Source organism: Anopheles stephensi, chromosome 2 (assembly GCF_013141755.1).
Source record: "Anopheles stephensi strain Indian chromosome 2, UCI_ANSTEP_V1.0, whole genome shotgun sequence".
Lineage (NCBI taxonomy): Eukaryota > Metazoa > Arthropoda > Insecta > Diptera > Culicidae > Anopheles > Anopheles stephensi.
Window position 1 is genome coordinate 16,625,593 of NC_050202.1, and position 125,352 is coordinate 16,750,944.

General features: G+C 42.5%; 3 protein-coding genes and 1 non-coding gene across 7 annotated transcripts; 2 read left to right on the top strand and 2 right to left on the bottom strand.

The window, feature by feature from the left end:
* Positions 1–16,753: 16,753 nt before the first annotated feature.
* Positions 16,754–16,826, bottom strand: Trnaf-gaa. The gene has a single exon. It is a non-coding gene; the product is annotated as a tRNA-Phe (tRNA).
* A 12,842-nt stretch (positions 16,827–29,668) lies between these two features.
* On the top strand, positions 29,669–32,291 carry LOC118507201 (protein lethal(2)k10201). Its single transcript, XM_036045283.1, has 3 exons — positions 29,669–31,395; positions 31,461–31,662; positions 31,729–32,291. The coding sequence occupies exons 1-3, from the start codon at positions 31,226–31,228 to the stop codon at positions 32,095–32,097; spliced, it is 741 nt and encodes a 246-aa protein (XP_035901176.1). The 5' UTR covers positions 29,669–31,225; the 3' UTR covers positions 32,098–32,291.
* On the bottom strand, positions 32,128–36,482 carry LOC118507199 (delta-like protein C). The gene is made up of 5 exons (XM_036045278.1): positions 35,086–36,482; positions 33,210–33,507; positions 32,945–33,136; positions 32,693–32,884; positions 32,128–32,619 (listed from the first exon to the last, which is right to left on the bottom strand). Exons 1-5 carry the CDS (start codon positions 35,194–35,196, stop codon positions 32,273–32,275), a joined length of 1,140 nt encoding a protein of 379 aa, XP_035901171.1. The 5' UTR covers positions 35,197–36,482; the 3' UTR covers positions 32,128–32,272.
* A 46-nt stretch (positions 36,483–36,528) lies between these two features.
* On the top strand, positions 36,529–98,783 carry LOC118507200 (autophagy protein 5). Of its 4 annotated transcripts, none has more exons than XM_036045281.1 (7): positions 36,529–36,827; positions 36,899–36,998; positions 37,072–37,177; positions 37,251–37,375; positions 37,457–37,554; positions 39,644–39,749; positions 39,816–54,713. In XM_036045281.1, exons 1-7 carry the CDS (start codon positions 36,678–36,680, stop codon positions 39,908–39,910), a joined length of 780 nt encoding a protein of 259 aa, XP_035901174.1. In that variant the 5' UTR covers positions 36,529–36,677; the 3' UTR covers positions 39,911–54,713. The 4 variants fall into 4 exon arrangements, with proteins under 4 accessions (XP_035901174.1, XP_035901175.1, XP_035901172.1 ...); XM_036045282.1 differs by lacking the exon at positions 39,816–54,713 and adding an exon at positions 98,237–98,783 and having other exon boundaries at positions 36,531–36,827; XM_036045279.1 differs by lacking the exon at positions 39,816–54,713 and adding an exon at positions 56,496–57,457 and having other exon boundaries at positions 36,531–36,827; positions 39,644–39,758.
* Positions 98,784–125,352: the final 26,569 nt, after the last annotated feature.

Sequence of the window (125,352 nt, forward strand, 5' to 3'; positions counted from 1 at the left end):
ACACAAAAATGCATTGCAGAAGGGTGTATTGACTTTCCCTGATCTCAGTAGATTATGTCAAGATCTGTCTCCTAGTTCGGCCCCAACAATCCTTTGGATCATTAGGATATTTCTGGATTTTTATTTTTGACATTCTACAAAACTTATCGAGATCAATAGAAATCGAGAGAAAAAGCCAAAATTACCCATATCCTTTTCTGGACTGTTGATGATATCTGTTGGTCCTACCAAAGACTCCAACGGTATTGTGCAGCTATCAGTAGAATGTTTCTAAAAATCCCTTATCCTTAGGGGATTAGGAGGCCTAAGGTTAGCTGAATTCTGAGATCTTTTTCTTCTTTTTCTTCTTTCTTGGTCTAACAACCTCTAAGGTGATGTCTGCCATTTCTGGTTTACTAGATTTAATGTGATACTACGTAGCCGCTGTCGCATCTACCACCGGGCCGCAAATCCTGAGATATAAAAATCAGATAGATGCGGAAAGACTTAGCGATATCCTTTATTCCCTTTTTTGGTTTCCATTTTGGCCCATAAAATTCGCACTTCAAAAGTGTAATCTATAGAAGACAAATAAACTAAATCAGATCATTCCCCTCTTTGTTTTCCCCACTGGTGCTTACATGAGCAAACCATACCTTTCGACACGTTGTTTTGCAAACGCAGGCACGGCACGTGTCCGGAAATATGGGTCAATTGAATACCGGCTCCCGCTGGTACCAGTCGATGTCTTCAAACCCAAACATTGCCGTTGTGTCACGCATGCACAGACACACACACCGATATTTCCAGGTCAGCAAAACGCAACCACCGCGGGACTTGCGGCTCACCGTCAGCCATGTGAATGCAAAAATCCATCACCGTATGCACCTAAACGAACGTCACCCAAATTGCCTCCGTTACGTCCGATCGACATTTCGGATCGGTTTTTGGCACCGATTCGTGCGTGCGCCTAAACCACGCGTAACAGTGCGTCTGGACAGTGCGTCGCTCAGACCCACCCGCCAAAAATCGTTCAATTACAAAACCTCCCGGCGTATTTGATCCACTTATCGTGGTTACATCACGAGACACGAGACCCCAAACATGGACCCGCACGGAGTCGAAGCGTCACGTCGATCATCCGGCATTTATGTCGCGTGTCACAAAATCTAGTTCATCCCTCAAATCGTGGACACAGGTCCACGCATATGCTATCAGTATGCGATGGGGTGTAGTATGCATGCAATTGCACACGCGCCATAAATTACCTCATGGACAATGAAATTGAATTTGGCCGCCCGCGACTCGAACGTCGGTGCCGAATCGGTGGTGCGTTTAATTGTTATTTCCTCCCTTAACTGTGCGGCAGATCTCTTCGAGTCAGTCAACACTTGACAATGGATTTTATGCGACAAAGAAATGGCGGTTTAATTACAAGTCACTGGCCCTCTCCGCTGAGCATACATTGAACGTTGAAAGTGAAATGAGTAGGAAAAACAGTGACAGAAAATCCCTTCGGATGGCTGTCACTAAGACCAGGCACGCCGAGGCCCTAAGAGCGAACTGCACCACAGCGACCGTCTTTCGACTGTCTAAGCATGCGTGTTGTTCGCAACAAATCCGTTTACCGCAGCACACTTTCACACCGACCGATCGCACTTCCAGCGAGCGAGACTGCAGTTGCCGTCCGTCGCCGGAGTTGTTTTTGGCTTGTTAATGCCATGTTGCGCGCGTGGGACTACGGCTTCCTAGCACCATGCGCTGGCCCAATGCGGAAATCTCTGCATCAACACTTTTTTTCACTACCACCACCTGGTTCGGTTTGGTTCGGTCCTGTGCTCGATCGTCACACGCGTGACGTGACACAACTTGCGGTTTGCGCAATCTTTAGCGCAACCGACGCGCGATTTAGTCGATTAGGCGATCGAAAACTCGATTCGATCGGGCCTGGTGGAGAACGGTGGTGGGCAAAAGGAACAACGACACATTGACAGGGTATGTGCACTAACATCGGGCAGGGGTTATTTTTTGCTGGCCGGAGTGTGACGGATCGTTTGAAGGGGGGAATGTGATATGCTTCATCAATCTGGTCTAGTCCAGACGCGGGAAGGAGAAATGCAAATATTTGATTCTTTTTTATTTATAGGAAAAGTTTAAATGGGGAACGTTCGATGTAATTGTTGTTATTTTAAGTGATAGAGATCGAATCGAATTTGCATTGCATGAACAGGCTGCAAATATTATCTCGTCATGTGATACTTATCATGAAAATGTCTAGCGGCCATGCTCTTTTTGCGAGGACTTCAATACATACAAGGCAACATACCTTTGGGGCGGTCTGGTGGCCGAGTCGACAGCGGTGGGGTTCATATCCCATCCAGACCGCCTCCTCGTACGTTAGGCTGATTACTTTAATACGGGTAAAATTAAGTCATAGAAAGCCAGAAATGGCAGGCCGACAACTCTCGAGGTTGTAGTGCAAAGGAAGAAGTACGTACCTTTCATTTTAGACTAAAATCTTACTTTTAAGTCTCATTTAGAAGAAATCGTGGGACGCTGAAGTAGAGCATTAGGACTAGATACATAAGATAACCAAAGACTTTGACGTTCTCAAACGCATGAACGTTTACTTTAGAGTTCATGGAAGGCTTAATGTTAAGGAAGATCGATGAATCCTAACTTCAACTTCGACTCCGACAAGGGAATTATTCAGTTCTTCGGTGAGACATAGAGTACTTAAGTCAAAGTAGCTCTAGGACATTTGGAGATAGGTTAATAAGTGAATTGATAGAGAAAATTAGATTGATATAACGTATAATATACAAAGATTCTTTCTAATACGGAGAAGTCGACAATCTTAATGGCCAAGACCTTTGAAGGGTTGTGTGCCAAAGAAGAGAAATTCAGTTTAAGCCTGTGTGATGGATCGGTGAATTAATAAATCTACGGTGCGGTAAGGGTCAGTAGAATAAAACAATCTATTTTTTGTAAAAGCGCAAAAATGCCAATGTTTTATAAATTGACTTGAGTTTGGTTTGTTAAATATTTTTTAGGATTTTAGGATCGTTGAATCTACACAAAAAATATAGATTCTGAGTTACTATTCTGATGAAAGTATGACCAAAACATATAAGACATATAAGACATAACATAGGATTATTCATCTAATTTAAAATTCAAACATTTCTTTATAATTTTATCCATCGCTACTTTATACTACTAAGCTTTAGCAGAGGACAGCTCTTAATAAATTTAGCAACTGATATCTATTTATCTAATAGAAGTAACGAAACCAGTAGCTCAAAAATCGCATATAAATTTAGTTTTATTATCTTATTCTATTGTCTGTTACAGTAAATTGAAGTTAGAATTGTACTGCAGAACAATATTTTTTTATGATTCTTTAATCATATCCAAAAATTCATCTTCCACTTCTTGGACACTGAAAGAATTTATCAGGGCCCAACATATCTTTAAGCCATTGCAACAATAACAAGAAGTCGGTCTGGTTTTTCCGGCCTGTCGTTTTTATTACAGCTAAGAAATATTTTTATTATTTAATCTGTATTTTTATTTTTTTTATATTTTGAGTAACACCGCATGTGCTGACGATTACATATTCAGACAAAGCCATTTTCTGTGTGTTATTTATCTTATCCTGGGCCTGATCGAGTATTAAAAGGAATCGTTAGAATGTTTAGCCTTAAGAACATTTTAAATATAAAATTAAGATCGACAGATTCCAGTCCTGTCCAATAATTCGATAAATTCAGTTCGAGAATGCAATAGTGTTAGATTAGTTCTCTTGATTTTAGATCCTTAATGTGCCTAAATTTTGACCATCGTTTTCTCCATGGTTTTGAAGTCAGTTGGTCTAGGTCCTTGGTAATCAATTATAGCATACCATGTTAAGGATGCTTTATATTGCCATGTATTATAATTATATTCGACAATAGAAAAAAAACTCATAAAGTTCATACCGTAATAAACTTAAAAATTTGTTGCTTAATGTGTTAAATACATGAAAATTTCATCATAATACATTTTTTTCTGCCATGAAAAAACAAATGCGCCCATGTTGCGCACTGTTTATACAAACTGCATTAAGAAAATATGCATAACAGTTCCATACTGCTCGCAAGTGCCAACAAATGTGGCACACATGTTGTACCAGATCTAGCATCTTTTCCAGCAAGAACGTTACTTTATGGTTGCATTAATGCTATGTGTTTGTGTGTTAATGAAACCTTTTCCCCCGATAGTGGGAAGCGGATTTTCTTCCTGCAGTCTGCACCACAGCAGCAGCACAGCGGTGCTAATTTGTCTTAAAACACAACTAAGTACCGATACGATGCCATTCTCACGGCACGAATCGGCGACCATCGAACGTGCCGATGCCGCGTACCGTACGCGAATGCCATTGAACTTCGCGAAATCCCGAGCGCAGATGTGAAATAGCATCATCGTTCGCGGGCAGTAATGGAGCTCAAACACGCCTTGAAGAGGGAGGATGGACGGGTGAGGAGTAGGCGAGGATGCATCTGTGGGCAGGGGGAGACAAACAAACAAATAAACTAACAAACGCAGACGCAGCCAGAGCCGTGTGTTAATAAAAACGGTAAACGTACGGCTTAGAAAGACACGCATCGGCAAGTAATTATAGATGCAGTTTGAAAAATATGTATTTTGTGCCAAATGTGCGTAATGCAGCAGAGGAGGAGGATGGCGGGTGTGTTGCGTTCGTGACAATCGGCCAAGAGTTGACAGTGAAAATGGCTACCATTTTGCAAGGCGGTGGCGGGCGTAGGCGGTTGTTCCAGGTTGGATAAACATCACAATCAAACCGGTGTGTGCAATATGTGTGCACTTTGCTGTGCAAATGGTGCGGTGCAATGTACCTCGCTGTTGTCGTAGTGTCTTGTTTGCTGCACTGTGTACTGGGCTGGCTGGCTGCGACTAGGAAGGAACAACACCTTGGTCGATGTGCAGAAAGTGTGCAGAAGCGTGGATTTTGTTGTAGCGCTTCTGCTTCTTCTTCTGCGTGGTGTTTTGTAACTTCGCCAGCGGTGGTCATGCATGATGATTTGTGGACAAGTGATTGAGACGGGTCCAATGTCCAATGTCGCTGCTGTTGCGATGTGCAGTAGCAAGGAGAAGTATAAACAATTATCCATTGGCAGTATTAGCTTATAAAATCCTTAAAAATCCTTACAACTTTCGCACGAACTGAACAAGTACTACAAACATTTCCCTTGATCTTGAACTGCTGCAGAAATCCTTGACCAAATCCTCGCTCGCGGTTTAACACTGTCACCAGACGCATCAATGTCTTAACTCCAACTGCTCCTGGCGTGGGGATTCTACGATCTCCTTCAAGGGATCCTATGACCTAGTGTTAGAGGCCTAGTCTACTGGCCTGGACTCATGACTTGACCGGTCCACAGAAACTTGCAGAATCCTGTACAATAGTGAGGTCTTCGTGTAGCTGCCTGGAATGCAGCTTAGAGTATATCGTCAGTGTTGGACAAAATCCATGTCTCACAGCCGACAGGTGATTTGAGAAGAAAAGATTTCTCAGATTCCTAACGTATCTTAACAACTATGGTGTTGTCGATGTTGACTATTAATCCCAGATCGTTGAAGTTTTTGACGACATAAAATGCACGACCAGGTCTATCGATCACCTCTGTGTAAATATTTTTTTACGGGCCACTGATGATGTCATTATCATTTTGAATTACGAATTTCCTGAACTTTTGGTAAGCCTCTGCTTAATAACCACCAAAGGATAGGCGACCCTCAAACCAATTATGTCTCTGTCCTCAGGGTATGCCAGGATGTGGATTGACTTATAGAAGATGATCTCTGCAGTTACCAGTTCCACGTCTCTTATGGACTTCTCTATAGTCAGATTGAAGAAAACACTAGCAAACCCACCTTACTGGGTCAGGCTCTCGATGGTCGTTTGACCTGTGCCTGTGGCCTGGTGTATGTCGACGATCATTGTCGTGTTTTTTTAACCTCGAAAGCTTTTCCAGAATTTCAACTGAGCTCATTGCGTTGTAAAGTTATATCATGACATCCAGCTGTCATAAACAGATTTTAAATCAATGAAGAGAGCGCAGGAGTGCAGTTGCTTCTCTGTCTATTTCTCGAGGATTTGTTGTTTGGATCTGAATCTTGAAAGCTGATCGATCTGATTTTGAAAGCTTCAAACTATCTCATCGACGAATAGGACAAGTTGATGTTGTAGAATCAGGAACAAAATATTTCAAATGTTCAATACCGTAATATTTCTGCAATAGTGGAACGCATGCCCTACCAGGAGAGGTACTCGTCAGGGACCCGTTCGGCACGAGGCATAGAGGAGTAGGCTGGATCAAGTCAGACCTGAGGGCGATCGGGATTCAGCCGGTGGTAGAATAGTGCAGCCATGGACCGAGTTACCTGAAAACGGATTGGACATCAGGCAATGTCTTTTAGACGTGCTCCATAGGAGCAGGCCAAGAAAGAAGAAGAAGTTGAGCTCCAGCCTGTCTCCCTTCTTGTATATGGACTAGAAGATGCCAAGGTTCCAACCAGAGAGCATCAATGTGATGTCTGATACCTCAGTAATAATTTGATGAATTTTCTGTTCCAGTCCTGCTTCACCGCTTTTCATCATTTAGGTTACTATTTCGTTGATTCGTGGTGCCTTGGTGTTTTTGAGCAACTCTTGGCTCTTCGCGTTATGTCAGTGCTATGTGGCAGGAGCATAGAAAATTCTGCATCTGCATAGAAAATATGTGTCCACCGTAAAAAAATACCGCTCCAAGAAATCATATTAGTTCTGCTTACCTATACCTATCCATCAACCTGATATTCTCTGTGACATACAAAGGACTCTTATTACACCGAATCCCTTATAAAACCCAAGACAGTATGATGAAACGAATCGGACACTACAATAGTTTGAAAAATAATTGCATCTGAATGACATTTTATTTGTCCTTTTCATCTCCTGCAATGGTAAATGCTATCGCTCGAGATGGCAAAAACCACTTATTCCTTCACAAACGTAACGAACCAAACTCTCCCTCCTTAACCAAAAAAAACTCACCGTCAGTTTGTTGTTTGAATGTTATGGTTTCATACTCCACGAGAAGCCTGTTGCGTTAGGCCTACCGAAAAAAAGCGAAGGGAATTCAGGGCTTCTTCAGTCCACAGGTCCCTTTTTTCCCCGCACGATCTTCCACAACCGAGTGATCCCTTGCAGGTGTACACATTGGAACACGTGAAAAAGGGGGTGAAGCAAAGTGCAAAAGGATCGGGTAAAGCAAACGGTGGAAAAATCACGGGGAAATTAGATAGTGCGAGCGAACGAAACAAAATAGCGACACATCGAGAATGAAAAGGGCAAAGAGTAATAATACATAGCGTAGGATCTGGATTTATATTCAAGCCAACACAACGCACCAAAGAAGACAAACAAGGCACAAGCAGGCAGACAGGCTAACAGGAAAGAATAACAACCGAGTTAAGAGAGAAGAAAAAAGGATCAGGGAGGAAACGGACCCTTCGTCCATTATCCTCTGGACCGTTGTCTGATCCCTCGCTCTTGCCCTTCACGTCTTCACGATAGTTGGCTTCTCACTTCCCTTTAGATCCCAGCTCCAGGGTTCAGCTCGTGGCCATAAATTGGTGATCAGTAATATTACGGTTGACCTAACGTCCTTACAACATCCGTAACTTCTATTTGATGTGTTAAAATAGGCTGGCAGGGTTGACCCTCAGTCACTCAGTCCGTGTAAAGCATAATGTCCGCTCTTGTAGCTAAGCAATCAGAACTAGTTTTGGATTCAAACCTTCCAAACCGGTAGGGATACACAATTTCGAAACCGAATTTCAACGAAATCATCGTCAATCAATCGATACACCTTGTAGGGTACAAAGCAGATCGAGAAATCCCTTAAAGGCAAAAGGAAAAGGAAGGGAAAATTAAAATTAAACTTTTCAACGGCCATGTATCCTTTTCGATCCGTTTTTTGGAGGGTGAGAGATTAAAAGGCCACGGTATATAATTACATTACGCTCCTAAGGCTGTAACATGATCGAGACGGTCGGTCGAGCGATCTGTACGGTAGGGATCGTTCGTTATACACGCTTTCGACAAAAAAAAAATGTTGGAGAAAAAGGACGTCCAGGTCAGACCTGGACCTGTTTTTATTTCCTGCCCATCCACACGTGTCCTGTATGCCTGGGTCCAAAGTGACCGAGATTGATGAAGATTAATGTTGCGTCACTTGCCAGCACAGGGTGCTTCCAATAAGTCCTTTAGGCATTGTCTTAGCAGTTCAACGATTAGATGCACCTGAAAAATGAAACGGTGGATCGGAAATAACTGCAATTAAATGTAGTGTTAAAATGGAATGATGGATATTTAAACATTTCAGTGACCTAGGCGATTACTTCAATTTTGTTGATTGAATTAGACTTCAGATGTGAGCTTGTTTCAGTAGTGATCCCACTACACCAACATTCAGATTCTATTACACCAATCAGATGTAGTATAAGCTCAAACTCTTGACGGACTCCCAGTGATATTCAGAACTACTGTTGAGAAAGGCCCAGATGTGGTTTTAATCCCGGTCCTGTCCCAGAACTATTATTTCTCGTTATATCAAAAAGTTCTGGTGAAATTTGATGGGTAGTTGATTCCTAGTTTCAGAAACTCCGTTGGTAGTTTCAAATCATTTCTCGACGAGTTTCCAAATAGATCTTACAGCAGCAGTATGAATGCTTTGTAGAAAGTTTTTAGCGCTGTAATGTTCCTGTTCCTGAGCGCGATCTGGAGGCCGAGGCGATAACGGTGTCGGTCTTCAAAAGGTAGGATCAGGTCTCAAATCCCAGACCCATATCGTCTGCCTGTACGCAGGACGTACTAGACAGCTCAGGGTAGAATCAAGTCTCAGGAAGCCAGAAAAGCGCAGGCACTCGAGGTTTTAGTGTCAAATAAGTGTGTTCTTGTAGTTGAGACACTATAACATATTGTGTTGAGACACTATAACATATAACATATTAGTACGCGAGCCTAGCAAACCATTAAGGATGGAGATGTGGATTTGCAGGACAATATTACTAAGATTGAAAGGACTGTAGGGGCGACCCCGTCCGCTGTCATTCTCATGACGTGACCATAGGAGCCTGGTGAGTCTTATTCTAATCTAATTATAGTGGCTCCTCAATTGTTTTTTCACATATGCGGGATCAAAAATCCTTCTAATGATTTACCATAAACACAAAATGGTATTAATAATGCACCACAAACAAAATACAATTGCTGGAGGATTTAATCATTTTACATTGTTGCTATCAGTGATGAGTGAGTATCACTGTCTGTAACTTATTATTCTTCGATTATATTCTTTTTTAACTGAAACTGGTAATTTAATAATAAATCTGGTCGTTTGCCGTTTATAGAAAAAAAAATCGAATACAAAACTATTCTCTTCAGAAAGCTTCATGAAAACACGTTAGCCCATAATGCGTCTAACTAACCACACATCCACAAGCAAACGGACGATTAGATGCGGAAATAAAGTATTTTGTTTGGTGCTGCTGATTGCATGGTCATCATCACATTTTGCTATAAATACCTTCTATTCATTCTGACGTTGCTGATCATCGCCAAACAGGCAGAACAAACCCCCCTTCCGTCATCCCTTCTACTTCATTTCCTACGTGAAGCGTCGTAGTGGCTTCTTCCACGCTCAGGTCAGCTGAGTATTGACCGCTCCCGGCCAAAGCGATAATGGTAAATAAATAAACCGGACACGTCATAACAGCGCATCCTGCTTTACAGCTCCTCACCAATCAAGCTCGCTGCCTCTGAACAATATTAGCTTCCAGAGGCCATCCCATCGCCTTTTCCCCCCCACAGGCGCATAGGGCTGAATTCAATTAACAATTTAAATTATACATTATCGAGTAACACACAAGCGACCATCGACACCGCACGCCCTAACGCCTGCCAGCCAGCCAGCGGGGTTTACGGCCATGTAACTCCTGTCACGCGTCACTCGAGACGACGGTGGGTTTACAAATGCGCGACATGTTGTGAACATTACCGGGAGAATGCTAAAGCGAAGGAAGGGCGAGGCAAGCCCGCTAACGATCAGCTTCAGAATGGCCATTTCTGTGAGAGAGTAGAATTCTTGAAGCTCGGGCACTTATGTGTCGGCGAATGGAACGCTTACCATCCTCACTTTTACGACCCATCTCTCTACGGTTTGGGGGTCGTTCGGGGAGGGGGGATGGATATCGGGAAGGTATGGACTGTGCGTTTTGGCCGCACATCCGCGATGGCCCGACACTTTGAATAGTCTAATGAACCAATAAGAATTCTGACCGTGGAAAGTCTCTGGCCGGCGAACCGGTGCGGTCCGAGCGCGAATGTCGGCGGACGATCGGATTACGCGTAGAATGCCGTGAATGTTGGTGAGGTTTTCGTTTTGGTTTGGTTGATTCGAAAAATTCTTCGAAACGGTGCTGACCAGAATCGTAAACGAACCGGAACGTGTACGTTGCGTACAGGTTGCGGAACGAATACGTTAGGCAGTGGTTTTTGTTATTTACTTTTATGGCACAACTAGGATTTAAACTTTGTAGTTGACGTTGGAGTCCCTTAGTGGTAGAAGACAATGATGAATTTCAACTTATTTTAACACACTTTGAGAATCTTATTCTTATTCCATTTGATTTTGCAATAATGAAAACCGGAGTCTTTAGATAGAATGTCCTGTAAGCCACCCCTGTCCTCTGGACGGTCCTTTGGCCGTTTGCTGGGATAATAGCCTTCGTTATCTACAAAATATGTTTTCCTTGTTCTTCCTGAGTTCTAGCGACCAGTCACTTCTCTTTCCTGATCACATGATGGTTCTATTGACTAACTAATTTAAATAGCCACTTCTAGGGAAGTGAAGAGCAATGTCCATCTTCTCCAGGATAAGCTACTCTGTTTAGACGAACTTGACTGACTTTTGGTGTCAAGTTTCAAGATAATAATTAATTTTCTGATGCTGGATTTTTTTACCGACAACGGTCCTTTATCAGATATCAGAAGTACACCAGTAATATTCGGCCATCAGGATGTATGTCACAATTTCCAACTTTATTGCTCAGCTATAAAACTGCAATTAACTTCTAGGAATCAGTTGGATATTTTGGATGCAAATTAAAAAAAAAACAATACAGGACGCAATTGATTACTAAGTACTTAGTAATATTTGATTCATTCCGAAAGTCTACGAATAAAAAATCTTAAAAATTAGCCTATGTTTTAATGCATACGTTAGTGTAGAACTCTTTTTTGAATTTTTGTATTGTCTTAGTTAACTCATAAAAATTGCCTATTTTTCTAATGGGATGAATTCTAACGCAAAAGTTTCTATTTGCATTATCTATTTGCATTATATTTTATTTAATTATTATTATTTTTAATTAATATATTAGGCCCCAAAAACTTTTTCAACAGAGTTATCCCAGTCAGTCAGTACCTTTCTTAACCTCTTTTTATTTAGGTAGAATCGAATTATTGATTGGAAACATTTTTTTGTCTATTTTTGCGCCCCATCGCAATGACGTAATACGAACCAATAAAATCACCAATCGAATCATTATTGTCAAACAAGCTCTTTAAAGAACCACGCTTTTTTTCTCTTTCTCTCTCACTTCTTTCAGTCCATTTAATTAGCCGCTTGTAGAACCATCGCTTTTAGACCTAACCAATTTGTGTCTTAATTGTACCGACCAAGCGAAGACCCGAGCCAGCACAACAGTCTCTACTGCTACTTATGCTTGTGCGCTTTCGTTTGGCGTTACGGCTCAGTAAGCTTTGTGCGCGCCCGCACAACTCGGTAAAGTACGGTGGCGCAGGCCACCACCAACCACCACCACTAACCAGCAGCGCCATAATTAAACGAGCGAAAGGCTAATCCAGCCCGCCCGGCGTGGCTGATTTACGGCGCAGCGCGTCGACAACGGAATCGGCCGCGAACATATGTACGGCCGGGCGTGTTTTGCATACCCGGCCAAGCGCAAATGTGCTCGCGCAATCGTTTCCGCCGTCGGTTGGGTATGGTCGGGTTTTCTGGTGGTACCGTATAGGGGTTTTTTTTTCTCGTGCCTCAAATCGATGCTGACAGTTCCGAGTGGAGTAATGGAGCCACGTTTGCTCGCCATGTCGATTAGGCCGGTTGTTCCGGAATGCGATTAGCGCGAACCTTTCTAAGCGGAAGTGTTCCTGAGCCGAAAAAGGTACCACATCAGGAAGTGTGTGTAGGTCGATTGAGGTTCCTTTCTAATGAGGCGATGTGGGTTGGTGAGAGGAAACGGAAGAAATTGAGAGTGATGAGTATTTATTCAAACATCACAATCAAATGTAGAAAAATTAGGAAAATCGTCCTCTAAGATCGAAATCAATTAATAACACTTAGGAAAATGCATTTAACACTGAATACGAAACTAATACAAACAACAATTTAACAAATACTACAAAAAACAAACATAAAAGTTACAGACAGTTGAACATTCGCTTTATATAATACGTCAAATGTGAAAAAAGGAAACCAAAACAAAACAAAACAAAAAATCCATGTGCCTTTAATCAACTTTGCCAGCAGCGACACCTGAAAGTGAGAGTGACAAATCGCTTATGACAGCATAATGGCATAATTGAGGAACTTTTTTCCCCTTCCTGCAGCTGCGCCTCTTCTATCCGATGATGACATTTGCAATTTTCATCGCACCACACAACAGCCGATACAAATCTCGCGCGAGAAACCCTAAATGACAGGAAGTATTACCTCACGCACTCGCTACATACGCTCGGCTTGAGACTGCCCAAACGATTATTTCCCCCCGGGACTGGTGTCCAATCGAAAGAGTTTGTCGCTGTAAAAATCGAAGCAAAAAAAAATCCCAACTTGTGAGATTATGTTTAAACACAAAACAATGCTCACAAACAAAGTGTATCTTGAAGGTGCGGTAAACGTGTCTACGTTTAAAAAAAAACCCCACCGACGGCTGGCGCTTAAGATTTTGCTCTCTCTGTCGGAGGTTTTGAAGCGTCCAAATAAATGCCTCAGTGTGAAGTCGCGCAGCCACCTTCTCCCTCATCATCATCATCGTCAGAGTCGTCGTCAGCGTCGTTCGACTGTTTGTACGACCTTTGCCAAGGTGCTTTCGTAACGTGTTCCTGTGCCATCCAATCCTCGTAGTAATGGTTTATATTGTTGTTTTGTCCATTTACCGCGCCGCACTGGCTGGCAGATGAACAAGTTTTGAGCGCGAGGAGGGCTAAGGCACCATGGGAATTTGCATTGTAATATCAGGCGTGGTAGCGCGGATGCTGAGAAAGTGACAGGAATGTAGAACTGTGTGTGCGCCGGTCAGTAAACACAGATCTTCCCCAACAAGACAGTCAACACGGCACAGTACACAAAGAGAATCTGAGTTCTGAGAGATCGCCTACACCTTGCATGTCCGACAGCGCGAAATGTCAAGCCGACAGCTCAGCTGATCGTCTGTTTCGACGGCTGGTGAGAAGGCACACATCCAACCAGATCCGGGTTTGGATTCGCTGCGGATGATTCTCCATGTGCTCAGCGATACGGAGACTACAGCAGAGTCTTGGATCATAAATCCCCCATGCCGTCTAATTGCCGTCAGCTGTTGGATGTGGTTTGGAAGTAATCGGTTTGGGAAATATGGGCCATACGATGGGGCGTAATTAGACTGATTGGGCTCGCAAGCAAAAATGGGGTGTTTTATGTAGACATCCGAATGGGTTGTTGTGTTGCTGTTGATGAATTATTTAATAGTTTGGTAAATTGATTTTGACGTAGTTTTCAGCACAGTTTGGGGTTTGGACTATTACAATTCTATTTATTTAACATGGCTTTGACGTAGATGGGAAGGTAAAATACCTAAGGTATTTCTGATGCGCTTCAAGACACAAGCAAATAGGTGAAGCGAAACGTGCTAGAATCAATTTTGTTTGTAGAACTGTTGGACGTCATAGATTATTTGTTTTTTGGTCGAATTTTGTAACCTACCTACCTACCTGAATTTTTAAAATACATGCACTTGTAATTTTTTGGACGAAAAACCAAATTATTTTCAATAAAACAAACAGTGATTAACTTATAAAAACAGCATTCAAGCACTTGGATCTTTTAAACAGCTCTTAAGCAGCTTCAATTGCTAAACTGTGTATTTTTTCTGGGCATTTTTTTTTTGTTTAGCTCTCGTTTTCAGGAGAAGCTCGTAGCATTCTAACCATTTGAACCATCAAAACATCGTTCAATTTTAAGTAGAAAATTTTCAGATGGAACTTACTGCTGATGCACTCTTTCGACATCTTTAACAAATAGACAAAAATATAAAAAAATGTTACTTGAGTAATTAGAGAACTAAACTATTTTTTTCATGAGAACGGCGTTTGGTTTATTGAACTAAACTATTTTAAAGTGTTAAATTAACTCCTCTTCTCACCAATTTTCTAATACACCTCAAATGTATCTCCTGAGATGGTCATTCACATCACTTCATGTTTCATGAAATCCAGATATGATATTCAATCATTTTAAACACAACATAGATGTCAAAACTTGGGAAAAGTTATATTCATTAAGTGACTTGAAACTGAAATGAGTAGCGTTTCAGAGCATCTATGGCACTCTGCAAAAATTTTAAAATAAAACAATATGGAATAAACTCTTCTCGGACTCTATCTTTCTAACCACAGCAAATTTAAAAACTTATGCTAATTATTCATCCTTCGAGCTGCAAAAATCACCGTAATTCCTACGATAGCTCAGCTGCACTCTTCTTTGCCAGAAATCGCCCTAAAACATACACTGTGCTTTGTTATCCCTTTAATCAGCCTTTAAACAGCAATAGAGTTTCAATAATTAATTAGGGATACTGGAGGAGGTCATAATATTTTAGGATGTATAAGTTAAAAAGATATTTAATGTGTTAAATAAACGTGCTGCTCCACCAAGAATTATCATGAAGTTGAACAGTTGTCAGTCCTTTTCAAACTTATCATTCCATCACCCATTTTAATGCATCAAAGAGTATTTTATATCGATAAACTTATTATTTTATCTTAATTAATTGATTGAACATTGTTAAATGAAAAAAAAATCTAATGTTTTTCTACATTACACTACAGTTCTCCTTCCATCGCCTATACGTGACTCACATATTCTATCTACTTTTGACAGGGAATATCGGAATATCCATTACCTGGAACGAAACACCTCATCCAAACACTGCGAGATCGTCATAAATAATTGTTTCACATTTCGATTATGATGCGACCATTCAAATGCTGTCATATTGTCACACCGGTTGGCACTTCCGAATTCGATTCCGTGAACGTGAAAATGGGTTTCCCCATTGTTAAACACAGTTCCTCTGTTTACTGCATACAAACACCGCGCTAACTATGTACAACTCAACGCGGAAAATCGTTACCAGCGTTGCGTTACTCTTTTGTCCGTAACACAAAACACTGTCTCGCAGATTAAGGAGGGCGGAAGAAGGGGAGCCCCCAGCTCTCCCCAGCACGTCATATTACAATGTAATTTAGTGTTTGGCTGGCACGCTGTCGAGAAGCCGGAACCGTCGAATACATTCGGTAACAACACACACACATGACCCACTCCCGGACGTCGGGCGCCCAGTGCCGGTGTTGCTTCCTACCGCACAAAACACGCGGGGCAGAAAATGGTAACAAAAGAAAATGCCACCCACCCAGCCGCTAGTGAAAGTGGTGAAAAATGTATGATTGATTGTGAATGGTCAAGCGGTGGTTCCGTTGGGTGCTTCAGGAACTATACCACCTAATTGGGTGAAGCAGGCAGAAGCTCATAATGTCCGAATGGGATGTTCTCGAATCGAGTTTGTTCCGCTTATTGAGGTTTTTTTTTGTACATTCTTTCTTTCCCGCTTTTTTTTGACACTCCAAACAAGTGAATGTCACCAAATTGAATCATGTCGTTATTGCTTGAACAATGATGAGCGTGTAATGTTTTGACATTTCTTTTGTGCTTCATAAATTGATACATATTCTACGGTTTGATAAAAATCTCAATTTTTTTGTTAGTATTTTTACGAAAAGATCTTTTACAGGGTTTTTCAGTTGATAAAGCAATAGCATCAGTTTTCATGACAGGTTTCTTAGATCCAACAAAGCTAATGATGTCCTCAGATGATATTGTCATAGTAGCCGTTGATATTGCACGCACTTACCCGAGCGCAGAAAGGACGTGTACCATATCAACGGCTACGATGACAATATCATCTGGGGACATTACAATAAAAGGTATTTGATTCCCCTATCAACTAAAGCCGTTTCCATATCAACTTGCTTTGTTTGCCATTTCATTTAAGGAGCGTACAATAAAAATTGATAATATTGCCTTATCAACTGAAAAACCCTGTAAATCCATGCTGATTTACATACAACAAAATACTGCAAATTATAACAAAGTTAAAAAAAATGTAATTATGTCCATAAGCTGTGATGGATTAGAAAAATTTCATTCAAAATAAACATGTTGTTTACATTATATTTGAAGATTCTGAAGAATCGTTGTCAGCTCAAATTAAATTAATTAAAAAAAAGAGTTTGCCTATCGCGGAGTAAAATCAGCTTTCCCTTTCTCTGGTCTATGAAGAATGTATTTTAATTATAAAAATAATCAAAAATAAAATTATTTGTTACTGCCGAAACCCGGGATTGAACCGGGGACCTTTAGATCTTCAGTCTAACGCTCTCCCAACTGAGCTATTTCGGCTGAATGATGGGTGGCGGCTTGCCGTGTGCCCGCTTGTGGTTGCCCTTGATGTGCTGTCTTATCAGCGTGGTTTCCTCACTGTATAGACGTTGCTCAGCTACGAATGCACTTTGCTTCCTGTTTCTTAAACTGATTAAGCTTATCAGTTGAATTATTTGCTCGCGGATGGAATGTATACAATGATTTAAGGGTATTACTTTGTTGTTTAAAATTAAAAAAAAAAAATTATTTATACACATTTTGATGCCCGAAAGCTACTGATTCTGCTGTCAATTTTTTAGATTTTATCTTGTACTTCTTTAACGAGCCTACCTTCCCTAAAGAAATCTATGTTCATTTGTCCAGCTTATCTATATTTATTTTATATTAAATATTCATTTAATATCAATCAGAACAACAGATTCAATTTGTCTAAAACTACATCTACTGTCTCGATTCTATGACAGCCACACTCTCACTTTAACGGTTTTTCGCTATCAACTCAGCATAACGGCTTTTAGGATCCTTGGTGATGATGCGTGGAAATGTGCGGTTCTGCTTTTTCCCTAGCGCCAGCATAATTGTGCTTTATTAACCGTTAACGAAAAGCAGAACGAAAAATCCTCCTCACCCAGACTTTGTTTTAAAAAGCAGAACAGTTCCCAACGTATGTGGTGCCTCTAACCACCATCAACGTCTCGCAGGACCTCGGGGTTGGGTAGGGTTGAAGTTAAAGGTACCGATCGGCGGTTCTCTACCATAGGGGTCGTGCCTACCACTGCAAGTCCTCGAGTGACCAATTGGCCCTAACGCGTGTTGGTCACGTGTGAACGCTTTCGAGCTACTTTCCCCACGATCACCCGGATGGGCCGGAACCAAAGCCCATGCCGAACAGCCGGTACATTAAATACTTCCGATCCTAGTTTGTTTCCCCCTTTGTGCCGTGGAATACCCCACGGAAGGGAATCTCTGAACCCAGTGCACCCTCTCTCACACACACTCGCTGCAAGCGAAATAATGCACCTCAGCGATGCGGGTTTAGTTCACTTTGTTTATTACCGCAACCCTAGGCGATCTGTACCGTGTACCGCACGCGGCGAAGCGTCAAATCTGAACCGGGGAGAACGGCGGATACTCTATAGATCGTGAAGTACCACTTCACAAGCCAAGGTTCTAGACGGTATTAGATTGTTACTTGTGGATGGGAAATTCGTTACCAGTTTGGGTTTTCCTTCCCCTTCTCGGTAGCCTCTGGGGTGCGGGACCAGAGTTGATTTTCCCACTTTCCTTCAATTGACGGTCATTAGAATCCTTACCGGTTGGACTGACGACACGAGGGAAGTACCCGTGGGTTTGTCTACGGAAAAAGGGAAACAAAACGATACGTTCGCGGGTTTGTAGGGGATTGGTTGTTTGTCTGAGCGTGATGCCACTGTTGACATGCCGGTACATAAGGGTCACAATTAGCGCATTAAGTGAGGTTTGACGTTGTGCTGCCGGTATAATAAACTAACTAAAGAGGCATTAATACTTAATTGATGATGGGTGAAAGAAAAAATGGTGAAGAGGATAAAAGCGCCCTATGTCATTATAAAACGATATAACGACGCGCTCTGGAGGATGTGTCTCTAAATTGGTGAAAGGATTTGGTGAGATAAAAATCGTTATATCTCGTTGTGATTAATATCAAGGGCAGGGATCATTTAAATAATTTAAGAATGAAAAACAACTTTGTAAACTGCTTTACTATCTGATTGCATTATGATTCTATTTGTTGTGAAAAAGCCAGAATACCTATAATATTTATAAGCTTGGAGAAAATTTATGCTTAATCAAAAACTGATCTAAAATAACATAACAAATCCTTACTTTTAAGGCAGCCAACTCCTTCCAAGTATTCCTTTCAGGTTCTTATTCATTGGCACTACAACTATACCAGACTTCTACACCATACCAAACCTTCCAGGATCACATCTGAATATTGACAAAACCTACTCGACTTGGCTCGAGCGCAAAGTCATTATTGACAAACATTTTCTTGGATGATATTTAGGTTTCGAATTCTAATGACATGTCTTAATTAACCTTACAGTTCCGGATAATTTAAATTAACCTTACTCTACGGGCACGAGCCCAGGACATTGCTGGCGGTGGACAACAATGCACTCACCATCTTCGAGCGGCGAGTGCTGTGTGTAGAGAAGGAGGATGAACCACGAGCTTGCTGAACTGTTTGGCGATGCAGACATCCTTAGGATGCAGGACTCATGCCCTACTAGGAAGGTGCTCGCCAGGGACCCGTTCGGCACGAGGCGTAGAGTAGCACAGCGAGCTCTGGTTGGCTGGATGGGTGGAGTCAGACCTGAGGGAGATCGGATGCAGCCGGGGGTGGCGGAGAAAAGCCAGGAAAGCCAGGGACCGGGTTTCCTGGAAATAAATTGGAAGCCGGGTTTCCTGGAAGGCCATATCTTTAAGACATGCTCCATAGGATAGAAAGAAGAGAAAAAGTTCCGCATAAATGCTCCAATAGTTCTAGATTCGTTTTCTTCTCCACATGCTTTGCTCAATCACAATGCCAAACACAGCTAGGAGTACCTTCTAGCCGAAAACATTGTGAGCAAGGATGACTTTCATGGATGTAGTCCAGAATACGCCAACGAAGATGACTAGCTAGTGATACAGTTTACTTACCTAGCATATCACATCTAATTGTAGTCTACTGAGTGAGAAGTTCGTATCTTATACAGCATCTTCACAATGATCTCTAAATTAGATCGTCGAAGTAATACCACGGTACCGCAAAGGAATCCAGCTTCCTGGACCTTCCCTAGTTACTCCGTGGTTGTGGATTAATACCATTATCCCTGGTGGTTTACGGACCCGGCTGCTAAAGCTATATGTCCTTACTTTCTACGATTAGTTCCGTTGATTTTGGTCCTAAGGTCTAATACATGTGAAACTAATATCCGTGAGGTTGGCCTGAATTATTGGTGCATCTTACACACCGCCTTACATCTCATCTAGATTAGGAATTCAACATCTAGAGGGATCGTAAGAATATCTTCCCAAAATTACAACTCTTGTTTCAGATAGGAAACGCGAATAAATTCGAAAGATTCTGGTAGGATATCCAACATTTTCATGTTGGATTGTACTCCATGAGCTGGATATATTATGTTAGGACCTAATGCCCCGTAAAATATCACGCTTCATTTCACGGAGTACTGAGAAATATGACATAGTAGGCAATCTTGAAGTTGGTGGAGTATTTTATACCTAGAAATCTGGTGAACTGCATTTCTGAAGATCATAGCGTCTTACTAAAATTGAAGCTACAGGGAGGGTATGATCAGCTTGACTTAGCAAGCTTCATATACTCCAATTAAGCAATAAAACCGTTGCGGAAATGTACTTGCAAAGCCAGTTACTCTACCTACTTCACAATCACCCCAACTCAAGGTTCTAACACAGCAATCTCTTTCCCTCGGAACCGAAGGACACGATCCAGAATCAAATCACGATCCAGATAATCAGCGTCATGATTGATTCTGCACGGCGCTAAAACTAAACCCAACGTGTCAAGTGGAAAGATGTGCCATTTATTAACATTGAGCAACGAGGTACCAGAAGAAAAAAGAACAATCCTATCCCCATACACAAACTAGAACGCTCGCGAAAGGTGTGGGTTGATGGGTTTCGAACAGACGCAGAAGAAGGTGGCTGCTTTCAGTGATTGATGGACTTTGACTTAATTCGCTCATTCTGATCGACATCACTCAACGGAACGGTCTCCGTCACCTAAACGGCAATAGGCAACGGGTGTTTCTTAACGCTATTTCTTCAACTTTGCATGTCCCAGCCAGCCAATCGGTTTCAAGATCAACCGATCGAGAAGGTGTTTTTGAAGGGGTTCGTCCTGACGCGCTGGTTGAGTTCGCGCCTGCCGCATAGACGAACGACGTTGGTAAACGTTTAATCGTCGGCGTCGATTTCTGTGTCTAGCATGGCAATGAGTGAAGAAGTGAAGATTTTTCACTGTCAACGGGCCGGAGATCATCGTTGGTCTGTGATCGGTAGTTTCCGTGCGGTTGTTCAAAATTCGTCCGTTGCTGAGGTGACTAGTAAATGATGGTACAAGATTCCGGGCTAGGAAACTGGTTTTAAACCAGAGGAAAACATTGTTGACATTCAGAATGACGTCGTAAAAAGTGTATGCGAATGGAACTAATCTTATCCGATTCCACTTAAAAAAAAACGATCATTTCGATGAGGTATTAATATGGGTGGAATAAAAATAAAACTCACGAGGAGTGGTCTGCCATAACTGTCGGACGAGTAGCATTGGTGTAGTATTGCTGGAGCAAGAATTATTTGAAAGTGGCAATTCTTCATTTACATTACTTAAGTTACGATATAAAGATATCTACAATGGTACTTAAACCTGAAGATTTACAAGAAGACTTGAAAGCCATCTATATTTAGCACCATCCCAACGTTTTTCCTGTCTGTTTCCTGAGCCAGATCACTCTAGCTCTGCCTAACCCGCTTAACCTTCAGTCTTCAAAACAAAAAGACTACAATCATAGAATCTACCTCAGAGCACCAACGTACCCCCAACCAACGAAACGAAAAAACGAGGAAACGATTCACACGCTTAAATGGACGGGAGAACTTTCAATTTCTAATATGTCTATAATCGCGGTTTCTAGCGATCGCGACCGTGCTGATTAAATGGACGGGGATTTAGACAACCATAAAATTGTGTCGACCGCTTGGCGTGGTCTTTGGTCTGCCGCATGCAAGAACCGCGATTCTCAAATTCTGACGATCGTCACTCGTCATACGGCCAACCTAACCTCCACCACCAGTTTGACAGTATTTCCTGTAGTCGTGACTGTTTTGATACTTGTGTCTTCCGACACGAACGGCTGAAATAGACGTGTATCGGCACACGACGACTGACTCCATACCCGGGGAAGGCTATAAAATCGATCCTCTCGCACTCTGCTCCTAACCTGATCCCGGAGACGACCTGGTCGTACAGTCGTCCGAACGCGGTGTTGCCAAAGTGCTGTTGCTTAACCCTGCATCCGTCCTCGTGTTTTTACATATGCCGGACGCGTCGAACTATTACGACAGGGCGAAAAACACTCGCAAGGAACTATTAATTCCCGCTCAACACACACGAATGGTGTTGCAGTTAGTTTGTTAAAAGACGCGCCCCGGTTATACGTTTCATTGCGGGTTCGCTGGTTGTTCTTGCCTTGCCAGTGGGTACCAGTTTTATTGCTGCGCTTTACACAAGCGACACCTAATTAAGGATCGATTAATCATCGTGCGCCCGAGTGGTCATGTTTTACAACGGAGGGAGCAAAGCTTTGACCGATGTGCGTTCGAAAGCGTGGTTAAAGTTTGATGAGTTTGATGATGAGTTCTATTAAAATTTGGGAGACTGATCAATTTGTGATGCAATTTCGATGGGTTTTCTTTGGGAGTACCCAAACATGACCCAAAATTGATAAATTTGTTGGTCAGTCCAAGCGACGCAAGTACGCTTGGTACAGGGTGTTCCAAAACTATTTGAGACATTTAGAATATAATTTATATTTTTCTAGGGTTAGAGGTCAGCTCCTTTTATGTACATTACACATGTCATAAAGGATGGACAATTAAAACCCTTTTGAATTTTAAAAGAGAATAATTTCCAACATATGCAATACGGTCAGGCCGTTCTTTATGAAAAAAAAATATTGCAACATGAAGTATCGTTATATAGTAAAAATAATGAGGCATGACCTAGACACTTGCTAGGTCAATTCTCGTTTAACGTAGCCTAAAAATCCAACAACTATAATGGTTTTCGGATATGTCTCCTCTGAAAGCGATTTGATTACTTCACATTATTGAGAGTGTCTAGTTTTTTTTATCATTAGGAACGGCCTGGCCGTATAGTGTCTAGCTGACTTTGGATAATTGCGTTGAGTTGCTAACTGTATCATAGTTTGACTAAAAATTGCTAGGTCTTGGTGGGAAGATATGGCCACTGTTTGTGTCCTGATAGTATGTATAGAGGATCTATGAATGGCAGCCAGATACGTCTGCTAGCCAAACTTCTGGAAAATACAAAAACTTAATGTCTGAAATTAGGCAGGCAAGCAAGTAAGACTGTACAATCCAGCTACGGGTAAAATCAAGTCACAGGATCAAGCCAGAAATTACTTGGTCTGTCATCTTTCTAGGTTTGTTGTTGTGGTAGGGGCTGCCAGGTGGTAGATTCGACAGCGGTGCCGGTCTTCACCCGACAGGACCGGGGTTCAAATCCCATCTGAACAAGTTTTCCTATAGGGGAGGACGCACTATCCAACTATTGTGGTATCGTTAAGTCTAGTAAGCCAGAAATGGCTGGCGTGTGTGGACTTTAAGAGGTCTTTAGGCCACAAAAGAAGAAGAAGAAGAAGAAGTGCCAAGAAAGAAAAATTTCCTAGGAACCAGGAAACCTACCCTTCAGTACAAATGTTTGGCCTCCAAACTCCCCAGACCTCTTATCTCCATGAAATATTTTAAATATAGGGCACAATTGAAAAGACACCTCCACTTCCAATTATTTTAAACGTCTAAACGTTAAACGTCTAAACGTTTTAAACAGGCAGATTATATAAAGCTTGTTTGAGATTCCCAAGCAGGATTGAAGTTGTGATGCTAATGGTTTCTGTTCTGAATGATTCTTGTTGATCGTATTGTAATTTATTCTGTCCATATTTTTTGCCATTTCACTGAATATAATATGTGTAAAGAAACTGTTTCCAAACACACCCTGTACAGAGTCAATTCAGTATGGAGCTCGTATCAAATGGGATTTTAATTACAGTCATGACCTGGCCCACTAAATGCACAACATCGACCAAAACACAATCTTAAGTTGCCGGACCGCAAACCATCGTTTATCAATATTGATCATGCTTAGATTCCTTCGACCTTGAGGAGTCATTTTCCATCAATCATAATGCAACCATCCTTAGAAATAGTTTTTTTGTGAGTGCGCTCGCTCCGTAGCCCAGCGATCGTTTTCTACGTTCGGTGTAACCGTTCGACCCGAGACTCATATTACCAACTGCCACATCCGGGGAGAAGAGTCTGTTTGGATTGCGCGGATTGTCAAAGAAAGACACACAACGGTTGGCCTCGCGGGAGGGTTCAACTGTCACTGGCGCGCGGTTTGTCACCGACAAGTGCAGACCTAATGATCCATCGGGGCCTAACCAGTTTGCTGTTGTGTTGTTGTTGTGCCTAACGTTCCCGCGGTGGTTTCTGTGTGCGTCTTTGCCCAACCGATTCCGCATCCAATCAAAACCATTTATTAAACGAAGCTGCCAAACAGGTTTACCACACGTCTCCTGCCTGCCAACGGAACGGATCGTTCAAACCTCCGGGGTTGATTGAGGCTCACCCAAAAGGGGCGGTGGTGGTGGTAGTGTAAAAATGGATTGGGAGATTGGGAGAGCTTCGAGTGCAATTAAAAGCTAAATTGATAAGTCACCTAAGCTGTGGGGTATAAGAGTCCTCCAAGGAACAGTTAACTTATAAGCAGAAAAAAAATTATTTCTAATATCAATTTCTTAAAGACTCTCATGAATGAAGAGCATTTACTAGCTTAATTAAAGTGAAAAATAAAATTATTAGCCTTTATATCACTTCTCCATTCACTTTCTATTCAGCCATCGCCATGAGGGCGCTCCTACTGTTTGTGCAAACCTTCAGGGGACATGCTTCCTGGAGCGAAGGTTCCACCAAGCGCCAGACCAGGCGCCAACATCCACTTTACCCGGTAGCAGGAAGTGAAGCATTGACCGGCGTTGTGAAATTAAGATAATTAAATACGAGAAAAACAAATCCTGATGTATCTGTGGACGGGCGGGTAGGGTTCACGTGATCATATGATCTAGTTTGGGCTGTCCAACAAACGTTTCCGTTACTTTTCATTCATTCGGAAATGTTTTATTTTATTTTGCTTTATTTTGCATCCTTCAAATGAGATAAGTTGAAATAAGAAGAAAATAGATTGATACCTTGCATAAAATGTTTGTGTAGTCGCAATTTGTGAATAATTTATGTTTTTTTTTTAGTTTTACGCTATAGTCCTTAACTATAAAAAACTAAACTAGAAAATTAAACAAAATAGTGCAACAAAACAGCAATCATTTATATGTTTTTTTTTCTTTTTACTTTTATTCTTTGATTCCACAAATCTTGAATAAAATTGGCCTGCATTTTCCCATCGTTGCAGAATTTATTTCTCTCTTAATTTCGGAGGCGTATGTGAGTACTGTGATTAGAAATGTTCTCCACAGTCCCAGTTTCGTCCGTCGCGACAGGTATTTAGAATGGAGTCGTTTCCTCAGCAACAATTGTCTAAGTATTGTGTTTGATTGTGATGGCTGAGACATTTGTGAATGTTTAGTTTTTAATTCTTAAGCTGTGTTATTGTATTGATTTTTCTTGTATTGTTTTGTTTTGTTTATCAACTTTTTATGTTATTTTTTCTCATCTTTCCGTTTCTTTCCATATTATCATCAATAGAAATGTTTATTGCTATGTTCTATTGTACTAACACTACACTTTGGTTTGCTCTTTGGTGTTTTTTTCATATTTTCTTTTTAATTATTAATCTCACTCATTGCAACTTCAACTTAAAACAAACCTTTGCAAGCCAAAACAACCCATACTTTTTTAAATATTCTTCACAAAACAACTCGTCCACTCAGCGGTTTGTGGTTAATCGAGTTCACTTCCTTTACCAACATCATTGAAGGTTAAGAGAGAAGAAAACGTTTTATGCTCCCCGCAGTAATGATGGGGGGAGGATACGGCTTAACCTTAACGGTGCTTGAAACTCCAAATGACCGGTCCTCCATTGCTTCCTTTTTTTGCATAGAACTCTCATTCTGGGCAACTTTCACCTTACGTATCCTTTGAGAGAAAAAAAACCAAAACAAAAAACGCTCCGTAGAACGAAACACCGGCGAAAGGCTCAGATTGCAGCCCATAACGGCGATTTTCTTCCCCAGGCCAGAACCCTTACCCTTTTTTGCTCCTTGTTGCTCCTTTCCCTATCGATCGGTCGTCCGTGCTACGGAACGGGAGGATCACCGTGCACACTTCGAACACGTGTTCCTTTCGTAATAATATTATGCCATCCATTCGCCGAGGGTGAACAACAGCAACTCGAGCCAGCAAAAAAAAACATCAACCCAGGATCGACATTTTCATCGTCGATTATGTTCACCCCACAAGTCCCTTTTTCGTATCCCTTCTGTGCTCGATTCTTCTCCTTTTCTCCTGCCAAGATGCAAGAATGGAAAGCCAGAACCGAAATATGAACGAAAAAGTGATGATGAACGCATAAAACGCACGCCAAAACCCAACCCAGCCAAAAACTCCGGACAAAGGGGGCAAGAATGGATCGGTTGAAAGGAAGGAGCAAAAAAAAGGAATCACACACGCACTGATCGATCGAGCAGGCAAGCAAGAAGAACGTGAACTAAACGCACCGGCCGACCCCAAGCAGAGAGTAACGTTATGCGCCGAAGTGTCGTCCTACAGATTGTGGTGTCCTTCATTTTCCCGACCTCCGACCCGATCCACCCCAGCATTCCTGGTTCGCGGCTCAGCACAACCAAACATCAACAAAGAAAAAACCCTCATCCCCGAACACGTGAAGATCATGCGTGGGAACGTTGAGCATGTGCAACGTTGAAACTAAAACCCGATTCCCATCGTTTCCACCACCGGCTGCCTGCGTCCTTACGGTGGCTACGATCACCGGCGATGATCCCGTAAATCGTGCAGGCTGGAAAATAAATGGAAAGCAGAAAACGACTAGGAAGCCTGAGCCATCGCACTCTAACCTATGTTGCGAGTGAGTGGCAGTGCATGTGCACCGTTGCAGTCGTCGGATCGTCTTTCGAACGAGATGCAATTTCTCTCACTTGCGATCGAGTCCCGGACTGCACCCGGTCTTTTTTGTTTGTGACCCTCTCCCAGCTTCCTTTCATTCCATTGTACCTTGTCTCGGAAAAGATTCTATACGCACACACACACAATAAAAAAGGGATAAAGGAATGAAAGAAATTACGCCGAGGTGGAAAAACGAATCCACGGATGGTAAAATTAATCGCGCCTTGTTCGTAATGTGTGCCTTTGTGTTTGTGACAGCAAAAGAAGGGAAATTGCATTTTCCCACACGCAACGGCTTTTCCACTGGTGTGGGTAGTGTGTCAGCTGGAGGCCATTCGGCTTACTTAATGGCGCGGCACTGTGACGATTCGGGGAAAATTACTAACACAACTTCTTGCCTGATGCTGGCTAGATGGATTCGTAAATTTGTTTGATGAGTAATTGGCCGTCTTTGTTTCAAACTTTCTTTACCTTTTATTCTTGTCTGTTTTCTTTTCAGATTTGGGAGACATAGTTTTGCGTTGTGGTAAGTACGTTTTGTTTTTTTTTTTGTTTTTTTGTACATGATTTTAATTTTTTGCCTGTAGACAAAAGGGTTTGAAGGATTTTTCTTATTTTATTTACATTTTAAATTCATTTTATTATGAGATTTCAGATAGCATTAATACTAGATGATTAGTAATACGATCAATACTGTCGATTTTTTAAGGAATTCACTTCACTTCAATTTAGGATCACTTTTCCACTCAATTATTCTACTGACGACAGGGTTTTACTTATAATTCTTCAGTTTTTTTTACTATTTAATTAGCCTTTAATCATAACTGCTCTCCGCCGTATTGTAGTTCTTTTTAATCTGGTGAGACCATCGTAAAACTCGTAGAGCTCGTCATTGTAGCGGCTCCTCCATTGTCTTTTCACACATACGGGGCCAAAAATCCTTCTGAGCATCTTCCTCCCGAACGCGGCTAAGAGGGCTTCGTCAGTTTTGGACAGAGTCCATGTCTCAGAGGCGTATGTGAGTACTGGGACTATAAATGTTCTGTACAGTCCCAGTTTCGTCTGTCGCGACAGGTATTAAGAGTGGAGAAGTTTCCTCAGGCTGTAGTATGACCGGTTGGCAGCCAGCACCCTTGCGCGTAACTCAACAGCAATGTTGTTGTCGGTGCTGACTTTTGACCCCAGATAGATGAAGTTTTGGACGACTTCGAAGGTGCGGTCACCTATCTGTACATCACCCCTGCGTAAATCAGTGTTTGTTAGCAGGGCCGCTGGTGGTGCCACCATCATTTTGGTTTTCGCCTCGTTAATCTCCAACCCGAGGTTCAGCGTATGCCAGGATCTGGATTGACTTATAGAAGATGGTCCCCAAGGTTTCCACCTCTGAGTCGCGGGTGGCTCTTTCTAGCGCCAGGTTGAAAAGGAGACAGGCAAGCCCATCTCCCTGGCGCAAGCCCTTGGTGGTAGCAAAGGATCCTGAGAGTTTTCCATCCACCTTCACCTGGCAAGTGATGTTGGCCATTGTCATTCGTACAAGCCTGGTAAGCTTGGCCGGGATTCCAAAAGAGCTTTTACCCTGGCTATGCTGTCATAGGCGGCTTTAAAATCAATGAAAACATGGTAGGAGTGGAGCTGTTGCTCCGCCATCTTCTCCAAGATTTGCCGCATCGTGACGATCTGGTCAGTAGTTGATTTTCCGTATTAGGCTATCATTACAGTATTAGGTGCGTAGAAAAGTTTGATAGACAAGCAGGAATCTTCTTCATCTTTTTGTTTGACTCTACAACCTCGGGAGGCATTTAGCTAGCTTTACTGACATCCTTCGACTTATTTTTTACCCGTAGCTGGATGTCCTGCCCCGTACGCAGGACTCAGTTCGGATGGGAATCGATCACCGGTACTGTTGAGTGAAGATCGGCACCGTTGAAATCTATGCTATGGCTTAAAAAAATTGTTTGCCTTTTCCTCTGTTTTTGTGCCTTTTAAATTTCTGCTCCATAGTGGTTGCAGATATAGTGAAATAATGTCCTCTGATAGAAGGTTTCAAAAAATTTTCTAATGATGAACGGCTTCGTCTTAAACATGGACAGCGAGTTACCGATAACGATGCACAACAATGTCCAGAATATTCTTCATCATTGAGACGGATGTTCTGACCTCTGGATCAACGTTTTACAACGTTTAAGCCGATAAGCTTATAATGGCGTGATCAACCAGATTTGATGGGTTTTGTAAGGCTTGATTAGGTGACCAGAGTATGTCCCTCAAGGACATACCAAAATTTACGCTTAGGGTTATTAGAAATCTTTAATTTATTATAAGTTTAGATTGTTCTACTTATTATTTGACCGTTCGCCTAATATGATTTGGTTAAAGCGCATTAGATCCTTAAAGCCAACAAGAACATCGTTTAACTGGCCACCCAACCGTTTCGTTTCGTTTTTCTTAGCGCACAACTCAGAACCCCATAACCGTAGCCTTATAAAGACCAATTGCCTAATTGGCACTGCCAATCCAGTAGTTGTTTCTGCGTAGAAACTTGCTGCTTATTGCCCTTTTTATTGGCATAGCATTTTCAGCAGCCTTTTCGGCGTGGCAAGATCCACGCCGGCTGTCACAACATCACGCTCGGGGAACATGCGAGCATGAAAGGCCACCACCAGAAAACTGGTAACCCTGAACTTGAACCCACCAATTAGTGTCCGCAAAAATGTTTTCACAGTTGCTGCTACCGTATCTTCCTGGCGGGTTGTAACATGCACCAGAGCCATGCTATTCTTTCGCTTTGTTCTGGAAAAACGTTGAGGGAAATTTTGGTAACGGGCTCCATCACCGCACGCACTCGTCCGTCCGTATGCAACCCATCATGCATCCCGGTGAATGAACAACTGTGCCGGGACACTCCAGAGGGCACACACGAAACAGCTCCAATTAAGTTGCTTCTCCCGAAAGCATCGTCATCATCATCATCGTTCGGTCTGTTCCGAACTTCCGAACTGAGTTGCAACAAGTGGCAGTTGCTTTGCTGCAACGCAAACCTTGTCCATCCCTGATGCACCGGGGATGGCTGTCTGATCGTTGGGGTTGTTGTAATTGAGGCAGCGTACTACGACGGATGTACGCTTGCACCGCACGCTTCTTCTTATTTTCACTGCGTGTCAGTAGTGTGCGATGCGAAGATGGATGTGTTTTGTTGTTGTTTGATAATTTGATGTTTGCTGAGTTTTTGAGAAGCTGACCAGAACAAAAGCTTGTTTGGCCTGAAGGAAGCATCGGCCACAATTAATCTGCATTAACTCATTCGTTGCCTTTGAAATGTTAACAAAAGCCATGCAGAAAGACATCTGAGCGGCACAAGATGTTGTTTCCCATTTTTCTGGTTAATGTTTGAGGAATGGATTGCGCATCACTTCCGTTGCTGGTGCGGATGATTCATTCGTTCTACGGCTATTGCATTAAAAAAAGTTGAGCAGATTCAATCATTATTCGTAAATGTCGTTATTAAAGTGAACAATCTGTTATTAGAATCCTAGTTTTATTTTTATTAAATTTTATTGCTTTTATTATTATCACAACCAATTAAACCTAGATATATTCCTTAAATTATACCGTATCAGTTAATGAGTCATTAAGATTTAAAGGGGGTTTTATGATTTCTTCTATCAGCTATTTGCATGTTGAATTTCGTTTTCAACATATTTTACAAGTTTCATTTGGGAAATTTTAACTAAAAGCATTTTATTCAACTAACGAACCAAAATATCCGTTGCAGAAACTTTTCCTATGCATTTCACGTGGTAGCATGAAAACTTTCATTCAAGTAATGTACCTGAAATATTTCATGATTGAAATTTCATTGCTACATTTCAATGCCGTTGCTGAAGGGAAGCCATTGCCCTATCGGTATTCGCTTATTTTAAAAGTTTTACAGTCAATTTTTATATTGTCGATTGTTCATGTATACGTATCACATAAGCTTTGTTTTTACATTGAACAACGTATTACAACTGTTTTATTTCAAGAGGATCAATCAGTCACATAATCAATACATTTCTCCTTGCAACTACAATCACCATCGAAGTGCAAGATGTAGGAAAATAAATGCTTTGCCTAGTTAACGGGATAAGGTTTCAACATTTTTTCAAGTTAAACGAAAAACTGGGCCATTATTTCCTCGCAGTGCATCAAAATGCATTTACGAACGAATGCCGTTGCCTTTTTTGAACTGGTATAATGACAGCTTGCATTTGCCGGCACGAACATTGCCGAAGTTTGACAGCTGTAACGAGCGCGCCATCTCTTTCGCCGGCATTTGTGAAAGGAAAACATGTAAACAAACTTATTTGGCTCAAATCATGTGTTCAGCGTTCACAGCTAGGTGGTTTATAATTTAACCGTGGTAAAACAAGGAATTTCATCCATAATTCCCTAATAAATCGAAGAAAGTTAAATGTGATCCAACCACAATGGAGTTTACTGCTAAAGAAACGGTGCTAGAGCTGCTACAACGCTACGCCGTTGGACCTCGTGCAAAGGATGATGAGTTCTTTCGGGATGGGAATGCTTACATCAAGCCTTTCGTAAAGTTGGGCGTTTTAAGTGAATTCCCTGCAGCCGAAGCAGAACCGGAAGATGTGTAAGTATTACGGTAGTTCTAAACGAGTACGTAGGCCTTGTAATGAGCCTTGCATTTCCTTCCAGTGAGATAAGCTGCAACGTTCCTGATTGTAACTTTTTCTGCCAATCCGTCGTCGATTACGAGCTTCACTACAATGCGCAGCATCGCTATACGTGTGCACAGTGTAAAAAATCGCTTCCGAATGCACATTTTCTCGATCTGCATCTGTCCGAGACTCACGACTCATATTTCGCAGCACAAGTACAAGCAGCCAACCGTCCGATGGTAAGCCAATTATTGGTAAACCCTATTTTCATTACATTATTCCTTATATAAAACATCCTCTTTTAGTACGCCTGCTACCTAGAGGAGTGTAAACATCGCAGCAAAGATCCGGCCGAGCGTAGAGATCATTGCATCCGGGAGCACAAGTTCCCCCATAACTTCCGCTTCGATAAGCAAACGCACAGCCAATCGAAGGCAGGTAAATCGACCAAAACAGCCGTACCGATGGACACGGAAAATGTCACTTCTCCCATTTCAAACACTTCCCTCGAGGGCGATAAACCGTTTGCACCGAAGTGTAGGAAAAATTTCTCCTTCGGTCATCCCCAGCAGCGTACGTTTAAACCGGTAGTGAAAACGCAAAAGAGCAAGTGTGATATACTGGAAAGTAACAAAATGGTGGTCGATCTGCTGGACAGTCTTCCGCGCGATTAAATCTCGGGCAAAAAAAAAAGCAAACAGGGCTTTAAAGGTTTAAAAAGTGATTTTCTTTGCGCTCACTATGTTTCTCGTTGTGTGGTAGCAACTCAATAAGTTAGGTAAAGTAAATGAAATAAATAATATGAATTAAAAGTGCAGCTGCGGTGCACGTTTCAGTACGTAGCCCTTGCTAGGCTTCGTTATCCAGATCTTCCGAGCTGTACTCATCGTTTAGGTAATCCTCGCCGGTCGTCAATTGTGATGAGTTGCGGTACGTTTCGAGACTTTCCATACCGATCGTAGTAGTGGACAGTTCCGAGGAGGTGTCACTGCTGGACACCTCGGTCGTTGTAGATGTGGAAGCTTCCGTGGTGCTGCTGCTGGTCGAAGTCATCATGGACATGGGCAGGATATCGCAGTTACGTCCCTTGTATCCGGTAGGACATTCGCAGCGGTAGGATCCATCATCCTTGATCAAAGACTTACACTTGCCACCGTTCTGGCAGGTATCTGGATTCTTTTCGCAATAGTTAAGCTCTGCAAAAAAAAAAAAAAAAAAACACTAACAGTTAGGAATCGGATTTGAAGGGACCCACTCGGTAAGACCTACCTTCATCACACAGCATTCCACCCCAGCCAGGCTTACAGTTACATTCCCACGGTCGGCGACAGTCCCCATTAACGCAACCGGGATACGGGTGGCATTTGCCACAGTCCTGTCCCATCCAGCCAACCTTGCAGCGACACTCACCCGGGCGCCTACAGTATCCATGCTCTCGGCTACAGTTGGAAGCACAAATCGCTAAAATTGGACCAGAGTATTAGAACCTCGCCCAACTCAATGTCTGGAGGGACAACTTACGCGTCTGGCACAGTATTCCCGTCCATCCTGGAAGACATTTGCATTCCAGCGGCTTGGTGCACGTTCCGTGCATACATCCTGGCAGTACCTGACAATCGCGACAGGTTGGACCGGCCCATCCCAGCCGACAACGGCACTCACCCGGAGCCTCACAGTATCCGCGCGATGGATGGCAATCGGAACGGCAGATCGCTAATGTAAGAAAAGGCAATTAGAATCCCTTAAACCAACCTCAGTCCAGTCAGCTAAACCGGTAACTCCTTACGTTCCGAGCAGAAGATACCGTCCCATCCCTTATGGCAGACGCACTCGAACGAAACCTGGCAGCCACCGTGCTGACATCCGGGCAGCGGAATGCACCGGTTACAGTTTTCACCGTAAAAGCCTAACTTGCAGCGACATTCGCCCGGTCGCTTGCAGTAACCCTGGAGAGGATCACATCCTTTCTTACAGATCGGCACGTCGCACAGATCGCCGGCCCAACCAGGCAGACACTTTACGTCACCGTTGTCGTCACACACGTAGTGCGAGTATTCGTTTTGCGGTGTTGGCAGTTCACAGGCCTGCAAAGAAAGGGGTGAGTCATTTCAGTTTTGATTTGTTTTATATTTTCCTTAAATAAATTTAAATTTTCATAATTATTTTGCATTTTAAAATAACTATTAACAAGTTATAATTAAATGGACTATGTTTTTAACTTAACATACTTTTTTGGTTAATTATCCATCTTTTTTAAAATAAAAACCCGCTTCTTAAGACCTCCATATAATGTCTTACACTCATTTATTCTTGGTGATACGTTCATGAAAACCATCGGGATGGGATTTGAAATCGATACGGTCGTGTCAGAGATCCGTTAACAGCTTCTCCTCCCTCCATTTAAATTAATTGCATCAACTGAATATTTTTTTAACAAGAAACATATTTGGGTTTGGTTAGGTAAACTTTTAACTAATTGTTGTATATAAATGGAATTTAATGAATTACTTGAATATTTTTCCCTTCAACTAAAATATTTATGACAACACTGAATAGTTAGGCTTAGTATAATATTCGATACAGAAAAGCTTGGAAAATTCTAGAATATTATAAATATCTACTTGAGAGCCTTTGTGATGTTCTTATATTCTGTTATAGTTTTGCACTAATTTAAAAAGTTTAAAATTTAAAAAACTATTCTTTCTTTCACTTATAATGAAACGGCAGTCTTTTATAGACACAAAATTGGTTTTATCAAACCAACTGCTCAAGCATTGCCGTGAAAAAAATAATGTGAAATAAAAATCAAAAGACTCAAGCACGAGAGCAAGCGACGAACGCCAATACGAAAGCACAAATTTAAATTAAAAATTGAATAATTTAATTCAAACTATTCGTAAAATAAACGACGAAAGTTGCAGGATAATGGATAAATATCCGAAAAGGAACAGGCAAAGAAGAAACTGCAATGCATTCTTGACTAATAATGTCCCGAGTTTGTAAATTACATCACAGTCAGTTGTAATTGAATCTGTCTGCGATACAAAACTGGTTACACGTTTACAGGAGCATACGTTTATGTGTTTTTCTCCCCACGCCCCCCTTGCTTTTGTTTTGTTGTTGATGCACCATTAAAAAACCGTCTCAGCACGCATCTGTATTGAACCGTTGCTTGCCGCAAGCCCCATTGCGGGCACAAAAATCGGATAATGGAAGAAAAACATAACAACATAACGGGTTCCCTTCCGACGTATGTAGTCCGGCCCGACGAGCAACGTCGGGCAACGAACGGAAAGGCGACGACCACAAATACCATAACCGGAAGCGGTTCGTTCGTTCTAGAGAGCTCTTTCTAGCATTTATCACATGTTGCACATTGAGATTTGAATTAAAAAAAAATCACAACATGATCACGAACGGAGGGGTTTTTCCCCCTGGGCTGCAGTAAAATTTCTCTTCAGTACTTTCTACGACTCAACCACCCATTTAATAGGCCAACATTTGTTTACTATCCACATTTCAGGCTGGGCACGAAATGGTTGAGGTCACTAGCAGCGCTAATGGAGAAATCTAAGATCAGTGTCATTGCCATCGTTAATCTGCGACCGGACGGGCCACAGTAAAAGCTAGCACCAAGTCAAAGCGCATAATTTTCACTCAACCTGCTTCTTCCACTTTGGCACGTAACGGACAGCAGCGGTGGGCGCGGTGAGGGTGGTCAGCTGGAGTAGCGCTCCGACCACGATGATCCTATAGTAATGATTGTGACTCATGATCACGCCGTTTGTCGCCGTGACGGGGATCACTCTCAGGGCGCAGCTTCCGAAAACGGTGTTAAGCGAACGTTAACCTTAACCGTGAATAGATGGTGGAGAAAGAAAGCAAAAAAAAAAAAACGGCACACACACGGCCACGGCCCCAAACCGAACAGGGGGAGGAACGTGCAATAGAACGTTACAGGAAGAGACTGACTCTGATCCACTCCGATCGCGGCTTGCGCGGAGACTGACGAGTCGTGCTTCGCGTGGTACCAAGGGAACCGTGTGCCGATGGGGATAGTACAGCATTCATAGTCTCGCTGCTGGCCTGACGGGAATCGGCTGCAGCAGAAGCAGCAGCTATTGGTGTACGCAACTTCTTCTGTGTTCGGGTGTTAGTTTGCTTTTGCTTTCTTGCCGCGTGCTTTCACCTGCGCACATCGTGATGCGTCGACTGGGGCAGTCTTTTGGGCAGAGCTGATCAACTCCGACCTCCATTGTGGAATCAAGTTTAAATGCTGACTTCAGTCGGGGAAAAATCTTTGATTTTGAATCCCAAGACATTCTTGATGATTATTTTGCAAATTCAGTTCAGTTTCCAACAAATGTACCACGGTTGAAATTAGTTTTATATTTCGTCTATGGAAAGTCTTTATGAAAGTTTACAACCACTGTATTTGTGTGGTAATTCCGTACGAATTAGCATGCTAAACACGTAGATCGTTTACCGCCCGATCATGAAAGCTTCAATGAGTCTTCAATGCAAAACCGATACTTGCTGGGTAAGGTTTCAATTTGAACAATGGTGATATTTGCAGACACAAAACACACAATATCTAGAAAGACAATTGCAAAACATGGACTAGAATGGAGTGGGATGTCTGGTTCCACTATTTCAATCTCACAATGTGTTTAGAATAGACTGCGACTTCTTGGACGAATGTCGATGTCTCTTGTAATCCAACTTTTTTTTTAAATTGATTTTGAGTTGAGTTATGCAAACAAAAAATGCTGAATTTTAATTGGCATGGGCTCATAACTTATGATACTTTGAGTTTATTTTTTGAATAATTATGTTTCCTTAAAGTACAACCACGCTGAACCTTAAATCGTTATTTTTGGTTTGTTTACAATTTTTTTCTAAACTTAATATTTACTCCTTTAGCGTAATAATACAATTTTTTTTATGTTTTTCAATAAACGGTTTTAAATCATAAAATGTACCGATTGTACACCCCTGCGAAACGTAACGACCATTTCAATTGTTCGGCTGCAACACCACAACTCCACACCATAAACGCACGCCCATGCTCGCACCGCATCTGACAGTTCACAATCAAAACAACAATCGATTTAGAAAAAGAGGCACAACGAAACTACAAAAAAGAAAACGGAATTGTGTTTTGCGTGCAACATTCGCTGCATTTTGCCCGCTCAAATCCAAAGAATACATGCAGTAAGCGTCGTGTGTTGCGTGTAGTGAACCCTTCTCTACCATGGCAAACGATCGTGAAATATTGCGTGAAATTTGGGAGGGTAAAATTCCAGTACATTTTAAGCTATCGGCCGACGAAACGGACGTCGAGCCGGAAGAGTATTTTCTGCTCATACCCCGGTTAAGCTACTTTCCGCTCGTTACTGATAAAGTAAGTGTGTCTCGCTTGTTGATTGATTATCCCAAGCTGCTATAATCTCAAACTCTCGTCCTTGCTTTCAGGTAAGGAAACATTTCCTTCGATTCGTGTCGAACGAGCTACAGGATGGAGAAATGTGGATGGACAGCAACGGGACACCACTGAAGTGGCACTTTCCCATAGGTGGGTGTGTTGTGCGGCTACAACGCAAAAATATGTCCATCGAATTAATTCCGTTTTGGTTTGTCTTCTCTAGGCGTTCTTTACGATTTGCTCGTTGGCACCGATGGTACACTGCCATGGCACGTAACAGTACATTTCTCCAAGTTTCCCGATGATATTCTCATTCGATGTCCAAACAAGTGAGTGGTGGATGTTACGAAACTCGTAGAAAAGGGACTCACTTACCTCGCGTGTGTCTTTGTCTTATTGCAGAGAAATTGTTGAAGCACACTTTATGTCTAGTCTCAAAGAAGCCGATGTACTGAAGCATCGCGGTCAAGTGGTATCGGCAATGCAGAAGAAAGATCACAATCAACTATGGTTAGGATTAGTTAATGGTAAGCCGCACACGATAACGTTCGAAATCGCTTGAAGTGTCGATTTATGACCCCTTTATCGCGTTCAATAATACATTTTAGATAAGTTTGACCAGTTCTGGGCAGTAAACAGGCGATTGATGGAGCCCATTCCCGACCAGGACGGCTTCAAACACATTCCAGTACGGTGCTATGCCGAGGTAAGATGGATTATGTGTAAGTCTAGTTATGGAATCTTATTAATGTCTTATAAGAATTATTTTGAAAAACCATTCTGAAGGCTCATTCAGTTTAATATTGAATTCTTATTCTTTGTTATGACACTACGACCTCTCAGGGTCTCGGTCTGATATTTTTGTCGCCTTGATTTCATTTATCCGTAGCAGGTCAAACAATCCTGCATACGGTGGAACCGTCCGAATGGCATATGATCCCAATTTGAATTAATTTAAATTCAAATTCAAATTAACAAAGAGTTAGCCGTAAGAAAATTAATTCTAATCTGTCGTTATTTGTTCTGACATACCCTGGCTATTATACTTTCAATGGTTAAGACTGTTCTTACACTAAAAATATTCCTATACGCTAAAATATGATTTGAAATGTAAAAGCTGAGGTCCGGTAACTGAGGGCTAGTGGTGCCGGTCTTTCACACGGTAGGATAGGATATCGATTTCTTGACAACTTGGTATGAATAAGACTAGTTAGTAAATCCGGCTATTTAGTGGGGCGTTCCAGCGGCCGAGGCGACAGCGGCGCAGGAGTTCAATTCCCATCCAGACCTGCAGGACTGACAAAATCAAGTCCCAGAAAACCAGTAATGGCAAGACGAGCCCTCTCGAGGTTGTAGTGCCAAAGAAGAAGAATTTATGATCGATATGAATTTTATGATCGACATGACCTTATAGGTAGCAATACGGCCAGGCCGTTCTTCATAAACAATAGAAAAACCATATATGTCGTCTAGTCAAGGAAAAGACGTAGAACAGAAAGATATCATAGTCATCAATTTTTTCCTTTCGACTCACAAGAGGACAGAAACAGGGGAATTCAGATGATTGCTCAGGATTAATCTCTTTGCTTTATTGGCAACGGTAGATAAGATATAGGACAACTCTATTATTTTATTTTAAAACACTATCATAGTCAAGGTGATATTCTTAGATGATAGCACAAAAGTAGTAAATAATTTCTTTTATATAATGTCAGTAACAAAAGCTTTAGAGAAAAACAGTTTTTTCAGGTATTTGATAACAGTTAATTAAAATTTTAATTCTACAATTTAACAGTTTCGCAATCCGTCACATCTCAATTAATTCTCCATTCTTACAGCGTTTGACTATCAAACGTTATACTAAATTCGATAATACACGCTATTTACATACTTCTCCCAAGCTGCTGTTGTCCAGTTAAGTGCTGATGTTGCTCAAAATGAACTTAGTTTTGATAAATATTATGAAAAATCCTATAAATTTTATTATTCTACTTGGCTTAAAGTCCTGCAAGGGTATACCGGCCCTTAAATGTCTTACTAGACCTAATGGATCATACGACTCTATTCACGGATCGATTCGGAGTCGAGTCTATAAGAACAAATAGATTTCGAATTCGACCCGAGGGTGCAACGTGTTCCAGTTGTCCCGTAGGTGAATCAAAGCATACGCGAGAGTCTAAGTCGACCCGTAGCGATTTCGGGATGAAACCCATGGAACTCGTCTAACCCACGGGTCGATCCGAACTCTTTGGGGCTAGAAATACGACCCCAACGATTCCAGATCGCTTACGGATTGCTCCGACCCGGTTCGGGTTCGAATCGATCCGCCCAACACTAATACTCAATCCTCACTATGCGGAAACTGTCCGGATGGGATTTTATATATTTTTTAAATAAGTCTGGGCAGTAGATAAGTTTAAAGTGACAATATGGCGTCAAGCCGTAATATTAAAAATATAAATAAATAAGATACGTTTAGAGTTCTGCTAATTGCTTAATTTAAAGCAAAATATTTTATAACATAATTTAAAGATTATTTTTATAGATATTTTTTCTTATCATAAATTTTTAGAAGCGGAAATCTTAAAAAACCAACGATGAAACAAAATTTGAACAAATCGCTAATAGCGGTCGAACCATGAATTGTGCAAAAATAAAAATCTGCCTTTTGCTGCATGAAACGTAAACTTCCATAATTATCGCACTATCACGAATGCAGTCAACCGCCTAGCCACTTTAATTATCATTCACCAAACTTTTTTCCTCTCTCTCTCTCTCTCTCTCTATTCCGCCAGGATGGTACATACCAGCAGAAACTAGTCGCACCCAGCACTGCATCCGGTCAGAAGCGTCTGTTGCAAGATTTGTTGGACGATTTCTCAACACCTGTTAGGAAAGCAGGTAAGTCAGGTTAGCTTACCGTTTTTTTTTGCTGTTTTGTTTCATTTCCCATCCATTACCATCAAGGCAATCGCAAGCATACCCTCCCGGACACAAAGCTACACCCAAACAATGCCCGCTTTGCATTAGCTCTTCTCTATCGGGGTGCCTTGCTATTGTGATCCGTTGTCCTACGGTACGGTGGCTCCTGAGTCGAAGGGATGGCATTGTGAAAATTATTGGCATTTTCGCCCAGATAGGCAAGCAGAGATAGGGGGCGCTATTGTCCTGTGAGTCAAACAAACCTGCACCAGGGTTCCTGGAGCAATTGAATGGGCACCCAGACGGAGGGATGCGAACGAAGGACAATACGTGATGGTGCGTACGTTAGGGATTACCCTTAGCCCAGTGGTGCAGGTACCGAGGCAAGGTACCCCTGGGCGGCTTGTAAGTCTAATTTGTTCCACTGCAATTGCCGTATCCTTGAACTGAACTCACATTTCCCATCTCGTGTGATCGCCTATAGCAAGTACAGTATGGGATGTCCTGCCAGGAAATCATGCGAGACAGCACGGAGACGTTAGAAAGATCCATCTCGGTGGGTCATTTCGAGGGCCGCATAATACGATGCAACCGGATAGCTAATTTTCTCACACTTGTCACACCAGGTGTGGCAACGGTGTGTCCGCGCCAATTGGACGGAAGTGATATGTGTTACCCGACTCGCCGACCTGATGTGCCGATCGACAAAATTGATATTTTGTTTACGAATTTCCAGCGCGTCCGGCCGGAATACGAAATGAGGGTTCAATTTTTCGTCCCCCATCGTTCGCCCCGGTCGCCATACGCGAAATACGCGGTCGCCTCCGGTCCGCACTCATGTCTCGCGACTCATTAATATTGCTAACGAGCGACGATTATTTCTATGTCGTATGTATTTAAAGCTCTAGTCTTTTTCGATTTTCGATAGGCCGATTTTTCGACTTCTACCCTGCCCTGCCCTGCTGTCGCTCCACTCCACTCCATCATCCACTTTCGCCACATAGGTCTATCCCCACTAACTGGTGAGGTGGGGACCAGCGGACGAATCAAAGCGATCTGATTTGCCGGATCCCGTACCCCTTGGTGGTATATGCAAATTGTGTGCCGTACGCCGAAATTTTGCGATTGGTCCGTGCCGGCGTACGACGCGTAGACCATACCACAGGTATATGCGCGTCTGTTGGTCTGCTAGGGGTGGTTTTTTTTTTGGAAGTCTGCGCGCAGAGAGACGATAGACACGAATTGATGTATTTTATGGCCAATTAGGATGGTGCGCGATCGCATCCGTTTCGAATAGTGCCGCGACGGGCGAAGGCCAGTAGTTTTGAGCCGTATTTAGGAGCAGACCTCTACAACAAATCCACCGTGTGACTTGTGTCCTGCGGGGTGGGACAATTTATTAGCCCGAGTGTGATCCTGGTGCTAACATTTAGCTGCCATGGGTAGCTGTGCAACCTAATAAATTGCGCTTATTTTCTCTTCTACAACAGTTTAAATGTTGACATGCCATAAAATTGCTCTATTTATGTACAACAGTGAACTTTAAGCTCTTTCCATAACCGTGTGTTAATATATGCAACGAAAAAACACAGGTCGCCATCTATCAAGCCGCTTCCTTTTCTTGAACCCACTTCAGATTACATCTAATCAATGATGAAATTTTTTTTAATGAATGTTTTCTTTTAATGAATTCAATTAGCGGCTCTCAATCACGCACACACAATGTTTGGTAATAGGTGTCTCAATCGATTGTTTGCTTATTGGACGTTGAATGCTGGATTGACAGTTGCAGGTTGAAGAAAGCGTACCGGCTTGCCTGACTTCCGCCTCAATCGAAAAAAAAAAAAATGACGGATCGACGGGTACGCGCGACGTATATCAGCGCTGACAGCTCCCAATTTCACGCTCCGATCGATCACATGACTCAACTTTTCCGATCATCATCTCGTCACACGCTGCAAGATGATAAGCAATGAAATAATTGATGGCCAATCACGGGGACGACTTCATCACCTTTTCCATCGGTCTGGGGATGGCTGTGAAAGCTGGTTAAGAACAGCACCCCAGCCAGTGTGTTGCGATATTTGAGGACTCTCTCGTCTCCACTTGTCCGAGTCTCCGTAAAAGAATAGTGCGTTTTACTAGTACGCTCACGTACAATCAATTAGCGAAAATTTGTTCACCCTCCTTTGCCGTTCGTCCTCGGGTTTCGCATATTTCATGTGTCGGTCGTCACCTGTCAAGTGTCACAGGTGTGGTTAGTTCTTCCGCGCGGCCGTGCACCACGATGATGGGCAACCATCGTCGGTGAGTCGCGTGTGCCATCGGCAGTCGTCCGATCTACGCGATTCTTGATACGATTGCCCGTGCATATTTGTTTACCAGATCGTCGTCGATTGCACGAATGAGATGGGATCGGTTCATCGATTCGTTGGCTTTCGCTAGGGGGTAGGGATATGTTTTTGGGGTGTTGCAAAATCAAACCCAACCCCAACCGGGTACGGCACAACACCTCCCATGCCGAACGAAGAGTGGGGGCCGAACTGTTTTTGGCTAGTGTGTTTATTAAAGGAGTATGTTTGTTGATTGTTTGAGGTCTTTGCGTATACCTTGCCGTGCCATGGCTTGGAGTAGTGTGCCCCCGGATGGGGCGGGCCGTCGATCGTTTATGTACGATAAGGATGCCTTGCGCATCACCGAGGGCCGGGTACTTGATGAAACTATACGCGAGACTATGCAATGCGCACGACAGTCTAGCTAGTGTCATCTATCAATTAGTCGTTTGTCGATGGATAGCTTGACGTGCCGTTGTCGCTTTATAATATCTGATTTATGGGAACTAACCAGACTCGCTGTCCCCCGTGACAATTGATACTAAAACATTCATGGCCTGCTGGTGCGTCGTCGACCGAACCCTTCAGAGGACCACTCCGCCAGCTCGTGGTAGCATTCCAACCGACGGTGACGGGTGATGTTATACCAAACCGATTCCTTGCCCTGAAACTAAGGTGGATGTGCTACCCAGATGAAGATGGATCGGCCGGATAGCTGTTTGCACTAAGATGTGTGAATTCAATTAATATCAACAATTCGGTGGCATTTTTCGGCTGGCAAACAACAAACAAATAAATTTCAAAACCGAGCGTTGTGGGTGATGAACCGGGTTTCGGGTTCAATTGAGGTACCGGTTGTATAGCATTCCTGGGATGCCACTGCCGCCGTACTGCTGTGCACATTCCTTGCGCTGGTGATCTACTTCGAAAATAGCAAAGCATTCTTCCCAGATTCTGGGGAAAACGAAATTCTTGACTGATTTTACCCTCACGCATATTTTTCACAATTTCAATTATTATGGTGTGACGATTGTTGGCAGGTCCCCGGGCCACAAAAGGAATTTTGCGATGGGTTCGGTAATGTACTCGGTACGTTGGCTAGAATTTTTCAAGCAATTTTGCTCTGCGATGCTAATTGGATTTAGTATTGATTTAAGGAGACGCGAGTACGTTTGATGTTTTAGCAGAGTAATTAGCAATGTGCGCGATCATAACACAACAAGGAAATACGCTCGCAAAAGAAATATTTGGGAGCTGAAAGGGTTAAATGTTGATTATGTCAGCGTGGCCATTGTTTTGGTATGATCTTAAATACAACATAGACATTATTTTTCTTAAAGGTTCTGAACTCTCTTGACATGAATCCTGATGTTGGCAAATATTTGAAGAACTCTTAAGAAGCGTAAGGTACCTGTGATACGATCACACCAAGGTCCAATTAATTGCTGATTAGATATGTCCAGGGGGCAGTCCGGAGATAACGGTGGCGGTCATCACATGGTAGGACCGGAGTTCAAATCCCTTCCAGACCGCCTTCTCCCCGTATGCAGGACTGACTAACTTGTTACGGGTAAAACCAACTGCCAGAATTGTGGCAGTCCGAGAGCTCTCGAGGTTGTAGTGGCAAGAAGGAAGAAGAAGAAAAAGATTTGCTCAGCAGCACCGTTAATTAGTTGATAACGGCGGTATATACTTTAATATTCTGAAACAACTGTGCAAGAGTTCAAGTTGCATAAAAAACCCTTGAATAGACGCATGATTGGACTATGTCCCATACAGCGGATATATTGACTTGAAAAACAGGATAAGGAGTATTGTACAAAGGCTCTTGTGGGATTAGATTCACAATATTTGGAACATCTTAAGCGGAACATAGGCTTTCCTCCACGCGACAGGATTCACTATTTGAATCTCACCCGGAACGTCTCCGCACTCTAATGCAGCAAAGACTATCCAGATACAATAAATCAGAAATGTTAGGCAGAGACCTCTTGAGCTTGCAGAGTTAGCAGAACCGAAGATCATCAGCTAGTTCTCCAATGGTCAGATAAAGTGGTCAGTACATGAGGATTTTAGTGACTGTTGAACTCTCTCAGATCATTCCAGGTTTAACATAGATCTCCATATACTAATGTGCGACTTAGTCAGTTCTCTCTGTTAAGCTATTAAGCTTGGAACGTTAAACTGTTAAATCCAAACCCCAAGTATCCGGGCACGATCATTGCATGTAACAAAACTACACAAATAATTGCGCCTGCGTGTTGATCAACATTCTTTAATAACTATGATTGCAATGTGCAAAAATACCTACCAATCTTCCTCGTTTGCCAGCTGGTGTGGAAAGCTGAAAATGGTTGTTATTACCCACCGAAAGTGAACAGCCCACCATCTGTGTGTTCCTACACTTGTTTGCCCGTTGACACCTTGGCGATTGTTATTTTTCCACACTCAATCATCGAACCTGCCGATGCGTTTGTGACCCTGTTTAAGTACGGTATGCAAAGTGTGTTTCGCTGTGCCTGCCTTTCAGGTGCCTACCCGCACCCATCTGGTCCACCTAGCCCGGGAATGCACTTTCCAAGGTGTTGGCGGTTAAATATTGTTTTAGGAGCAGCCCTCGTCCGTTGCTGCAGTCAGGTACGATGCAGCCCTGAAAGGACGATTAAGCTAAATGCTTTGCAGCTTCCCGGTGCTAGCTGCTACACAAACAGTACCGTACGGGACCGAGAGTCGTAAAACAAAAGAACCCGACGGCCGGGTTTCTTAAGAGGGACACCACCAGAAGGACATACGGACCAGGCCAGTGTGTTTTACGGGTGTAATGAAAAGCTAAAATAGAAGAGCGACCATAATGATGGATCTTTTTGCCGTATTGATGCCGCTGCCCATTTGCTGTGGGTGTCCTGGAGGTGAGAGAGAGAGCTCTGTAAACGACCCTCACGGAAGGATCGCACCGAAAAGGTACCTGTGCGCCTCCAGCAAAGAAAAAGGACTGCTGTTTATTCAGAAAGGTGTGAATATTTTATTACCATCGTAAATGTATAAATAAGGCACCGGGCAGGAAGATCGGCACCGGCGGCTGCGATGGTAGAAGAAGAACAACGAGGCGCATCCGCACATGGCGGGCTGTTTTATGTTGCCTGCTCGAGAGCGCCTTATTTGCAAAGGAATTGAGGAGAGCGATGGCATCTGAAGAAAGCGAATGCCGGTGCATTCCAGCGGAACCGGTGCGAAGTCTGGTGCCTGTGCGCCTGTGGGCCAGTTTACGCACACCTCACCAGAAAGCGAGAGGTAATTTGAGCCAAGTGGTGATTTTATTGCTTTCCCTCTGTATGTACGGCCCGAACAGCGGTGAACAGCGATCGTAAGGAATGGGCGCAGAAGACAACCAGAACTATCTCCATGTTCCTGAAGGTGATAGAGAATCTTGAACACTGCTCTTTTCGGCATTGTTTCCCTTACATATCCTTGAGACTTTCCAAAGAACCTGCCGGGACCGGCAATAGTGTGCCGCACCTATTCACTAGTCTCCGAGAAGGAACCTGCCCGATGGATGATGGACGAGAGTTGCCTTAAAAAATGCAAATACATCTTTTCGAGAAGGCATCGGTGCAAAGTGCGTCGTCGGCGCTGCGTACCTGCCATTCATTCAGCCAGCATCTCTCCCACGGTTTTCCGTGCCGGGCACAATACCACCATCGGACCTCGGGGTGCTGCGGGACGGATTTTCTTCAGTTAGTCAGACAAAAATTTGCATAAATTATTATTTCTTGCAGCAGCGTACCATTTGTGTCCGTGGATCTTCTTTTGTATGGCAGGTCGATTGGGGGAGTGCCTGACGCATCTTCAAGCAGCTTGGGGGGTATTGTTACCTATGCACTCGCCAAGCCGTGGCTCTTTGTCTGTGCATTGCTAATGCTGGCTGAATGGGAACGCATTTCGTCTTAAAGCTATCATCTGGTCGCACGGGAGAAAGGGGACCTGTCGGTGAAGAAAAACGGGGAAAAAAGGATTTAAATTCAGGTACAGATGCCGTTAAAAGAACAATCAACAAGAAACAGTGCACCGAACATTGCAGCGGTCAAAGTATGGACGTGTGTGGTAATTAATTCGGATATATTTAAGACACTAAAAGGGTGAGAGAAAGATCTTTGCAGATACCCTAGATAAGCCTATTTATTTGTTTTTTTTTTAATTGCCTAAGAAGTCTTAGTATATTTACTGTTTTGAATTTTGGAACTTAGAAGAAATAATTGTATACTTCTTTTTTTAAACTGCGCCAACTGCGTTTTAAACTAAAGTGAATTGCTACGCTGATACTCACGTGACTCAACCGTCAGGGCTATCTGTTTACATGGTTGGATGGTTTTTTTTTTATCGGCTAATGATGCATTTCTGCGATAACGTGGCACCTCGCGCAACATTATCAATCATCGCGAAATAGATTATCTGGTTTGTTTTAATTGAAAATCATGATTCATTGATAACTACTTTTCGTGGACAACATTGGACCTACGTGAATGAACGATAGAATTGCTTCTAATAGTTGAAGGATGTCAGCGTGTGTATTTTACTCAAAATCTGGGTAAAGAAAAGGCTCAAACAAGGGTCTTTTATATGCGTTTTATCATGAGGAATATTGTACATCACACAACGATTATAACCACTACGGATTTTACAACTTCTTCTCATTTCTGCAGATAGCGAGGAACAGAAGTGTCCATGATTATAAAACATTGCGCCTGGGTTCTTTATCGTTGTGAAATTTAAATGCAAGAGTAAGAGCTTATGTTTGAACTTTCAAGAATTTACCAGACAAGATGGAAATCATTATCAGAAACTCGCCGTCTACATCAGCGTCGATGTCGTCCATTTCCCCCGGGGTCTGATGAAGAGTCTGCGTTGTTGTTCGAAGATCGATTTTTAGGCTAAATCTCTAGCTCTTGCATGAGGACCTTGTCATGACTTGTCTCGGGAGAGAATAGAAAATGCGAAAAAAATATTTTAAAGACATCCATAGGTCCCAACTAACTGCTGAATGGCTTTTGAAGAATGATTCTTGCATGTAAGAAGACGACGACTGCTAGGACACAGGGTCTTCGTAACTACCCTTATAATATTTATTTTTCTTACATTTTAGTGTACTTCTGGTAGGGACTATTATTCAGTTCTCAATTTCCCACGATATTCACCACACCACATCATCGGCCATCATCGTTCATCTTGATGATCACGTTACATCATATTAGCAGAAGCAGAAGAAAAAACGCTGCACAAATATTGCGATTGGAATGCAATCACCTGGGAGGGGGGAGCACACAAACACACAATGTGCAGCAACATTGCACTCTCCCTTTTTTTCGCTACAAAAGAAGGAAGAAATCGCTTCCACACCAAAACTGCGTCATCGATCGTACTGATAAGAGGGAACAGTATTTGAAAATTAATATTTGTAAAACGGTTGTACACCGGGCGGTGGAAGCGGACCGCAAGCGGGAAAAAGGTGAAGGGAGTGTAGGTCAGCCAACCGCGGATGTTATACCCTGCATGGAGCCGTTTTTCGTTGGCTTATCGCGGCCTCCAGGTTGCACTTTGGAGCACGCTGTGATGAGCGATTTTGCTGTTGGACCGATTTTCGTTTTTTTTTTGCTGTAGGGCCGGCAAGTTATCGGGATCGTGTGGTATCAGAAATTAACGTCCGAAAGCAGGAACATAAGAAAGGGGTAACAATCACCGTGGCGCCATTAGGGACTCTTCTTATCTTCGATTGATGATTGGACCGTACCCATCATCATCATCATCGCCGTGGGGCTTTTTTTGGAGGGTGGAACAAAGTTTGCTAAAGGTCTCGTGTGTTGGTTTGGTTTGTCACATGGGGGACGAATTCGCGTCCGTTACCTAGATAGGTTCCCGGGTTCCCGGGTGTGTCGACGATGGGTGGCTGACTTTTTTTTGTGAACATATTTTTTTCGTTAGGACCGTTTCGCTCTCAATATTGGCTTGCGGTAAAAACAAAACCCGCAATCAGAAAGCAAACCGAACCGAACCGGTGGCCAACATTTTGATGGGCTGACATCACGAGCACGAAATAAAACAATGACCTAATCGGTCATCAGCGTATTTTGGACGCGCGCGCGGCACCAAAGACACAAGTGCGCGCACAGTCCGCAGCGCTGCCAACGGAAGAGATTAGCCATCGTGTCGCCCCGTGCACAAGAACCGGCAACAAATGAAACGAAAATACAAAGCAGTAGCAGCAGCAGCGGGAGGTCGTGTTCGATTGCGTGCGAACTAACACGTCGTACGGCCGCTCCGTTTCGAGCCCTGCACAACGGTTAGCCCTTTTTCCTGCGCATTGATTGGCACGCGCGTGTTTGTTGCTTCTAACTAGCGCGGCAAGGGTGCGCGCGAAAGGCGATCGAAGTGGCGCAATTTTTTTTTAAATTGAAAATAAACCTTCTCATCATGGCGCTCGATCGTCAATCATCACCAAGCACTTAACGATCGAAATCTTACCGATCGCGCAAAATTTAAACGAAGCGCATTTGCATTTGATCAAAGCTTTGCCACTGACTTACGCCTGGGTGCGTGAGGTGTGGGAGAAGGGAGGACGGGGGTTGTATGTAGGGGTAGCATTTTTTTTGGGGGCTGTTCTTCGTCACCACATTACACACATACCTTTGGTTGGAGGGCTTCAACATCCGACGGTCCCTCTCTAACGCACAGCTCACCCCAGTGAGGACGAATGAAAGAGAAAGCTTGTTTTTTGGGTTCCTTTTTTGCGATGGCCCAAAACGTTTTTTCGTTTGTTCTTTGCCGCTTGAATGTACGCAAATTTAACGTTAACGCCAACAAAAACACACCGTAAAGAAAGTGTGTAACAGGTCCGCTAAACACTCGGGCAAAACGTAAACGTTCACGATTGATCTTATTTTTAGGCAATCTTGGTTGGTTTTATATTACGTGTTAATTAACAGTTTATGGTTTTAAGTAGGGTTTAAAATTATTTTTTGTCGGATTTCTCGGCATTTTTAAGTTTTTTTTTTATGTTTATTTAGGAATAATTAATTTCCGCATTGTTTCATTGAAGATTTTATTTGGTTTTATAGCTATTAAACTTAGCTCACATGCTATAAAATACAAATATGGTAAGCTAAGTATTATAATTATAAGGTAAACTTTTATTTCATATTTAATTTTAAATTGCTTGTTACTTAACATTTTTGTTCGATTATTACTGAGCTGATTGTAGTAATTGCGGTCCAAAAACTCCATCTTTTCTTTTTCTTGTCATGCGTCAACAAACATAAATCACAGAAGCGCTTCTATTTAACGCCTATCATGACTTCAGCTTGTAAATCTCAATCTACTAGCCAGCTTCCAGCAAAAGTTTGACCAATAGGTAAACGCATTCAGAAGAATTTGACAACAATGTATACCATTTTGATTGATTAATCGCTAAATATAGGTCTTATATACGCTACATGGTTATAATTTCTTCTAAAATATGCATAAATCTTGCACAAAAAAAATACTCATAAAAACACTAAAACAATCGTTTAATCGAGCGTTGCATGAAACTTATTTTAGGTTTGCCCGAAAAACAAAATCTTATACTTTTGACGATGGTCAATCGTGCCTGTCAGTTCGTATGAAGATCTGCCAACACCGAATCGGCAAAACACATTGGTTATTTTCTAAATTTTAAGTAAAACATATTTTATAGTAAAATAAACTTAGCAAATAAGCTTTAAAAATAATTATAGTAAACTAAAACAAATTCTCTATTTGTCCTGAACCCAATGATTAAAATTTCATAAGAAAATCAAAATCTTTACGTTGATATTTTTGAATGAACACTTGGTCCATATCTTTTTTTTTTGTTTGGTGGTAATTGTTCCTAAATGACACCTAACGCTTTGCTGTCCATCACCGGGTTTTCCCCCCGTAACGTCATCGCGCAAAGCGTGTACATGGGGGGTAATTTAATTTGAAGTATTTTGCTCACCCCACGTTACTGCTGTGCTCAGCATACTCATACAGCCCCCAAAGAGACGCATCGTGGAATCCCATCCCATCTTGGCAACTTGGCACCCGTTAGCGGAGTGGCATCCACATTTTTTTCGTTTTTGCTGTCACGCGCATCGCCTCATGCGAAAAGCATCTGCCACGGGGTTGTCTTTTATGTTTTGTTGAATTAGAAGAGTGAATAGTTTTTTTTTTGGTTGTGCAGGAGAGGAGACGAAGCGATCAATGAATGGTTGGGTAGAGGAGGGCGCTAAATAGGACACTAAGTGCAGATCCGGTCGTTTTGTAGTGTGGTGTGCAGCTCTCTAAAAGCGGATTTGCCAACGAATCCGTGTGCTGCTGTTGTTGGTTAGATGTGTAGATCGGACGATAACGCTGAGTTTCAGCAACATGCTACTAATTAATTTTTTTTATGGTTGGATAGAATTATGGCAACAAAAATCTCTGAATATTACCATTATTCAGTAGTTGCTATAATTTATGTTTTGTTTAATTATCTTGAGATATTCTCAATTATTCAACAGATCATCGTAATTATCGCAAACTATTAAAGCATTTTCTCAGTTTATTTTATTCTTTAAGCAGAGCTGCATAACGCCCATTAGGAGGCTCTCGGTTAAGATGGCGCATTGCCTCATGGTTGCATCATGCAACTGCACATGCGAATCCAAGCGCAAGGTTTCGGAGGTGAAGAGGCGGCGCCCGAAGCAGAGGAACACACGATTCCTAAGTGAGCGTTGAGAATGTTCGCTTTATTTTGGCAACGGTAATTGCAATCGAAAACAGAATCCCATCCGCACAACCTCAGCACACCATCAGCAGAACCCGCGTGTGACATCTTGATGTGGCGTGGTTGAGATGATTTTTTCTTTCTCTTGCTCTGCTTCTTGCCTGGCTCTGCTCCTGTTGTGGCAGTGAAACGGTGACTCAATCGCGCTCAAAATATCCTTACGGATGAGGCAAGCGCGAGGTGAGTGAGTGAGGTGCGAAACGGAGGACGACACACCCACCTAGCCCAGCGTCTTGGTGCAACAACAACAAAAAAAAGGGCAAGTTGTGGCGGTGTTTGGCACATTACAGACAAATTGAGGCCTGCAAAAATTCCGCTCAACAACGTGGTCGCCCCGGTACAGCAAGGGACCGACCGGTTGGTGAGGACCGCTAGGGGTGATTTCGAAAATAGATCATCTCAACCGACAACAACCATCGGCTCCCACCGCCAGCGACAACGGTCAACGATTTGACGTACATCAAACGAACGTGTACTCGTGGGAAGGGTGGTAGATCACATCCCACCGCTCGTCCCCATTACTTATCCCTCCTTGACGAGCTGGGTGCCGAGTTGTTGAGCTAGCCAGCAAGGGCTTCAGAAAAATCGATCACGAGCTATCTGCTACTGGGAATGGATTGGTGTTCACTGTTACAAAATTGAGCATCAATCGGTGTCCTATATCGGGACACGTACTTAGACGAGCCTCCGTCTCATCCGTACAAAAAGGGAAAAAGTTTCAGCAACGCTTCGTCCTACGATTGTCCTTTGGCGGGACGTTTTCCTCCCATCTAGGGGTTAACCAAGTTAACCCGGTGGGTTGGCGCATCCCAACAAAAGATTGAACGTTCTTCATCAACTGCCACCGACTTTCGTGGCTCGGTCGTGGCAGACAATGTGTCTTCAGCGGCTGCCGTGTCACTGTGGGTTTTTGTGGCAAAGGTGTGTGTGTGTGTGTGTGTGTGAGCGGTTGCTTGTAGCGTTTTTTTGTGGATGGTTTTATACTTATTTTTAAACGCACTGAAAGCGGTCACCGGTCATTATCGTCCGAGTGCTGCTGCGGTTACATGGCGGTGAAGAGGTTTGACGTGATTTTTCCGAGTAACAATAACGCCCGCGTGCCCAGCTGGTCGGTGGTGGTCATTGGTCTTGAAATGACGTACGTTGAGCATGCACGAGAACAGACATTCCACACAATACAGGAAAAGGTGTATGGAGGGGGGTTTCCTTCGGCCGTTTGAGGTGCATGACTCCGTTCCGTTCAGGTTGTTGCAGCACACGAAACGGGGCAGTCCAAGTTATGAATGGCATGAAAGATTTTGTTTTTTTTGTCTGTGGAAGTGAACGGGCATTTTTCTAAGAGCTGTAATAGAAATAGCTTGTTGTAAACATGATATAATGGAAGACTTTGTAGAGTGAAGGTAATTTCAACCTCTCTTATTCAAATTGAAGTTGCTTATGGTTATACATGAGCTTACCATTAGAAGAGATCTCTCTTTATATCGCTTGGTATCTACAAACTTCGTTAGTCTAGGAGAACAGCTAGACCTAACAACTGGTTACTTCTTCTTGGTTTAACAACTTGGAAGGACTTTCTTGACATGTAAGTCCTACTTGGAAAACGGTTTAGAGTACTGTCGTATGAAAGATCAGGAGCGCTTCCACTTAACGCCTTGATCCTGAAGATTCAACATGATCTTGATATTAGCAACAGAAACTGGGTCTCTGGTTATTGGCAGAAGAGACCTCTAATACATGCAAAAATAGCAAGAATTTACAATTAGAAGGATATAATGTTCTCTGAGGAGGAGGAAGATGCTACAATGATAAGCTCTTCAAGCAGTACGATGATCTAACCATCGTGGAGCGAATTAGACTCGCCAGGCTCCGATGGGCTGGTCACGTCATGAGAATGACACCGGACGACCCAGGTCGTAAAGGTCTTTTAGGCCGTCCGCACGGACAGAGGAGGTGTGGTAGGCTCAAACTGAGACGTAGTGATGGTGTTGATAGCCGTCCCGCCAGAACGGCTGGGGTAATCGATTGGCAGACGAAGGCGCTGGACTATTCTGTGTTTTCAAGATACCGAGCAGAAAAAATGGATGCATTTGATTTCATATTTTTATAATAGGCAGATAAGTGCCTCCAATACGAGGCAGTTTCTCAATGGCCGCCATAAATCAGCTTCCCCCCAAAAAAAAAACGCTGCAATAAAAACTATAGTTCAATAGAGTAACATTCCACACATCTGACACAGGCGAAAGAATTTCGATCTCCTTGAGCCTCAAAAAAAGCCAAAAAATGGTGCACCGCAAATCAAAAATTCCTCCGCACACCGAACCGGATGGTGAATGGAATTTTTCAATTTTAGCCCAACGGATGAACGCCGGCGTACCGGATCCTGCCAAAGGCCTTCTAATGAATTATACCGCGATGGGAAGGAAAGGCGAACAAAAAAAAAATAGTTATCCATCTCAATCCTTCCCGGATGAGGAATCTTCGGCCGGGGGGAGTACGATGAGGTGTGTGTGTGTGTCAAGAAGCTGCTCGAGATGAAGAAAAGAGCTAAAAATAATATGCGCCAATCGCGGCGTGGAATGGTGTGGTGTGCCCGCCCCAAAAAACGCACCTTCCGATTGACAGGATCTTCCCAAGCAGGCAATCAGCTCCAGAATGATCGGCGGATTTAAATCGGACCGGCGACCCTCGGTTGAAGCCCTCCGAAATGGGTGCGGTGTTTTTTTTTTTCCTGGAAGCGGAGAAAGATCTTGGAAACAGAGGGTCGCGAGATGGAAATGGGAGATTATTTTGAATGATTTTCATTGTCCCGATCTCGGAGTACCGCGTACCCCGGAGCGGGGGAACAGAAGCGACGTACGCTGTTGTAGCAGAATGTGCCGCCGAGGAGCCGAATTTAAGGTGCGAAATAAGCCACGAGTGGGCAAAGAAAAAAGCGAACCCACTAGGGGGGCCACTTTACTGAGGTAATCTTGATGAGTTCCCTTTTTTATTTTTATTTTTTCTTCTAACTTTAATATTTTTTGTGAAATTGCTTCGGGCGAGCACGACGACGATGTGTGCCGCCTTGCAAAAAGGAGCGATAGAATGATCCGTTGCCGTTATGGGGCAGGGTGGCGTCATCCGACGAACGAACCCGTGGAAGTTGGTTAAAATTAACACACGCTTAACACTAACCCCCTCGAAAAAAAAACACTCTCCCTGTGCCAGAGGCCTTTCAGAGGGAGAGAGCAACAAAAAAAAAAGACCGATCCTGGGCTCCTCAACGTCTCGCTGTGTCGGACGCTATCTTTTCCATCATCACTCTGGGTCCGCGCTCTTGTGGAATTTTGTCTTTCCTTTTTCTGGTCTGGTCCTCGCTTGGACGTCCGTACGCGGTGAACTCATTTCAAAGCAATTTTCGATCCTCATCGTGTCCGACGACTCTTTTGGGGTGGGGGGGATTGTATTTTGAAGCCGTTAGGGAAGCACCCTCGAGAGGTTGGTTTATTAATTTTCTAATCGCGCTTTGACGAGCATCTTTGGCGCAGCATCCCTCGATCGTTCTCTAGAGCATTTGTGGAGACCGGTTTAGGCAACCAGAACCAAGTTTCTCGATCATACGCAGATACGATTCACACATGGACGATGTGGTGGGGTTTTGAAGCGTTAGCGTTAGGGGAACTCATCAAGAGCCCGCTTCCACAGTGTTGTTGTGAGTAGGTAGAATTACCAGAGCGAATGATACGCACTGTTTGACGGTTTTGGGATTCCTTTGGGGACGCTTGAAGCGTTCGAAGAGATCTTTGGGCCAAAGCAAAAAAAAAAACTCCACACAGGCTCTCGCCTGGAATGTTGTTAAATCGTTTTCACAAGGAGCGAAACACAAACGCCATCCGCTGGCACAAAGGAACCGAGAAGAACTCAGCCTTCTTTAACCCTTTCTATCTTTCGCCGTTGCTTCGAATCCCTTCGTCGGTGAAGCAGTGTGTGGAGCAACTATTTAATAAACCAAATAACGAATTAAGCATTTCCCGGAACGCGCTATGGCCTTCCCCAATATGCGTTCAGGGCTGCAGAAGTCAAGTTCTCCCGAAAGTCCATAAACTCTACCGAAACCGATGGGTGGTGGCTCTTGATGATGGGGAAGCTGATTAAGCCGAGAATGATGCAAAGGGAAGGAAATGGTTTAGAATTGTTTCAATGTTGGATGTGGATGTGATGTATGTTCGCTGGGATACAATGTCATTGGCGTTCACCATGGGATTCAGATCGTATTCAAAAACTTTAGAGCAGTGTCAGCACTACAGTAATTGATACATCTTGAAGTATTTATCCTTGGATGCAGTTAAATTTAGTTGCTCAGTTTGTACAACAAGTCTCCACCTATAAAACAAATCGCGATTTTGAGATAACAGACAAACCAAGCAATGTACGACTTAGTGAACCTCACATTGTTTTAAACATGGCGACTCTTATTGTAAGACTTCAGAAGTGCTCTATATTAGATCACTGCACCGAAACCCAAGGGAAGTTAAATCGAAATAGAAATGAGTTTCCAAATGTTGTGGACTCTAGCATCCTTTGCTCTAGAGTCATAATATTTATTTAAACGTCTATTGATCGGGGCGTCTATGATAGAGGTATCAACGGTGCCAGTCTTCATACGGCAGGACAGGGTATCAAATTCCATCCGGACCCCGTTCCCCTGTCGTGAGGACTTACTATCCAACTGCTTGGTATCTATCTAAGAGTATCTTGGTATCTGGTAAGAGTCTAGTAATCCAGAAATGGCAAGCATGTCCTTAAGAGGTCGTTAGGCCAAGAAGAAAGAGAGAGAGAGAAGTTTTAAACGTATTTAATTTACTGATTTACGTTAGGATGCTCGTAACAGAATTTTTTCATTTCTATTTCTTGTGATATTTAAAATTGCTATGGATTCTCATTAAGTTTAGATGAATTTTAATTATCTCTGATACTTCTTCAGTAATAGCTCTTGCTTGCTACAGCTAATTATAAACTTATCGTCTACTGAGGGAATGTAGAATGACTTGTATCAATTTTAATTAGTTTCCTTGTTTGTTTTTTTCTTCTTTTGTCCTAATTCTTGACATATTTATGACATTTTATTATCGGTTTCTTTTTTATATTTCAATAGTCAATTAAAAGAAAAAAAACTTATCATATCTTGTTTCACCCCCCCCCCCCCCCCCCCTTTCATTCCCATTCTAAAGATAACCCACAATCTCGGCACCATGTTTACTCATCTAAAAGAGGAGTCGAAGAATTTTTACATTGTCACAAACCGGTTACGGTTACCATATTCGGAACATACTTAGATCGTTTGATTGTACGTTTTTTTGTTCCCCCGTTCTGTCTCCTTCCACGAGAAGCAGAGATCCTAATTGGAAAAGATATCGTGCTTATGTTGTGTGTCCCAGGTCTAGGGCCTCCAGAAGGGATAATGGGGAAAGGGTAGGGTGGGAGCTCCCTGATGTTGGAGCTTGTTGTTGCCTTTTCAGATCATCTCAACACACACACACAGACACCACATGCCGATGCCGCGCTCATTATTCCACCTCTCGTTCTCATCCACAGTCGAGGCAAGAACCCATGGCGTTACCGTCCCGGAATCGACTCCACTCCAGTGGCTTTCGGAACACCTCAGCTATCCGGACAACTTTCTGCATCTCTGTCTGTCGTACGCCTAATGGCCGGCGTAAAGCATTAAAAACAGATACCAAAAGTCCCTGATCATCATGCTCGTCGTCGCCATCGTTCTACCCATACCCGGAGCGTTTCTTACCCCCCCTTACGCAGTCTCTACTCTCTCCCCGTCGTCCTTGTTTCTTCTTGGGTTGCCTGGCGCCTTTGCACCGGTGGCTTCAGCGCGTACCGCAAGACCCGGAATGATCGTGTTCATCACGGGAGGGTTCACGCTCTCCGGGGTTCGAATGATGGCGTCATATTCATTCCCACGCGTTCGTTGCGCCGATCGCCAGACACTATGGAACCGTTCCACCAAAACCATTTCAAAGCCCCAACAGTCGGATGAACACGCCTTGCGCGCCGTGTGAGTGAGCAAAAGTCCGTCACATGGGTGAGATAAGATGCCGGGGCTCATCACTCACCGCGCCGTATCTCACCGCCGGGATCGCGGTCTCGGTCGCCATTTGGAGCCGCCATCGCCTTTTGCTTGCTTGACATTTATGTCTAATTATACGATTATCGTTTCTCTTTTTCGCGCCACGCTTCCTCCGCAATGCAGCCGTCGGCACAGCCCTGTCCTAGCAAAAGCCAGCCGCCAGAGTGTGCAAGGCAAGTGAAGCACCATTAATGTTGTCATAATAAGAAGGTAAAATATATGCATTGCGGCTAGTTACCTTTATTCCATCGTGTCTCTTTGATTTGGTGGGTTTGCTGCGTTTTGTATGGTTTTATTTGATGCGTTTTTCTCTACTCTTACGTTTCTTTAAAGCCGCTTCGTATGCGGTGGCGGTGGAAAGAAAGTGAAGTTTTTTAAGATGCCTGTTTGAAATATGACCGCTCGTTTAAAGCAAGCAATTAAGTATTGTTTCGTAATGCCATGATGACAGCAGTGACTTTGATTAGTTTAAGACAGTCCGCCCGAATCGTAGTGCTACTTCTTCAAATTCTTTAAATCACCTAAGGTAAGGGGTAGCACATTAAGACCACCCGTAAGCAGCGTTTTGCGAAGCATTGAACATGAGCAATTTGCATTTATGTTTTGCAGTAGGGTGATAATTTTCGCAGCTTCTGGAATTTCCCGATCGATCTAGCGTGGCGGATGGGCACGCTTTCAACTGTGCGCCATAAACGTGTCATGAGTTTGTTGACCTCCTTTCAATGGACATGTTTGCTTTATTAATGTTTTATTAGTGCATATGTTTTATGTTTTATTTGCAATCAAGTGTTCCGGTGAGTGGCCGTAGTGGGGATGATTTTCTTTCTTTTTTTGGATTTTGAGTTTCATAAAATAGAACTACATAAATTGTTCTTTAAGTTTATGTGTATCACATAACCTTCAGTTTGGTGGCACAACTAAAATAGTAAATATTTTAAGGATAATTCTTCTCATAAGTGCTTTCATATTCCCTATTTTACTTAAACGATAACTTTTAGGGGATTGCCAATGTAATTTATGTCTTCAAGGACCAATCAAGGATTTTCTCGTTTTGAAATGATTGTACTGCTCCGGGACTCTTTCAGTCTGGGAATAAACAGTAATGATCATTATAATAAGACCATAACCATTTTATATTGAATTTTCGAACTACTGCTTTTGATATTTCTAATTAGTATAGCAGGGGCATTAGAAAGCAGGGGCGGCCCGATAGTAGAGGCGACACGGAAGGACCGGGATTCCAAATCCCATCCGGATCGTTCCGCCGCAGTGAGTACTGAATACGTGTTATTATTAAGTCTAGTAAGCCAGAAATGGCAGGCATGACCCAAGAGGTCATTAAGCCAAAGAAGAAGAAGATATCGAAAGTTGTTTTTTTTTTGTATTCGTTCAAAACACTTGAGTAATGTAAAAGATCTACATAAATAATACTTTTTTTATATCACACTTGCATTGTGTTAATGTTTAAGAATATATAATATTGAAATATTATGAATAGTCATTTTATTGTATAATATGTATTCGCCATATTTGCATGAATGTCAGAGGTAACAAAACGCTAAGCAGAATCTATATTTTTAATTGATCCAATTATTGGATCGTTTTGTCAAAATCTTCACTAAATTTTATAAATTTTGTCCATTAGTTTCATTCGTTGAAAATGAACATTTCATTTCAACGAAATAGAAAAATTAAATAAAAAACATCCAACATTAGATAGTCTTATTCTATTGTCCGTCACTGTATATCGGTGGTCAAGACTCAGCCTAGCTATTGCGATGAATAGTGTAGAATTGGTCCAGCACAAATTTAGTCTTATTAGATGCCACTCAATTATTATTTTTGTAAAAATATTCCTTATTATCCCCTATTTTAATCAGTCGGTGATGTACTACGGGATTGTTTTGATTCTTTGGCATTAGAATCCTGAGAGCTCTCGATCTGTCATTTTTTGTTTTGCTTCTTTGACTCAATTTTACCCGTAGTTATTCAGTCTATCCTGTGTTAAGGTTTTGGCTAAAAATATAATTAAACAAATAAAAGAATCAATAGTTCCTATTTATATGACTGTCCTCCAAAATGGATCAATTGTTTTAATTTACGTTTTATTTTTTAAATGTATCTTGATGTAGTTTATGGTCACCTGTTTATATTTCGTTCTGAGAAAATCTTTACCTCATTTACGTAGTTAAATTCACTTTAAATATTCTTTAGGTTAGTCGGTCTACGCATGACTTCAATTTCGGAGTGCAAATATAATTTTTAAGTATCATTTCAAATTCGTAAATGACTTTGAACGTCCACCTGACAATCAACTGACAAAACTATCCATAAATTGTACCCTTAACACAACCAGCAACACCTTCCCCAAAAGCGCACCCTAATGAAAATGCCACAGCTGGCATCCATGAAGACAAACATATTTAGCCGGATCGGAACAATTATTGCGTTTTATTACCCAGCCCAGCGTCACCACACTCCACGCTTACACTTTACGAGCTGCCAAAGTTGATGATTAGATTATAGCGAACCGTCGCCGGTGAACGCCATCGCCATCTCGGTACGGTACGGTGACTTATCCAGCGCGGTCCGAATACAATTAGCATAATAGACCCCTGTGCGCAGTGCGCTTCAACCCAAACCATTCCCAAAACCCCAACATGGCCCGAAGGCATGCGGCGTGTGCGCATTATTAACGATCGTATGTTGTCCACCGCGGTCGCTCCACACACACCCCAAGGTAAGTGATCTGCGGTCGTCCTATTCCTTTCCCGTAGTCGGTTAGACTAGTCGGCGAGCAAAACAACAACATGAAACCTCTGGAATGTTGCTGACTCCGGCGTGTTTACCGGATGAATCGGTTGCCCTTAATCGGCTCCCGGGTCCTCGCGCATTATTTTATGTGCATATATACCAACTTTTTTCCGCATCTTCTCTCCTGATTTCGGTGCACGCATGTGTGTATTAGGCAGCTACGCTGTCGGTACCGTTTTCGGAGTCCTTCTCCCCCCAGGGGGAAGGAGGGACCTGGACAACTCCTTCGGGACCGGGAAAATGGACCGGAATTCAGCGGGATGCTAGACCTTGTTAGGAAGGGTTCCTGCTGATGTTTTCGATTCCCCGCTTGGGGAACGTTGGACGTGCGTTGAGTGACATGAATGACATTCTTTTTTCAGCACCACGGAGTCCAGATCAGAACGGGAAGCACAGCAGGATCCGTCTCCACATCAGCTATCAGTGGCTGACGTTTGCTCCAAACACCACCCACCACTTGTCTGACACTTTGTTGAAGTACCAGCCCGTAGGTACTGCTGGGTTTAAAAATGTTTACCCCAATACGATCGCAATTAATGTCGCTCGGGCAAACATAAAGCATGTCTGCCGGTGGTGTGATGGAACAGTGCTTGGACAGTTTTTAAAATACGGCACTAGAGACACGGTCTCTTAATCTTCGTCCAGCGGAGGCCGTTAAAACATTATCGTTTGCACATACCCGTGCCGAACGGAAGGCATCTTTATGGATCGTAAAAATATTAAACTTTATTGAAACGTACCGCGAGGTTATCGAAATCGTAAATTACAGCGTGCCTCGAGACACGCAACCGAAGCAACAAAAGCAAACGCAGATTCATCATCCACTGGCTAATTTACGTACGCTCTCGGTTACGGTTGCGGACTGTGTGCATGAAAAATGGCACAGAAAATGATTACCCAAATTGACCTTTTGGATTAATGTGTTTTTTTTACGTTTTTATTCCTTCTTTATCGTTATGAAAAATGTTTGGAAATGATTATTCATTTTGCATATAAACGTATAAATGACCTCTCGGTAATTCTGGTTTTTGGAATTAAATTAATACTTCTGATGTTCTGAAAATTGTAATTGTAATTAATGTATGTTTTACTAAAAAAATGAGTTGGTAGATGATAATAAAACCCAGATTTTATGGATTGAAAATCGATAAGAAAGTCGATCAAAATCGCTCTAGTATTCTTCTACATCATCTATTTTTTGGGCAAATTTGAACAAGTTGTTCGGAAGCCAGGTCTAGGCCATACCTTAGCAAGACGTTACCTAGAATGATGCAAGTACTCATAAAATACAAGGAGCCTTTAGATCCCTGGAGTTTCTTCAGAAGTAAGAGAATTTTCCCTAAAAATTGAAGAAGATCCTGGATACTTCGGACTTCATTAGACAGAAGCCCTAACAGAGGGCGTCCATATCTCACCAACAGACATATTTTCTGAAAGAGCGGCTGTAGGTTTGATGAAGAAAAATATCTTTGAAGATGATGTGGGCGTCGTCGTAACCATCATGGAGATATATGAAACACTTGATTCCGACGATAGGTTGAAGACTTAACTCTACCATACACGTAATACCCCCCATGAAGGAACCTACACGTTCCGAACACCGATTGTAAACCCTCACACCATACTTTAAAAGTGTGATCTTCTGTGTGGTATTTTCATTGAAGTCATGTGATGTAGGACTGCAGATGAGTTGGGTGTGACTTCCGCATGTGGCCACCGGGAAGTATCACTCGAGGAGCTATTTGGTAGTTCTCGGTAGGACGTGGGACGTAGAAGATTCATCGATCAAAGACGAATGTTTTTTCAAAGACCACCAACTGTGAACTTAGAAAATCTAGAGCATCGAATTTTGTATAATAAAAATTTAATATTTAAAAAAGGAATTCAAAGAGGCAAAAGCAAGATCGCAGATAAATTTAGTCAAGGAAGCTAGAGATAACAGACCGAACCCTCCAATGTTAAAAAGAGCTCATTTTAAGCAGGGTAAACAATCTCAATATTCTATTGAACTGTCTAATGCCCAGCAGGACTGGGTCATAGACAGCCATAGTCCTTGATTAGCCTCCAGCTAATCAATTTAGGCCTCTGGATTAGCCTCCAGAGCTCCAGCGATCCAGAGCGGAAAGAAGCCTTAAGTGTTGCCTAAAGAACTATCAAGAATTGATGGGAATACAGCCTGACAAATTGCTTTGTAGGTTGAAAATCCTGAAGCATTTATGTTTGTTTGGTTTAAAACACTAGATTTTTTAAAGTATATTTAAGATAAGTTTGACCCGGTCGAACCTATCCATAAGATTTTGGCTGGGAACACCATCAGTATCAACAAAGAAGCCTGTTGCCATTTAATCGCGCTAGTATTACATATCAGAAAGAGTTGGCTAAATAAAGTTTTTTTTTTATAGATAAAACTAATTAAAAATATATAACCTGTAGGATTCGAAAGAAATGGATACAATAATTTATGAAACTATTCTTACTTTAATTATGTTTAGCAGGTTTAATATCTTAATTTTTTTATTATTCGATAGGCCGTATTCCAACTTAAAATTTTATTTTAGAATGAACAAATTTAAAAGGTGAATATTTTGGAACAATTTTGTATAGCTTGAAACTTAACTTAATAATTGCAAAAAAAAAATTTAGTAGTTTAATTAGTTTGGTACAATTTTTTTGGTACATTAAAATTAGTACAAGTCCAGTCAACGGCCAGCCTGCCATTCACTAGCAGACAATTCATCGCTGGAGATTATAGACATTCAAATTTTTAATTATAATATAAAGTTTTGTGTTTTCTGCATAAGGTTTATACATAAAAAAATAGACAAAAAATCACATTGTGCATACCTCGCCTTTAAATTATCACTCAAGCGATCACGAGCATAAGATCAGTTTATCTTTTAAGCGATCATAGATCTCGACACATCTGCATAAACATTACATACTGCATGGGCAGGAAACTTTGTGTGCGGCTTGTGCCTACGCATAAGAACCCATCCTCGCCTTTTATTAATAACCATTGAGACGGGAACTCCTCAATAGCAGCATTTCAGCACAGACAGGAAGCGCAATGTTGTCGTGTGCTTTAGTCGCTTTGATCGATTTCCCTCTACTTTACGGCTTTTGTTTTCGCATATCAAAGCAGATTGATTCGCTCAGTAAGGAGCAAGAACAACATATCTCCCACATCAAATGTCTCATGCTAACCACAACAATCGTTCAAGCCACTCTTAGTACTTCAAAGGTATGGAGAAATGAATAACCTGATTGAATAACTAACGGTTAGTATTTATCTCAATTGTCTCAATTTATTGGGCGGTCCGGTGGCCGAGGCGATAACGGCGCCGGTCTTCACACGGCAGGGCGGGGGTTCAAATCCCATCCAGACCGCCTCCCCGTACGCAGGGCTGACTACTTTGCTACGGGTAAAATTAAGTCACAGAAAGCCAGAAATGGCAGGTCGAGACCTCTCGAGGTTGTAGTGCCAAGGCAGAAGAAGAGAGAGTATTTATCTCAAAGAAACACTGCACCTTACAGCATAGACTTACACTTGGAATGGACATTACTAGGTCTGGTCGATCCATCACATCATGAAAGCTGCTTCAACAACCAAAACACAAACATAAACACCCGTTTTGAAGATCACAACGAAACCGAAAGATCTCTTCAAAATTGAATCAAAACGAAGATCGATTGATCCTGCTAGAACCGAGATGATAGTGATCATCCCGTTCTAGCGATTCTTAAAAAAAAACTTCCGGGTGACGAACCACGGCAGCAGTAGTGACGCGCTCGCACCCGAACGACGCTACTCTCATATTTTTAGTTTGAAAATAAACCCACATGTCACCCCGGCGGTTCGCTGCATCGGCTGGCCACATCAAACGCGCTGCGCGTGATGGAAGACGCAAATTCGGTACGTTGTACCACCGGCAGTTCAATTTCCTGACCACACGTGTTGGACTGCCTCCGCACCACCGCAAGCCGGTATCCGCGATTTGTGATCCAGCGTGTGTGGGACCGCCGTCCGTCTTCTTGGTGGTCCATCTGCTGCCATCTAGATGGACGCTGGTGGAGATTGCGCATTATTGGCGCGTGAAGCAGCACTTGGTACTGCGTTCGAGATGTTCTAATAATATCTGATGCGTGTAATTTTCCCTTGTAAACACTTGCCGCAATTGAAGGTGCCCCCACGCAGCGTCCCACCATGTTTCCCGCATCCCTTGCGGTGTTTCTTCGATGAAGTTGAGGCATCGAAGAGGATCGCATCTTCGAATTCGGAAACAAAAATTAGCTTGAGCATTAATTCAAGCCCCAAAAATGATCACCAAACAACTTCGTTTAGCAACTCTCAAACTACAGAGAACCTGGTCCCTCGATAAAGCGACATCTATTAGCGCATTTTTTTTTTTCAAAATAAATAAACCATTAAAATCCTCAATACCGGATCGAACTCCCGGCCCGAAATGTACAGTAGCGTGCGGACACATTGTGTGTCCCACCTTATGCTCGCGGAGGTCTCTTAGAGTCGGTTCCGGGGTTCGGGGGGGGGGGGGGGGGTGTAGACCTCTTGAGGGTGGTTTAACCGGTTCTGGACACTTCTCCAATTCTTGCGTGCCGGGAAGAGCGAAACCCCCAGACAGACACGAGGAACCGGGCCGAGGCAAGACACAAGACGACGTGATGAATTTGAGATAAGAAGTATCGAGATAAAATTCAGATGATAAACGGCAAGTAAAGAAACTCCCTCCGCGACCCACAAGGGCGAAAAAAGGACAGCGTAATCGTGAGATAGCAAACGCGCGCGTGTGTGTGTGTGTGACAGGGCAGCACACAGAGCGCAGTGAAAATAACACGTAGCGTCAAAAAGTCTGGCCCGTTGGAACGCCCCGCAACATGGATTCGCGTGGTATGGGTGGATGGGAGTTGGGAGAGCTCTCCCTACATCACTCCCCTCCCTTTCCACGTCCCCCCTGCCAACCCTCCTCTTCCATCAGCTTGTTGGAGTGGAGCAGCATACGCGACCAAAAGCGCGCCCGTTTTAAAACGATCGCTGCTGCTACGGCTGCCGATGCTTCGGCGGGGCGGATATGTGGATATGTACGTGGCTGTTTCTGTTTGTGTGTGCGTATGTGTGTTGATTTGTTTCCCCCCATGGTTCGCCGCAAACCCAACCCGGTGAAGAGCGCGATGCGATGCTAGACGGGCTGGCACCACGACGACGCTACGCAATATCGCGCATTAGCCGGGGCCCTTCTTTTTTTTTGTTTTTTGTTCGCCAAATCGGGAACTCGGGCAAATGCACTTTTACGATTTCCTGTGCAGTAGAATGTTTTTCTCTCCTTCTCCCTTCCACCACCACCACACACACACACACACTCCTTTCCTTCAAATCGCGCAGCATGATCGCATAAACGATCGATCGCGCAGCATAAGATCGCTTCTTCTTGGCCGGCTTTTATGCGATCATTGATCCCGACCCAAAGAGAGTGGCGAAAACATTAAATATCATGCACTCGGTGGGGAATTTTGTCTGGTTTGTGGATTCAACCTACGCCCATTTTAACCTAGAACGTTGCTTGATAGAACGCTCTCTTCAACACCGGGAAGCTAAATATTGTCTCCGTGACCGCTTTGATGATCCGTTTTTCTCTTCGGTGGTATGGTACGCCCTTTGTTTTTGCACATCAAAGTGTACGATACGCCCAAGCTGTAACTGGAACAACATGGAACATCAAATGAACGTCTTTTATGCTAACGACAACAATCCGGCCATCCACTCTCATCGACATCTGTCGATAGCAATAGACTCGTAAAATATGTCTAGCCGTTAGGATAACATTGACTGCAGCGACGAGTACAGCACTACTTCAAACGTCTTCAGGCGATAGAACACCGGCGAAGCTAAAGGGCATTGTCCTCGGCAGGTCTAGCACTTTCTAATCGTTGTCTGACGTATTTTTAACCTGGAACAAGATAAGTGTTGTAGGGTTAGTCTATTGAACTTCCTACGAAATTTTAATAATTAAAAAGAGTAGCTCAGTAAAGTGAAGCATTTTTTTATGGAAATCAAAAGTTGCTTCTTATTACTAACTTTCAATTGGTTTCACTCAGATAGGTCAATAGGACAATTTTCCCATGATTTCTATTAACTTCACGTAACCTTTTTTTGTTAAGGTAAAGAGTTATAAAGTTAAATATTTTGAACTCTCCTACTAGAAATTTTGAAGTTTTTTTCCATGTGTTTGTTGTGCATATTATAATGAAAATCTTTTCACTGTAAAAAGCTAATTATTTTATAGAAATCTCACATTATCGATTTTTGTATTCTTAAGTGTATAAAACACTCAATGTTTTCTTTTCCATTTTTCCATGGCAAATTATTTTCAAAACTTAAATATTTTAAATAAAATCCTCTTCCTATGCTTGTCTTACAATCCTTCTTACTAATTTTATGTTCATGAATTTTGAGAGTAATATTTTATTTAATAATTATTTCGTAAAGTGGCCCGATGGTACAGGCGACAGCGGCGTCGGTCTTCATACGGCAGGACTGGAGTTCAAATCCTATCCGGACCGCCTCGCACGTAGTGAGAGCTGGATAGTCAGTGGTATCATAAAATCTAGTTAGCTAGAAATGGCAGGCACGACCTTTGAAAAAAAGTATAAAAAATCCCATCGGACCGTCATAATTAATAAATAAATTAAAGTATAGAAAAATCTGTTAATTAACCTTTCATAACCTGAATGTTTAGAAATAGAAACATCTGATGACTACATGCATTTTTAATATAATTGTATCAACTTCAAATATTGAGGATCATTTTTAGATTTTTTTTTATCAATTCCCAAACAATTTCTGCTTGATCGAAATGCGATTATCCATTGCAACTCGCATCGAATGGAAAAATATGGTGACAGAGGCCCATTTATTTTGCGTCGTGTCACTGCAATTACACCACCTGACTTGATACTGATATTCGTGTCCATGATGATTGATGGCTCATTACGCACAAAATCTGACCAGTGCGAATCGTTGTCGTTTTAGGTGGCATTTATCGTTTAACCGTTTCTTTAGAAATGAGAGCGAAAACGGTGGGCGATTTGCCCAATCAAGCATCAGTTGGTAAAATATCAATACTAATCATTAGAGCAAACAAAACTTCATGTCGGTTGAAGGAAATTTATTGTTTTAAGAGGTCTATATCTATAATAGAGGCCTACTCGGCTGTCTTCACACGGCAAGGCCAACAATCAAATCTTCCATATGGACCGTTCCCTGCTTTAGTGAGGAGTGACTATTCAACTAAGCGGTATCAATAAGTTTTGTAATCCAGAAATGATAAGCAAGACCCAGAGGTCGTTAGACTAAGTAAGAAGAAGAGATATTTATAATAAAGATCACCTTTAGTTTCTTTAGATTCTAGTTATCAAAACTAGTCACATTTGGCCAGCATGGCCTAGCAAGTGGTTAAGTCTTGAAGAAGAGAACAGGTCAGCTTCTAAGCTATACTCTTCGTTTTATGATAACCTGCAACAATCTTAGAGTTTCAGGTGCCTCAGTGTTTAAATGCTGAGAAGAGAGGTGAGAACTCTGACAGTCTGCAAAGGCTATATGAACTACTTGGAGGACAGTAGAAGATAATAAATACATGAGAAAACCCTTCACATTTGGGACGAGATTCAACTCTTCAATCGTCAGAGGCTTAGACAGCTATCAGAGCTCCGAAAATCCTAATGGCAAAAGGATTATCTTACATACAGTTCAAATTATGCATGCTGAAAGATGATTTTGGATATTCTCTCGACCGAAGGTCCTCTTCAGGAAGAACTGGGTATGTATTAAAAATATTCTACTTAAATGGATATAGTTCAATCATAATTCAAGCCACTCTTGTTACATTTTAGAAGCTCACGATCACTCATGAGGTTGAAATCACTACTACGGCGCTTTGAAGACCGACAGTACATCAAGTTAATGAATTACCCTAAGAGAGGTGTAAATTAACCATGAAGCACCGGTGTACGAAACAATAGCACGCCTGATCCTGACAAGCGGATCGTTTGGGATCTGATAGATCTCCAAAAGACCATGTCCCGGATCATAACATTGGTCCTACTTTATCCCGCTGCTTTGACCGTAACTATGTTTTGCCCCGTTTGCTGCAAGGATTACAGCAAAGTTCACAGATTTACCGAGGATCGTCTTTCAGATCATTGCACAAACCGGTTGGTCCACCATCCCTGCAACAATAATCCAATCCGGCCAATTCTTGGGACCCGAAAAAAAAAAGCAGGATCACGCTCGGCCAAGTGCATTCATGCACGAAACCTGCTACCTCGCAGCGCACATAAGCAACAAATGAACCATGGTGCATTACTTAGGCCAGGCCAGAGGGTTTCTGTAGTTTTCCACGCCGGTTGCAAACACCGTCCCTTCCCTTACCTAACGGAGAACCGCTCTGGCGTGCCAAGGAGCCATTCACCGGCGACAATGGCTACTGGACAAACAATGCGACCGGAGAATGAGGCTGAGAACGGTAAGCTGAGAGCACCAAAAAACCGATCACTTTAACCTCTGGAACTCCATCGAAGCGTTGCGCGAAGAAGCGTAGGAAGCCCGCTCGGGAACCAACTTTGGCCAACGCCAGTAACAAATGCCCTCACACCGCTGTGGGCGCTACTCCTTCTGTGCTTCTTTTTAATCAGATTATTATGGTGGTGATTTTCCGAGTCCTGCTCTTCTGCACACCCACGGAAGAGGGCCGGGGCGTCGGAGCTATGGCGCACGGCCCATGCTTTTCTTGCCGCTGGTAGCACAACATTATGCTGCGAGCATTACCCGGTGCTCGTCTCCGACACCACCCGTCCCGTCCCCTTCCTGGGCCACGTCTTTTGCGACACACAAAAGAACTTTCCGAGGCGATGGTAAAACGAATGGCCGACCAAAAGTAGCGACCGAAGAAATCCATCCAGAAAAGTTTTTTACTTGTATTTCGACTTTTGTATTTCCGTTGTGCATCCCCGAGCCCTTCTGCTGGCTGGCGTTTTTTTTTTTTTTGTTGGTGCTGTCAACTTACCGATCCCTTCCCCAAGGCCTCCTTCCTCCTCTTCCACCTTTGCGGGCGTGTTTCGAGAAGAAAAGATAAAGTTAAGGTTAGTGCGCACGTTGCCTTTCGTTTCATGCTGCATCGTTTTTTTTTGCTCGGCGATGGTTAGCTTCCTTGGAAATTTGGAAGCCCTCAAATGAGGCGAAGATTTTCGGGTTCCCTCCCACATCCGCTCGCTTGGCGTATAATGCTCCGTTTCGCTACGAAGTTGTGTGTGTGTGTTGTGTGTTTCATCTTCAAGAATCTCTCTTCTGCGCTGTTTGGTTGAATTGATTTTATGTTTTTTTCGTTGTCTTTTGTCATCTTGTTGTTTTTTCTTCTTCCACAGGGGCTCGGTGTTTAACGCTCTTTTTGACTTTTTAAGTCCGTTGTGAATTGTGATCGCCAAAACGCCTTCTGTCACGAAGAATTCATAACGAAGGTGGATGTTTATCAACTGTTTGCGAGTCCTGACGTGACGTGTACGATTTTTTCCGATTTTGTTTGTTTTATATTTGACACTGCTCTTGTTTTATGTTTTGGTTTGCTTTTAAAAGCTTTTCGGTGTTTGTTGAATTTCGTTTGACTTATTTTCTTGATTGTTTCAGATTTCAGTAAATTGTTAAAATTTTACGCACATTATTTTTTCGAAATTTTTCTTGTTTTATAACGAAAATAGTGTTTTATTTTTTAGTATCATGTTATCTCATTTTAACTCTTATTTAAAATATTTACTTATTTATTTATGTTTATAATATCGCCGTATTTTTTTTAATTTTGAATAATGTTGCATTTTTTTTTGGAAAATGTTGCCTTTTTCTTATAACTAAAGTTTTCAAAACTTAATTAACTGAAGTTGTTTTAATACTTATTTCCTGTTGTTATTTACTTTCTATCTGTCTGCTATATTATTCTGATTTTTCATTGCTTCCGAACTTCAGTTCTATAATGTAGTTGTGTTTACTTTGTGGTATTTTTTTGATAAAATTTTATATGATTTGGCCAATTTTTTTCCTTCTTGGCTCTGCAACCTCGAAAGGTGTCGGCCTGCCATTTCTGGCTTTCTGTGACTTGATTTTACCAGTAGAAAGGTAGTCAGCCCTGCGTACGGGGAGGCGGTCTGGAAGGGATTTGAACCCCCGGTCCTACCGTGTGAAGACCGGCGCCGTTATCGTCTCGGCCACCGGACCGCCACAACGATAACGATAACGATTTTCCTTTATGCCCTGTTCTTACATTGATTGTGAAGGATTTTTATGTTCAAAATTGGGATTTATCTCATTTAGTTTGTATCACGATGATCATGAGAGAATGTGCTATGTGCTATTAAATCTCTTCTTTGCTATTAAGCACTTTTGTTATTAATGTGCCAACTGTTGTTTTTTTCAATTTTTGCTTCTATTAATATAATTTGACATCCTTTTTTTCATATTTTTAAGTGACTTTTTTAACTGCAACATTATTTTCACTTTTTTGTAGTATTTTTTTTTTATTTTCGTCAGTACAGGTTAAAATGCTTTCTTTTTTGATTAATATTTTTATAGACAGTTACCAAACAGTCATAAGAACTGACACAATTTTTTTCAATACTTGAATGAGTCCGTTTTTGGTTAAAAAATTAAGGAAGAAATACCAACCACAACTAAAATATTTTATTTAAAATAGAAAATTTGAAGAATGTTTAAGCACCACAAAGGCAAACAGTGAATCAGATTTTTGTTCAGGATCGATTCGATGGTATCCACGATTGAGCAAGCTTTTCAAATAAATTTTACAAAATTATCTAACCCTCCAAATTGTCACCTTTTTACTAAATTAGGTGGTCCTATTTTATTGTCCATTAGAATTCTTCTTCTTCTGGCACTACAATCTCGACATCTCCATCTGCCATTTCTGGCTTCCTTAGCTTGATTATACCCATAGCCCCCCCACCCATATCACTCCGAATTTTAAACACACTTTATACATATATAATCTTTGTACTACACGACATAAAGCCTATAAATTATGATCTGCTTACAGGTTTGCGTGAGACGCAATGTTCTAAATCTTTCAACGAGCAAACCACAGCATCGGGTCGTTCAAGCCCCATTTTAGGCATGATTCTGGCTAGCCCTTGCCAAAAATAACCTCACCACCCCGAAACCACACATTTGTCACGCATCATAATAAATCATGCGACTTATTAGGAAGTCATTACGCGTTGCAAACGATTCTGCACTGCCCCCGGTGCTGTGCCGCTCACTCAAACGGGCATTCTGAACGTGCATTCATATGCACCCTTTTCGGTTGGGCGACTTTTCGACAATCTATTAAACCAGGAAACGATGCACGGGTCCTTATTAACAGGCACACAGCCGTGTTTCTCTACGGTGTTTCTTCGTCCCGCTTCCTCCCTCTCCCAAACGCCCTTCTCCGCTTGTGATGCATTCAAAAATAAATATCAGACACTCCAGACAGCATGGCACCAAGCACCAGCCACCACAGCAAGGTTTTGAGTTCTCCGATCGGCTTTACAGGTCTACCGTCCGTCCCTGGATCGTGTTCTGAAAAGGGTACTGTGGGACAGGGTGCAGTGGGAAGGGTAAAGTCCATTTTTAAGATCCCCTGTACCCCCGCTTCCCAGCGTTTCGTGTGTCCCTGTGCTCACCGAACGCTAGCAAAAATCCCAAACCGCTGCCAGTCTGTCTGCCAGAAACGGAAAAGACAGCGATCACTGGCAGGAAGAAGCGAAGATGATCATGTTGCCGGCAATGGGATGGGATGCTGACGCTGCTCGTTTTCTTCTTTATACCGCTTTCGGTGCTTCGCCTTGCCTCCTTCTTCACCCACCTTCTCCCGCCTGTGACCCGTGTGTGTGTGTGCGCCCCCGGCAAGAGAATCCCTTTTGGGTGAAACTTTCAAAAAGATGTAAGGACAGGGGAAGGTGAGGGTTGGGTTGAGACGGGGCGGGAACCGGGGACCGAGATCACAGCGGGTGTAAGGTGCAAAGGGGCTGGCAGCATTGCCGAGCGAGAAAGCATACCAGCACACAGGATGGGCAACGTCAGCATCGAGGCGCAAAAGCGAAGGGCAGAGAAGAGCGAAACCAACTGAAAGGCAACACTCATTCGACCCAGGGATATCAGGATCAGGTGCGGGGAGGTAGCGGTTGCCATAAAGGTTTTGAGCACCTCCGCACTTGCGCCCTCCGATGGGCAAGCACCAAAACAACCAACCAAACCCAGAACAACTCCAGAATTCACCGAAAAAGGGATGAGAGATTGGCCTGCGGGGCCTCATGTAGCTCTAGCCGTCCAGAATCGATCGCCGAGCAAGCATCGATCGGTGGTCTGGTGGTTCACCGCCAGGAGGTATCGAGGTGGTGGTGTACGGGACGCCAGGATCGACAACATTAACAGGAAGAGAAGCATACATGGGGAGCCCTGAGGGTTGAGCTCGTTTGGGGTGGTTTGGGGTTTTCTTCTTCGTTGAGGTTTTTTTTTGGGGGGGAGAAGCTTCGTTGCGGTGGGTAACTCGAGTAGGTACACTGGGAGGAAGTCCGTTCGCAAACAAACATGTACACATTCTCTTCGGCACACCCCGGCAGCACCACGGAAATGTGGAGATGGTGTGGAGAAACTGTGGAAGACGAAAGAAGCAAAACCCCACATTAACCGTGAGCAGTGTGAGCATAGGAAATAATCAATTGAATGTTGGTGCTGAAGGCAAAAACAGGCGGAAAGTGTACACAAATAAGCAATTAGTTGAAAAATGTTTCTCTGGCCAGGGTAGTTGAAGTAGCGAATGCTTTGGATGTCAGTAAGTTACCAACATTTTGTTGAGGAACTTGAAGGCAATTCAACGAAAGATCTTCAAATCTCCCCTAGTGAATGTTATGCACAACACGGGCTGTAAGATTTAATTGGATCTGGCAAATAAGCTTATTTGACAGCTTATTTTGAACAGAAGTGATATTTCATGATGACTTTTTCCTGAGCCTAATGATGGCAAAAGCTAAAAGCACCTGCATCTATGAAACAAGAACTTATTCCAAAACTAACGAAACCCCGCTTAGTTGCGTTCGTAAAGAATGATTATGGAGAAGCTCTACTCCTAGGAGCTACTAAGCTGTACGCTGATCTTACTCTCGTGCGGCGAATCAGACTCATCATGTCCGGTCCGGTGGCTTGTTCATGTCATGAGAATCACACCGGGCAACCCAGCCCGTTAAGTCTTTGTAGGACGTCCACATGGACAAAGGTAGCGTGGTAGTCCCAAAATGGCCCACTGTAGTGATGGAATTGACGTTTCCGCTAGAGAGATCGCAATATTGTGTTGGTAGATCTGCATACGGGTTCTAGGATGATTTGTCTAAGTATAAGTATTTCTAAATGCTAATTCTTCTGGTCAGTGAATGATTCAGCTTATTTAGTTGGTTCTATTCGTACTACTTTTTTATTTTGTATGTGTTTATTTCATTCATTAGATAAACTAATTAGACAGAGTTTTCTTCAAAATTTCCTAACACGTGTACGTCAAATTCTTTTTTATTTTGTGATAGCTCATATAATGATATATTTGCATGTGTGATATGTGTTGCAAGACAAATTGTGTTGTGAAGCGTCCTACAGGTAGCTCCGGATGATTTAAGTTAAACTGTGCTAGGGTCTGTAGAGCTGAAGGTCTTGGGGCGGTCCGTTGGCCGAAGCGATAACGGCGCCTGTCTTCTCACGACAAGACCGGAGTTCAAATCCCATCCAGACCGCACCAGACCGCATCCCCCCGAACGCAAAGCTGACTACTTCGCTGCGGGAAGTCACAGATAGCCAGAAATGGCAGGCCGAAACCTTTCGAGGTTGTAGTGCCAAGAAAGAAGAATAAGTTCTAGGTCTTCATAGTCTTCAAAGTTCAATCAATAGACCAAAGATTCCCGGACAATCAATTTAACTACAATTTATACTTCATTTTCTCTGATACCTGCTGTTGTCTTTTTGTTACGCTATTAATTTTCTTAGTTGGTCTTAATAGTCTTCAAAGTTCCCAGCATCGGGTAAAATAGAAAAAAGATGAACACATAACACATTGTAGTTATATTGTTTAGAAAGCTTTTTTTCCGAAGATTCGATCTGATGCTTACATAGTCGACCTAATTCAGTTGACAACTACTCAAATTGTTTTTTTTTTAAACATTTATGTAAATGAATATTGTTTGTGGTTATGTTTGTGTTTGTGTATTATGTTTTGTGTCAAACTTAAATAATATATTATTCATACATATAAAAATATTTATTTATACGAGAGCTATCAAAACAAATCATTATCACGTTCACTCTTAACCACTTATTCTAGTTTTATTATTTAAAAAAACTTTTTCCAATATATTACTCTCCTACACCACATTTGCAATATCTCCCGTCCAAAACACCATTAAACACCCTTCTTGCTATATTTATGATAGCCTCAAGAGTGTGTGTTTAGCAGCACCGTCTTTCGACCCATCCAGCATATCGAAGCCCAGAACGTGCCCTTCTCTCGCCTTTCTGACGGCAAGGGGTAGAATGGGATAGGGGGGGTGGGTGCTCCAAGTGCTCCACGACGACTCCCCCCACACACCAACCACACCCCTACACTAAACGGCATGAAAACGTAGAAACCTGCGACCGCATTACCGTACGCAGTCCAAGACGCCATCGGCAGACGGGATGGAGCCGCGTGTTCATCGTCGCAGTCGCCGTTTCCTTTTCGGGGCAGATTGAATTGAAGATCGCACGGTCGTAAGTGGAAGCGAGATGGACGAGATGGACACCCCGGGACACGAAAGAGATGGTCAAACATCATGCAGGGAGATAAATCGATGGTCAAAACCGTGTGTATGTATGTGGTAGAAGACGATCGAGGTTTGGAGTTCGAGTTTTGGACACTTCAATTTCGAGGAAGCTCTCCTGCACACACCCTGGTCCTTTCCCGTAGGGCTAAATCACTCATTTAGCAGATCGCTAGCGCTACATTATAGCTCCAAAAAGCAAGAGCTCGGAAAACCGCTCCACGAGAAGAGGCAGCGCGACATTGTGGAGATGTGTTCATGAGCCTCGCTTTTCCTGGGCTGTTAATGCTAAACGATCCAAACGTCTTAGCGTATGCGTTTGTGTGTGTGTCTCATGTTCAAGTTCTTTTGGTCACTTCGTGGCAATATTCACGCTGAAAGCATGAAGCAAAGGCGAAGCAACAACCAAAACCGAAGGCAAGATAATATGGAAAAAGGGAAACGATCGCCTTAGGGTCGCGCCGCATCGGGTTTGCCGTCAATGGCTGAAGCCGTCAAGGCTAGAGCGAGCACACACACATCCAGCCCGAGTCGCGGTGCGAGTGAAACGGGGAATAGATGGTGAGCCGGTCGCACCAGACAACACGTCGCCAGTCGTGCGGCCGTCGGGACGGATTTACATGGAAGTTAGGCCAGCGCTTGTTGATCGCCCCCGGGGGCTCTCGCATGGAATGTTGAGGATGAAGACTCGATCGGCGAGAAGAGGGCAGGTGTCCTGAGGCACCTGAGGGCGACTCCTCTCCCGTCGACCCCGGCTTTCTTGCGGGATTGTTTTTGTATCTCCAGCACATCCCCGTCCCACGATGGGTTCGCCATCGGAGGACTCGCATGTTTTGACCTCAAAGTGATCGACTCAATCGTCAACCTGCGCTCAAACACCACGGACGGAAAGTCTGGTACGGGCGAGCGGGAAGTTGCGATCGGTTTAAAATTTATGACCCCGGGAGAAAGATTTGTTGCGCGCGCCATCTGGTTTCCACGGAGGTTCGTCCCCAGTCGCGGCAGGTTCCCAAGCCGATTAAAAGGCATTTATCAGCTGAGTGACTCCACCGGTCCACCACCAGGTGGATGTATAAAATGTGCCTTGTGGAGGTCGAACGGCCGATTATATGCAGCGATCTGCAGCTAGTGGCACGCCTAGTTAACGCCACCGGGGTGCAAACCCGACCGAGACACTGTTTTAATGATCGGGTCTTGGCTGCTATGGGGCAGGGGTTGGAATTTTCTATCAACTTCACCCCAAAACCGATCGACTGTGAGGGAAAAACAATAATTAATTTATCCAGCAATCCATCAACTGGCTGGTTTGGGGGTCCGTTGAGGGAACGGATTCAAATGGCAGGTATAATGGTGCTTATCAACAGGGCTAAAAGGATTATATTGAAAGTCTATTTTGATTTACGCTGGAAAGGTGGGCTAATCTAAGAGGATATCATAAATTCTTGACAGTTTAATGTTTATCATTTAATGTTGCAGGGTTTCTGAGATGAATGGGTAAAACTAAAACTTAGATAAAACAGGTAGAATTTGTCCGTCGATTGCTGACATGTTTCTGTCCATACTACTCTACTTCAGAACTGTCCACCGCATCTTGAGCAACGTCCAGACATGGGTCGATAATTACGAGTTCATCCAAAAACCCTGCAATAGACGACAATCTGGCCTTTACAGAGGTTTTCAGTTGATAAGGCAATAGCATCCATTTTTATGACAGGCTTCTTTGATGAAATTGTAATCAAAGCTAGTTGATATGGAAACGGCTTCAGATGAAAATAAATCAAATACCTTTTATTGTGATGTCCTCAGATGATATGCTTATAGTAGCCGTTGATATTGTACGTACTTGCACGTATGCTGGTAGATCGTGTACAATATCAACGGCTACTATGAGAATATCATCTAAAGACATCACAATAAAAGTTATTTGATTTCCCTGTCATCTGAAGTCGTTACCATATCAACGAGCTTAGTTTGCCATTTCATCTAAGAAGCCTGCCATAAAAATAAATGCAATTGCCTTATCAACTGAAAAACGTTGTAAAAAGGAAGAATAACTTTAAAAAATCTTTCAAACAAATAAGTATTTATTGATAACTTCAATAACCCAGAATATAAAGTAATTTACAGCAATGGGTAAAATTTTAAATATGTTTTGTCGTTTAATGGTCTAGCATTTTAGTATTTTTTATAAATATTTTTTAATTAAAAATTCACTCAAAGTCGCGCGTATCGTGCAAGCTTAAAATTAAGCTTCTATTTTTATAAAAAAAATATTTCAAATCAAACTCTCATCCAAAAATTGCCGAATTAACAGGGAAATTTGTGTGACCGCTCGCATACCATTATAGATTCCTTCCAAACATATTCCCAACCGCTTAACAGGTATGGTGCCAATCGTAGCACCATTTTCGGACCCTAATCGATTGAATTATCAATTCCATCCCAACGCAGCTCAGCCTTAGCAGCAGCAACACACGATCGATCATAGCTGCGATCATAATCTTGACAATCGAGCTGCGGCCACAGTTCGGAGGCGACGACGGACGACCGGGTCGGGAAAGGCTATAAATAGATGCGGGGTTGCCCACATTAAGTCAAACGATCAGCACCTTTTTGGCCATCCGTTTCATGCCGTTTAGGCAAATGGCTGCCCCGTTCGGGGATATCCACCATTTTGTATCCGTAGCCGTTTTTATTGGATTGCGCTACAGCTGCCAGTGGACTGTGGGAATGTGGGCAAAGAATTTGAATAATTGTGTTAAAGCCCTCGGAATGGGTGAGGTGTGAATAGGCTCGATATTTCGTGAATTTTAACTAATTATTACTTCGCAAAGTGGAGCTTCAAAATAGATCGTAATTAGTCATCGATTGGTCTGTTTAAAGCTTTCTTGGTAAAATATTCGTCTCTAAAGCTTTTTTTCTTCATGAAACTCGAGTTTCAAAATGCTGTTGCTGACCCTCCAAACCGGCGCTTGATTATTGGCCATTTTCTCTCCACCACGTTCGACGAGAAATGCCGCCACAGCGAATGATCTAATCCAATAAAAACATAATGTTTTTTTTTTTTGTATTTCGACAATCGAGCCTCTGTGACGAGCCTCGTATTCGGAGCTTCTCGTCGTCCATCGTATGCAGCGAAAAACCTTTTTCCTCAGCTCTTGTCCACAACTGACAAAGCTGATCCCGGAATTAATTCCGTGATACGCAAACGAGCACCACGAGATGTGTGTTCTGTTCCCGTCTTCTGAGACACCCGAAACGAAGGCGACTAAGAATGTGAATATTTTATTCATAAATTTTCACTAGATGGCGTCACCCCGTTCGCTCATCTTCGCTAGTCGAGGGTTAATTTAAGGTAGCTTGAGACTTGAGGCAACCCAGGAACGAAAGGGGTTGTTAACGCCAAGATTTCGGCCGGCTCGGTGTGATAAAAATTAACCGTTCGAGCGGCGGTTTTCGTCAAAATGAAATTCAATATTTATTGATTCTAGTCGAGCATCGGGGTCGTGGCCTGGGGCCTCGTGCGCCCGATCGTCTCCCAGCCGAAAAAGGCGGCAAACCAATCGAAAATTCAAATTATCACCTGTCCACCTGTGGGCCAGCGCTGCGGTGGATGAGCGCAATCACTGGCTGAGGGCGGTCGCGGCACAGGTTGAGGCGGGGCCGTTTGAATGGGGTAGCATTTTTGAATGAAATGAGAAAAACAACCTTTTGGCAAGCCGATCGCTAAGCTCCCTCCCTCCCGAGTGGTTGTGCGCGTATGCTAATGAAAATGAGTCGTTAAATTCGGCAGTTTTCGGCGGTTTCACATCTGACAGTTTCATTAGTTCCCTCACCCGATTTCTAGAGATTTTGAGCACGGGTGACGGTATGTGGTGTGCGTAATGCCCACACGACAAACACACCGATGTTTTCTATGAGTCATAGTTTTTTTTTTGTTTTTAACTGAAGATTTGTTTTGCTTTAGTGGTTGAACCAAACAGCCAAAGCTCGTTTATACATTTCTTTGCTACTAATGATGGTGAAAGACGCCTTTTTTTTTGTCATCCCTTTAAATGTGTTGCGACAAATTAGTTTGATATAATCTTATTGATTTCAATAACCATATCTATAAATTGAAACTTTCATAAGCAAACGACACCGTTTCGGCGGGAAAGCAGTGCTCACGTGTTGGCCGGTTTTAATTAGAGCTAAAAACTTTACGCTAAATTATGGTACTGTTAATGGTATCGGCTGGCGAAAAAAAAAAACTAGGAGTTGAAATTAAGTAAAATATCAGCTTAGCGATTTGACGAAACCGCAAAAGTGTGAGAAATAGATTTTTATCTAAACCACACTTAATAACAGTTTGTGTAAATAATTGGATTTTAATTCGGTCGTTCGAGGGAGGTACCGTTTTATGCAAATTTATTACTATTTCAAATGCCAACCTTAATTAATTGCAACACGATTTTCTTATAATGTGTGATGTTGCATTTTGGCTTATTTATTAAACTTTCCTTTTAATTTGTTTAGAAATGTTGTCTCCTTTTTGCAGTTATCAGGCACCATTTGCATGGTGGAAAGATTAGATAAGGAAAGAGCAAGACAATAATAATAATAGTATTTCATGCGCTTTCAGACATAAAAAAATCAATTGACTTTAACCTATTTATTTTTCTTGTTTGAAGCTGCAACCTCTAGAGGACTTGCCTGCCATTATTGGCTTTCTTGGATTATTTTATTCGTACTTGGATAGTCAGTCCTACCTACGGGATCTCTAGCCTACAGAGAGGTATTTTCAACATTTCAGGATACGGATGGTTAAGTTTCTTCTTTTTTGGTCTAACGACCTCTTATTTCTTGCTTGTCATTTCTGGCTTACTAGACTAGTTGAGGATACCGCATAGTTGGAAAGTCAGTCCCCACTATGGGCGAACGGTCTAGATGGGATTTGAACCCCGATCCTCCAGTCTTGTGAAGACTGGGCCGCCCTGGAAGCTGGAAGCTACATCATATTATACCAATAACATCAACATATATGCCCAAGTAGAACAATCAAACGGTCTTACGGTCCACCATACTGTGAGGGTCCACATATCTTTGGGCGAAGTTGAACAGTCTTCGTTGGGTTCTATTGTGGCATGGCGCTTGATCAAGGCATACGACATCATTTCGAACTTAGGGAGGTGCAAGTAACCCTTCCAGAGGCAGACATCCTCATATTTAAAATCAATGGATGCCAACAAGTGAAACATTGTGACAGTTTCGAAAAATTTAAGTTGAACCCGTATCTTGAACATCCTCAAGTTTGTCTTGTGAGATGAGGCATTGATACTGAACAGGCTATACTTGAAGAACAGGATCTTATCATTTGTTACTTCAGAAAATTTCTTCAGACGAGTCAGTTGTAGATCCTATTGATGTTCTGTAATCACTTCAGCTCCTGATCCAGTTAAAAGGATAAGGTTGCGTCAAATTTTCAAATGGATCTAAGAACCATAATTCTTTACAATTCTATAAGCTATACTCGAATTGAGGACCAACGATTGTGCGCATGATTCTGTGAGTTGTAAATCGATCTGTACGAAAATTCTTCATCACATTTGTTGCTGAGTACCTAGTCGCAAAGACTTATTGAAGCGATAATTTGAAGCAAGATAACATCTTACATGCAAGAATATCTCCACAAAAGTGTTGTTGGCAGGCAGCAAGCTTCTAGTGCACAAAGTTGAACACTTTCGGGTTTTGTCTCTTAGTGCATGTGTCATATAACCAAGTTATGAATAATGGAGACGCCCAGTTTTCGTCTCGTGTTTTGGTTTCGCCCATCCATCTCACTGGAATGTGGTACTGTAAACATTTTCTCCTACTTTCCCCCTGTTTTTTGCATCGAAATCACTAATCTAGCGCAACTCGGGTTTGCACAAAAAACAAGCACTCCTAACATTAGTAAATTATCAGTCCACCCCCTTCGTACGGCTGTGATGGTTATCAACGGTTACGGTTGGCGATGGTGATGATGTCAGCTTCTAAAACAGCGGTTGAGTAATGGGAGTTGAGTCTTAACCATCAGCGCTAGAACTTTTCGCCACTACATATGGGTCGCCGCGTTCCGTGTCAGCAGCCGCAACACACATATGGATGATGATGGTGTAAATTGCGGGCGAAGTGTAAACGTGTGCAAATCGATTTGCCCTGCGCCTTATCACCACGCCATGGTGCGCGCCACGGTTATGATGAGTGTGTTTGCCCAAGGGAAAGTAAGTAGTGCACTTTGGTACAATGTGCGGAAGGGTTTGTTGGTTTTTACCCCCTCAACTACATATAGTTGAGCTGATGAGTAGGAGAACAGATTTTTATTTAAAATATTTATGAAAATTTCTAGCAGGTTTAGTAGGTTTGAAACATTCTTATTTTATATTTATGAGGTGATGAACCTGCCTTGGAGTTTTAGTCGTTCAGATGTAGAACTGTTCTAAGACTTTTATTCTAAAATTGTGTTTATCTCTAGAAAGAACAAGCAGGACCTTTGAAGGGAGGACGGTTTTGTACAGCTGATATTTCTTCAAACACTCTACCAAGGTTCTATTGGTCGCCTTAGAGCAAGCCTTAGAGTCTGAAAAAGCCTTCGTTGCTTCCACTATGATTGACTTTTTTTGTGAAGTAGTCAATGAACAGGCTTAAGCCTATGGAGCATTGCGAATTGAAGCTCAGGACACTCATATAGAATCGCTTAACTCTTCAGAATGCTAGTCGATGCCACCACTCACTCTCAGACTTTTTAATACTTTTAATTTTAAGCTTAAAATATCAGAGTTAAAAGAATCTTAAAAATAATTTAGTCCTTCTCAAACCTGTGTTGAGGTAAGACTTGGGACTTATCATCATCGTCATAAAAAGAACTCATCGATTTGGAGCAGATTGCATTAGGAGAACATCTAAATCGGAGAATCAGAAGATCTCTGGGCAGGAACTGTCCCTTGAGTACTATTGGACTTTTACGGACTAAATCCTCAACGAGCCTTCGTAATCCACTTCTAGGTTGTCGCCTAGACTTCAGACATGAGGAGTATAGAGCTTTATATCCTAGAAGACACGCCTCGACCTACCGCTATGACTACTTAATATATGTCGTCTGGTGTCTTGGCTTCAAGATCATCTTCCATTTCATGTTAGATACTACTCGACAGAGAGTATAACATCCACATCTACAATTATTACCATAGAAAATTAATCTAAAATGCTTTCAACTTTCCAAGAATATTTAGTTCTAAGCAAAACAATTTTAAAAGCATTATGATTCCGACTTGAGCACCAGATTGAAGGACTAAAGCAGACATTTAAAATCAATCCCAGGGTGTTAACACGATCGATCGCTCGCTCAACTTTCGCAACGTGGCCCATTGCCGGCTAGTACAGCTACGGGTAGCGCACTCCGACATCTGTCAAACAATGCATCAAGTGTCAGATTCGCGATGATTAGCCGTTTGATCGAGGCCAGGCGCCATCTTGTGTCGGCCTGTGCCCATTGCCCATTGGCAACACCGACCAACCTGACCCGGATACTTTTTCCCCGCATTTCTTCGCATCGGGGTAAGTCATGCCGGTTTCGTCGAATGGTGGTGCTAGGGGGCACCCGCGCAAATCTTGTTACCATCCAGCCTGCGCGAGCCCGGGACCTGTTACCGTGTTACCGCGTTGTTGTCAACTTTCTCAAACTCGTAGGGAGTTTTTCTTTTTCGTTCACCGCTACGCACCACGGCACTAGGCACATGTTGAAATTCATGTTTTCCTATCGGGTGCCGTCGGCGTTTGGATGTTTCATGTCTACCCGCCGAGGTGAGACGATAAAATCGGCAATCGGGATTTGATTATTAAAACTAAACCGCATTGCTCACCTGCGCGTTACGTCGTCGTTATTAATTTGAAATCGTTATCTTGCAGGTTTACTTATTGTTGGGCCCAAGAGTCCCGGTATCGTAATTAAATTTGTTTTCAGATGCCTCAGGGTTCAGGAAATTACGTGACGTCAGGTCAGCACGCAGAGGTGATGTGAACAAAGCATACACATACCCGTCTAGGCGTCGTAAGGTCTAGCAGGTCTCGGTGACAATTGGGACAGGTCCGGACGAACAATATGCCATCAAAATGATCCTCTCACGCCGCGCGAACAAAAGAACCTTTATGGCTGACTCTGTTTCGTCAGCAAAACCTGAACCTATTGATCTATTGATTGCGAGGAATGTTGTCCCGATTGTATGCATAATGTAGCTTAGCGTATTGTAATAATCGCTGAAATGAACACTCAATAGACAGGCCAGTTTTTTTGACAGCTGTCAAAACAAATACCTTTTCACACCAAGGCACCACACCAAGGGATTAGTGTAGCGTACTCACAACACTGTGTGAGAACTGTACAGGCAATCAAAAGAAGGTTAATGACCATCGGAAACGGCACAGCACCAGAATCCCTACCAACGCGACACGGTTCCATGCCGTGCTTCCATCTTGGTTTTTTTTCCCACCATCCACCAATTGCCAAAAGAGTCACCTTAAAAAGTCCTCTCCCCCTGGGGTAGCGCAATATTTCATCCCAGTTCTTCTCCTCCCCTGCATGGCTGCCATTGATCTTGAACATCAACATTGACAGCTTCAAAATCTCATCGGACGAGTGACAGCAATTGACAGATCATTGTGGCAAGTTGCGAAGAACAAAGCAGCCAAACGTAGCGGACCGTAGCGAGCTCTGCTGGCTTCGTCTGTCCCGTTGGCAACAGTCGGAGCAAAATTTGAGCAAAGCGAACGCCGACAGTAGTTGGGGGGGGGGGGGGCAACAAAAATTTTGAATATTTGAGAAACCTTTTTTCCCCCGGCGCAAAAGATCTGACTTCTGACTTTCCATTCCCTTTAATGTGATGTTAAGACGTCGGAACGGGACGCGCTTGAAGAAGGAGCGAGCAAAGAAACAAACGGCCGAGGGAAAAATTAATCATAAAATAAATAAATGACTGTGTGCCAGGCAGTCTAGCGCGGTAATTTATTATCGCCTCCTCGTCATCAGTGCGACGACTTCAAGTGAACAGGGCGAGGAAGCGGTAGGTAGGGAAATGGGTGGGACGAATACCTTCTGCGCCCACAAAACCGCACCGCGAGTGGAGGCCACGTGCCCTGGGGAAGGGACAGCACCGGAGCATAGGGAACATGTTCGAGATACACACACACGGCACCAGGGTTGCTAGTGTTTGTAAACATCGCGCCCTCCACACGCTGGTGATCCAGTGCGCAAACATACGCGCCGTATCACACACGCGCGCCCCCACTCATTCGAAACTCGCTTGCGCACGCACGCACACGTTAATGGGGCAAACTTTGGAAACAAAGCGAAAATATATTGAGGGAAGATAAAATCGGGCGGCCTGCAACTTCGTGCGACGCTTAGAAATGCATCGGCGTTTTGTGGGCGTCCGGTGGACTGATACTGAAGAAGAGACCTGCAGTTGAGGTAGTTAAGACTAGCAACAAGAACAGCTCAAAAATCCCAATATTGACACTTCTTTATGGTCCGTTTGATTGACGTCCTCAGCTTTATTGATGGCCTGCTAATTGAGCTCGAACACGATTTTTGGCTGCTCAGTACAAGATCAACCCAGACTCTGTGATATCCGCATCTAACTCCAATATGCCATCCCCTACTAAATCATAGCCCAACCCATGGCGTCAGGTTGTCTGGGACGTTTCAACCAACTTAGCCGAAACGCCGAACAGGTTTCGAGATTACTGCAACGCCACTGGCACGGGCTCTTTCGGGCCCCGGACGACTTTTGGCACGATAAGTCTAATCAGCGAACCGAGGTTAGAGGCCGAACGACAAATAGCGGGCCTCTAACCTTGTAGCCCCCTCATCCATCGAGGATTGCGTTGACTGACGGCCCAGATTCGACGTTGGGTGGCGTTTGTTTTGTCCGGTGAAATGCGAAACCAAACCACCACTTCCAATCAGGTTGGCTGGTGCGGCACAGCTTATCAGGTTGGCTGGTGCGGCATTACGTGAGCGCTAAGTTTGGAGTGTTTACGATCATCCACCCCAAATAGTAGCGAAGTTGTTTGTCACGCGGGAAAAAAGGCGGACGGAAAAGAAAGGTCAGAGGTGCGTTCGGACTGGCGTGAAGCTCCGGGTTTTTGGATGGGATTCGGGACGGGTGAAATTTTGAAACATCTCATGTGCTTTTAAAGTAAGGCACTTTTGGTGGTCGGTTTTGACCTTTTTTGAGCCTTTGGGATTTTGATCAACTGCTGTACGCGAACGAGTCTGGAACGAGTGTTGGTTATCAATTTTAGTAAGTTTGAGCTATATTATAAAGCTTCTATAGCTTGGGTTTATTTATTATAAACAAAGTTTAATTTTTATTCAGATTGATGTTAGTTGCTAGGTCTCGAAGGCACTAAGGAACTATAATGTGATTTTGAAAAAAAAATTGAGATCATTACATTGGATGTCGAATAGTCGTCTTCTTCTTAGTTGGCTCTACAACTTCATGAGATCTTGGCCTGTAATTGTTGGCTTCCTGTGACTTAGTTTAGCCTGTAACCTGTCTGGATGGGATTTGATCCCCGGACCAGCCGTGAGAATATCGACGCCCGCTATCGGCCATTGGACCACCCTCAATATCTTCGTCTAGAAAATAAAATTTGGACTCTAATCTTGAAGGACCATAATCCTGATATTCTATCCAGAAGAACTATCAACCTTTGTCAGTCTATTCCGCTATTCCGATATGAGGATATTCCGAATGTCCAAATCGTGTTGGTAATTGTTCTGATGTCCTATAAAAACTTGTTTTACTACCACATGCGATAATACTTAACTAGCTTAAGGAAGCAAACAATATACTCATCACTCTGCTATAAAATTGTAGCATTACAAAAAATCAAGATTTTTCAAGAAAAAATCAAGATCAAGAAGACAAAGTTTACTAAATGCGTGTGAAACCACATAAAATTCTAAATTTTACAATTTTCCAACCTTGAGAACTTATCCAGGACCTTCTTGGTCCAGGAAAACAAATTATAGCAAGTATTAAGTGTTCACCATCAACAATTTGTCAGTGACAGTTCTACTGAATCCATTCAAACTAGATGATGTCATGTTTTTGAGTATCTTTCCAATCCCTGATTAATCCCTCTTGTCCAATTACACCTGCAGCTTCGATCAGCTGCTTTGTAGTAAAATTTTCCACTCAACCATTAAGAAATCATCAGCCCAGCTCACTGGCCGAAATCACTACCTTCTCCACTATAATTTAGTAAGACTTACTCTCACTTTCACAAATAGTGCGCACGGCTCTGCGCCAAACAGTCTAATAAAATCGGACAAATGATGCCTAAATGGTTCCGCGAATGCCGTGTTGTCACCAACCATCCCACCGTAATTAGGCATCTAGAACCACCTTTCTTGCGCAAACTAGTAATTCAGTTAAACGGTCAACAAATCGGCACACCCTACCGAGCCACATTAGAAATCGTGCGTCTTCGTTTAAGACAACGACCAACGTTTTATCGCACCAAGATATGATTCAACCTTTCTCGAACGGCCTTGATAACTGTGGACATGGTGATATTAGAAGTTATCATTTTCGCAGCTCGTCGAACGCGGTCTACGGTGCATAAAGGTACGATAACAGGAACTACCAGCACCGAAGGGTAATCTGTGTGCACCTCCGTAAACAACACCGATTCACGTAATTAAAAGCGAAATCCGGTGGCGGGGTTGTGGGGCCCACTGAGCGGTGGGAAGGAGAGTTATAATTTCACAATGTCACCAAGCTGCACACCACCTTCACCGTTTGTATGAGTTGAGCTCCCCGTTCGCCACATTGCCATTAGTAGCCGTCCACCTGACGGACCTGTCAATAAATTACCGGATCGGTGGCGCTCCGGTTGATCGCGTGGCAGCTCCAGAGGGCCCTATGCCTACCTACACCGAGTTTTGCCCAGCGTTTGCCAAATGGGTCGCGTGTTGAGCTGTGCTCGTTGTTTCGCCTTTGTAATTGGACCGTTTTGTTGGCCGGGATTCCAAGGAGTGGAGTTTAATAGGCGTTAGCTCACTCTCCTTCTCTCTGCCCGGTGCTCAGAGACCATTACGGTTGTGGCAAACAATTACCAGAAAGCATGCAATTGTACGATCGCATGTGATACGTGGCGTGGCACGTTATCTCCACGCAACCGGCACTAAATTCTAACAACCCGTCAGTGACACTCTCAATAGCTGTATAGATCTCAATCAGCAGCCTCGGCAGTTCTGAGCGCAGTCCCACGCCTGTTCCAGCAGTCAGTTCTAATAGATTTCTAATAGGCACCTACCTCCAATTGCCGAGAAACAACCCCGTTTCCTATGCGGACGATCAGTTTCTCCCGATCGAATTAAACCGGCCCAGAATATCTCGCCAGGCACGGCATTAATCTCTCCTATTACACCACGTCAGTGACCGGTTTTTTGTAGTTGTCTTAGACCAAGCCCTCGCAACCATCATCTCCAGAGCCCACGTTTTGCAGCTATCTACAACTGCTCAGAGGACTCTAGCTACGTTAATTCAAATTTGAAGTAAAAATCGATCTTACCACTCGATTCGCAACTCGCGTACTCCCCACAGTCGACTTCTTCGTCACCTTGGTACACGCTCGTTGTAGTAAGCTATCGGTGAGAAATCAAGGAGTACCCTCGAAGACACCCACGAGGAACTGGTCTGCGCGTTAATTGATCTTATGGATCTTGCTGGTGTGTTATCCAGCGGCAGTGCGAGACCTACCGGCGACACTGGTTTGCCTACCAGCTTTTTAAACTCTCCTCCTTCACTGTTCCCGATCGCCTTGCCAACCTTCTACCTCGTCGCCCAAGCCATCGCTCGTCGTGTGTGGTCTTTGCGCTGTTTCTTCGCGCGACCAGCCCAAAGATGGTCCAGGCTGGTGGGTTTTTGTGATATTTATTTGGATTGCGATCGACTGCGTAACGCAAACAATACACTTTTTCCCTCTCTCTCTCTCTCTCTAAAAGCCCGAGAATGTAATGGTAAAAACAAGGCTCGGGTTTGGAGTGAGTTGGCTGTTTGAACACGCTGCTGCTGTTTGAAGACCGGGACTGGGTAGCTGCTGCAATCAGGAAGCACACACAATGTAAGCACGATCTCACCGAACCTCCGGCCATGCATTATTGGCCACTACCGGACCATCGCTACCGATGTTACGAGGGGTCGTTGTGGGTGTTCGTCGATCAACTCCTCTGTTGAGTGATGATTGGCTGATTGCTTCGTTGGTGATCGATCACTTTCCATGCACACACCGCACATAATCCGGCGCGGCTGATCTGGATCGCCCCAAATCACGTCAACATTTGCTTTTGATCAGACTCGACGCGGACCCGGTGGTGCAAAGAAGAGATATTGAGTCAACAAGCATCAACAAGCAGCGACAAGGAGCTAAGCGTGCTGGGCCCATCATATTAGTGGATGCAAATATTTATGACCTAATTAGCCCGTTGAAGCTACCAATCCCCCCGGGTGTTAGAGTTAGAGGGAGACGATCGAAAACAAAACAAAAAAATGGCCGAGTTGATCAAACAAACCATTTGTGTGTTCCGACACGTACGACGGGGTTGAGCTGTTTGATGTTTGGAACTTTGGAGCTGGCCAGTAAACATCGTTGAGATTTCGTGCACAATCATTTCCTAATTATGCTTAAACACGGTGGAGTTATTTTTTCAGGTGTGTATCATCACAGAGCACCTGTTACATTAAATTAGTTAGCTGGAACTTAAATTAAATTAGTGAACTCTCGCTTTCTGTATCATTCATATTGCAGAATGGGATTAGATTTGTAGCAGTTTGTTGGAGTTTTTGCTCTGTGTGGTTATTTCAAAGCACAGGAGATAGCTTGATCGGTCGGACCAGATGAACAGGGAAAGGCATAATACTCCGCGACATAATGGTCGCCAGGGATGTCACGATCAACGAGAAGTCATCATCATCTTCAGAACAGCTGGGTAATTAAAAAGACTCCCAATGATGATGATGACTGGGCAATAATTCCAGCCTTACTCCGTTGGGACATCTCACATGGTCCGAGATGTGGGTAAAAGGTCTTCAAAGACTAAATTCAACAGCTCAAATGGGGCATCATTTAATGTCCGAAGCATTCTGCTGACCAAGTTCCTCTGTAGTTGTAGACCTACATTATTTAGGAGATATAATATTAATAAGAGTTTTACATAAGCTTGTTGAGGTGAATAATAATTTAACTTCACTTCATCCCAATATTCATCTAGCTTCTTGGCTTAAACACTTCTGCCAGTCGTAGTCTAGACTGTAATAAAATGGTTTACTCGTCTTATTTATAACACTACGTAGGCAGATAGCCATGAGTGGCTCCCGACAGTAGAAGCGACATCGGCTGTGGATAAAGACTTTTATGACAGCACCCAGGCTTCAAATCCCATCCCAACCGTCTCTTCGTAGTGATGGCTGACTATCCAACTTCGTGGAATCATCAAGTCTTCTTCTTCCTTGGCACTACAACCTTGAGTGGTCTCGGCCTGTCATTTCTGGCCCTCTGTGACTTGAGTTTTACCCCGCAGCAAAGTAGTCAGCTCTGCGTATGGGAAGACGGTCTGGATGGGATTTGAACCCCGATCCTGCAGTGTGAAGAGCGTTGTCGCCTCGGCCATCGGATCGCCGCTATCATAAAGTCTAGTAAGCCAGATATGGCAGGTATGACCTAAGAGGTCGTTAGGCCAAGAAGAGAGAGAGAAGAGAGCCAGTCTTTGTCTTTGCCGTAGAGGATCGACGATTGAAAGGTCGTTTCGTTTAAAGGACTTCGCAATTACTTTGTGTGTACCAACCCAGTGATATCCAAGAAAGCTTTCTAGCTCCTGAGGCTCTTTTTACAGCTGGTAAGCACCGGATTATAAAATCAGCATCCAAACAGCTAAAACAAAATAAAGTGGTGATCAGCGAGTGATCAGCTTCTTTTTTCAGCAATTACTCAAGTGCAGAATGAAGTCCCGCCGTTTGTAACTCAACTGAACAAGTCCGTCTGGGCATCAATTAATTATCTTCCATCGTCATAACATTATTTTCCAGAAAGGCGTTATAGGAGATTCATATGACCTTGTTGGCTAGTCATACCAGAAGCTGTCACGGGACGCCCAAAATACTAAGGTGACATTTGTGGCTCCAAGACTTCCAAATTTATTACCTCACGAATAGTCTAGTTTGACGAAGTATTTAAATTTCAGGGTTAATTTGAATAGTTCAATTCAGCCATTAAAAGCGAATAAAAATCTTCATTTCTAGAGCATTTCTGATTGTTTTTTGCTCTGTGCAATAAAATCAGTAGTTGCTCAGGACTTAAAGACACCAATGGCAAAATAAAAAGAAAACTCTACGAACCACCATATTCGCCAGAAAGCATGGCCGTTCGAAAATACTTTACATCCAAAGGTAAAGAAAGCTTCAAAGTTTCAATGTAAAAGAAGCAAAATCCACGCTAGCAAGTGTGCAGTCAAGGCCACAATAAATAATACTAAGATCCCATGTCGAACACGACGCTAATGACTCTCATGAACGTTCCAAGCGTGCAGTGGCCGACTCCACCAAAACCCTTACCATAATTGAAAACAATAAAATCGGCCCGCCGTACCCGCGAAGTGTACAGGGTTCCCTGCCCAGCGCAACGACAACGACGGCGGCTCCATCATGTCTGACGAAACGGAAGGTTCGTTACACAGTAGCCGCGGAGTTTGCCGCGGCACAAATCAAGCAAATGGGCCTTTGATGGGGTGGAGTGTTGACGAACGTGGGCGATACGTGGTAAGGATGAGCAATCGTGTGCCGGGTTTTGGGTTATAACTTCATAAATGTGCAAAGATTTGTTATTTGTTCTTGTGGTTAGAGCGCCCGTTTGACGCGTCCGAGGAGCCGCAATGGATGAAGAGATTAAGAGGACACACCGACCTGAAAGTGTTTGTACGCTTGTCATCGTTTTTTGTCAAGTGATGATGAGCGTAATCGTTGTTTGAGCAGGTTCTTTGAAACTTTTAGCTTAAGAAATTGGTAGTGAGTTCAGTAAATTTAAATCTTTTGCAGGGAACTCTTCACTGATCACTTCAAACGCTTACTCATGTCCAACCGGAGTTCCGGAAAGTTATACCACCTCCCGAAAGTGCTGTCTACGGTGGGGCGTTAGTTTTGTCAACCCACCAAGCCTAACCGACCGAGTCATAACAACAACACGGACGGCACACGTGCCCACGACTTTGTTCCACTTTTTTTCCTGTTTAAGTTAAGCACACTGTTACTGTCCCCATCTTGTACTGTACCGATTTCCAGGCGCAGCCAAACCTCAAGTGTTTTGTTTACCTCGTTTGTTTTGGGGCCGGATTTTTAAAACAAAGCATAACAATTAAACGTTTATGAAAACATAAATTGGGTGACGCATGAAACTCAATACTTCTGCGACGGTCTATCCGCACAAACTAAAGCAAACTTTACAAAGTTTAAGCTTCTCACCAAGTTTGTTGCGAACTTGACGGAAAACGTTACATCATCAGACAGAAATAAATGCTTCCAGCATATACTGGTTCACACTTCTAAACAGTCGCGACTGGACGTGTTTGTCTATGTCTGTGTGTGATTTTTTGTTGCTAATTTGAAATCGATCGTGTTGTGTTGAGAACCGGATCAGACCAGAAATCAGTGACGGTGTTAGTCATTTTTTTATGGCTGGACTTATACTAATAATCAGTTTTATTTTGTTGAAGTTTTGATAATTATATTTTTTTATAGAAAAAAGCTTTCTACCTTCGAAAGGCATGTGAAGTCGCTGTAATTTTATGTTCCTATTTGCTTGTTTCAATTTATTATTTTAATTTATTTTGTTTCTTATTAAGTAAGACGACGGATCGTAGCCGAATTATCCTAATTTTAATTGAGTTTCACTTTTTTTTCAGTTATTTGTTTTTGTATTTTTTTTTTTTTGGTGATGGAATGTCATGTTTTTCATGTTTATGTTGTGATACAAACGCATCATCATGAACGATGTCTGATGCAGAGCAGTGTTCCTAGCCGACATTAGGCATTGGCATTGGGACTATTTTTAATATGTTTTTCCAATGTTCTGTTACATTTTACCTTGCTGAAAAACAGACTGTCCTATTTTTATGCTAAGTTTTCTGAGATTTGCTGTACTCATGTAAAACTCCGTATGTCCGACATTTTTCAAATTTTCAAAGCGTTTTTATATTTCTAGCTCTGCTTATGCGTGTCACTTCTTCAATACAAATACATCGTTTGAAAGATTATGAAAAATGACTTATTTCATTAAAATTTGGATTGAATGCATGCGATATCAAAAGTACTAAAAATCTAAATCTGAAAAATCCGTGTTTTTCCCATAAAAACTGTAAAACGAGAGTAAAAATAAATAAAAAAATACTTCAAAAATACTTTTGCGTTGGAAAAGGTTGTCACAAGTATTGTTGAACGATTTTTAAAACCAATACAATAACGGAGAAAATTATGTCCTGTAGTTGCTCGAATAATTATGTTATATGGAGCAATCCTGCTGGTGCAAAAAAAACTGTTAAAATGTGTGTAATATTTACCTTTTTTCATTGAAATGTATGTTTGTTTTTTTTATAATCAACAACTTTCCTAAACATCATGTTTAACTAACTCTTCTAGTTCTTCAGTTATTCTTTAAAAAAATACAGGTGTTCGTATAGTTGTGTTAACGTTGATTTTGTTTAATTATTTTTATCAGTTTTCTTATCATCTTATCATTAAAAATATTCTTTTTACTGTATTTTATTTACTTTTTATCTATTTTTTTAAGTATTTTATTTAATTTTTGTTTTTTTTTTTTTTTGTTTATGATCGGTTTGTTTCTATGTAAAGATGCTGTTTTGAGTGTTTATTTTAATGTTTGTGGTTTGTTTTTTATTTTATTTATAGAGTCTTGGAAACTTCATCCGCCTTTCTTGTTTTGTTTTTGATGTTGGACACACATTTTAATTTTTTCTATAATTTTACTAATTATACGAAGCATAATATTGTGTCTTTTTCTGTCATTTTGCTCGGTTCTTCTTCTTCTTCTTTGACACTACAACCTCGAGAGGTCTCGACCTGCCATTTCTGACCCTCTGTGAATTGAGTTTTACCCGTAGTAAAGGAGTCAGCCTTACGTACTCCCCTGTCGTAGCCCTGTCCTTCTTGATGGGGGCTTGAACCTCGGTCCTGCCGTGTGAAGACTGGCGTTCGCTTATATTTTACACATTTTAGTTCGCACGAATCCTAATGAGGTGTTCTATAACTTTCATTTCACTTATCTTGTTTTTAGCAAAAGTTCAAATTTGTTTTCTTTTTTTTTGCTTCAAAAATGTAGTTAAAGAAAAGTTTTTTATATTTTTATAAAATCTTTTAATCCTGAAGCAATACGCCCCAAGCCGTCCTTGGTGAATAATAAAAAATCTTTTCCTACACATTGGTATTAAGCTTTTCTTATGCTAAAAGCCCATGTGTCCCTAGACACAGCTCCTTTTCCGCTTTACAACACACGCCAACGGTCAGCTGGAGAGGTGAATTGTAATAAAAATAAGATGTTTATCTACGCTCATAACGATTAGCATAATGATTGAAATCAACCCCGATAAAATACGGCCAACATCGGGCAGCAGCGGGCAGCATTTGCCGGGCCGGGATTTATGATATGTGTCTTTCTTAGACTCCGAAGTTGCGATTTTACGCACCGATTCCAACCAGTGACTCCAGGGGACCACAACCTGTTCGGCGTTATGAATATGGCGTCCGCGCATTTTTTTTTTCTTTTTGAGGAGGGTAGAAGGACGTTTCTCGATCGCATTTTGCAAGGTCGCGAACAAAACGGTTAACGGCGACTGGGGCGGCGGATTTGGTGGGCTTTGGTAGCGCACCGCCGCTGGGTGGTATACACCAGGCATAACAATCATTTATGCACGATCGTTAGCATACATTAGCGAGAAAGTGGACGCTTCTTGGTGAAGTTGATTGTTTATTTTGGCGGCGTTTTGCGTTCGTCGCCTGGTTCATCGATACGGACCTAATTTTTCCCGGTGGTCAACTGATAAGGCTGATTAGGTCCGTATCAGGGGCCCAGGAATTGCGTCACCTCGGCCGGGAAGCGGATCGAACTTTACAATGGCCATTTTGATTGTTGTTTATACCATGGTAATGCGCACACACGGATATATTGGCAGAGGGTAGTAAGGGATTTAAACTCCTGGCCCATAATTCATATGGTGAAAGTGGTCGAAAGCTACTGATCGCACCAGAGCACCCAAGACAAGTTCCGTTAACAGCTGTCAACCGTTGTGCCGTTGATAAGCTTCCATGTTTCGTGGGAATCATCTGATCTCCAGATAACGATTTGCATCCATTTTGCATTAAGCGCAGGTGTTCAGAGCAGCAAAAAAGGGATACGAAAAGTCCATCAAACATCAGAACCAACCACCGATGAACGATTTGAGCAAATAATAAACACATAAAATGAAGTGTTATGACACGACATTTGATCCGAAGCGCGTTTTGTAGCAAAACCCATTTGATGATGGTGCACACACCACACGGTGAACAGTGTCGTAAATAATTTTATCGGCAGTTTTTAACATCGCTACACGATTAACAAGAAACGGTTTTAAACGCTTCGGTGCCCGTACGATTGTTTCTCACGCTAGTGCTACGGCGACGGTGTTTGAGATGCATAAAATGCAAAGGATGCGTGCGGGATGCTGTTTGTGTGGTTCCCATGATAATCGGCACACATTATCCAGGAACAAGCGAGATCGCCAGCTCATGGAAGATTCTCGTAAATTATGAAAAAACGGCACATTTGAATAAACAATAATCACTTCGTATGGTGAAAATGCAAATCGTGGTAGAAATTTTGTTTTATGACGTTTCATATTTACGATTCGTTTCCATCAGGTGTATGGTTGCGCTAATGGCTATCTATTTTACGCTGCGCTACGTCATTGTGCCGCAGCTTTTGAGGTTAGGTTGTTATGTCCGCTAACAATATTTGTCTTTGTTTTATTGAGTTACTAAGAGACCGAGAGTAAAGACAGATGGACATCAGGGAAAAATACCAGTTACCAGGCGAACTACAAACTGTCGAGATGGGCTGGACCGGTAGCCGAGGCGACAGCGGTACCAGTCTTCACACGGTTTGACTTGAGCTAGACCGCCTGAGTGTACGCAGGACTGAGTATCCAGCTACGAATAAAACCAAGTCACAGAAAGCCAGAAACGACAGGTCCGAAACCTTTCGTCCTCACGGTTGTCTCGGTTGTAATGCCAAAGAAGAAGAAGCTGAAAGAACTGACTATCCAACTACGCGCGGTATCAATAAGTCTAACAAGCCAGAACTCCACTGACAGGCATGACCACCTAAGAGGACATTAGGCCAAGAAGAGAAAGAGTGAGAGACTTAGGATTAGGATCTCTTGGTCAAATATCAGTGTTTTCAGACATTGTACATCTACAGTTGAACGAGCTCATGGATGCTCCTCTAGGAGGGTAACGTTTGCCACCATGTTTGTTATTTGGTTGATTAGTTTAAAGAGACTTAAAGTGATTAGACTTCATTCGTCTCTAGAACACTCCCAAGCAACTGTCTCACCAAGAACAACAAGGCTCAAAGTACTGATGAACAAGCAACCTAGTAAAAGATAGAAGATACGGTTTTTAGATCTGCTCTCAGATACTTTCCCTAACCCTGGACCTGTCTCATTCGGATTGTTCCAAGAGACGAGATGTATGAAAATATTACATACATCAGACAGAGCAGTAGCAGTTCCACACTTAGTATCTCTACTATGTACTCCATACCCACTTGGTTTCCGTTGTGTCTTTTGCAATCCTTGGCAAGTGTCGACTGTATAGGCTATATTGAGCGCTATTCTTCTCATGGCATGACGAACTCAGCGAAGTCTGACTAGTCTAACTTTGATACTTGTACTAACTTTGATGGAGATCTTAGTGATCATCTTCTTCTCCCTTGGTCTAACGACATCTTAGGTCATGTCTGCCATTTTTGGCGTACTAGACTTACTGTTACCACATAGTTGGATAGTCAGTCCTCACTATGAGAGAACGGCCCCAGATGGAATTTGAATCCCGGTACTGCAGTGGGAAAACCGGCGAAGCTGTTGCATCTTGTACCGGGCCGCCCCCGGTTAGTGATCATAGAATTCTTTAATTTAGCAGCTCCTTCGTAGTAGTTCCACCAATACGCAGATCAACTTCAATCCAAATATCTTCTTCAATTTTCGAACAGGTTTCATATCACAAGCCGTATGTGATATATTGATACTGTTATGTGTTCTGTAAGGTCCTTCGTCTTCTCTAAAATGGAGATGTTGGAGAATATTTTAACTCCTTACTGAAGAACTCCTAAATCAAATAAATAACTACGAACTTCCCGATAGCACTCTCCAGGATAGAGGACACTCCAAGACTCCTACTCAACCCAAAGCAAAGTCACCACAGCCCATCGAACGGTACGCCGTTTCCCCAAATTGTTTCCCAATCGATATGACTTTTTTCCATAATTTCCCGAAGCAGGTCAAGCTCTACATATTCTTACGCTATTCGGTGCAACTCAGCCAACCCGCCAGTGTATTGACTGCAGTCTTCACTTTCCGATTGCATCGTCCGCCCACATCGTTCACCAAGAGACAGACCGGCGACAGCACTCTAATGGGGTGCACAATGGCCAAACGAAGGGGAAAGGAATTGCTGCCCGAAGGTGCGCGGAGTAGCATAACCGGGAGTAGGTTTTTCCACCAGGTACCCACCGCGCTGCAATTTGTAGTAATTGGATTACGTGCTATGTTCCCTGTGTTCCGTGTGTTGTTGGCCCATGAAATTTTCAAAGAAAGCGAAAACCAGAAAACCGACCCCCGTCCAAACAAACAAATCTTCGGACTAGCGTGTAGAATTGCTGTTGAAACCTTGCTCCAATTAGCTGGAAAATGAAACTGAAAAACCAAAACCCCGTCACGGTATGTCTCCGCTGTTGCGTTGTTTTCCCGAGCAAGTCCAATTATAGTGGACTGGGAGTTGGCTCGGTGCGCTACGCTCCGAACCCCTCCCGATGAGGTAACCAATCTTCACAGGAAACGCGGTGTACTTATGGCGCCGTTTAAGTGTTTAAATATTTCTTCTTCCACGGCACATCGGCAAGGGTCCGCGATAAGTGCGCGATAACGAAAGGTTCGTTAGGGCGCTTGAACCTTTGGGCGTTCGATTGGAGAAGTGTGGTTTTTGAAAAGAAGTCGAACGATTTGTTCATCATGCTGGAATGTCGAATTAGTTTGTGTCTAAACTCATGAAACTTAATGTTTGTTGGGGTTTAAGCAGGATTGAATTCCTTCCTTGTCATCATGATCTGTCCCGTTTGTAGACTTCGACTGACGAACATTTTCCACAAGAGAAGAACTGGTGATATCTTCCCCTTCGGAAGCACTGACGTATTACTCGGAGGAATCCAAGACTCCTTCGATGTCTAGTTCAACGTCAGTTTTCTCAGGCACCGACCGATGCAGGAATACAATGAGTTCCTTCGGAGCAGCTACTGGGTCAGAACAAGACCCGAAGATTCAGCTCCAGCAACTAGCTCAAGGAACTGTGCATCCCGTTTACTGTTTACAACCCGATGGTCCAGGAGACATCCAGGAGACCCAGGAGGCACAGGGGACTACGCCACATGTTAATACTGTTGGTGTTATACCCAGAAGTAGCCAGCAACGAACGCTCCACATCAGGTTTCATAGTAGACGTTGCTTAACTTCACAGCAACGTCCTTTCTAGTCCCGTTTCTGATACAAAACTTTGGAGATTTCAAATCCTGTAGGAGCAATCTTCTTTCCATCAGCTAAGCTCAGCTCTGCGTTGTTCCGGCTGATTTCTCCCAACAAAGATGCGTTGCCTGTCCAATTCCTACAATACAAAGCTACCTTCCCATTTTGTTCTAGCTGCCATTCACATCTCCTCTTCCTTAGAGCACAGAAAACGAATTTACCTTCTGATTCTGAAGCTCTGTCAGAAGTTCTGCTACATTCGAGATGGTCAGCCATACTACCCATTTTCTGGCAATTGCATCCGAATCAGTTTCCTTAGGAGCATTTAGCATTTATCTTCGAACGGATTACGTGAGTAGTCTAATTTACGTCGATCGACAACCCAATGAGTGGTAAGTGGTAGCATCCGCTTTTAAAGTTTCACGATCAAAGCCTACTATACAGACTATGGATGTTTTCTGCATCTTTGTCTGAAATCTCTTGCTACTACGATTTACTAGCATGATACTCCAACATAGTTAAGCTATATCTTATCGTAAACAAAACTTTAGATACATCCCGATCGTGAACGTTCAATACTCAAAGGTAAAATAATTGTTTTCTCTTTTTTTCTTTTATCAGGATCACGTCTAAAAGAACAGGCCTGATGTTCTATCCGTTTCCAGGGAAACACGGCCCATGGCTGCACTCCTCCTTCCCCGGAGAGCCATCCGATCTCCCTCAGGTGTGCCACCACCTGATCCAGCCAACCAGAGCTCGCTGTGGCTCCTCTACACCTCATACGCAAACGGATCGCTGACGAGCAGCTTCCTGGTAGGTCATTCTGGTCCGGGATCCTCAGCACGTGCCCTAATCAAGTCTGCCAGCCGTCTTGTGGGATTTCAGCAGTCTGATGGCTGGACTAATGACTTCATCCAAGGGTGACAAGGAGGCACTTCATCATTATCATGCTGGCTGTTGTAGTGCTGCTCTCCTCTGCTTTCTGCGCCGGGTCAAAAATAATGTTTTAAAATAATTTATTGTATATTGTAATCATCTACACATGCGGTGCTGACAATACGGCATCATGCCATCACATTTAAATAAATAAAAATTGTGTCTAATAATCCTCTAATTCCTAACAAAATTAGGGAAGATAAGGAAAAAGTGAGGAAAATGTTAAAACAAATAAAATCAAAAATGAAAATGAGAAAAAATTTATAAGAGGTTAGTTAGTATCAGAAGAGGAGAAGAGAAGAGAGCGAAAGGATGAAAGGGACATATTGAAACTAAAAAATCTGAAAAAGTATTAAAAATGAAGACTAAAGCCTCATTATTAGTTTAACATATTATAAGACCTTCCTTATCATTCCCCCTAACAACAACCCCCGATTAATTTAGGCCAATAATACATTTGATGCTTATTAAAAGAATAATACATTTTAATATGTTAAACAATTGTAAATCATTTGTTAAGAGATGACCAATAAAAATCCTATTTATTATTTCTTCATAAATTTGCTGTGTTCCTCTTTTTTTTAAGGTAATTTCGGGATAAATTGAATGGAAAGAAATATTTTTTTATGATGGAGGCGCCTAATGCGACGGTGGATTTAAAAAAATGATTCGATTCGAATCCAGGCTGCCACCAAAAACGGTCAATTTTTCAAGTTTTGTTAACAGGAGAACATGAAAATCGGGAGGTATCATCTGCCGTCAGCTGGTACTGGTCGGCAATAAGGTCATCCTTTTCCCACGCAAGAAGATTACGGCAGTAGATCCTTCTCGTTCTAGCTACTACCAAAACCGCCTAATACCAGGCGATCATGCAATCCAGGATGTAGTATCAATCTCCTTCATAACCAAGCTAGTGTACTCTTTCTCTCGCATATGGCATACGTCCAGGATGAGCATCTCGCTCTCCCTATCAGTGAGGGGAAGTTGATCGATAGTGTGTGTCTATCCCGTGAAGAGAATACTCCGAGGATGATCTTCTCCTATTCGATATAAATGAGGGGAAGGTGATCGGTAGTGTATGAGTCCTGATATGAAGGATCAAACCCGGTTCCTACTTTCTCTCTCTACTCTTTTACTCTCAAGTACTAAAAATTTAGAGGTTCTGGAGGGGAAATGTGTAATTTTCAGGGGAATGTAGTGTTCCTCCTCCTGGTTGTAAAAAATACTCTTCCCGATTACAATTCCCACCAATTCGGCCAATTTTCAACTTTCGTCCACCAAGAGAACATGAAATCCAGGAGGTAACATCTATCGTCGGTTAGTACTGCTGCGACATATAGCCTTTCTATTCTAACTTTAGTAGAATACGGCAGAAGATCCTTCTCGTATCAATCTCCTTGATAACCAAGCTAGTGTGCTCTTTCTCTCGCATGAATTAACATTTACCTTTCTCTTATCAGTAGTTTCGATATCGGTTGCTCCCTTTCCCCTTAAGATACTCCTTTTTGGCATTAATGAGAGCAAGGTGTTCGATAGTATACGTGAGTGTTGATAAGAGGGAGCAAATCCGGTTTCTCCTTTCTCTCTGTACTATTTCGCTCTCCGATAATAAAAATGCATTAGTAGTTTTTAATTGTGCTGGGGAAAAATACTGAGAGGATTTTGATCAGCTGCGTTGATTTGCCCGGTTAGGTGAGACAGCTTCCACTTTCTCCTCTCAGTCTCCAATTATCGCTCCCGACACCACATTGTACCGTCTCATCCCCCTAATTTGGTCAATTTTCACCTCTCACGCACCAAGAGAACATGCAAAAAGGAGGTAGTAACGATCGAAGGCCTCTCTAGACTGGTCGTACTTCTCTCTCAGTCATCATCGTTTGGTGAAATGAGATCGATATCGTACTTGTTATCATTGCACTATGGGACGGCATAGCGTAAAACTGGGTAAAACTATTTGGATAAACTTTGGAACATCAAAACCTTTTTCTATACATTTTATCTTAGCAAGAATTATGAATTAGTTAAGCCCCAAAGTAGTATCATATTTCATAAGATTTTCTACTAAGTTTTACAAAAAACTTCATTTTTCACTTAAAATTCAATTAAAATAATAAAAAGGGGCCTAGTGTTATCTTTCCTTACCTTGTCTTTAATTCAATTGGTACGCACAATGCTGCAATCATTATTTTATTTGAACATTTTCATTTGATTAAATTTTTCCCTGCTCCATTCTTAATTTAAAACCACTAAAAAACAATTTTTGGGTATAATTTTAGAAACAATACAAATATCATAAATAAATAAATAAACAAATCTATGCTCATGCTCATCCCTTTCCACATTCACTTCTACACAAAACGATCATAACGCAAATCATAATTCCCCGTACAGTTTAGAGCCAAACAGATTGCCTTCCCCGATGCCCCCACCATCATCAACACCACCACCACCTTACCACCAGTCCAGATTAAATTCTCGCACAGTTTAGAACGGCCACTAACGAGCTAGGGTGTAGAATAATAATTAAATTTACCCCCGAACCATTCTAGGCGATCGAGCATTTTCTAGCGCTCAATTACTGAATCATCGCACGTCGCATCGCCCGGGAAAGTGGGCGTTCGGCTTCGTCGTGGGACTCCAGTAAGGGTTGAGCGGAACGGAGAAGGGCCTTTCAAGCTGTGGTCGAGTGCAATTCTCGTCCAGCACTAACGACCGTCGACGACGGCGACGACATTTCCTCTCGATCGCTTCCGAGCTCCGAGGTGGTGCGTGTCTCTCGATCGTACGCTTCCGTTGAATATCGGTGGCGTGTTTCCTTGGCATTTCCTTAATAGCCACCACGTCACCCCCTTGGGAACTTCCATCCGGCAAGTGGTTTCCGCCCTTTTTTTGCTCTCTTCCTCCCCCGACGCATCGAATCAAAAGCCAATGCACTGAGAGTTTTGTAGCTGTTGGAATTTTTAAATAATATAATTTTATTTATATAAACACTTGGCCTTACTGTTTATACCAACAATTTTAATACAACACCGTAAACAAATTCTGGTGTGCTGAATTTTTAAGTCTCACTCCGAAAACGCCATATTGGTAAATTTAAAATGCGCATTGCATTTGCAACCAACCACCTCTTAGCTGTGCAACATGATCCGATCTGGAGTGCGACCCGGGGCCCAAAACCCACACCCAACACCGCTCTCCGCTTCAGCTTCCGTTGCCATTTCACCCCTTCGCACGAGTCTGTTGGTCGGTCGCGCCAGAAGAAAAAACGTGATCGCGACGATGGCGGCACAATGTCTGGCAGTGTTCGGGCCCGCGCAGTCAGCAGCCGGCGCGAACGCGCTATGTCGTACGCTTATTTATGGCAGCACCGTACTCTGCCTGGGCATCTCATCCCTTCGCAGGCGGCCCTCTCTTTTTTTTCTGCGCTTACGCCTGGTTACGTTTGTGTTCGCGTTTGTCCTTCATTTGGGGATTGGGGACGACCGTCTTGGGCTTGGGAGCCGTAAGCCTCTTTGGGGATGAATTCATTCTAGCCATTTCAGTAATTTTGCTTCAAATATATTTCTCGCTTTCGGAAAAATAACATTTTATCACATTTAAATGCCGGCAAAAATATTTTCAAATTTAAGTTCGCCAATCGGAACAAATTCATCAACAACCGGAGAGCAATCGGCTATTCCTCAAACAAAAAAAATACTAAAAGTCACCAAAATTTCTGCTCACTTCTTTCTTCTCATTCCCGCCCCAGTCCGGCCTTATCTAGATGGGGCACAGTTTGCCGACGGTCGTCGCCGTGTGGTCGTGGTGCGATTTGAACCGTGCCGCAAAACTAACAAGCAGCGATAAGCCAACGCTCTAGCTAGCTTTGTGGCATGTGACGGGGCCAGGTTGTGCATTTCTCTTTTTACGCTTGCAGTTGCAGGGAGAGCGACGAGGCGAGAATGGGTTGCACAGAGGTTCTTCAACAGCCTTGCCCTTTATCCTTGGTTTTATCTTAAGGATGTCCAGAAGTAAAGGTGATGCAAAGTCTAAAGCAAAGAATTTGGTGCAACCTTTTTTTTTTTAAATCGTTTATTTATAGAGGCTTTGGGTCTTTGAGACCTTATCCGCGTCTTACAAATTTGCGCAACCGAAATACACGGTTTACTGTGTGTGGGTTTGTTTTTCTTTTGTTTAAGATTTTATTTTTCTGCTTCAATTATTGTTTAACTTCAGTTTTCTACTTCTTTTTTACGCGTGTCTTTTTTCCTGTTTTGTTGTTCATTTTTATTTGCGGCTTTAATGTTACTTTATCCTTTTTTTTAATTTAAATTAATTTTCGTTATTCGTTATTAGAAATGTGTTTATTGAGTTTCTGTTATTTTTGAAAAAAATTACTTACTATTAAATTATTATTTTTTTATATATTTAACCAACTCAGTAAATGGTTTAGCCTGTCCCTATAAGGCCTTTATTATTGTTTTTTATTTGAAATTTCCTAGGCTAACAATGTCTTTTACCAATTTTACTACGGATAATGACATTTTACAATTCTGTTTGTTTTTCAGTTGTCTTCCTCATTCATTTTGTTTATTTTTTCACTTTTTTATTGTATTGTCGCTTTTTGTTATTTATCTTTCTTTCAGAGTTTTTTTAAATACAATTTGTTTTTTTTTCATGAGTTTCTTCATTTTTAAACATTTTGGCTAATTGAATTTTAACACTTCCAGTTATTATCTATTTTGCTCATTCTCATTTATTCATTCATTTTTCCCATTTATCACTCCTTTTTTCGATTCGCTGGAAGTTTTTTTCCTTTTTATTTATTTTTGATGGTTTACAACTGTTTTCTGTTACGTTTTTAATTCCTTTTCGCATCGCATCATTTCTTCAATTTTAGTTCATTTCCCTCTTTCATTCTTTCTTCTTAATTTTTAAGTTTTATTTTTCATTGTCTGTGTTAAACTTTACAATGGCTTGATTGTTTTGTTTTTATAAATGTGATTTTTATTCCTTAAATATTATTTTACCTTTTAATTCCTAACATTTCTATAAATCCTTTTTCCTCATCTTTATTTTACGATACCTTATCAGCTTTCCATTTAACGGATCGAGTGGTATTTTTCTTAAGGTTTTTACAAATATGTTGTCTTTAATATCCTTTGTTCTTGGTTTTGCTTAAGTTGTTTCATTTGAGTTTTATGTTTTTGATTTAAAAATTGATTGGAAGTAATAGTAACAGTTTTGTTCTTTTATATCTTGTTTTATTTTGTTTTTCTTTTGTGTTTTTTTATTTATTAAAGAACATCTTTTATGTTTCATATCTTGTTTTAGTTTTAGGAAATTTTTTTTAATTTACTAATCTTGTTTTTTCTTTTTGTTTTTTTTTACTACGTTATTAATTTTATTGTACTTTTTTTGGTATTTTATATATTTATAATATGTAAAATGTGTCAAAAGCTAGATAAGCTCTAATGTTTTGTGTTTCCTTATCCTTAAAAACTTTGTCCGTTCGAGTTTTTACTTCCTTCCATAAATCCTCACCTTTGATTTCAAGGCTATCACACGCCCATTTCAGCCTTGCTACGATTTAAATCGAATCGATCGTACGAGCATCGATCGGCAAGCCACTCACACACACACACACACACACAGCAACAGGACGACACTGCAAATGTTTCCCGACAAAGCCACCGAATCTTGGCGGACTTTTTTTTTCCCCCGCGACGCGGTAACTTGCTTTGATGTTTGTTGTGTCGTCAAAGTGACTGCAGTAGTGGTATGAAAAAAGACGTTGGAAAATGAATGCAAAACAAAACACAAACAAACACCAAGGAAAAAAAACACTGACAATGTGAAGCCTTTTTTTTCCTTTGGTTGGCCACCGGTGGAAAAGCAAACAAACGACAAACCAACCCCGCTTAAGCCGGGCCGGACTCTCCCCCAGTGAGGGAGCATTTTGGGGGTTTGTGTCTTTTGCTTGCTGTTTTCTGTGTCTGTTGCTGTTTTTTTTTTCTCTCTCTGTCAACTCATTATAGCGATCCGTCCGCCATGATACAGTTATTTTCAAAACCGACCATCCTTTTTAAGCGATATGCGTTTCCTTTTATCTTTTCCTTCCTTCTTGCTGCTCCTTTTCTTTTTCACTCTTCCGTTCATCACTCGCGCCCAGCGAACATAACTCGTCCATCTGTATGCTGAGATGCTGCTTTTTTTTGTTTTCGGGCTGGCAAGAAATTGATGAGTTTGCCATTTCGACAGGCCGGCCGGGAATAATGGTTTCGCGGAGAAATCGGCCGTTTCCTTTCGGTATAATTGTTGTGGGCCACAGGGTTTCTGGTGGTAGCATTCAGCACAACCGACCGGGACACTTCAAACCGATATGACAAGCACGGTTGTCCCGATGGATGGGGAACCAAATGGGGGGGAAACGTTGGCACATCTCTCACAAGGAGTAGGATCGTTCAGCATGGTAGCGAATGTTGGGTAATGCATTTTGATGGACTGGTTGGGAAAGGAAAAGACAATTTGAATTTTTATTTGGTGGAATGATAATCGTTTACATTTGTTTATCTATAACGACAATAGCCAATCATTCGTATCTTAAACATAATTTGCTGCCATTTAGCTGTGAGCTGTTGTTTTATTTAGTTGTTTTATGTTTTGAATTGAAATGAAATGGAAATTCTTGCATGATCATGTTTAAGTCTCATAGTCATATTAAAGTGTTCTTAAAAAAGAAAACAAAAAAGTTCAGAGTCAAACACGATCACTGACAACTCTAAACTTGGGAGCTGGGATACATTCCGGATCTTGCGATGCTTCAGAGTAGCAAAAAGATTATCAAAATAACTATATTTTTCAATGTTATGATATCCTAATGTTCCTGAGAATAAAAGTGAGGTTTAATAAAACATACAATTAATTTTTTTGACACCCACAACTCAGTCATTCGGGGCTCTACGTTGCTATGTGCCCCCCCCCCCCCCCCTCCCTAACCTCACCTCATACACTTAGGTTATCCATAAATTTATTCAAGTGGTTGCTATTATATTGTCTAACACTGTATTTATAGTAAAGGAATCATTCTTGTCGTATAATCTGTCACGATTTGACTTAAAACTTTCTTCTTAATGTTTATGGTATATTTTGAGAACAAGTGCACTTTACTAAATTTCGTTCACTCTACTACTAAATTTGTTCAATTTTTGTGACAAAATTTTTCAGATTTTGAAGTGTTATTGTAAACGAATATTCGAGTTTTATAATTATATACATTGAAATAAGGGAAGTTTGTAGAAATCATTTATAGTTCGTTTGGCTCACTCTTTGGCTCATTAGCTCACGTTTGGCTCTCTCACAAAACACTTTGAAGAGCATATATGTAGAAATTTCCTAACGTTTCTAAAATAAACGTAAAAAATTTAATTCATAATTTGTACCCCGGTACGGTTATGACCCAGCATACACCAACATTCAAAGGTAATACCTCAACAGCAGGTTGGAGAACGGATGACTTCCAGAAACTATTTCCGAGTGTTTGGACTCAATGTGCAGAGATGAGCTCTCAAAAATTTAAATTCTTTTAATTTCAAGGGTTAAATTATTTACATGTTTAAACACAGTCTAAAGTCATCAAATTAATCGCTCTAATCTCACGAAAATTACAATTCCAATTTTTCCAAGGTTCCACTCTTTTTCCTATAAAATCTAATCGTCATGAACAACTGCCTCTAGCCAACAAGTTCTCTCGAACTTGAACAAACTATCATTTAAATTTTCTATTAAACATGGAATAGTCTGCAATTTAAATAATTGTTGTAAAATTCCAACCCAACACGTTCACATTGTCTCTCCTGCCTTGGTTTGTCGGATGACCGGACTACCTGTGTCTTCCAGTGTCCAACGAATGCGCACAAATAAAGGTAGCGCACGGCAAACGGAAGCGAAACCTGTGCAAGCGTGCCCCACCGGCAGTCATCTAATCGGCCGGCCCCTTGTGCGTCAGCTATCACCGCTATCAAAAAACGATTCCGATCTGCCACCGATCTCTCAATCAAACGCAAATGACTCGCCTGATTTGTTTACCGACCCGATGACAAATTGTCTTCCGATCGGAAAAAAGCTGGACGTCGTCCTCCGGAGGAAAGCAAACAGCCGTCGATGTGTGGAACCTTGTTGACATAAGCGGGATGCAAACATTCCACTTTCCATACCCGATCAATCAATGCCCCCCCGTGAGTTGCGCTTTTACGTTACAACTTTTCCCACACCGTGCTCGGAGCAGTCAGTCGCAACCTGGCAAAAAAAGCGACCCGTCATTAGCATATTCCTCACCCGCCTTACATCCATCACGGATGGCCGCACGACCATCGTTCATCAATCAGCAAGTGGGCACATTCCAGCAGCACAGGTTCGCCTGTGGACGTTCGAATCAAACGGCAGGTAGAGAAGCTAACTTCCGGTGTCCGGTGAAAACTGTCACAGCCAACACAGCTACGATCGATCTTTCCGCAAGCGTGGCTATTTCGCCCTCTTGCGAAAACTGGGACGTTTTCCGCCCAAGTTGCAACATCGCAATCCAATGCCCCAATGAAGGGTGTGTGTAACTTGACGATCGACAGACTTTAGGGCGTCACATCCGTCCCACGAAGGGCAAGGTCTCTTTTTTTTTGCTATACTTCTTCCCCATTGCCTCGGTAGCCGGAGGGAACCCGGACACATTCCAACCGTTATCGGTCGTGAGATAATTTCGCTATCGTACAGGGGAATTCGCACTAGCTAGGGAAGAACTACGACGCGTGTAGGTTTTCTAACCAATATCCGCGCTTTTGGGGTGCGAGAGATTTTTTTTTGTTATCGCACCCATTGCCCCACTGCAGCAAATCAAACAGGCGAACTGCTTCCAATTCTTCCGTTAGCGAAAGTTACCTGGGCGCGATAATCGGCCACATCCGGGCAAGCATTCAAGCAATTTTGGGGAATTAAGATAACAATTCCACGATGAGTTGAAGATCTTTGCTCTTGATAATCGCTTCAAGATGTTGTTTTGAAGATAATGTTTCTGCAATTCGGTATTCGGTGAAGTTCAAAATTGCATCCTCTAATATCTAAAGTTGCCGTGTGATGAAGTCTTAAATCACGATGCCGATTGTGATGTCGATGAAACCATTCAGTGGCTTTACGATGAACGATTGGCACTGTGTAAACAACTCCAACAATCGAGTCTCTGGCATACATCTTCAACTACTCCAGAGTTCCTAAAGTTTTATAAATAAGAGTTGCTTCAATATCCTGGTACGAAGTGTTGATTCGGTTCTCAAAATATCTTCAGAACTTCTCATTGAACCTCCGTAATATCGTTAAACCTCTCGAATCTGCTCTATTTTTATTTGTCCTATGATACGTACAAGGAACAATAGTATTCCCTCATTTTGCCCTTGATAGACCTTAATCCTAAGCGACCCCAAGATAGATGCGATAGTGACGCCGATCTCCACACGGCAAGACCGGGGTTCAAAAATCATCTGGACCTCGTCTAATTATTCAACCGCGTGGTATCATTAAGTCTAGTAAGCTAGAAATGGCAGGCATGACCTTAAGAGGTCGCTAGAGCAAGAAGAGAGACCTCATTCAAATTCGTATCTGCAATGTCTCTAGTCATTCTGACAAGATATATTAAACTGGATTAAAGGCCAGAGCCAAACCTCGGCTCTATGGTATTCAAGATATCTTCAAGAAGGACTGAAAAATGGTCCTTACCACCACTACGTAGGTCTGATAGCTGAAAATTCCCAGGATCAACTCCAACACGTTTGTCCAATATTGATTACAAGTGCAATTGAATGGATTTGATCTCAAATATCTTAATTCTAGATTGTCCAGGTAATAAATGGCAACTGACAGTTAGAAAGCCAAGACCGGCTCCGTCTCTGGATATCCAACTACGGGTAAACTAAGCCAATGCAAGCAAGTTCGTCAGCAATCCAAGACTTCTTGAAGTTGTAGAATTGGCTTACTACTCTGTCAAACGGATTGGACACTTCATTATCGCCTGAGGACTTATTGCTAGAAATTCTAGACCATTCCTTTAACATCCCAACGAGTTGAGTCTTCTTTCTGCTACATCGACATAAACCATTGCGATCTACATTGTCAACCTTGCCACTCACGTTAGGCCCAAGCCACTTCCGAAGCAAATGAAGTTCCAAAAACCGGGGAAAGAAAAGTTTCTGCCTGCCGGGAAATTGACACTTTCCAAATGGTCTGCCAGACTCTGCGACTCGTTTAGACAGTGCCCGAAAACAGTGGCTTATGTGGCGCATCAACCATTATCCTTCCACAAACGGCCACAGAACCGGATGCAGCGATCGCAATCACTCCCGAGACGGAAACCTACGGCTGCTGTCACTAAGTAACGAGATCCTGATCTTGAACCTCTCTCCCGCGTGTCATTTGACGCGTCATCCTGTTCGGGAAAGGGGCCCGCCGCGGATGATGCAACCGTCCGGCGTGCCCCCTTGTGCCCGCTCGTCCACTCGAGAAACGGGACACCTCAAGATGGCCGTCCGTTGCGTTGGGAAACGGCGTTTGCCGATTTTTTGGGACGGAAAAATCAACACCAAGATGTGTGTGTGTGCGCGTTTGTGTGTACGTTGAGTCGGACTCCAGACTCTTGAATGTGGCGATGCACATAAAAAACCCTTGGCGAGGACAGTAATACAGCGCTACCCGTAAAAGGGAAAGGAAGATGTTCTGTTGTGCCCAACTGCGGACAGGGCAATCAATTACAGCGTTTCGTGCGTCCGAGAACCATTCCTAAATGTGTAACATTTCACCCCGCTGTCCCGCTGTGCGTGCCCTTACGTCTCGTCACGAGCCATCCATAACCTCAAAACCGTCCTAACGGGCCCTCGCACTCTCTCTCTCTCTCTCTCTCGCTCGCTGGCATCTTCTTCGTGTCTTCTTTTGGAAGTTGTGTGTGCGGTCTTCGGGGCAAGCGTCGAACGATCCTCAGTTTCCTGCAAGCATCCCACCACCTCTCTTGCCCCGACCCGACGGTCCCCGGACTCGTGGAAAGTCGACCCGACGCTATGCTGCCGCCAACAAGTCTGTCCGGTCTGCCGGTGCACATACACAGACACTTCGCCTTCGCTTTTAATCGCCATCTTATGCTCGCCTGCTTCTTCGCCGTCGTCGTCCGGCGTTTCGAACGGCGCAGACAGGAAGGCACCAACATTGGGTTTTGCTCGAGCCCTGCTCAACCCCGGACTGGGTGAGGGATGCAGAGGTAGTCGAACGGCGCGAGAATGACCTGTGATTGGAAACGGTGGTCGGTCGGCTCAAGTGTTTCTTCATGTTTCAGCGCGCACACACACACACACGGCTGCTATCTTGCCCAGGTTAAACAGAGGAACCCAGCCTTTACAGGGTTGTGGCAGGGTTGGTTTTTTTGTGATCGATCACGGCGAAGGTTAAATGCTACATTCATCAGGATGGTGGACCAACCGCTCAAACCAGCAAACGGTTTGAATAAAGCGGGCTTGGCGGGATGTTGATCATCATCGCCATGGTGCAAAACAGAGGATCGAGAAGAAAACTTGCTGCTGTTAGGAGAACTTTCTTCCGTAACTGGACTGGACGATTTGGACGCCAATTTAAAGAAGAAAAAACCACACACAGGCACACACAATCACAACTGCTTACGATCCCGTTCGAGTGGCACATCGAAGCCTGTTCGAAGAATGCGAGTTATGATCGTGCAACATACGGCAAAAAGGTTCAGAGATGTGCACCAACCGTCCAAATGAAAACGGAATGATTGATGTAGTGGCTACGGACGTATTTATAGCACCAGTGAGACACACAATGTCTTGGGAATGAGTCTACGAATACGTCGTGGTGGTTGGTTGGTTAGGAGAGTTTGATATATGACGTTCCCAGAATTAAATGATCATCCAACGATTATATCCATAACTCTTGGCGAAATGGGACTGCTGCTTGAGCAAGCCTATAAGGTGGGGGAAATTCTGGATAAAAAACGGTTCTTCTGGTCAGATCTTCTGATCAGATGGACAGCTTTCTGAAGTCTACGTATAGCTTAGGCTCAATTCGTCCTACCTTTTGTTGAGATACCGCAAGAAGTAGTGAGGGATTAGTTTTGGAGTTTTGCAAAGACTGATTTATTTAAAGATTGAAAATATATAACAAGAAAATTTGGAAGAACCCATGAACAATACGAAGAATCTTCAACATTTCATCTATGTTCTTCTTCTTCCTCATCTTATTCTTCCCTGACAATAAAATCTCGAGAGGTCTCGGCCTATCATTTCGTGCTTTTTGTGGCTTGGTTTTACAGGTAGCGTAGGTAGTGAGTCGTGCGTACCGGGAGGCGGTCTGGATGGGATTTGAACTCCGGTCCTGCCGTGTGAAGACCGGCGCCGTTATCTCCTCGGCCACCGGACCGCCCCAACTCATTGTTGTTATTATCCACTAATTGTTGCGATCAGTATTTAAATCTCAGAGCAGGTGTGTCAAACACGAAATTTGTCTAATCTTTTTAAGGGATATCCGTTTATTAAAGAAATCATTTAAAAAACTTCATCACATGAAGGAAGATGGGGTAAAAAGTGTTATAAATTTACTGCAAAAACTTAAACACACTTAAACGTTTATACTAAAGCCTTACTTTCTTCGAACTCCGCAATTGCTAGTCTACAGATTCAATTTTAATCGAATCCTTCGTTAAAGAAACATTCTACAGCAACATCAATACAACCGTTTTTAAGCGACCCTTCAGTAACTACCGAACTGTGTTGTCGACGAACTGTGTTCAATATAATTGTTTGCATTTTCTATCTTTTACGGGATCTTCTTCAACTGGTGAATATTAGAAGGATGTTCCTTTTCTTTCTCCCTGGATCCAATATTTATTGCTGCTCCTGCCTGGTTACCGCATGATTGGCTAAGGGCCTTCAATAGGGGTTTCCCCACAAATGTCAGTTAGGAATCTCCTAGATTGACTACACACCCACTGAGGCAATCGAATTTTTCAGAAGCGCCGTCATTTGCTCATTTTTAAGATGGCTTCGTCTCAGACCATTAGCGCGAATTTTGTACAACAATGTCCAGCTGGTTAAACATATTTTGCACCGGCTAGACGCTCCTGCTCCCTGGATCTAGACTTTGGACCATCGCATTGCAAATGAATAAGTTTTGAATTGTTTTATTGTCACTCATATTTTCATTTTTTATCATGATATAAATATTTCTGTATTTTACTTCTTATGTTTTGATAGCTTAAAACAAAAAAAGATATTATAAGGCGGTTTCGATGAGTTTGACAAACCTCTCTATGGGCAATAAAAATGAAACTATTTGCTAAATTTTGATTTTTTTTTATTACAATTTTGCTACTTTTTCTCTTTCTATATTTTTTTTTGTAAAAAATATGAAACTATGAAGGAAAGATATATGAAGGTTACTTTCTAGAAATTTAAAACACTCTCCAACTGAGCACTCTGGCGCTCGAGGCAAACACCATTCCGCCGTTTAAACGGGGACGTTCAATCATATTGATCTGATTCGATTGACATGCCCATGTCTGTTTAGATGATTAGGACCCCGTCAGCAAAGCAACGCAATGCCAATTGATTGAACCTCAAACCGCTTGTCTGCGAAATAATTGAAGTTGACGTCCAGAATGAACAGACAAGTCGCGTGCCAGTTCTTCAATTCCAACGTTTGCCACTGCAAGCGAACGAATATATACGTAGTTATCAATGTGATTCATGGAAGAAACTGTAACTTAAAATAGAACGAATTCTCGGAGATACCTCAAATATTTTAGGACCTAGCAAACAGGTTCGTGTGTCTTGCTTCTGCTGACACCTTGTAGCAGAAGATGATGTCTACTTTATCATAAGTCAACACAACAGAAGCACCAGCATTTTGTCTCTCGCTCACCGAACTAACAAGCCAGTAGGTACGCGCTAACAGTCTTTCCTGGCAGCAAACCAATGGGTGACGAAAAATGGGTTCAGCAAACAGAAAGCCTAAAATTCAAACAGTTTTGAGAGCGGTGTTGGGATTTATTTACGAGCTGCAAAACGATGCAACTCATACTCATGAAGCATTCCGTTCTCCCCGTCCCGGGCCATTGTGCAACAGCGAGGCAACGTTGTTCTCGTTGGCTTCTTAAGGGCTAAAGCAAAACAAAAAATCATGTTTTATGCTGCTGGTGAACGTTCTCTCCTTCCTTCCTCAATCCTCCTTTCGGCCACACTTATTTTATGCATTTGGGTTTTTTATGGAAGAAAGGATCCGCAGCACATACGCTTTGGCTCCGGCCATGTCTTCGTATGCCATCTTCCAGCAAACCCTTATTTGCTCACTGCAGCCATCTTACCCGGGCTTGGTCTGATGATCTTTCGCTGCAGAAAGATTCTGCCCCGCAACCCTCCTGGAAACTTCCCGTCGAATGGGCCCTTCAGGGAAGCCTCCTTCTACGAGAGGAAATTAAAACGACTTCGCGTCTTCCATGTTCCTTCTGTGCTGTCTGTTGATAACGATATTCTTATGCACACACACACCCAGTCAGTGCTGCCGTTGCAACCGGAGATGGGTAGCTCCGGCCCGACCAACTGCATCCATATCGCGGTACCCCGATGCACATGCACTTACGCAAACATCGGCACACAGACCGCACGTTCCCTCGGGTGTGCATCAAATGGACATCGGTAGTTAGCTGTGTGTGTGTGTGTGTTTTAAACAACAAACCCACCCGTTCCGTTGTTAGCTAGCGAGATGGTGATCATGGTGGTGCTGCTACGGCTTCTGAAATCCATTGCCTGGCACACCCTTCCCTTACCCATCCCTTCCCTCTATGTGTGTGGATCGATCGTGGGGTGGCGGCCAGTGCAACCATACAACAAAATGTATGAACAACGACGCGCGCTGGCAGACAGTATGACGCCAAGCAGTCTCGGCCAGTCGCCTGCGCTGGTGTTTGCCGTTTCGATCTTCGAGCCGCCACTCGATTCGATCGTTTCGCTTGCGCCCTCCCGCACTACCTCCTCCCCCTCCCCGCACCCCTTTCCAACCATTTAACGCTTTGTGTAGTGTGGTCGATCTCGACTCCAACTCCGTCCGGCCGACAACAGGCAGCTCCCCCACCCCCTCACCGAACCATACACTTTCGACGGACGCGACCTCATCCGGTTGTGTTTAGTGTTTTCCGTGTCAGCAGCGTTACCTTACCACTGTCAGGCAAGGCAGAAGGGGGCAAACGGACTATTACGCCTAAGCGGATATACGACGGATGGATAAGTTTCTAGAAACGCACTTGATCGATTAGAGTCCATTATTCAAAATATGCAAAAGGTTGATGAATTTGTAATGTGTCTATTAAATGTGAAGTACATGTTTGCAACACGATGTTTATCTATTTTATTTTATTTTTTTATACATGAACGGTTTCTTTCTTTTTGCAATCTTTGAAATTAGTGTTATATATTTAGCATAAAGGTTAGAATTCAGTATCCAAATAAAAAAAAGTAAAGATAAACGATCGATAATAAAATAAGTAAAAAATAAGTGAACAACATAAACAAATCAGGTGAAAAGTAACATAGAATGAAAACCAAAATATAAATGAGAAAAGTGAAAAGAATTTCAAATATAATAAAGAGTGGAATGTATAATAGCACAAAGAATACTAGGATAGAATAAAGAATAGAATTTAGAATACAGTATACATTAGAATATAGAATCGAATTTAAAATAGAATATAGAATAGAATACAAAACAGAATATAGAATAGAATATAGAATAGAATATAGAATAGAATATAGAATAGAATATAGAATAGAATATAGAATAGAATATAGCATAGAATATAGAATAGAATATAGAATAGAATATAGAATAAAATATAGAATAGAATATAGAATAGAATATAGAATAGAATATAGAATGGAATATAGAATAGAATATAGAATAGAATATAGAATAGAATATAGAATAGAATATAGAATAGAATGTAGAATAGAATATAGAATAGAATATAGAGTATAATATGGAATAGAATATAGATTATTATATAGAATTAAGAATATAATGTAGAATATGATATAAAAAACCTACAAAAAAGTAGAAAAATAATTAAAACAGAATTAGAACAGAACATTGAATAGAAAATTGAAAAAAATACTGATCTAAACATTACTTGAAATGTCAAATGGAAATTAGAATAGAAGATATGATAAATAAACAAAAGTTTAGAAAAAAATTAAACTAAAATATAGAATGGGAAATACAATAGAATTCTTCTTCTTCCTTGGCACCACAACCTCGAGAGGTTTCAGGGTCTGCCATTTCTGGCTTTTTGTGACTGGATTTTACCCGTAGCTAATTAGTCAGCCCTGAGTACGGGTGGGTGGCGGTCTGGATGGGATTTGAACTTTCGCCTCGGCCACCGAACCGCCCCAACAAAAAATAATATTCAACATAATATTGTAAAGAATAAAGTATAAAGAAAAAAAACGAAAATGTAGAAATTATTTTAGTTACAAATACATCCGAAGAGAACACAAATATTTACTTTATAAGATAAGGAATAGAACACATAACATAAAATAGAAAACGCTATAAGAAAGAAAATAAAATTAAACATATAATAGAGTGTAGAATCAAGTGCAAAATATAATTAATAATAAAATGAAGAAGAGAATTGAATTAAAAATATTCAGTCGTTTAAAAATCATTCCAAATTGCTTCGATTTTTTTTTGTAGAGCTTAGGCATATAAATATGCTTCATGATAATATTACTCACAGCTTTTCGTTTCACATCACTTTCCAACTTCTGTCCCACCAACACTGGAAACTTGTCATTTCGGTCGCACGCCGATACAAACCAAGCAAGTAAGTAGCTGGTGGCGTTGTTTGTCATTTGTGGTTACCCCGATGTGGAGCCGTCCGTTGGTGGTGATTGGTATTGCTGCTGTTGCTATTGCCTGGAATTTACGTGTTCAGTACTGCAGCACCAGCGCCAGCACCGGCAAAGGGGGCACATACAAACAAACAAAAAATGAAGCAAAAAAAATACAACGCAAACACGCTCTCGGCAAAGCACAGCCACCGCCAGGGCTCCCAACAAAGATCTCCCGTTGGGCGGGCGGTTTGGAAACACTTCCCCTAGAAATGACCGTGGGATGCACCCCCCCGACATTATCGTGGGGAGTAGTGGGGGTAGGGGAGAGGTTTCAGGGGGTACATGCGTGAGTGGGGTGGAATGGGCGCGAACACGTGCACGGTGCCAGTAGGAACCGATGAAATCATCGTTGCCGCCTTGCCAGCCATGATCGATAGAGCCAACACACACACACGCACGAACGTCCCGCGGAGTTCGATAAATCGAAACGAATTGAACACAAAACGAAATGTGGGACGTAAAGTAAACTCCGGTCGCGCTCAACCCTCCTCCCACAGGCGTTTAACACTCGCATACACACACACCCTGCACAAGACGGACGTTCGTTACAACCTTTGACATCGTTTAAGGAGCCTCCGTGTCTGTCCCGCTTTACGGGTCCCCACAGTCTCTTGTTCACATACAGTTGTTTGTTTGCTAGTTTCTTCACATGCCGGTAAACGCTGTGGATTGTCTTTGCTGTGTGTGGCTATTCCGGCATAAATCAGGTAAGCTTGGCATCTCTTTATAATTTCAGTATGTGTAAGGACGCGCAATTTGATTCAAAGTTTTCAAATACTAAATTTTATTTAAATTATGATGTCCAATGAAGAATCAAGAATGGCGCTACAACATCCTCAAGAGGTCTTGGCCCACCATTTCTGGCTTCCTGGACTTAAATTACATGTAGCCAGATCCAGCCTCTGGCCCTGTGCACCGAGGGAGACCATTCAATACCACTATGAGACTTGGTAAGCAATACGATCAGGTCACCCTAGAAGAATATGAACCAGATTCTTATTTAATGTTATCCATACTGTTGAAATGAATCAACAAAATAAGATTTAGTTTTAAACTTGACCTAGGCTTTCCCATTTGACTTCCCAATAAGATGAATTACTGAATCTAATTTAAATGAGCTTCCCACGGCAGGGTTCAGGACTGGCTATCATCTCCCTGTACTCAGGACTAACGGTAAAATCAAGTCACAGAAAGGTCAAGACCACTCGAAGTTGTAGTGCCAAGGAAGAAGAAGAATGAGGGAGGCGGTCTGGATGGGATTTGAACTCCGTTCCTGCCGAGTGAAGATCGGCGCCACGGGACCAGATCAAGTCCTTCATCTAGTATTCTTCAAAACAAACTTTACCTCTACCTAGTACGCCTCCCCGTAGTCAATGTGACTGGCCTAAAAGTACTTTACAAATGGCTGGTTTGTTTGGTGCCATTCGCATGACATGTACAGCCGAAGCTTTGCGAAGCTTAGTCGTACAGCTTGCAGAGCTCGTCATTTTTCGATTGTCCTTCCACTTAAGCCTAAAAGCCTTTTAAGCATCTTGTTCTCCAGAGCAGCTAAGAGAGCTTCGTCACTTCTAAACATAGGGCCCTCATCTCCGAGGCGTATGTGAGTACTTGGACTCACATGAGAAATGTTCTAGACAGTCCCAGGTGCCTCGATGCTTATGGTGAACACGATCAAGATATAAACCCTTGCGAATGAAAGGACAGAAGTTCTAATTATAAGGGCTTGGCTATTCAACTACGTAATATTGATAAGTCTCGTTAGGCATTAGACATGACCTAACAGGTCGTTAAGCCAAGAACTCAAGGTGGAACTATCTTCAAGCAAACTTGCCAATGAAACCCCTTTTATTAATTATTATTAGCTTTGAAAGAACTCTTCATTATGTCGGGTTATGCAATCTCGCATGTCCTTGCACATCACACGTATCAAGCATCCACGTCAAAACATTGTTTATTGAAAACGACTTCCAAAATAAAAGCATTAAGTCCAAACTACTACCCTCGTCGCACATTATCGCTCGACTGTTTGTGCTACTGTCGTTCTAACGATGATCACGTTTCTCGAATGGGGGTCGGCTGTGTAGCACAAAACGCACTCGCCGGACGAAGACGTCGCCCAGTTGGCTGGCAGTGCGTGCAGCTCGAGTGATACGATTAGCGTTGAGCCATCGTTGCCTTTGCCGCCGCCGTCGTCATCGTCAGTAATCAAATCCACACAAAAGCCGGCAGCCGCACGGTTAATCGCCCTTTACACGCCCGACGCACTAAAGCAATCGCGGCCCTTATCAGCCGCCGAGCATCATCCTAACTAACAACAGCCGCTTGCCCCGCAGTCGGTTCGCCCTTTCGGTTACACAGCTGCCCGCTCGAAAGGGCTGTCGACGCTCTAGGTCGCCCTGTTTGACTGATAAGGTTGCTCACGTTCCACGTTCGTCAAAGGCAGAGCGCACGTTTGACGTTTGGACGAAGCTGAGTCGAGATATCGACACACTCGCCATTGGAACATCTCGAATGGGGGGGGGGGGGTTTGATTTCTTGGAAGAAGGAGATGCCAAGATCACAACGCCACCGCAGAAACCCAAACAAAACATAACGCCTAAGCGCCGCCTTTGATGGTCCCCTCGGATGGGTGCACTGTCAAAGCAACCGGCGAAACCCCATGTTAGGTCGCTCGAAAGGGGTCACAGGCGCAGTGATGCGGCCCGTTGAAGGTTATTGGTTTTTGTGGTTTTACCGCCGGCGTTTACCGATTGACACTCGCCGAGGAATGGCTTACGAGGTTAGTAGTGGACCTGGCCCCCCATCTATCGAAGGGGCCCGCTGCATAAGATGGTCGAAGTCGGATGAGAATGACGACATCACGTGTCACCACGCCAAGGACTGTTGCGGTGCTCGTGTGGTGAGTATTTTTTATTTGCGTCTCCACCGCATGGCAAGTAGCATAAAATGCCAATCGATGGTGGATGGTGGAGTTCTCGTTCTGATTGATTGCATCGCTGATATGTGTTGCATTTTAATTGACCAACCTCCGGTCGACCTTTGCCGTTTGGCAGCGATAGAGATTTAGCATCATCATAAATCGATCTGCAATGCTTAATAGAGCCGTATGCGGAGATTTTTAAAACATAATCAATCATGGAACAATAATTGGGAGTGACAGATGCTCATTTTAAATAGCTGCAGCTTATTGATTGAAGACTGACGTTGAAGAAAATAAAAACTGGTAATAACATACACATAATTGCTTTCAACTTTTATGTTCCAATTAAGTTCGAATGATATTTATGTGGACATCGATTAGTAGAGTCTTTAGGGATTTTTCTCTCTCTCTTTCTTTATCTCACTCTCTTCTTGGCCTAACGACCGCTTGCTCTAATCTGGGTCAAAAGCCTGCCATTTCCGGCTTACTAAACTTAACGATTCCATGTAGTTGGGTAATCACAGTCCTCACAACAGGAGAACGGTCCGGATGGGATTTGAATCCTGGTCCTGCCGTGTGAAGACCGACGCCGTTGTCGCCTCCACCACCGTGCCGATATTTGAAGATCAGATTAGTAGTTGTTTACTAATTTTTGGATATTTGTATTCATTGGTGATTGTTGCTGTCTCTTTTTTTTATCATGGGCCACATGGGAGCGGATAAAAGATACGCTCCATATTCACTTAAAGATTCTTAAACTCTTTCAATTCATTTACTCATCGAATTGATTCATCTAACTCGGGTGGTTGAGGCGACAACGGTGTCGGTCTTCATACGGCAGGACCGGGGTTCAAGTTCCATTCTTAGACTGTTCCTCCGTAGCGAGGTCTGACTATCCAACTTCGTGGTATCATTAAGTGCAGTAAGCCAAAAACGGCTCAGATATGTCCTAAGAGGTCGTTAGGCCAAGAAGAGAGGGGATCACCTAATGAATATTAAAATTTGCTTTGGATTTGTGTTTAAAATAAGTCTCCTGTTAATATTATCTATATTTTTGTTAAGTTAGTTTGAGTAATTAAATGCCTTACCCAAGTGTTAAGGTGAAGTCGTTAGCTTCTTTTTCTTTTAGGCGCTACATCCTCAAGGCGTATTGTTGTGTCATTCCTGAACTTCGCAGACAGTCAGTTTTCAAGACTTTATATTCAACGTCCGCAAAAATTAACTAAGTTCTATCTTACAGAGTCTCATGAGATCATTGGTTATAATGCAAGAAGCTAAATATTGTTACGATATTTAAATTATAATTCCAGGACGATGATTAGATTTTTATATCTCTCTTCGTTAATTTAACTTACGTGAGTAACTTGAGACTCGAGAGCGATTGATACTGAAAAAGTCAAGCAATTGATACTGAACAAGGATAGTCTGGGTAACCTCTAGGAACAATTTTGGATGCTCTCTTATACAGTATGCGTCTTAGTAAAGGTTTGAGTGGGTCTTGAACATGTTGAGCAACAAAATAACTAAAGAAATTTTTAGTGATATCATTCCCGGCTCTTTAAAGAAACCCAGATTACTAATATTACGAGGAAGCATTTCGAACGTGGACCTATATCGCAGTAGAAGTCCATTGACTATAGGAAGTTGCATAAATTCACCTACCTTTAGTCACCTTTAGGCTATAACTTTTTAATGGCGATATGGGCTGGATACTTGTTGTCAAACTACAGTGTAATGAACTCGTTGCACTCATCAACATTCCTGAATCCAGAAACGAAATTAAATCATGACACTTTACCCTAAACACCCTAAGCTCTCGTAGAATAAACTCCTAAGGATATCTGTTCTCTGAAGTTATCATTGTAATTGGCTTGGCTGCTAGACGTCTGGACTTAAGCAGGTGTAAATGAGTTGTTATAGAACTCTTATAGAACTATTATTGGGAATGAAGTAAGCATGACTTCTAAGGCCGTGCTAGGGTTCCTAATATATTATTATAAATACTATAGACCGCTCAAAGTATGATGAAATCTGAGGCCAAAACTATGATTATTTAGCGTGGTATGTAATTCTTCCCTTTAAAATACTTTCCCTGATTGTCTTCCATATTTTAATGCAAAAACTAATATTTTTAAGCAACACCACCAAGTAATACGTGTCTATCCTTGAAGATTTTTTAATTAAAAACGTGTTGTTAAGCCACAATTGTTACAGCCTTGTCTTGTAAACAATCGTCCTGAGAATGTTCTTCCAAGTTAAGATAAAGAGGCCTCCCGCACACGAAAACCTTCTAACACTCTAACACGCGATTCTAAACCGCAGCAGCGGAAAACAAACATCGCGTATTTATTCCAGACACACACCTGCCGAAATACCAATCACCTCCCGAACCTCGCCCGAAATCCGCAGATGCAAAACGGTCCAATTATTCTTCCATGCACAACCACCACCGGCCATGCTGAACTTCCGCTTCAGAAGCGTGTGCACGATAATTGGCTCTCGCAATAATGCGGCGTGGAAGCTCCAAACAACTGTGGGCCAAGTTTGCGAGCCAATTGAGCCACTGTACGTCTAATCGATTTGCATCGAGCCGCTGCTCAGGTGCTCTGCTTCCAAATGGGGGTTCCGTTTGCCAATGTTGGGCGAGAGCCCACCATGGTTAAACATTTATTTACATTTCATGTGGTTTTTTTGGGAGGGGGGGTGGGGGTATAAGTGGGTACAATAGGAAGGGAGAAAGAGAGAGAGAGCGCGGGGATGAGCTAACGCCGGATGGTGAATGCAAAATAAGGCTTGACATGATTATTTAGTTTGGTTTTGACGCAGTAGCATTAGGCATGGCGGCTGCCAGGAAGCTCCCACATGGGCGAATGATTTAAATATTAAAAAAAACCGTTTAAAATGAGATAAGAATATTTATAATAATTTTCCAAAAAAAATTGTAGCATTTGCTTCCATTAAACAAACAAACTATATACGTATTCCACTGCACAAATCTATTCCAACGTGTCCCCCTGAAACGGGCTACGCCCTTCAGGTTTAGCCTTTCGATACGATGATTAATTCCATCGATCGTGGGAAAAAGCACAGCAGCAACCTGTTTCCAAAACCGCCTTCTCCCCTTTTTACCCTCCTCCAGCACTTCGCTCCCACCTTCCTTTTTTTTTAAATGGCGCTTCGGGTGGACAATTCCCCCTTTCCGGGGGGGCTGGTCCCGTCCTTTACACGATGGCATCCAAATCCGTTGGAGCAATAAATTTGACTGTCCACTTGGGCCGCGAGTCTGCGAGGGACCGGGCAAGGATGATGGGGTGAACAACGAAATTTGCTGTATTTTCTACGATGACCACACACCAGCAGCAGGTCTTTCATCTCAAGAAGAGGCGAATCTTTAGTTGAGTAGGTGACACAGAGCGAACGCAGCAAAAAAAAAACCAGCCAACGAAAAAACCAAAACGAGCAGAGAAACATTAGCCCGACCGAACAGCTTCAATAGCACCTGAACCTCTCCCCGGCAGCAATGTCGTCGAATGCAAAAACGACGGCCAACTCACAACAGCCAACACCATCTTGAGACCACCATTCACAAAACGGCGCGCTCAGTCAGCATCCCATTGCTCCTTTTAGTGATGAATGAAATATGATACCAGCCTCGGGATACTGTTGTTGTGTTTGTGTTGTCGATTTTTTTTTCCAAACATTATTTTAAGATTGTTTTAATCCAGCGCTTCTTTCTCGAGGTTTTGTTTTATCGGTTGTTTATCTTCCACGCACGCCGATCGCAATTTGACTAAGTCCGAAATCAATCAACCCCCGGTCTCTTCCCCTGGGCTACAGCGATAAAGTCCATTGAAGATGCTAGATGTTTTGTTTTTTTTTTATACTCTCACACACACGCACGCATGGTATGCGCTTCAATGACAACGATCCTCTTGACATTCACGATTTTAAATTTATGTGCCGAATGAATGAAACGCTACACGCCATCAGACGCCGGTCGGTTACAGCCAGCGCTACAGGTGGTGTTTTTTAACTCGACTCGGATTAAGGCTTTATATTGTGCTTTCTACGCGAATGAGACATAGTTGAACGAGGAGGGTATTGTGGCGATATAGGATTAAATTTCTCAAAATTATGTTTTGCATCGGGTTTTCACTATATGCTCACAAAAATTGTCTTAGAAGAGATACAATTTTTAGGACTACAGAAAATTGGACCTTCTCTACGGACATACCAGATGTAGCACTTTTAAACTATTTCCTCAGTAATATTTGACATCTTTGTAAAGAAATGAACGGTATAAATTCTTGAAACAATCTTCTCAACAACCTTTGATGTCATGCCGTCCATCTGAATGGTTGACTAGACTTATTCATACCACGTAGTTAGGTGGTGGACTGGTGATAGATTCGACAGCGGCGCCGGTCTTCACACAGCACGACCACGGTTCAAATCCTATCCAACTATGCAGTATCAATAAGTCTAGTAAGCCAAAAATGACATGCATGATCTTAAGAGGTCGTTAGGCCAAGAAAGAAAGAAGAAAGAGATATGCAGTCCTCACCAAATACTTCTTCCTCTTTCTTGGCATGCTCCTATGGAGCACGTCTTAAAGACATGGCCTAATGACCAATTCGTTTACAGGAAACCCAGTCCCTGGTTGCACTCCACCACCCCTGGCTGCATCCGATCTCCCTCAGGTCCCGGCAACCAGAACTCGCTGTGCTACTCTACGCCTCGTGCCGAACAGGTCTCTGGCGAGCACCTTCCTGGTAGGGCAAGAGTCCGGCATCCTCAAAAAATCAGCATCGCCAAACAGCTCAGCTAGCTTGTGGTTCAGCTTCCTCCTCTACACGCCCTGCTCGCCAACACCGCCAAAGATAGTCCGTAGCACTCGACGCTCGAAGATGGCGAGGGCACTGTTGTCCTCCACCAGCATAGTCCTGGACTCGTGCTCGTGGAGCATTACCGGCCCGTATCAGTGTGCGATATATGACGCATTTCCTCACAAAATTACAGGAATCAAATGAGACATATGAAACGCTTGCTTTAGAACAAAAAAAAATCTCATGCCAACAAATTTCCAAGATATTTCTGAGAGATACTGTCTGATTATTATTGTCTAGCTTAGCGTAACTTGCTTAGGCTTTCATTTATCAATATGTGCTACACACGGATATCTCAAGATTATTTACTTTGAAGCTCAAATCGTTGGATAGCATCTACATCTGATGCTAAGAGAGCTGTATCGCCATATGTGAATAATGTCAATCTAATAGTCGCTCTTTGTACAGCTACCCTTTCACATAACCTAAAGATATCTGGAATGGATTATCAAACCAAATGCATATCAGGTCTTGCAGATAAAATAATCTCAGCTCCTCATAACCTCAACGACTGTCAGTATTTCAATAGCACTGAGCCTTAATCCGGTGCTCTTAATCAATCCAGAGGACACGTACTTTTCAATCAATTTGTACCTAACTATTGCTGCTTCAAAAGCTGCATAGATTGAGCCTGGCTGTCTTAAATTGCTCGTTAAATTGGATGTCTTAGAGTTTTACATAGTACCATACTTGTCCACGAGACATATCGGAACAATATTCTACTAAGGCATTTCGAAGTGTTTCCTCTTTCAAAGAGGAGTCGCTCTTATGGGAAACCTCCAACTACCCAGAGTAATTCCAATACAATTATCGAAGATCATAGTTGATCTTGCCTATCCCTGCTTTATGTTTAAACTAAAGTTGATCTTATGTTTCTTGGATACAAATTTACACCTCAAATAGGGGACACGATAGGATATCTTTATATGCCGTTCAAGATGGCTTTGGACTCCTATAGAATTCTATGATAATTCGAAGACTTTTTAACGGTTTTGGATGTAAAATTTTAAGTCATTCAAGAAATTTCAACATCTTCAACCAACGAATATTCCTTTTTGCTGTACGAACATTCCTATTCTTGTAGTTATCCTACAATATCTTGATCATATTTTATGCCCTCTTTAAGTGCACAAGATGATGGAGATGATTCTAACAGCAAGGATAACTTCAATCAAATTAAAATGTAAAATTGCAGACATTCCCACCACAAAGCTTTCAAGCTCTCCAACTGCGACTGCTGAATGATTCATCGATCGTGAACGAATCGTGATATGATGATCGAAACCTGTTTTAATGTACTTTAATGATAAGCTTCGAAAAAAACGTTTGCCAAAACACATAAACCACCGCACTGTTATTGGACACTGGTTGTGAGTCATCGAGCGTGTAACTTGAGAACCGCTAAAGAACGCACCGTCGGCATCGGTATTTTATTGACATCTTCCGAATTTGTTGATTGTTTTGCAGCTATTCGAGTGTTATGCTTTCCCACTCTCGCTCATCCATCTTCCGCGGTCGCTCGCTCTCTCTCTCTCTCTCTCTCCCACCACCTCGGTGAGCTTCTGCATTTATTGCCGTATATTTGCAACTTTTGATCCTCGCAAATCGTGGTCGGCAAAGTTCGACCGGTGGCAGCTAAATAAACATATCGTTTTATGATTCCACGCCTGCGTTTTGTTTTATTTTCGACCTTTTTTCCCCTTTGTGCAACAACAAGGAAGTGCTTTCATATGGAAGCACTTCTTCTGCTTTTGCCGGTTTTTTTATGGAGTCAAAATTTGATTTCCAGCTCGCGCTACCAACGGTCCGGTCAATTATAGAGTTATCATCAGTATCTGGTATCATACATGCAAATTTTTTTTTGAGCCCGATACCATTTATGGCACTCCGGCGGAGGCCACAAATTGACTCTGAATGTTGTGAATTAGCCAAGAGTCAGGTTTAGCCGGAGCTTAATTGGATGTTCATTTGATGTTGTTGTTGTTTTTTCGCAAAGAAAAAAAACCCGGAAGTTGACTTGTTTGC

Excerpts from the sequence above, each read along its gene's own strand:
- LOC118507199 (XM_036045278.1), bottom strand. The coding sequence starts at position 35,196 with ATGAGTCACAATCATTACTATAGGATCATCGTGGTCGGAGCGCTACTC. Across the intron at positions 33,508-35,085 it reads TGCCAAAGTGGAAGAAGCAG|GCCTGTGAACTGCCAACACC; the intron begins GTTGAGTGAAAA and ends CTTTCTTTGCAG. Across the intron at positions 33,137-33,209 it reads CGGTATCTTCTGCTCGGAAC|CGATCTGCCGTTCCGATTGC; the intron begins GTAAGGAGTTAC and ends TTCTTACATTAG.
- LOC118507201 (XM_036045283.1), top strand. The coding sequence starts at position 31,226 with ATGGAGTTTACTGCTAAAGAAACGGTGCTAGAGCTGCTACAACGCTAC. Across the intron at positions 31,396-31,460 it reads GAAGCAGAACCGGAAGATGT|TGAGATAAGCTGCAACGTTC; the intron begins GTAAGTATTACG and ends ATTTCCTTCCAG. Across the intron at positions 31,663-31,728 it reads AAGCAGCCAACCGTCCGATG|TACGCCTGCTACCTAGAGGA; the intron begins GTAAGCCAATTA and ends ATCCTCTTTTAG.
- LOC118507200 (XM_036045279.1), top strand. The coding sequence starts at position 36,678 with ATGGCAAACGATCGTGAAATATTGCGTGAAATTTGGGAGGGTAAAATT. Across the intron at positions 37,178-37,250 it reads CTCATTCGATGTCCAAACAA|AGAAATTGTTGAAGCACACT; the intron begins GTGAGTGGTGGA and ends GTCTTATTGCAG. Across the intron at positions 37,555-39,643 it reads CAGTACGGTGCTATGCCGAG|GATGGTACATACCAGCAGAA; the intron begins GTAAGATGGATT and ends CTATTCCGCCAG.